Source organism: Bos indicus, chromosome 21 (genome assembly GCF_029378745.1).
Source record: "Bos indicus isolate NIAB-ARS_2022 breed Sahiwal x Tharparkar chromosome 21, NIAB-ARS_B.indTharparkar_mat_pri_1.0, whole genome shotgun sequence".
NCBI lineage: Eukaryota > Metazoa > Chordata > Mammalia > Artiodactyla > Bovidae > Bos > Bos indicus.
Genome location: NC_091780.1, coordinates 9,087,917 through 9,232,095, shown reverse-complemented (window position 1 = coordinate 9,232,095; position 144,179 = coordinate 9,087,917).

The following is a 144,179-nucleotide window of genomic DNA, read 5'->3' as shown; positions in this document are numbered from 1 at the left end:
TAATCCTAGTATATAGTTAGGTTCTCTTTCTGTCTCTCTGTTCTCTCTCTCAGTCTCTGAGGCACTAGAATGGATTCTGTGTTGAAAGGTTATCATTAGCCTGGTAGTAGAATGTTCCTAATGTGTTGCTCTATTGTTTCATCCTTATTTTTTTCCTCTCTGTGTTTGTTCTGTAAATCAAAAAGGAAAACTGTCAGTACTAGATTTTCATTTTTAAGTTCTATAGATGCCATTGGGCTTCCCGGGTGGTGCTAGTGGTAAAGAAACCGCCTGCCAATGCAGGAGATGTAAGAGCTGTGGATTCGATTCCTGGGTCAGGAAGATCCCCTGGAGGAGGGCATGGCAACCCACTCCAGTATCCTTGCCTGGAGAATCCCATGGACTGAGGAGCCTGGCGAGCTGCAGTCCATAGGGTCACAAAGAGTTGGACACCACTGAAGCAACTTAGTTGGCAAGCACAGATGCCATTAAAGGAACTATTTCCCTGAGGGGATGATTTCCATCAGGGCAGTCTGTGTCTTCCTTGATTCTTGAGAAATATCCTATCATGCCTCAGGCCACATTTCCCAGCCAAAGTGCTGATTCTGGCAACATGAAGTGACTTAATGCTGGACCTGCCTGGGTTTAAGAGGCTCTGATGTAGAAATTACTCATAAGACCTGGTTTGTTAGAGGGGAAAGACTCACAGCGGTCTGTGGACAGTACTCTCCACACATCATACGGCAGATACTGTGTCCTGACAAGGAATCAGGGCTTTGCTTCCTCTTTTGACGTTTCCATCAAACACCGTACCAAGGATATATCTCTCCAGCAAATTTTCTTCAATACTAAAGCCATTCAGATCTACAGAAGGAAAATTTGGCCTCATCCTTAAAATACAGTTTAGAAGCTAAATTGGTACTTATGGTGGCCTATATGACGGCCTCCAGTCATTCCCCAACTCCTCATATACATACTCTTGTGTAAACCCTTCTGTTGAGTGTGAGCCAGCCCTAGTGACTCACTTCTAAAGGATAACACTGCCAGAGGTGATGGAGGTAATTTGTGAGATTATTGCCACTCACATGGCTATTGGCAGACATCATCAATTTCTCTCTGGCAGCTAGAGAGGGTGGAGGTAACACACCCTCTAATGTCAACAACCTAATATTGGAGAGTCTTCTGCCACAGACTATTCACTGGAAATGAGACACCATGTAAAGCCCACACTCAAGAGAAAGGAAACAGACTGCACTCTTTGAAGGGAGAAATGTCAAAAAATGTTGTGGACCAAAAAGCTAGCCTAGTCCCCATCTAACTGGGTTGCAAGGAAATTCTGCCAATATTTGCGCCATATTCCTTCTCCCAGGTCCACCCTAGAATCCATGGAACTAACTTGGATCCATGGAAAGATAAGGAAAGCCTCTAATCTCTAAAACTATGCTTAGGATAAACCAATATAATCATGGCTAAAGCCTTAAAGATGCTTTGCAATCTGACTGATCTCTGATGTGGATCTCAGAGTGGTCCAGGCAGGCAAGCCCAGTGCCTCGTCAGATGTTAGCTTCTTCCTTCTCTGAGCCCCATTTCCTTCTCAGAGGGCTACCTTTGAGCAGTTCAAGCACCACCTAAAGCAGAAAAAGTTGTGTGTTGGCCTTAACACACCTCTTCTCAGTAACCTTCTTCAACAAAAAACCCATACTCAAAAGTTCTTGTTGGTTTTTATTCTCTACTTCTTTAAACCCTCTCCAAGAAAAGCCAAGTGCACAAAGTATCTATTTCAAAGGATTGGAAAGATATTTTAAAGGGCAATTTAGCCAATTCTTACTTTAAAGTACATCCTTTCTTGGAGCTTCCCAGGTGACTAGTGGTTAAGTACTCACCTGCCAATGCAGGAGAAAAAAGATGTGGATTTGATCCCTGGGATGGGAAGATCCCCTGGAGAAGGGCATGGCAACCCATTCCAGTATTCCTACCTGGAGAACCCCATGAACAGAGGAGACCAGTGGGCTATAGTCCATGGAGTCGCAAAGAATCAGACACGACTGAAACAACTTATCATGCATGCATGCACACACATTCTTTCTTGGAGAAATATCAGTCTCACAGAGAATTTCCTCTGAGAAATGTAAACATGAAAAAGGATTTTCTTTTCTTCAAACCTGAAGGTTTTGAATTATTTTAAAATAAAGCATAGACATGTGGTTTGTAATCAAGAGTTACTAGTCTTGGTTTGCCATGGCTCACATGAATTTGATGAACTTGAACTTCTCTACAGACAGCCAGTTCATTCAAACAGAATCGTGTCTAAGCCTCAAAGGTAGACTTCCACAGTTGACTCCTTGTAAACCACCTGACCTGCCTCTTGAGAAAATTATATGCAGGTCAGGAAGCAAGAGTTAGAACTGGACATGGAACAACAGACTGGTTCCAAATAGAAAAAGGAGTACATGAAGGCTGTATATTGTCACCCTGCTTATTTAACTTATATGCAGAGTACATCATGAGAAACGCTGGGCTGGAAGGAGCACAAGCTGGAATCAAGATTGCCGGGAGAAATATCAATAACCTCAGATATGCAGATGATACCACCCTTATGGCAGAGAGTGAAGAGGAACTCAAAAGCCTCTTGATGAAAGTGAAAGAGGAGAGTGAAAAAGTTGGCTTAAAGCTCAACATTCAGAAAACTAAGATCATGGCATCTGGTCCCATCACTTCATGGGAAATAGATGGGAAAACAGTGGAAACAGTGTCAGACTTTATTATTTTTGGCTCCCAAATCACTGCAGATGGTGACTGCAGCCATGAAATTAAGACGCTTACTCCTTGGAAAGAAAGTTATGACCAACCTAGGTAGCATATTGAAAAGCAAAGACATTACTTTGTCAACAAAGGTCCGTCTAGTCAAGGCTATGGTTTTTCCAATAGTCATGTATGGATGTGGGAGTTGGACTGTGAAGAAAGCTGAGTGCTGAAGAATTGATGCTTTTGAACTGTGGTGTTGGAGAAGACTCTTGAGAGTCCCTTGGACTGCAAGGAGATCCAACCAGTCCATTCTAAAGGAGATCAGCCTTAGGTGTTCTTTGGAAGGACTGATGCTAAAGTTGAAACTCCAATACTTTGGCCACCTCATATGAAGAGTTGACTCATTGGAAAAGACTCTCTGATGCTGGGAGGGACTGGGAGCAGGAGAAGGGGACGACAGAGGATGAGATGGCTGGATGGCATCACCGACTCGATGGACGTGAGTTTGGGTGAACTCTGGGAGTTGGTGATGGACAGGGAGGCCTGGCATGCTGTGATTCATGTGGTTACAAAGAGTGGGACACGACTGAGCGACTGAAATGAACTGAACTGAACTGAAACCATATAGTTTAAAAGTCTCATCTGACTATCTGAGAAAGGTAATTCAGAAAAAAAAACTTTCAGGCTTTGAACAGAGGGAGGGTATTTTTTAAAGTGTGGGTCATTGCATTAAAAAATTAGAAATGGACCTGAAAGCATGCATGATGATATGCTAATTTCAACGATAAATAGGGCAAGTCTGATTTGGTTGCTGTGCTAATATAGATCTCCTTTGCAGTCACTTCTCTTACATAACTGTGTATGTTGGTGGGGTACGTGCCTTTATTCTTAATTTTTTTTTAATTTGCAGCTAATTTTAAACTGGCTGAAAGGAGCCCCTGAATTATATTCTTAAACAACTGAGAAAAAGTGTTCAGGCCACTTAAAGCACATGAGAATAATATGTTACTAGATATTTTAAAGAATAACTGAAGCAAATGTACTAGAACTAGACTTACTGCTTTTTCATAATGGGATGGACTAAATTATCCATTATACAGGAATCACACATAAAAGCCTTTCTCCACATCAACTGATAGATCAAAGGAAGGGAGGATGAGTGGTCTACAGGCACGAACCACACCTCCCGAATTCTCAGCCCAGGAGTGACTGGTCTGCACTTTAACTACCTCTCCTTGACATGAAACAGGATTCATGTGTCTCCCACTGAGGAAAGTCAGGTAGGCTCAGCTACAAAGATTTCCCTTCCGTCAGTGCCCCTCCCCTTTCCATTCCATCGGCAGGGTGACAGCTCCCTGATGGGGCTCAGGTGAATCTCATTTAGAATCTGGACTTGGTGAGTCCCTCCCATCTGAGCCTTGCAGGGAGGGCATCTGTCAGCATCACAGCGTGGGTCCCTGGCATATTTACAGTTCCAGGGACGGCCTGCTCCTCCCCACCGCAGCTGCGCTGGCTTCCTTGCCCACCCCCATCTGCAGAAAACTACCCAACCAGATATTCTGACTCCCAGTGACAGATGAAAGCACGCCGCATCCTCTTGTCATCTGCACGCCCCCGGCTCCCTCTTCAGAGTATTCAGGGGCCATTCAAGTGTCATCCCAACAATCATCCTGCTGCTGTACTCCCAATTTATCAATATTCCAAAGAAATCATTCATTCATCCCCTGGCTCTTTCAACAGACATTACTCAGAGTCTCCTAGGGGCCTGTCACTCACACAGTCATTGCAACTCAATCACAAGCACGCAGCCCAATCCGTGACCTCATGGAGTTCACTTCTCTCACACTTTCCATATGAGTAGCTTCTTGATCTACTGGCAACCTCTGGGCCTATTAATTTCCTAGAAATCGACAGGAAATGACAGCTAACCTCTGTTGAGGATTTCTCTTGCAGAGATTCCTAAGGGCTAAGAGAAAAAGAGGACAACCCAGCAGGACTTTCCCAGGGTACATTCGCTACCCCTGAAACAGGGAGAGATAGAAGAACCAGCAAAACCTCTAGACTAGGTCAAGTCAAGACAGGCGTTGGACACATCACTCATAGGGCACTCAGCAGGCCCAATTCTATGTGAGCACTGCCCACCACTCTGGGCACAAGGAGATGAACCAGTCAATCAGGTTCTAGCTTCCAGGGGGCTGACTATCTGGGTAGGATTAGAGTAATGTGTAGGGGAGGTGAGAGTAGATAAACAGTAAACAAATTCATAGATGAAATATTTGCAGGTGACAATAAACTCAGCTAAAATCATGAAAGTAGAGAAGAAAGTCTGAAAGCCAACTAAGCCCAACCCTTCATCCTTCTGGCCTCAGTGTCCCCATCTATAAAATGGGTATGATTCTGAAAACTCTTCACGGTCTCTTCCCCTACACCTAGAACACTTAGTTTAGTCAGTGCCAGCCGCTTGCATCTCCCTGTCCACTCCCTTTCTGCACTTTCTCGAAACACTCCTGACCTGTCCACATGTTTGATCACTCATGACCCACCCATGACCCCCCAGGAATGTACAAATGACTGCTCACATTTGGGAAGCACTCACAAGTTACAAAGAGCTTACAGAGACACTGGCTTATTAATCACATCGTCTTTACACACACCAGGATCAGGAAAGACATTGTTCTTTCCCTTTTATGGATAAAAACCTTCAAGGCTCACGGAAGGGAAATAGGTTAACAAAGATCTGAGAAGAAGAAACAGCAATTAAATTGATCTTAAAAGCAGGCTTTCTAACGCTAAATTCCATATCTGTATAGATTACTGATCAGGAGGTAAATGTGAAAGGGAAACCCTGAGGAAAGAGAAGGAAGGAAGCAAGAGCCCTCGTGGTTAAGGAAATGTCACCGTGGGTGACCATGAGTGTCATCACCACAGAGCTGGCTTCTGACAGATGCAGCCAAGGTGAAGGACCTGAGACGCTGCCGTCCGCTGGGGACCGCAGCACGCCAGGAAGCGGACTCAGACACGTCTATTTCTACCATCAATGCCTGGACTCTTGGTTGGCTCTGTGGCCTGTGGAGTCCTTCTCCAGCTCCTGTTTGTGAACCAGCAAAGCCCCCCGTGTGGTAGGGATGGATTAGAGAGACAAAGACATCATTTGCTAGTAAGTTTAAGAAACTTCTGAGGAACACCACACAAACTGGAAGGGAAATCAAATGCAAAACTGAACCCTCCTGTCATCAGAGTGTGACTTCTTGCTCTGTTGACAACTTCTATGCAAGGGACTCTGAGAAGCCGTGTCCACATAGGGAGAGGCACGGAGACCCAAGTGACCCATAATCTACCTAGTCCAGCGTTTCCTTTCCATGCAGGGTAAATTCAAAATAAAGTCCTCTGGAAATCATTGACCTGGTTATTTTTCTTACCCCAGAGCCAAGTTCAGAGATGCAAAATTATCACAAGTATGTCTATGGTATTCACAAGCCTGCAGATGCTGTGTATGGAACATTTATTAATTTAAAAAAAAAAAGAGAGAGAATGTGTATGAATGAAAATCAATTGAGTTATATCTTAATAAACTGGCTATTACATAACCAGTGAAAGGTACTTTTTTGTTTCATTTCACTTGAATTGACTTTACTTCAATACTTTTTATTAATATGTGAAAAGTAAAAATGTTAGTCACTCAGTTGTATCTAACTCTGTGACCCCATGGACTGTAGCCCACCAGGCTCCACTGTTCATAAAATTCTCCAGGAAAGAATACTGGAATGTATAGCCATTCCTTGCTCCAGAAGATCTTCCCAACCCAGGGATCGAACCCAGGTCTCCTGCATTGCAGGTGGATTTTTTACCATCTGAACCACCAGGGAAGCCTTTTTATCAATATCAGTTCAGTCAGTTCAGTCACTCAGGCATGTCTGGCTCTTTGCGACCCCATGGACTGCAGCACACCAGGCTTCCTTGTCCATCACCAACTCCTGGAGCTTGCTCAAACTCATGTCCCTTGAGTCAGTGATGCCATCCAACCATCTCATATTCTGTCATCCCCTTCTCTTCTCACCTTTAATCCATCCCAGCATCAGGGCCTTTTCCAATGAGTTAGTTCTTCGCATTAGGTGGCCAAACTATTGGAGTTTCAGCTTCAAAATCAGTCCTTCCAGTGAATATTCAGGACTGATCTCCTTTACGATGGACTGGTTGGATCTCCTTGCAGTCCAAGGGACTCTCAAGAGTCTTCTCCAACATCACAGTTCAAAAGCATCAATTCTTCAGTGCTCAGCTTTCTTTATAGTCCAACTCTCACATCCATACATGACTACTGGAAAACCCATAGCTTTAACTAGATAGACCTTGTTGGCAAAGTAATATCTCTGCTTTTTAATATGCTGTCTAGGTTGATCATAGCTTTTCTTCCAAGGAGCAATTCAGTTCAGTCGTGTCCGACTCTTTGCAACCCCATGAATCCCAGCACGCCAGGCCTCCCTGTCCATCACCAACTCCCAGAGTTCACTCAAACTCACATCCATCAAGTTGGTGATGCCATCCAGCCATCTCATCCTCTGTCGTCCCCTCCTCCTCCTCCCCCCAATCCCTCCCAGCATCAGGGTCTTTTCCAATGAGTCAACTCTTCACATGAGGTAGTTCAGTAAGTGTCTTTCAATTTCATGGCTGCAGTCACCATCTTCAGTGATTTTGGAGCCCAAGAAAATAGTCTGTCACTGTTTCCATTGCTTTTCCATCTATTTCCCATGAAGTGATGGGACTGGATGCCATAATCTTAGGTTTCTGAATGTTGAGTTTTAAGCCAACTTTTTCACCCTCCTCTTTCACTTTCATTAAGAGTCTCTTTAGTTCTTCTTCACTTTCTGCCATAAGGGTGGTGTCATCTGCATATCTGAGGTTATTGATATTTCTCAATATTTATCAATATAAACCCTGGTAAATAAATAGGTCACAATATCACATCTTCCTCCTCATCATTGTCATCAGTGTTAACCTCAAGCCCACCAAAGGAGTTTAGCCTTATTCCCTTCATTTTACAGAAGAAGACGTTGTTACCCGCCGAGGTCTCAGAGCTGCCATAAGAGTGTGAGTCTGTCTTCCTGCAAAGCCCACTCCCTTCAAAGCTGCATGTCCTTGGCAATCTGTGCAGGCCTCACATAGCAAAGGAGGAAATGGCCTTCATGTCGGGACTTGAAAAACACCAATAAACCACCCTTGCTCTCGGTCCCTCAAAAATATTTTTCATACCAGGCTGTAAATTTGAATTAAAGTTTGAAGAAGCAGACTGAAAAAGAACTCTTTGTGGAGTGAAATGAACCACCCAACTATTATTGTGTTTTATTTACCTTTTCATTCTAAGGGGCAAGGTTCCTGTCAGTCTACTCTGAGGAGCCTATCTACTAAGCAGGGTCATGTGTGGGGTTGCAGGGAGAAAGCCTCCAGAAAAAATGTAGTTCTGGGAGAAGTGAGGTCAGCTGGTGAGGTGCCTTGTGGCCAACCATTGCTCCAAAGAGCCACGTTTCTTGGCTGGTACCCATGTGAGACCCCTTGCTCACTGAATCTTGGGTGGACCTGTGATGTACAACAACCAGAAAGATGGGGCAAAGGCCAGCCTGTGCCAGTTCTGGGTCTAACAAATGTGACCGCTCCCACTTCCTCTCTCAGAGTCTTGCTTTTTGGCATCATGGTGAGTGAATGAGGCTTCCCTAAAATAAGATGATCATGTTCTAAGTCCCAGAACCTCTGAATGCAAATTTCTTTGGGGGGGGGGAAAAAAACAAAAAACCAAGGTTCTTGTAAATGTAATTCAATTACTGATTTGAGGTGAGATCATCTGGAATTATCCAGGTGACCCCTAACTCTAACAACAGGATTATAACAGGAAGGCAGAGAGAGATTCAAGACACAGAGGATTAAAGTCCACCTGGAGAAAGAGGCAGAGGCGGGACTGACGCTGCCCCCAGCAAATGAACATTTGAAACCGCCAGATCCAGAAGGGGCTTCTCCAGCACTCTCTCCCACAGCCTCTGGAGGGAGTCTGGCCCTGCCTACACCTTGATTCCAACTGCTAGGAGCTAAGTCACTTCAGTCACTTCCAACTCTTTTTGACCCTATGGGCTATAGTCTGCCAGGCTCCTCTGTCCATGGGATTCTCCAAGAAAGAATACTGGAGTGGATTGCCATGCCCTCCTCCAGAGGATCTTCCTGACCCAGGAATTGAACTCCCATCTCTAACATGTCCTGCATTTGCAGGAGGGGTCTTTACCACAAGCACCACCTAGGAAGCCTGAATTCTAACTTCTGGCCTCCAAAACTGTGAGAATAAATTTCTGACATTTTAAGCCATACAATGTGTAGTAAAAATGTGTTATGGCAGCCCCAGGAAATTAGGACTGGCATCCTGAGAGTCCACATAGAAAGTGCCCCTTCCTATTGGGAAGGTCATGTGGAAAGGAAAGGCCCTGAGTATATACAGGGAGGAAGAGGAGCCCAGCTTCCTGGTCAAGGCTCTGTGACCCTAGCTCCCATAGCTGCGTGACTATAACCTCCAAGAGGCCACTAGAACACCAGCCATTCACGGGCTCACTGAGTCATGGGAGACAATCAAGTAATTGTTATTTAAAGTGGCTAAGTGGAAGGGGGTGTTTGATGGAGCAGTAGATTACTGAGAAGGAAAAAAAGGACCCCTTCAAACAGAGAGAAGTCTGAGGCCCCTGAGGACTAAAATTCAGCTGCAGAGTGGAAGGGAAAATGTCATCAGAAAATGAGAAAAAATCACCCTGTCACAATCCTGACCTGGCCTATGAAATGGAAATCAATCGGGACCCTGTAGTCACATTGAGTCCCTGCCCAGACAGAGCCCAGATGTGTCTGGCCAGGTTGGGAGTTGAAGAGGCGATAGTAACCCGGATGTGTAGGCAATGGGAACAGGCTGAATGACAAGTGGATACATGGTGATACCATGGGTGTTAGTATCACCACCTTAGTAGATTACCACCAACATACACCAATGTGTCATGTTTTGGAGGTCAGAAGTCCAAATGAGTCTTGCAGGATGAAAATTAAGGTGTCAGCAGGGTTGGTTTCTCTGGAGGCTTAGAGAATATCCAAGTTCCTTGTTGCCACCTGCATTCTTTGGCTTGTGGTCTCTCCCTCCATCTTCAAAACTCATAGCTCCAACCTCTGGTTCTGTCCTTATATCTTCTCTCCCTAACTCTGATCCTTCTTCCTCCCTCTTATCGGACTTACAATGTCCTGAATCACAGATAATTCAGGGGTCTGGATTACAGATAATCCACAATGAGCTCAAGATCCTTAATTTAATCACATCTACAAGTCTCTTTTCAGCATAAAGTAACAGATTCACAGGTGCTTGTATTAGAGTGCAGGCATCTGCAGGGGCCATCATTCAGTCTTATATGGAATGAGCACCAACTATGTGTAAAGCACTGAGTTCTTTTCTATCTTATTTAATCCTCCCAACATCCCTCTGAGAAAAAGTACTATTATTTTCCCCTTTTAAAAACCAGAACTCAAAAGTGAGAATGCATCCATGTTTACACAGCGTACAGAGGCTAAGGCAGGATTCCTGTTAGTGTGTCTAACCCTAGAGCCTGGGCTCTCACTCAAGTGTGAGAGCTCTGGGGCCCTAGCCCACGTGTCCCACCCCTATGGGCAGCACTCCCCAAGCACTAGCAGCAGATTCACTGAGGCCAGTCCAGTTCTAATGCTACCACTGCACAGAAACCCAGAGAGGTAAAGTGACTGTGTGTGCCAGCAAGAAGCAAATAAGACCAGCTTCATTCATTCATTTGCCAAATATTTACTCAGGTCCTACTAAGTGTCTGACACTGGGGACTCCACAATGAGTGAAACAGAGACCTTGCAGAGACACAACATGTGTAATTGTACAGTAAAAATTTATAACATGAGCCACGGATGAGTGCTATAAAAAAAGTAAATCTAGACAAGAAGGTGATTGCAGGGGATTTTAGAGGGAATGGTCAAGGCCTTTCTGATGAAGTACAATTTGAATAGAGATCAAATCCCACCTCCAGTGAGCAAAGCCCACATTTCTTCCCTCTAAGAAACAAAATACAAAAGAAAAATCTCTCCCTGGAGAAATATTAAAACTGAATTATGTGCATTTGTTTTAAACAAAGACTCAGTGGTAACCGCATACATTACATCTCAGGTATGAGTTACTGTTTGGACCTTATCATACCAGCCAGGGGATGGATGCTACATCACCACACCAGGGAACAGAATTCTGCTACCAGGCAGCAAAACGTCGTGTGTGGTTTTCTACTTGTGCACAATACAAATCATATAAAATGCTATTTCTTTCATGTAAAACTCTTAATTAGTTCCCACCAGGTTCCCAGTTCTGCAAGAGATGTCAAAGAGAATTCAAAGACCACATAAGAGCCCCAGCCCAAATAAGAAGCAATGTTTGTTGTGGCCAGAAGCTGCATGACATCTGAGTTATCTGGGCTTAGAGGGTCTTGAGAGAGAAGGTAGAATTTTAGTTGGTCTCTAAAGTAGCTAGGTCAGGGGAGGTGGCCAAGAGGAGCAACCCCAAGTCCAAGGAGAAGCGGCTGCGTGGGCGCAGGAGGGCCTAGACGAGCTACTCCACCTTCAAGGTTAGGAGGGGTGGCTGTGAGGAGTTACCCCTTGTCCAAGGTAAGGAGCAGTGGCTGTGCTTTGCTGAAACAGCTGAGAAGAGGTACCCCACGTCCAAGGTAAGAAAAACCCAAGTAAGACGGTAGGTGTTGGGAGAGGGCATCAGAGGGCAGACACATTGAAACCATAATCATAGAAAACCAGTTAATCTAATCACACTAGGGCCACAGCCTTGTCTAACTCAACGAAACTAAGCCATGCCATGCGGGGCCACCCAAGACGGGCGGGTCGTGGTGGAGAGGTCTGACAGAATATGGTCCACTGGAGAAGGGAATGGCAAACCACTTCAGTACTCTTGCCTAGAGAACCCCATGAACAGTACGAAAAGGCAAAATGATAGGATACTGAAAGGGGAAACCCCCGGGTCAGTAGGTGCCCAATATGCTACTGGAGATCAGTGGAGAAATAACTCCAAAAAGAATGAAGGGATGGAACCAAAGCAAAAACAATACCCAGTTGTGGATGTGACTGGTGATAGAAGCAAGGTCCGATGCTATAAAGAGCAATATTGCATAGGAACCTGGAATGTCAGGTCCATGAATCAAGGCAAATTGGAAGCGGTCAAACAGGAGATGGCAAGAGTGAACATCGACATTCTAAGAATCAGCGAACTAAAATGGACTGGAATGGGTGAATTTAATTCAGATGACCATTATATCTACTACTGTGGGCAGGAATCCCTTAGAAGAAATGGAGTAGCCATCATGGTCAACAAAAGAGTCCGAAATGCAGTACTTGGATGCAATCTCAAAAATGACAGAATGATCTCTGTTCGTTTCCAAGGCAAACTATTCAATATCACAGTAATCCAAGTCTATGCCCCAACCAGTAATGCTGAAGAAGCTGAAGTTGAATGGTTCTATGAAGACCTGCAAGACCTTTTAGAACTAACACCCAAAAAAGATGTCCTTTTCATTATAGGGGACTGGAATGCAAAAGTAGGAAGTCAAGAAATACCCGGAGTAATAGGCAAATTTGGCCTTGGAGTACAGAATGAAGCAGGGCAAAGGCTAATATAGTTTTGCCATCAGAACTCACTGTTCATAGCAAACACTCTCTTCCAACAACACAAGAGAAGACTTTACACATGGACATCACCAGATGGTCAACACCAAAATCAGATTGATTATATTCTTTGCAGCCAAAGATGGAGAAGCTCTATACAGTCAGCAAAAACAAGACCAGGAGCTGACTGTGGCTCAGATCATGAACTCCTTATTGCCAAATTCAGACTGAAATTGAAGAAAGTGGGGAAAACCACTAGACCATTCATGTATGACCTTAATCAAATCCCTTATGATTATACAGTGGAAGTGAGAAATAGATTTAAGGGACTAGATCTGATAGACAGAGTGCCTGATGAACTATGGACAGAGGTTCATGACATTGTACAGGAGACAGGGATCAAGGCCATCTCCATGGAAAAGAAATGCAAAAAAGCAAAATGGCTGTCTGAGGAGGCCTTACAAATAGCTGTGAAAAGAAGAGAAGCTAAAAGCAAAGGAGAAAAGGAAAGATATAAGCATCTGAATGCAGAGTTCCACAGAATAGCAAGGAGGGATAAGAAAGCCTTCCTCAGTGATCAATGCAAAGAAATAGAGGAAAACAACAGAATGGGAAAGACTAGAGATCTCTTCAAGAAAATTAGAGATACCAAGGGAATATTTCATGAAAAGATGGGCTCAATAAAGGACAGAAATAGTATGGACCTAATAGAAGCAGAAGATATTAAGAAGAGGTGGCAAGAATACACAGAACTATACAAAAAAGATCTTCATGTCCCAGACAATCACTATGGTGTGATCACTCACCTAGAGCCAGACATCCTGGAATGTGAAGTCAAGTGGGCCTTAGAAAGCATCACTATGAACAAAGCTAGTGGAGGTGATGGAATTCCAGTAGAGCTCTTTCAAATCCTGAAAGATAATGCTGTGAAAGTGCTGCACTCAATATGCCAGCAAATTTGGAAAACTCAGCAGTGGCCATAGGACTGGAAAAGGTCAGTTTTCATTCCAATCCCAAAGAAAGGCAATGACAAAGAATGCTCAGGCTACCTCACAATTGCACTCATCTCACACGCTAGTAAAGTAATGCTCAAAATTCTCCAAGCCAGGCTTCAGCAATACGTGAACTGTGAACTTCCAGATGTTCAAGCTGGTTTTAGAAAAGGCAGAGGAACCAGAGATCAAATTGCCAACATCCGCTGGATCATGGAAAAAGCAAGAGAGTTCCAGAAAAACATCTATTTCTGCTTTATTGACTATGCCAAAGACCTTTGACTGTGTAGATCACAATAAACTGTGGAAAATTCTTCAAGAGATGGGAATCCCAGACCACCTGACCTGCCTCTTGAGAAACCTGTATGCAGGTCAGGAAGAAACAGTTAGAACTGGACATGGAAAAACAGACTGGTTCCAAACAGGAAAAGGAGTACATCAAGGCTGAATATTGTCACCTTGCACATGTAACTTCTATGCAGAGTACATCATGAGAAACGCTGGACTGGAAGAAGCACAAGCTGGAATCAAGATTGCCAGGAGAAATATCAATAACCTCAGATATGCAGATGACACCATCCTTATGGCAGAAAGTGAAGAGGAACTCAAAAGCCTCTTGATGAAAGTAAAAGAGGAGAGTGAAAAAGTTGGCTTAAAGCTCAACATTCAGAAAATGAAGATCATGGCATCTGGTCCCATCACTTCATGGCAAATAGATGGGGAAACAGTGGAAACAAAGTCAGACTTTATTATTGGTTCCAAAATCACTGCAGATGGTTATTGCAGCCATGAAATTAAAAGATGCTTGCTTCTTGGAAGGAAAGTTATGACCAACCTAGATAGCATGTTTAAAAGTAGAGATATTACTTTGCCAACAAATGTCTGTTTAAGTCAAGGCTACGGTTTTTCCAGTGGTCAGGTATGGATGTGAGAGTTGGACTATGTAGAAAGCTGAGCACTGAAGAATTGATGCTTTTGAACCATGGTGTTGGAGAAGACTCTTGAGAGTCCCTTGGACTGAAAGGAGATCCAACCTGTCCATCCCAAATGAGATCCGTCCTGGGTGTTCATTGGAAGGACTGATGCTGAATCTGAAACTCCAATACTTTGGCCACCTCATGCGAAGAGTTGATTCATTGGGAAAGACCCTGATGCTGGGAGGGATTGGGGGGAGGAGGAGGAGGGGACGACAGAGGATGAGATGGCTGGATGGCATCACCAACTTGATGGACGTGAGTTTGAGTGACGTGAGTTTGAGTGAACTCGGGAGTTGGTGATGGACAGGGAGGCCTGGCGTGCTGTGATTCATGGGGTCGCAAAGAGTCAGACGTGACTAAGCGACTGAACTGAACTGAACTGAAAGTAACCAGGGCTTCCCAGGTGCCACGAGTGGTAAAAGAGCACTCTTGCCAATGCTGGTGATACAAAAGACCCAGGTTCAATCCCTGGGTCAGGAAGATCCTCAGAAGAGCGCACGGCAACCCACGTTAGTACTCTTGCCTGAAGAATCTCAGGGACAGAAGAGCTTGGTGGGTTACAGTCCAGGGCATCACAAACAGTTGGACACAACTGAACAGCTTGCACGCTAAAGTTGCTAAATTATAGATAACAAAGTCAAAGGAAAGGGGGGAATAATTAGTGATTTCCCAGTGGGAGCACTGCAGAAACGGCCCAGTGTGCTTTGGGAAGAGTAGGAGACCCATCCAGCCATCCCATGCACTTACAAGAGGAAGAACTAGTGTGCTCATTTTGGGCAGAACCTCCAGGGGCATCAGATTAGGAATGGTGGTGTGATAAGAGCAACATTCTTTGAAGAGCAATCTAGAAAGAGAACTGATGGAAATGGAAATGGGAGGAAAATTAAAAACTGGAGAACCACTTAGAGGCCAATGCTCTGATGGAAACTGGAAAATGAGGCCCTGGAGACGTATTTGAAAGGAAGGCCTGGTGGCTCCATAGTAGATCCGCAGGGCCAGGAGGGTCCGTGTGGTCCAGGTTCTTCTTCTGTGTATGCTTCTGGTTTGGGTAGACCACAAAGGAGATTGGGGCACAAGGGAAGCAGGAGATATTGTGTGGCTGAGCTGCTGGTCGTCCTCCTCTGTGACACAGCACCTGGGCCCCAAACTGCTCCATCTTCCCCTGGATCTACCCTCAGCTTTTCCAACTCCTAGGCTAGGGTCTACAGGACACGCCTACCACCAAAGTCCGAGGAAGTAAGAACTGACACTTTATTTCATCTTCTTTGTAGATTCCAGTTTGTTCTTGCACTTTATATTCTTCTTACCTTTCTCACTGCATGGCCTGTGGGCGGGAAACTCTAGCATAAGGTCTAACACAACAGCCTTGCACTCACAGAACCTGTTAACCAACTCCTATGATTACATAATACCAAATCCTTCTAGGACTTCCAAGGTGGTGCTAGTGGTAAAGAACCCACCTGCCAGAAGACAGAAGACACCTGGGTTAGATCCCTGGGTCAGGAAGATCTCCTGGAGGAGAGTATAGCAACTGACTCCAGTATTCTTGCCTGGAGAATTCCATGGACACAGAAGCCTTGCAGGCTGTAGTCCATAGGGGCGCAGAAAGAAAGACACAACTGAAGCAACTTAGAATGCACACACGCAAATCCTTCCAAGAAGTAAATATACATATATATATATACACACACACATACATGTACATATTTAATATGCATAATTTATATATTATATATAATATAATCATTCTACTTTTCTGGTTTAACCCTCACTGATACAGAAAGGCAATGAAATAAGATATTAAAGATTAGTAAGAATCATAGTCATTAATAATAGTAAAACAAATAATTAACATTTTTTGAACACTTACTACTTTACCAGTGCTATGCAAGATATTTATATAATCTCACTGATACTTACAATAACCCTATAAATGACTCCTCTCTCCACAGTTATCAGCTAGAGATCATCTTAGCTGTTCACAAATCTACGACATTTCAGCATTTGATTCAAAGCTATAATTCGTCTTACTCTGGGTGGTTGGCCACCACTAATACACTCTGTCTCTTCCATAGCAGACAGGGAGAAGTAAGGGCCCACTGAGTTTAGGGTCCAGTGATGGGTGGACCTTGGTGCCATGGTCAGAGAGGGGACAAACCAAGAAAAAGGATTAATTAAGCATTGGGTGAAGGAGAGGGAAAGGACAAATGGAGGTGAAGGTTATCTGGGACATGTTGAGGTGGAGATGATGAGAATTTTTAGGGCTTTTATACTAATATTCAGGTTAGAAATAGTGTATTTATTGTTTCATGAAGAAAATGTGAGTGGTTTTGGCTTAGAAGTAGGTGCCCTACTCTCACAGACAATCAACCTGTGGATGGGAATCACATGGAAAGTTGCCTGGTGAGGTACCATTTTCAGTCTGTTATTCAGTATGGGAAGCAATATTTCACTTCCCTAGTGGGAAAGAAAAGAAATCGCCCTCAAGCAGTCAAGCCCTCTAAATAGCTGGTAGAAGGAGGCCTAGCATTAGAGAAAGATTCTATGCCTGGTGGGGGTGGGGGGTGAGGGGGTAGACAGCAACTCCAAGGGCAGAAAAGGACTCGAGGCAGCAGGGCCAGTCGGTAAACTCTGGGTAACCTGGTTGAAACCAGAAACCAGACAGGATCCAGGGGCTGGGAGCTGCTTGATGGCCAGGTGATACGGCTTATAAAGAGAAAGGCCAAGAGGCCAGACCATGGGAAATGAAATGGGCTCGTGACGGGTCAGGGAGCAGGCGGAGTAGTAAAAGTTGAGTGATTTCTTGTGTGATTAAGGGTTTATTTGGTGTTATCTGGAGTTAGAGGGAAATATGATAGGGAAACCCAGTGTCTAGGACTGTACATATGCCCACCCCAGTTTGACAGAAAAAAGGCAGCTCAAAACAAGTTGTTTGTAGAGTTTATTATTTTAACCTCTCGATCTCGCCCTCCGAAAAATAAAAGGCCCCCACTTTCAGGCACTTTCTGTAACGCACAGCAATTTGGAGAAGTGTTTCCTAAATATTCTCAGAGAGATATATTGATAGATAAAGGATAGGTGTTGCTGCCTTCATACAAGCAAAAGCAATCATTTACCACTGAAACTTCCCCAGATAACGTTGCATATTTTTATAAAGACATCTGAGTTCTAAAACTTAAACTTCTTTCATACTCTAATTTTCCTTTTTTCTTAAACATAGACATTTATTTCCAGTAATCATACACACACACAAAAACTCCAGAATTAACAAATTTTCCCCCTATAGAACATATTTTGATTGGTAATTTCATTAATGTGAGATATATACTTAGCTTTAAAAATAAGTAAATATGGGAGAATTATTTCATACAGGACAGTAGAGTAATTTTAGTGATATTTTCTGCTGCAGTAAATTTACCTATAATCCCCTCCCACTGGAAATGGATATAGTTATTATTTTTCAAGAGATTTGGAATTTTCCTATGTTCTCAGATTTTTAACAAATGTAATCAAATTAAAAGATCTCAACTCTATTTAAAATCTTAATTACACTTTTTTATATCATTAACTAAAATTTTGACTAGTTCATGCTGGGATGTTAATACAGTTAATGTTTATGCCAAAATTTCTAGATAGTCACAGATTTGTTTTTAGCATTACAGAAAATATTCAGAGTTAAGTTTAATATCACAAACTCATTTACATATATAACTATAGGGATAGTTGGAATCTTTCCTCATTATCTTCCAAAATCAAGATTTGAAACCACAAGTTTCACAGGTTTCTAAGATCTTATGAACCACAGATTTTTGTCTCCAAAACAACATCAACAAAACCTTGAGAGAAACCTAAGACAGAAATAAAATTCACAATGCAATTGAAGCTAGTATCCTTTACTTCCTTGAAAGGATGGCCTCAGGCTGAGCAAAGAAAACAAAACTGATACTTTAAAAAAAAAAAACAAAAAAAACTGAGTGCTTCTAATCCATTTGGGAGCAGGTGTTGAGGCGGGCAAACGGAACTTTGGGGTCACGGAACTTTGGGGTCACTGGGTAGGAATGTCAAAGCTGAGTTATTAAGTTTAAGCAGAAAATACGGCCTGAAAGTTTAGCTTCGAACAAATTAAGGATGTGCCGAGAAATGAGTGAACTATTTTCTCTGCAAGTCCCGGGGTTTGCAGGTTGGGATCCAGCATCTGGGGCTGATTACGTATGCTTTAAGGTGACAGGTGGCTTTAGGAAATGGAGCCCTAGTGGAGCTTTTAAAATATTTTCCTGGGAAGGGTAAATAATTTGATGCCTTGCTGATTTGGTTTCCCCTCTGCCGGCTGTTTGAAATACAAAAATACATCTTAAGCCACATCAAAGTTGTTTCGTGTGCAAAGACAGACATCCTCAACTCTGACACTTGGCCACATCAGTTTCACTTCCGGCATTTTGAAATCTGTTCCATGCACAACTGTTAGAGATCAGTTACCAAACCTTATTATACTTATAAAACTAATATTTATCTGTCATCTTTTTAATACTTGATTTTCATGAGCCTGAAAACTTTTATTGCCCAATTAGTTCCTAGGGGCAGCCACAGATGTTGAGCCAGAGAAAATAAACTCAGCTCTGGCACCAACAATTACATGATGAGGAATCATCGCAACTTCTATACAAATAAAAGAAATGTTCTTTAGAGCGTTTGCCAAGTCATTTTGCTGAGATCAAAGATGATGGATGATTTATTCATAAGAAATTTCCCTTGTCTTTCTTTCTTAGTTTTCAACTGTTTGGTTGCTGCTGTGTGTTTTAGTTTTTGCTTCTCTTTGCATTTGGTTCAAAACGATGTTTAGTTTGATGTTATGAATCACCTAGAGGTTCCACTTTGCCCTGTTGGGTGCATCTCAGTTAAAGAGAGTTACCCATGACTCTAGCACTAAACACTGAATTCTAAATATTCATCTGGATCTAGAAGTGTAGCGTTACTAAGATATTATATTTGCTATTAAAAATGCAACTCAAAGTAATTTGTTTTAATTTTAATATTATAGTGTTTATAAAGCACTCAGTTCTTCATAGCCAAATGGATTTTTACATAGACACACTCAGTAACCACCACCATTCTATTCAAGTTAGAGATTAGTTCAAGATCCTAAAATTAAAGAGCCAAGAGCTTTTTAAATGGAATTTTTAACTGACATTTTATTTTTAATAGAAAGTGAATAAAAGAAACATTTTCAAAAGTTTTTCCACATGATTGGTCAAACATTTTTTTCTCAATCATCTCATTCCTCCAAGCTAGTCTTTTTTTTGGGCAACACAGAGTCATTCTTCTTTTCCAAATATATATATATATATATATATTTCAGAAATACATACAGCAAGAGATAGATGATAGAAAACATATATATAAATATATATATAATTTATATATTACTTAATGAGTCCAGTTCCCCATTCTTCTGGCAAAGACTCAGATGGAAAAAAGCCTCCACATATCTACTCGAGAAGAAAAGGAAGAGAAAGTCTTCCTCAGAGCCACCTCCCAACAGTTCCCATGGAGTTCCCTATTCTGCAACCTGGATCCCTGAACTCCCATATTCTTAGATGCTTGTTACCAAACCCATAATTAACATTGGCCTCAAAACACATGTGCTCCAGTGAATGTTTCCCCATTTAACCAGGCACAAACCCAGCTTTAAAGAAAGACTGAAATGAATGATGAGCATAGAAGCAATTTTAATCTCATATGGCACTTGAATAAAAGGGAAATCATGTAAGTGTATATGACAATAAGGCAAGATAAGTTGTCTTTATTCTGTAGCTCTGCAATAAGATCATTATTTGGTGTCTTAGAGTCACACCAGACAAATTAATTGCCCTTGGCACTTATCCCCTGGGTTTGTTTGTTTGTTTTTGGTCTTCTTTGAATATATCCAGCACATTCTAAATTTAGAAGTGTTTAATTGTTTTTGACAAAATAACATGAATTTAATTGTTTTTAAGATATTACTCCCAGAAGTTATTTTCCTATTTGATAGAACTGCATAGTTTTTAGTTATACCTGTACAAAGAGCTTCATGATGGAGTGGATTCATTCGCAATTTGTATAGTGTATGTACCTTTTTAACACTGAAGTTCTTGAGGACAGGTTCTCTTTATTTTAGTGCGCTGATATTTGCATGAAGTTCTGGATAAGGTATTTAAAAAATTATTAATGAACGTCAGAGATGCTCAGAATTGTCTGAAACCTTGCAGATCACCTAAAGCAGAGATTTTAAGACTCAAGTCCTTCAATTTGTTGCATCAAAATCAAGAGTTTTAAAGACAATGAGAGAGTTTTGGGACACAGATTCCTGAACCTTCTCACCAGAGAGCACAGTTTAGAAGGTCATAATTGGGGTTCAGAAATTTCAGTGTTTTAATTATCCAGATCATTTTCATTTGTAGCCATGTTTAAGAGTTACTGATTTAGGCTCACCTCTCCCTGATATAGGGCTTTCCTAGTAGTTCAGTTGGTAAAGAATACACCTGCAATGCAGGAGACTCCGGTTCAATTTCTGGGTCAGGAAGATCCCCTGGAGAAGGGATAGGCTACCCACTCCTGAAATATCAATAACCTCAGACATGCAGATGACACTACCCTTATGGCAGAAAGCGAAGAACTAAAGAGACTTTTGGTGAAAGTAAAGAGGAGAGTGAAAAAGTTGTCTAAAAAGTCAACATTCAGAAAACTAAGATCATGGCATCTGGTCCCATCACATCATGGCAAATAGATGGGGAAACAATGGAAACAGTGACAGACTTTAATTGGGGGTAGGGGAGCAGGCTCCAAAATCACTGCAGATGGTGACTGGAGTCATGAAATTAAAAGACACTTGCCCCTTGAAAGAAAAGTTATGACCAACCTAGATAGCATATTAAAAAGCAGAGACATTACTTTGCAAACAAAGCTATGGTTTTTCCAGTAGTCATGTATGGATGTGAGAGTTGAACTATAAAGAAAGCTGAGTGCTGAAGAATTGATGCTGTTGAACTGTAGTGTTGGAGAAGACTCTTGAGAATCCCTTGGACTGCAAGGAGATCCAACCAGTCGATCCTAAAGGAAATCAGTCCTAAATATTCACTGGAAGGACTGATGCTGAAGCTGAAACTCCAATACTTTGGCCACCTCATGCAAATAACTGACTCAATGGAAAAGACCCTGATGCTGAGAAAGATTGAGGGCAGGAGGAGAAGGGGACGACAGAGGATGAGATGGTCCATCGCGATGGACATGAGTTTTAGTAGGCTCTGGGAGTTGGTGATGGACAGGGAGGCCTGGCGTGCTCCAGTCCATGGGGTCGCAGAGTCGGACATGACTGAGCGGCTAAACTGAACTGACCTGAACTGACCTACTCCAGTATTCCTGGGCTTCCCTGGTGGCTCATACAGTAAAGAATCTGCCTGCAATGCAGGAGATCTGGGTTTGATCCCTGGGTTGGGAATATCCCCTGGAGAAGGAACTGGCAACCCACTCCAGCATTCTTGCCTGGAGAATTCCATAGATAGAGGAGCCTGGAGGGCTACAGTCCATGGGGTTGCAAAAAGACACGACTGAGCAACTAAAGCGTGAGCACACACACACACGGTTAACTTACAATGCTGTGTTAGTTTCAGATGTACAGCAAAGTGATTCATTTATACATAAACATATATCCATTCTTTCTAAGAGTCATTTCCCATGTAGGTATTACAGAACATTGAGTAGAGTACCCTGTGCTATACAGCAGGCCCTTGTTAACTATCTGTTTTTTTATATAGTAGTACACGTATTTGTTAATCCCAAACTCCTAAATTATCCATCTCCACCCCCAGGTTTCCACTTTGGTAACCATAAGCTTGTTTTCAAAGCCTGTGTCTGCTTTGTAAGTAAGTTCATTTGTATCATTTTTTAGATTCCACATGTAAGTGACATTGTGTGATATTTGTCTCTTCCTTACACAACCCAGCCAGCAGACCATCTTGTGGCTATAAGGCTAGTGGTGACAGAAAGGACAACAGCAGAGACCTGCAGGGTGTGGAAGCCATGAGGGAGAGGGACTTCTCCATCACAGGAACCATGGTCCAAGAGGGGGCCCCAGCCACCACCCCCGTCCTCATCTGCATGCATGACAGTGGGGTTCTCTCAGCTGGCTCTCCACCCACCGGCCATTCCAGCATACCTTGGGCAAGTCGGCAGCTAGCTTCTAGTTTGTTTCCCTCTCAGGCATCATTCACGGAGCCTCCAAGGCTGGAGCAACTCGGACATGGGGAGAGTTTGGTCAGTTCTCTGGTGTTAGTTTGTATTTTAAATTTTATTTTGTAAAAGTGAAACCCAAATGGAAAAGTTATGGTAAATGTAATAAAAGGATGGTTTTCCACATAAACCTAAACAGCATCTTTATTGAGAAACACAAAGTAAGACAGGAACACAGAAATGACCAATTTATTTCTCCATCATATCGAAAACTATCAAGCTGCCAGGAAATGTCTGTTCTAGCTGTCATAGCATTTCATCTCAGCCTTGCTTTCTCCTTTGACCCACAGCTCAGGAGAGGGGGGCTAGTCGTGATCAAGTTATTCTGTTCCAGCTTGAGCTTGTGTTTCTCAGAAGGAGAACCAGAGGGACAGCTAACAGAGACAACAGTTTGATGCTATAGGAAAAACTAGCAAAAAGTGAAAATGCAAAAAGGCTCACAATGAATCACTTTTTTTATAGAGACTATAATAGCTCAAAAAATATTTAAGTTGATCAAGCTAGATATCATTCTATCTGGCTTTTAGACTGGAATTTCCCAGGAGAGGTCCTGAAGCCTTAGGATCACAGTCTCATCTGGTTAGGGTTAGGGTTAAGTTTAAGCTAGTGTTAGGTTTAAGTTTTTGGAGAATTTTGCCATCTTGCTGGACACCTTTCTGTCTCCACAAGGCCAGATTTCAGACCCCATGCAGGTGACCATCCAATACCCTGTCTTCACCAGTCCTTAAACTTCTCACCTCCAATGACCGTGACCCAGACTTCACATAGTCACACCCTACAATGTGCTGTCACTGCAAAGAAGTTACATTCCACTTTCCGAGCATAATTTCTGGCCTTTGTGGCACATTCACTTACTTGCTGGGTAAATAATAGCCTCATCCTTGGGTTCCTTCACCATCACCCTGTTTAACTGTCCTTGACTCTCTGGCATCTTTCTTGACCCTATTAGAAGCACAGGGCTGATGGTCAGAACCTAAGATCTCTAAGCTAAACTGGGTTATCAGCATCAGAAGCTCATAACTTCTACCCAAACACATCATCCTCACTCTCGGCAGGCAAACTGGTTTCCAAAGTCACTGAAGCTCTAGATTACTGCCCTTTCAGCTGAATTAAATGTTCTTCCCTTCAAAAGATGTCCCCTTGTTTATGCCAAACTCCTCCACCCGTTATATTCTCCTGCAGCCAATGCTTATCTACTTCTAATGAACCTGTCCACCTCCCCACCTCCTATCACTTGACTGCAGGTCCTGTCAAACTACCATCCCCAAGTTTTTTCTTCCTGTTTCCTCGAAGATTCTAGACATTCTATGTGCTTTCTTCACTACAAATTCACTTTCCAACCATGCAAGTCATAGGCACTGGCTTCCTAATACCAAAGGGGTAAATTTTTCAGTTTTCATTTAACCAGAGCTTTGCTACATTTGACACTTTGCCTCACTCTGTCACTTGTTTTACTTAATGCCACGGCACTTATGTTTAGTTTTTACGATTTAACTTATAGTTAAGTCAGTTCAGTTCAGTCGCTCAGTCGTGTCTGACTCTTTGCGACCCCATGAATCGCAGCACGCCAGGCCTCCCTGTCTATCACCATCTCCCGGAGTTCACTCAAACTCATGTCCATCGAGTCGGTGATGCCATCCAGCCATCTCATCCTCTGTCGTCCCCTTCTCCTCCTGCCCTCAATCCCTCCCAGCATCAGAGCCTTTTCCAATGAGTCAACTCTTTGCATGAGGTGGCCAAAGTATTGGAGTTTCAGCTTTAGCATCACTCCTTCCAATGAAGACCCAGGACGGATCTCCTTTAGAATCGACTGGTTAGATCTCCTTGCAGTCCAAGGGACTCTCAAGAGTCTTCTCCAACACCACAGTTCAAAAGCATCAATTTGGTGCTTAAATTCCAAAAAATGCAAATATATATAAAAATCGAGAGACTAATATAATCGAGAGAACTCCCACATGTCCATCCCCCAGCTTTAAAAACTCTTAAGTTATCATCAATATTGTTTCATCTATTTCTTCTCCCACCACCTCACCCTGGGTTGTTTTGAAGCAAAGCACATACATGGTGTCATTTCATCAATAAATATCTCTCTGTATACCTCAAAAGATAAAGAATGCCTTTGAAAACTTTTAAATACTGCTGTCAAATCAAAATGTTAATAAGTCCTTAATAGCCTCAAATATCCAAGTAGTGTTCAAATTCTCATAATCACAGAGATATTTTATAATAACTGTGTGAGTCAGATCCAAATAAGGTCCATACATTGCAAGTAATTAAATACATCTCTCTTTTTTTCTTGTAATTTATTGAACAAAGAAACAATTAAAGAACAAACAAACCAGGGGGGATTTGTCCTGCAGTTGCCTACAATCTGAATTTTGATGACTGTGAAATTTAGTGTCACTTATTTCTCTCTTTCTTTTATTTCTTTAACTTTGTAGTTAGATCTAGAGAGTTGATCACACACACACACACACTCCATAATCTATAATATGCTCACCACCAGGAGGTACTTAAATGCCAGATTGTCTCTCATTTTAGATGTTAGCAGATATTGTTGTACATTGCCTTGATCCATTATTTCACCTGAGACTTCAAAATGATAATATTCTAGGTCAATCATTACTTCTCACCCAAAACACTTTTTCTCATTCCCTTGAAACTAAACTTTCTCAGCTACAACCAGAGACTGTTCTAGACACCAGTGAACTCCTCAGACAAGAGTCCCCGCTTTCCTGGGGCGTATATTTGAGTGGCACATAGTTTCTGCACATAGAAAATGCTCAACTAACATCAGCTATTGGAATATCCATGGTTTTGATCTGGGTGGCCTCTCGAATGTTAATATGCCCATAGTTTTACCCAGAGCACATAGCTCTTCTTACTATACTTTTCTTAGATGGTATTATCCACTCTGTTTCAAAGATGATTACCAATAATAGTAAATATTTAGTGAGGATTTTATCAGAAAATGCTCCAGACACAGTATGTATACATGTATAATAATTTAATTCTCAGGACAATCAAATGACGGAATTACTATTGGTATCAGAATTTTTGATGTCCATAAGAATTCTTCTCTCTAATCTATGCTATTGACTAACAGCCCAACTTCTGGGCCCTGAAATCTATCACAGCCCTTGTCTCAGAGCTGAACATTTGAATGTTGGTAGGATACCAGGGTAAGTCTGATACTTGAAGACCTGAGACTCCTAATAGGCACCTTCAACTTGAAGACTCCCCCAAATCCCTGCTGAACTTTCACTAGAAATGTTCAGATCTGCCCAAACTTCCCTCTTTCTTCTCTTTCTCTTTCCCTAGGGACCAGACAGTCACCATGGCCCGATGGCTCTCGATCATGGCTCTCTTGGCTTATTTATACTTTCCCTTTTGGTCATTTCCTCTAATAAGCATCTTGAAATTTAATCCCTTTTTGGTGTCTGCTTCTCTGATGACCCAGACTGATGCACTACTTCTGTATAACAAATTATCTCAAGTTCATTGAGATAATTATTTTATGATTTTCGTGAATCCTGAACTCAGTTAAAATGGCTTTTTTTCTGCTCCACGATGTCTAGGGCCTCAACTGGGAAGATGGACAGCAGAGGGCTGGACTCACCTGGAAGCATCTTCACAAACTTGTGGCCGGTGCTGCTGACTGTGGTCTGGGGCTTCATTTAGGGCTATTAATCAGAGAACCTACACGTATCCCATGCTCTGGGCTTCCACGCAACATGGAAGCCTCAGGGTCACCTGGTTTCTCCCACAGACTTTCAGGGCTCCAAATGTGAGTCTCCCTGCAGACAAAGTAGATGTCACATTGCCTTTTATGCAGCAGCCTCTGAAGTCCCATCCTGTCACTTGGGCCATACCGCATTGGTCAAAGCAGTCATAAACTTGCTCAGGTTCAAGGATAGGAGAAATATACCCAACCTCTTGATAGAAAGAGTGCCAAAGAACTATTTAGCCAATTTAAAAGCCACCATCTTCTTTGGATATTGATGCTCCAAATGAAGAAACTGAGGCACAGAGAGAGGTTATTCACCCGGGGTCAAATACCTGACACTTTTCACTTCCAAACTCTGCTGCCTCTAGGTTTACGTGAGCCCACTGTGCACCTCACATTAATGCTCTCAGACCAAACTTTCACCAAACTGAGTTTTCAAAAGAAAGCTCACATTTTCTTTTGCATTATTTTCCAATGGCATATAATTTCACCTAACCAATGACTCAAGCTGAAAACATGAAAGTAATCTTTGACTCACCCCCATTCATGGATCTAATCAATCACCCAGGCATGAACTGCTCACAGCATTTGAAACACTTGCACAATTGCATCTCTTCTGTGTCCATCGATGATATTAGCATCAGCATAGACTTCCATTTGCTTTATGGGTAGAAAATCCACTATCGCTACCCTTTCACTGCCCACCTTCTGGATCTTCCAGAACACTAAGAGGGGAAGTCTGCTCAAGCAATGAGCAATGGCCAGTTCCATTCAGGGACAGGTCCTGCTGGTGGCCAGCCTACTGATCTGTTCACTGCCTTCACTCCTCATCGCCAAATGATGGAATCATGAATACAGATCTCCCCTCTGTCTGAGCGGCTCTTGCCTTGACAAAATCTCCCTTACTGAGACCCTAGAATAAGCCAACATTGTCCCTGGTCTCAAGTGCTGAGTTCTTTCAGTTACACGCAGAAAGGACTCTCTGGGGCCCCTCTGCCAATACGGTCTTCGGAGTTTAACTCGAGTCATATAAAGTCATGGCCCCTCATTCCAGTTTGAGGAAGTTGCTTTCTTTATCCACCTTCTAATCACAAAGCATTTGTTCCTTTCCCTTTCACACCTGAGAGAGTCTGAGCTCTTCTAAGAAGAGTTCAGAATTCCGGAACACTATAAAGTTTCTTTTCTATCTCTGGAAGGAAAATATCGTGTCTTCCTTATGGCACCCCACTCCAGTGTTCTTGCCTGGAGAATCCCAGGGACGGGGGAGCCTGGTGGGCTGCCGTCTATGGGGTTGCACAGAGTTGGACACGACTGAAGAGACTTAGCAACAGCAACAGCAGCAGCACACAATAAATCTCCAACCCAGGGTCAAGCAGTAGGACTCTTGTTTCTCAATTGCTGAAGTAATAGAATCAAACACAGGGAAAATCTTCATAAGGTTCCCTGCTGCACCTATCAATTTTTCCTTCTAAACATTTCTCAGATCATTCCCTCTCCCTGGTCCTGCTCTCATCACTCCAATCCAGGTCCTTATCACCTCCCCACACCCAAACAGCTCCAGGTCCCCAGACAGTGGCCCAGGATCTCAGGGACAGGTGAGATGGACAAGAGCACCTGGGCAGCTCACCACCAATAACCCTGCCTCAAACCCAAACCTCAACTTCTATCTGCTTCATTGGGTAGATCTCCTGCTAAAATTGTCCCTGGAAAACAAAACAGACAAGTTCTGCAGGCAAAAAAGAGGAGTTATAGGAAACTCCAACTGGAAACAAAAATTTGATCATAAAGCTACAGCTTAAAGCCTTATAATGGTCTTCATAGGCTCAAAATGAAGTCCAATGTCTTTATGTGATCCAAAGACCATATCACTCACCGCCTCCAAAGCCCCAGCTTCTTCGTCTTGTGCGTCATCTCCCAGCCTCACTCACAGTTCCCAGCAGACATTGTGTGGTGTCATAGTCCTGGATTTTTACTCATCCTCTCCTCTCTGCCAGGTCCTCTCCACCCCACACAGCTCCCAGTCAAGATTTTACCATCACGTTGAGCACTATCCCCACCAGCATCTGCCAGTCTAGGTGCTCATTCTGAATGCTTCAAAAGCACTCAGTGAATCACAATCAGTATTTCACAACCATCAGGGCATAAGCCTGTTTTACCTCTAGCCTGAGGGTCTCTTAGAGGCATGACCTGAGTTTCATCCATCTTTGTGTGTCTGGCGCCTAGCAGAGCCCCTGATAAGTCTACGTTCTCAGAAAATGTATGCTGGATGGAGAACTGTGAGTGAACAAGGAGAACGTCTATAAGCTACAGTTTGCCCCACCAGACATGGCTGTGACTCTCACAGCACTGCGCTCTTTCAGGACCCTGGAGACTTCCTCATTCTCAACCCTCAGAACATAATCCTGCATGATTCACGAGGCACCTGAGTTGCTTCCCACTCATTATTATGAACATCAATTATCCCAACAGCAGCAAAGAACAGATGCAAAAGTTAATAGAGTTTTCTGGATGACAGAATGCTGAATAAACACCTTTTTGCTGCATTATATGCAGAAAGATGCCAAAATATGGAGACAAGAAAAAAGTTGTGTCCAAACTGCAAGTGCCACAGTTGGAGGAGATCCGAGAAGTCCCCCACAATTCCTACTCTGATTGCAAATAAAAGAAGAAGAAGAAAAAAAAAAAAAAGAAGAAGAAGAATTTGCCTCTGAACAACTGCAAGTAAATCCAAATAAACACTCTGTTAGATGAAGATCCAAACACTCAGCTACCATTCCAGAACAAACCCTGGGAGTCCCAAAGAGCCTAGCATGACATGTCATGACAAGAAGGTGAATCTTATCTCTGCCAGCCTCTTTCCCTTGATGTGGAATGGCCTTCAGGAGGCCCTGGGAAACACCCCACCTCCCCAGGCACCATCATCTATTTCTAGCCAAGAGTTACCCTGCGTTTCTCTGAGTTCTTTAAAAATCTCTTCCCAGAGCTCTTCTCCTTGCCCTTCAGAGACTTCCTTGCCCCTTTGTTATATAATTTTTCATTACAAGTGATTTACTCATTTATATTTTTATTTAAAAAATAGATTTCAGGGACAAGCCTGAGCATGACTGCAGAGGGTTCATCTTATGGATTCTGACACATCTGTTGTCTTTGGTAACTATGCAAACACTGTGAATGAAATGCAGAGACCAGTAATGTATCTTTACCATGAGTTTAGGGAGCTTTGCCCCAGCTTCTGCTCTGACAAAGAGAATTCACCTGCAAATTTCTTGCTTATAATAGGTATTTGGATATAGATGATGGGGATTCAGGCAGTGGATTTTGCAAAGCTTCATAGTTCAATAAAAGTAAAACAATAAATCTAGCCACTAAAGTAAACAAAGGGAGCCTTTGGGGGATAATGAAATTAAATTTAAAATGGGGAGGAAAACTGTACACATTGTGCACACACGTGTGTTCACGCACCTGTATTTCTTCATGAGTTTCCAAACATCAGTGAAGCCACATTCATGCGCACTCCGAGTAGCCGATAGGAACAAAGTCCTTTGCGTGGGTTTAATTTGCTTTGCAAACACAAGTATAATTGGTATTTAAGGGGCTGTTATAAATTGCTGTCACCCCCTCCACATGAGCATGAGTAATCTAATTTTTCTGCAAAGCGTGTTGCAGTTTGACAGACAGGTCTCGAAGGACTGTCTCGCATGTCAGCTTCCGTGAAAATGAGTTCTGAAGTATAGTCACACCCCCACGCACGCGTGGAATCCCAATCACCCACGACTCATAGATCCATTTGCCCTGTGTCTTGCTGCTGATGGATAATATATTCATTTGCTTCTGGCTAAAAAAAAAAAAATAGTGAGAAAGCGTTGGTGCATATTGATGGCAACCTGAAGGAGCTGTAATTGGGAGGAGTGATAGGCAGCTGCGATACACACCGCTGTCCTCCTTCCCTCTGCAGCCAACTGGAAAAAAATGAACCCCAAACTGTCAGGTGACGGAACCATTCTCGCTTGTTAGAACTGGAAAATTAAAATCTATTTCCCTGACCAAAAGGGAATGTGCTTGCAAATGCCTCTGAGTATTTTAGCTGCACACTAAATATTACCTGATTAAAACTACTCCCTGAAGGAAAAGCGTTAGCTTTAGTGTCTAATTCTGTTGTGTTTAAATAATACACAATACATATATGTTCTTCCGTATTTAAATATTTAACATTGTAGTTGAAAAAGCAAAATCACATAATGAGGCTTCAGTGTGTAAAGTGTAGGATTAAATCTGCTCAGTGGAGAAGTTAGTCATAAGCAAATCTGAACCCCAGCTTATAGAAAAGCATAGGGCAATGGACCCTAGGTCCCTATCTTCCCTACTTGTGAGGTGATTTAAGGGGGCAGCCAGGCCTGCAGGAATTCAAGCCGCTACCTGCATTCAGTGCTGATAAGCTTTTTCCTGCTAATCCATAATTGGGTGTTTGGTATTGTGGCATCTATGCAAAAAAGCCAAGGATTTCATTATGACAACGTGAATTAGGCTGGATAAAATGTTTTCACTAGGATACACTGATTTTGTTTTCTGTGGGTAAGAACAGTTCATATATTTGGGTAACTATTTTATATACAACAGCTATTTCTGTTGGATAATTTCAGCTTTCAGAAATCTCTAGGAAAGGATTGCTTTGTGTGATGAAGTGCACCTGCTCCATGTATAATGAAATTTTTACCCATTTAAAAAAAAAAATCTCCTCAACCTATCTAGTATATAATTGGTGCCCAATAAACTAGCAGTCAAAATGGTGAATGAATCAAATTAGGTAGGGGAAATACGATGCCTCACTACGCGGACTACTTTAAGATGTCTCAGAGTGTACTTGAAGCAACATGATTAAGTTATGATTTACTGGACACTGACACTGAATTCGTTAAACAGAACTCACATTCTGTGCTATGTCGTCAAATACCAAAGAACAGACTTTCCAGCAGCCAAATGTTTTCCAGAAGGGGTGAGTCACCACATGTCTTAGCTGCTTTCCCTAGGGGTCCAATTTGCCTGCGCTTATGAAGCCGGTCAGTCACTATTCTCCCCTGGGCGCGTGAACCATCCTCCCCACTTACTCAGCCACCTGCTCCAGACCAGAGCCTAGAACCTGGAGCCATCAGTAGCATCTAACAGCATAGAAACATGTCTGCAACCCTTTAGGGACAGAGCCGGGTGAGTGTGCTCGCTCTAGGAGAGGCCACTCACAAGTCATTCCACACATGCCCCTTAGTTTCCCGTCTAATATGTCCCCTGTTCCCGTCATCACCCCCACACTCATTATAGACATGCAGGTATAAATATGCATAAGTGCACATGTACTTGCACATATCCTAAACTACTCCTTTCTGCAATTCCAGATTGCAAGATGAACAAAGTTGTATAAAAATGCCACCTCATTGTATTAAAAGGGCCCAAGTACCATAGCATGGCAGACATAACAATTTAGCATAGACATGATAGAAGAATGAAAGAAAATTACGTTTACACATTGTTTATGGATGTGAAATTTATATAACAAAATTAACCGTTTTTGAGTGTATAATTCAGTGGCATACGATACGTTCACAATGTTGCAAAAATCTATCTGGTCCCAAAATATTTCCATTATTCCAAAGTCAGCCCTGAGCCCATTAGACAGACAGTCACTCCTCACTTTCCTTTCCCCCTCTCCCTTGGCCATCACTAACCTGCTTTCCATCTCTATGGATTTGCCTCTTCTGGACATTTCGTGGAAATGGGTAACACGGGATGTGGCCTTTTGTGTCTGGCTTCCTTCACTTAGCATAATGTTTTCAAGGTCCATCCACGTTGTAGCACATTTCAGTACTCCATTCTTTGTTGTGGTTTAATAATATTCCGTTTATGGATGTACCACTGTTTGCGTATTTATTCATCCATAAACACCACGTGTGCTCATGCACCCACAACGTGAAAGTGGTTAAGGGAAAGGGCCTTGATATCACATCTGTGATCTGAACTTCAGTTGTACTGACCACCAGCAGCAAAACCACTGGGCCCCTAAGGACAACAGTGTTACAAAGATGGCCCAAGGACTGAATGAGATAGTATGGTCAAAGCCTTAGTAGTTCCTTGAGGCACAGTGAACTACTATTACTATTTAAAATTGCCTAAAGCACAAAAATGGGATTAGAAATACTATTTGGCGAAAAAATATCCATTATTATTTCAACATTTACTTCCCTCATATTAATTTTTTAAAGTCGATTTAGTAATAATTTAAATTGGTATCAGATCAGATCAGATCAGATCAGTCACTCAGTCGTGTCCGACTCTTTGCGACCCCATGAATCGCAGCATGCCAGGCCTCCCTGTCCATCACCAACTCCCTGAGTTCACTCAGACTCACGTCCATCGAGTCAGTGATGCCATCCAGCCATCTCATCCTCTGTCGTCCCCTTCTCATCCTGCCCCCAATCCCTCACAGCATCAGAGTCTTTTCCAATGAGTCAACTCTTCTCATGAGGTGGCCAAAGTACTGGAGTTTCAGCTTTAGCATCATTCCTTCCAAAGAAATGCAAGGGCTGATCTCCTTCAGAATGGACTGGTTGGATCTCCTTGCAGTCCAAGGGACTCTCAAGAGTCTTCTCCAACACCATAGTTCAAAAGCATCAATTTTTCGGCTCTCAGCCTTCTTCACAGTCCAACTCTCACATCCATACATGACCACAGGAAAAACCATAGCCTTGACTAGATGAACTTTTGTTGGCAAACTAATGTCTCTGCTTTTGAATATGCTATCTAGGTTGGTCATAACTTTCCTTCCAAGGAGCAAGCGTCTTTTAATTTCATGGCTGAAGTCACCATCTGCAGTGATTTTGGAGCCCAGAAAAATAAAGTCTGACACTGTTTCCACTGTTTCCCCATCTATTTCCCATGAAGTGGTGGGACCGGATGCCATGATCTTCGTTTTATGAATGTTGAGCTTTAAGCCAACTTTTTCACCCTCCACTTTCACTTTTATCAAGAGGCTTTTGAGTTCCTCTTCACTCTCTGCCATAAGGGTGGTGTCATCTGCATATCTGAGGTTATTGATATTTCTCCCAGCAATCTTGATTCCAGCTTGTGTTTCTTCCAGTCCAGCATTTCTCATGATGTACTCTGCATAGAAGTTAAATAAACAGGGTGACAATATACAGCCTTGATGAACTCCTTTTCCTATTTGGAACCAACCTGTTGTTCCATGTCCAGTTCTAACTGTTGCTTCCTGACCTGCATACAGATTTCTCAAGAGGCAGGTCAGGTGGTCTGGGATTCCCATCTCTTTCAGAATTTTCCACAGTTTATTGTGATCCACACAGTCAAAGGCTTTGGCATAGTCAAGAAAACAGAAATAGATGTTTTTCTGGAACTCTCTTGCTTTTTCCATGATCCAGAGGATGTTGGCAATTTGATCTCTGGTTCCTCTGCCTTTTCTAAAACCAGCTTGAACATCAGGAAGCTCACATATTGCTGAAGCCTGGCTTGGAGAATTTTGAGCATTACTTTACTAGAGTGTGAGATGAGTGCAATTGTGAAGTAATTTGAGCATTCTTTGTCATTGCCTTTCTTTGGGATTGGAATGAAAACACCTTTTCCAGTCCTGTGGCCACTGCTGAGTTTTCCAAATTTGCTGGCATGTTGAGTGCAGCACTTTCACAGCATCATCTTTCAAGATTTGAAATAGCTCAACTGGAATTCCATCACCTCCACTAGCTTTGTTCAAAGTGATGCTTTCTAAGGCCCACTTGACTTCACATTCCAGGATGTCTGGCTCTAGGTCAGTGATCACACCATCGTGATTATCTGGGTCGTGAAGATCTTTTTTGTACAGTTCTTCTGTGTATTCTTGCCATGTCTTCTTAATATCTTCTGCTTCTGTTAGGTCCATACTATTTCTGTCCTTTATCGAGCTCATCTTTGTATGAAATGTTCCTTTGGTATCTCTGATTTTCTTGAAGAGATCTCTAGTCTTTCCCATTCTGTTGTTTTCCTCTATTTCTTTGCATTGATCGATGAAGAAGGCTTTCTTATCTCTTCTAGCTATTCTTTGGAACTCTGCATTCAGATGTTTATATCTTGGAAAACACAAGGGAGGTTCCTAAAATATTAAAAATAAAACTACCATATTGTTCAGCAATTCCACTTCTGGTATTTATCCAGAGGAAATTAAGACATTAACTTTAAGAAATAAAGGCACCCACACTTCATTGCAGTGTTATTTACAATAATCAAGACGTAGGCATACAAACAACAGAGCTTTCCATCAGTGAATGAGTAGGTAAAGAAAATGTGGCATATCTATCTATCTATCTATCTATCTATATATATATACCTATATATATATAATGGAATATTATTCAGTCATAAAAAATGATGAAACCTTGCCATTTGTGGCAACATAGATGAACCTTGAAGGCATTATGTTAAGTGAAATGTCATTTAAAGACAAATAGCACACGATGTCACTCCTATGTAGAATCTAAAACAAACGAAAAACTGAAATGATAAAAGCAGAGGTCAGACTGGTGCTTGCTAGAGGCAGGGGTGAGGAATGGGAAAAATGGGTGAAGGTGATCCAAAGGTACAAATTTTCAGTTTCAAAATGAATTAAGTCCTGGGAATAATATGTACAGTAAGGTGACTATAGTTAATTAGTACTGTACTGTGTGTTTGAAATGTGCTGAAAGAATACATCTTGAAAGTTCTCATCACAAGAAAAAAAGTGTGACTTTGTGGTGATGAATGCTAATCAAGATAGGTGATCATTTTGCAATGTACACACATATGGAACATTTTACACGTGAAACTAATATGTTGTATGTAAGTTATACCTAAATATTTAAAATAAATAGAAACAGAATGAGATGCTACTTCACCTGCATTAGAATGATCATAATCCAAAATAAAGATAATAACAAACATTGGTAGAACATGGAGAAATTGAACCCCTCATACCTATGGGAATGGAAAATGGTGAAGCCACTTTGGAAAACAGTTTTGTGGCTTCTTATGAAGTTAAACATGTATTTGCAATACAGTTTTAAACATAAGAAAAACACAAACTTAGTCCATAGAAAGACATACATTCAGACTCATAAGAGAGTTATTCATAATAGCCCCAAACTGGAGACAACCCATGTAGATCAACTGGTGAAAGGATAAACTGTGGTATGTCCATGCAAAGGAACACTATTCAGCAACAAAAAACAGCAAACTACCAATACACACTACCAAAAAAAAAAAGTACCACGATTTTCTTCTTTTGCTTGGATAGGCTGCCTGGAATGACCTAGAATGACCAGCTCAAGACTTGTGACTCATTTTCCAAGATCTTGGGAAATCAAATAGGCTGAAATGCACTTCAGTTATGTTTAATAGCACCATGTTTAGGCCTCACACGAGGTGCCCCTACACTGGACCGCATGCTTTAGACCCACACATCACAAACACAAAGACGCACGTTTATTAGGGAACACACAGGTGCCTCTGTTGCTTGGTATTGAAAACAGCATGACCTCTCATCTAAATATCCGGGCTGGTGACAAACATCTCTGGAGGCCATACCTTTTGTATTCTGTCCCCGTATAAAGGTGACTGCTCTCGAGAGGTATAGGCAAACAGGTTGTGAAGTGCATTTGGAGAAGGCATATGGCTTCGAAGGGAGGAAAGGGTTTGAACAGCAAAAAGTACTTGGGAAAGTGAATAAACAAATTTAACTTGTCAGGATTTTCTGATAAAATAAATGTAACAGAGTTTTTTTTTAATTTATTTACTTTTAGTTAAAGGATAATTGCTTAATCGTATTGTGTTGGTTTCTACCAAACATTTTGCCTGTCATTTCCCCACAGTGCCCAGAGCCATTTCTAAATTCTCATCCTATTCCAATTTGTGTTTCTAGAGTGAAACTGAATACAAGTTAACAAAGTATTTACAATAGTCACCCTGGTGCTGAGGTCCATTTTTCAGCATTAAAAAATATATATATTAAGCTATAAAATCTCAATAGCTATGGATACAGTTCAGTTCAGTTCACTTGCTCAGTCGTGTCTGACTCTTTGAGACACCATGAATCGCAGCACACCAGGCCTCCCTGTCCATCACCAACTCCCAGAGTCCACTCAGACTCACGTCCAGCGAGTCAGTGATGCCATCCAGCCATCTCATCCTCTGTTGTCCCCTTCTCCTCCTGCCCCCAATCCTTCCCAGCATCAGAGTCTTTTCAATGAGTCAACTCTTCACATGAGGTGGCTAAAGTACTGGAGTTTCAGCTTTAGCATCATTCCTTCCAAAGAACACCTAGGACTGATCTCCTTTAGAATGGACTGGTTGGATCTCCTTGCAGTCCAAGGGACTCTCAAGAGTCTTCTCCAACACCACAGTTCAAAAGCATCAATTCTTCAGCGCTCAGCTTTCTTCACAGTCCAACTCTCACATCCATACATGACCCCTGGAAAAACCGTAGCCTTGACTAGATGTGCCTTTGTTGGAAAAGTAAGGTCTCTGCTTTTGAATATGCTGTCTAGGTTGGTCATAACTTTCCTTCCAAGGAGTAAGTGTCTTTTAATTTCATGGCTGCAATCACCATCTGCAGTGATTTTAGAGCTCCGAAAAATAAAGTCTGACACTGTTTCCCCATCTATTTCCCATGAAGTGATGGGACCAGATGTCATGATCTTCATTTTCTGAATGTTGAGCTTTAAGCCACTTTTTCACTCTCCTCTTTCACTTTCATCAAGTGGCTTTTGAGTTCCTCTTCACTTTCTGCCATAAGGGTGATGTCCTCTGCATATCTGAGGTTATTGATATTTCTCCTGGCAATCTTGATTCCAGCTTGTGCTTCTTCCAGCCCAGCGTTTCTCATGATGTACTCTACGTATAAGTCAAATAGGCAGGGCGACAGTATACAGCCTTGATGTACTCTTTTTCCTATTTGGAACCAGTCTGTTGTTCCATGTCCAGTTCTAACTGTTTCTTCCTGACCTGCATATAGGTTTCTCAAGCAGCCAGTCAGGTGGCCTGGTATTCACATCTCTTTCAGAGTTTTCCACAGTTTATTGTGATCCACATAGTCAAAGGCTTTGGCATAGTCAATAAAGCAGAAATAGATGTTTTTCTGGAACTCTCTTGCTTTTTTGATGATCCAGTGGATGTTGGCATTTTGATCTCTGAATCCTCTGCCTTTTCTAAAACCAGCTTGAATATCAGGAAGTTCATGGTTCACATATTGCTAAAGCCTGGCATGGAGAATTTTGAGCATTACTTTATTAGTGTGTGAGATGAGTGCAATTGTGCGGTAGTTTGAGCATTCTTTGGCATTGCCTTTCCTTGGGATTGGAATGAAAACTGACCTTTTCCAGTCCTGTGGCCACTGCTGAGTTTTCCAAATTTGCGGATACATTGAGTGCAGCACTTTCACAGCATCATCTTTTAGGATTTGAAATAGCTCAACTGGAATTCCATCACCTCCACTAGCTTTGTTCATAGTAATGCTTTCTAAGGCCCACTTGACTTCACATTCCAGGATGTCTGGCTCTAGGTCAGTGATCACACCATTGTGATTATCTTGGTTGTGAAGATCTTTTTTGTACAGTTCTTCTGTGTAATTTTGCCACCTCTTCTTAATATCTTCTGCTTCTGTTAGGTCCATACTATTTCTGTCCTTTATCGAGCCCTTCTTTGCATGAAATGTTCCCTTGGTATCTCTAATTTTCTTGAAGAGACCTCTAGTCTTTCCCATTCTGTTGTTTTCCTCTATTTCTTTGCATTGATTGCTGAAGAAGGCTTTCTTATCTCTTCTAGCTATTCTTTGGAACTCTGCATTCAGATGCTTATATCTTCCCTTTTCTCCTTTCCTTTTCACTACTCTTCTTTTCACAGCTGTTTGTAAGGCTTCCCAGACAGCCATTTTGCTTTTTTGCATTTCTTTTCCATGAGGATGGTCTTGATTCCTGTCTCCTGTACGATGTCATGAACCTCAGTCCATAGTTCATCAGGCACTCTGTCTATCAGATCTAGTCCCTTAAATCTATTTCTCACTTCCACTGTATAATCATAAGGGATTTGATTTAGGTCATACCTGAATGGTCTAGTGGTTTTCCCTACTTTCCTCAATTTAAGTCTGATTTTGGCAATAAGGAGCTCATAATCTGAGCCACAGTCAGCTCCCAGTCTTGTTTTTGCTGACTGTATAGAGCTTCTCCATCTTTGGCTGCAAAAAACACAATCAATTTTATTTTGGTGTTGACCATCTGGTGATGTCCATGTGTAGAGTCTTCTCTTGTGTTGTTGTAAGAGGGTGTTTGCTTTGACCAGTACATTCTCTTGACAAAACTCTATTAGCCTTTGCCCTGCTTCATTCCATACTCCAAGGCCAAATTTGCCTGTTACTCCAGGTATTTCTTGACTTCCTACTTTTGCATTCAAGTCCCCTATAATGAAAAGGACATCTTTTTTGGGTGTTAGTTCTAAAAGGTCTTGCAGGTCTTCATAGAACCATTCAACTTCAGCTTCTTCAGCATTACTGGTTGGAGCATAGGCTTGGATTACTATGATATTGAATGGTTTGCCTTGGAAACAAACAGAGATCATTCTGTCATTTTTGAGATTGCATCCAAGTACTGCATTTCGGACTCTTTTGTTGACCATGATGGCTACTCCATTTCTTCTAAGGGATTCCTGCCCACAGTAGTAGATATAATGGTCATTTGAGTTAAATTCACCCATTCCAGTCCATTTTAATTCGCTGATTCCTAGAATGTCAACGTTCACTCTTGCCATCTCCTGTTTGACCACTTCCAATTTGCCTTGATTCATGGACCTAACATTCCAGGTTCCTACGCAATATTGCTCTTTACAGCATCAGACCTTGCTTCTATCACCAGTCACATCCACAACTGGTTACAGGTTAACTATAAATAAAGTGTGAGGCTCTTTTTCACATTGGCAGAAAGGAAAATTGAAAAAAGTTTTATTTTTATAAAACTAATTATCAAGGTTTAATGAACTTTTTAAGAGGTGGTAAAACATTCCAGTTTTACTTATATATTTTAGTTTTGATATTATAATTTGTATTTTTTATTTCTAATAGAAAAATAGATATCTTAAAAGAAAAGAACCTTTTGATTTTTAAATTTTTGCATTAACTTTTAATTATGTTTTGAGGAAAATATAACAAAATTCTGCTCATTTTGAATATGATTACATTTTATTTTTCAGTTTTCTGGCTCGTTATTTCAAGAGAACAAAAATTATTATACTTCTATTATAGAATTATAGAATTTTATTGCATAAATAGAGATTTTGCAGAAATTATAGAGAGAAAAATTATTTCTGGAATAATACTTGTTAACTTGTGAATTATGTAAACCTTTGTCTTGTTACTTACATCCAAATATCACCACCTATCATACTGAATACCTAGACACATGTGATAATAACTAATACCTAAAGGTGACTGAAAGTCACTCAGTCGTGTCCGACTCTTTTTGACCCCATGGACTATAGAGTTCATGGAATTCTCCAGACCAGAATACTGGGAGTGGGTAGCCGTTTCCTTCTCCAGGGCAACTTTCCAACAGGGATTGAACCCAGGTCTCCCGCATTGTGGGTGGATTCTTTACCAGCTGAGCTACCAGGCAAGCCCACTGGACCCCTGAGCCTGCACTATTTCCACATCACCGGCAGGATCACAGAGCTTGTGCTGGGGCTGTTAAGAGGCTCTGCTGTGGCTATTTTCTTTCTCTCATCTTTGACTCTCATGCCAGTTCTTTCTATTGAAGAACATGCTTAGAACCACTGTCAAAAGTCTAAGAAACGTAGTTTGTAGGTTTTTATCCCTCTAAGCGCAGAAAGGCAGGACTGAATTTAAGGGCAAACAGATGTCCAATGCACCAAATAACCTATTTTTTTTCCTCTGGAAACTTTTAGGATCTCATATCTGGCATTCTAAAATGTCACAATGATGTGCCTTAGTGTAGCACTTATTGTAACAGCTATTCCGTGAGAGTGAAAGTCACTCAGTGGTGTCTGACTCTTTGCGATTCCATGGACTATACAGTCCATGGAGTTCCCCGGCCAGAATACTGGAGTGGGTAGCCTTTACCTTCTCCAGGGGACCTTCCCAACCCAGGGATCAAACCCTGGTCTCTCACATTGCAGGTGGGTTCTTGACCATCTGAGCCACCAGGGAAACCCATATATTTATACACAAACACACACATATGAATAGTGAAAGTGAAAGTCACTCAATTGTGTTTGACTCTTTTCGACCCCATGGACTATACAGTCCATGGAATTCTCTAGACCAGAATACTGGAGTGGGTAGCCTTTCCCTTCTCCAGGGGATCTTCCCAACCCAGAGATGAAACTCAGGTCTCCCACATTGCAGGTGGATTCTTTGCCAGCTGAGCTGGTGGGCCATTATGATGTGGAAACTCAAGCCCTTTTATTAAATAGAAAAATTAAATACGTGGAACTACTTGGGTCAGCACAAGTAAATATTATAAACATAATGGGAGAAAAGCCTCAGAACATTATATATAACATAATATTACTTATATAAAGTTTGAATACATGCAAATTAGTACTATACATTGTGTATTGATACATTATTGCATAATAAAGTTGTAAAGTCATAAAACATTAAAACACCAGTTAAGATTGCCTTTTCAAAGGAAAAAGGGAAATGAGATTAGGAACTTCAGTTTGTACTCTGGATTATACTTTTTCTAGCTAAGTAGTAAAAACATAGATATTTTCATCTATTATCTATAACATTTAGTATATCTGGTATATTTTATAGAAGAGGAAAAAAAATTGAAAAAAAACAAGCCAGTTTCAAAAAAATTAGGAATCCAAAATGGCAACAGATTTTTTTAAAATGAACACTGGAAGCTAAAATATCATGGAAGAATGCCTCCTAATACCGTGAGAAACTGAATTCCAACCTAAAATTCTGTACCCACATAAGCCATTAAACAGGTGGAAGAGGAAAATACATACATTTAAATTCAACTAATGTTTGAAAATATTATCAGAAATCTACTGAAAGATTAAGTTTGACTAAAACAAGAGAAGAAACCAGAAATAAGAAGAAATAAACTTCAGAAATGGATGATCAAATACGGGAGGGAAATGAATGGCCTTCCACGACCGATGGTGAGGAAAGGTCCATGATAATAGCTGAAATTGGGCCCAGGGCTGAAGTCCACGAACTCTGGTAGCAGGGTGGCACTCTGTGTAAATAAAGCTTTATTGGTACAGAGCTATGCTTTTTAATTCATTTATGGTCTAGAGCTGTTTTTTGTTTTTTCCTTGCTCTAACAATAGTATTGAGCTGTTACAACAAAAATCTAAAACATTTATTATCTGGTCCATAGCAGAAAATGTCTGCAGATCCTGAGCTTAAAGTATAAACTTCCCAGTTTGAAGCAGGAAGATGGAGGAAAGCTCTTCAAGAGGAAAAACAAAAACAAAAAACAAAAACTGGAATTGATATATTACTGGAATGTGCTTAATCTTATTAAGAGGGACATTACAGCCTTGTAGGAGAATTTAAGAACAAATAAATGACGGGTGCATAGAAATTTAAGCAAATAAAAAATAAATCACAAGAAAACCAAAAATTTCACAAAAAAGTATTTATTTTAATTCTGGAACTCTAGGTAGTTTGTGAAAAATATTTTATAGACATAATAATGTAAATACTGAATTCTGATTTAGCAATATTAGGAACATTGGAGGAAATGAATGCAATTGAGGGAGAGAGGGAAAGTGAAAGAGAATTAAATTCTAATCCTTCAGAGTGGGATATTAATAGATGATATATAAAAATTTTTAAATAAATACATAAAATATAATGTTTTTAGAAATATGGAGGAAAATATCAGAATAAATAGCCATTTTCATTTTAAGACTTGTAGAAATATTTGCCTTTGCTAACTCTATAAGTTTTATTAATATAAAACATATAATTTACAACAAGATGACAACTATAACTCTATTAATTTGTTAGGTCATTTTAAATGAATAGGCAAAAAACAATGAATCAATACCTAGATTTTCAATGCGCTATTATCTGGTATCTACCTGCCTCCATTTTTAAACAATGTACAAATGAAAACCAAGTTAAGAAACAGAGGGACAAAAAGAGGGTGTGGGACAGAGGGTGCAAAAGAGTATAGGAAAGAAAGAAGCTTTATTTAGACAAATTATTTTTTTTAATATTTTATTACAGGTGTGATTCTGTCAATTTTCTGTCCCCTCCCTTTACTGTTTTTAGCTGTTTTTTAATGGCTAATATTCACCTGCTATATACCAATCACTGTTCTTTGATCTGACAATACAGAATTTTAAAAGACAGATTAAGTTTGGGCTCCCAAGAAAATTACTTTCTATTGAGAACAGGGGCAAAGCATTTCCAAGCAGAAGGATATTTTCTGCAGATATTCTAGAGGGTCAATAAGCCTTGTGGGTTCAAGGAGTAGAAAAGAAAGTGTGCTAACAGCATAGCTAGTGAGCAAGAAAAGTAGAGTAGCTGGTTGACCAACAATGTCCAGACGCTGACTAAACATACAAGTTATCACCTGAAGACCTGTAACTGGAGAAGCCCAAGATAGCACACCCATGGCCAAGAAAGACACTAAAGAGATGGGCTACTTGCTTACAAAAAACCCTGGTGTTTTCTGCAGCTGTCTGCATCAACAATGCCTTTCTCACAGCCCCAAAATACTGGCCACCAGGACTTTGGACAATAGAATCCTGATAGCAAACTGATTCCATTTGGATAAAGCGTCCTAAACAGAACTGGCCCCTGCAGGCTGACTAAGTCCCTGAATTCTTAAACAAAGAATTCTTCCCTGAAGAAGCTCCAGACCCTGTTTATCTGAACTTGAAGGCTCAGTAGGGGCTAATTTGAAAACTTTAAAACAAACTGACCTGTTACACTCTAAGCAGTTGAAGTGGGTCAACGGCATCACTAAAAAGATGAAAAGATAAAGTAAGAACTATTACCCTCTTTTGTACATTAATTGCTTGAATACTGTATTATCAGAAAGAATCCATTCATTCTGAATAGCTAAGAGATATTTTCCACAGTATAGAAGCCTCTTATAGTGTAAGTAAACTTAGGCAGGAGACAAATGCTCAGTAACTATCTCACAAGACATAATTTTATAAGGAGTTTGTTCAAGATTATGTTAATCAAGTTCCATGACTTTGTCTGTTTTCTTGACAAAATAATAAATCAAAGTAGTACGATCCTGTGGTAAAGAATCCACCTTCCAAGCAGGAGATGCAGGTTCAATCCCTGGGCCAGGAAGATCCCCTGGAGTAGGAAATGACAACCTACTCCAATATTCTTGCTTGGGAAATCCCATGGACAGAGGAGCCTAGCAGGCTACAGTCCATAGGGTCGCAAAAGAATCCCGACATGACTTGGCTACTAAACAACAGGTTTTCCTAATGATTTATGACTCCTGTTTCTGAAGAGAAGCGTGCAAGTGATTGATAGAGGGAAGTGGAGAGTAATCAGGTATGAAGACTCTTTGAGAGCAAGTTGGAAGACTAAGGAAAGAGATATTAGGAAAGAGGGAGAAGATACATAGATATATATAGATAGATTTATACATATATGTATATACATATATGATTGGAGAAGGAAATGGCAACTCACTCCAGTGTTCTTGCCTGGAGAATCCCAGGGACGGGGAAGCCTGGTGGGCTGCCGTCTATGGGGTTGCACAGAAGCGACTTAGCATTCATATATGGGCTTCCCTGTGGCTCAAAGGGTAAAGCGTCTGCCTACAATGTGGGAGACCTGGGTTTGATCCCTGGGTCGGGAAGAGTCGGACACGACTGAGTGACTTCACTTTCACTTTCATATACATATATGTGTATGTGTGATGATAATATACATTTAGATGAAGATAGAGACCTAGACAACATATGGCCCCCAAAATATCAGGAAAGTGAGAATTTCTTCATTGGGTGTAGCATGAGATGTTTAATGTTAGTTTCATTAAGTCAAAATTTGGTTCTTCTTTATGATTACCAGACTCTGCTTTCATCTTGGTTGATCTCCAACAAGAACTCAGTTTTGGTAAGATTTCAGGAAGAGAATGGCATATTTCTGATCACCTATAGGGTCTAGCTCTTTGAGGAGCACTAGATGAAGAGGACAAAGCCAGCAGATGACCTCCAAGTCATGAGACTTTAAAGTATTTGCCCTCCACACCTCCACCATGGTGTGAGGAGTACCCCCTGCAGCACAGAAAGGGTCAATCATGCTGCAGGTCCAGGGACACATGCCAAATTCCACTTAATCACAGAGCAAGCCCATCAGAACAGTTACCAACTCTGAAATACTGTATTTGATCACTTCCTACAATCCAGCCTATTTATAAATATACAAACTTCATAGTGTATTTAAATTAAGTCTACTTAAGCAACCCAATCCAGGGTTCTTGCCTGGAGAATCCCAGGGACGGGGGAGCCTGGTGGGCTGCCATCTCTGGGGTGGCACAGAGTCAGACACGACTGAAGTGACTTAGCAGCAGCAGAAACAAACATAGCGAATGACTTTTCCAAGAACCTACATTCAGCTTAAGGTAGGGTTTCAGAGATTTTTGGTTGTTTTTTTTTTTTTTTTTTTTTTTCGGTGATTAGATATTCCTGGATCTGCCTGCAGTGCAGGAGACCCAGGTTCGATCCTGGGTCAGGAAGATCCCCTGGAGAAGGAAATGGCAACCCACTCCAGTGTTCCTGCCTGGGAAATCTCATGGACAGAAGAGCCTGGCAGGCTATAGTCCATGGGGTCACAAGAGTAGGACATGACTTAGTGACTAAGCCACCACATTCCTGGATCTAACATTGAGTGATTCATTACCTCCAGTCATCTTCATACAGGTATTGTTGGTGCAAATCAATATGTAGAAGCAATTTTGAGTTCTTTTAAGGAGAGAAATGTCAATGACCTAAAAGAATTCAGGCCAGAAGTATGAATAATCACTGCCATTTATTTTTCTGTTCCATCTTGATTTGATTTTCATGAACATCCTGTTTCAAGGGAATTCTGAGTGTACTAGTTGTAGATCAATGCAAAAAAGAGAGGAATGGTAAGCCACAAGGGGAGGGGGGTGGTATGGTAGCAATTTGAGCAGGAAAAGGTCTTTCTGATTATGTTCACTGTCTTTGCTTTTATTTGCCATTTTTCTATCTTTATGAAAGATGAAAATTTTATTGTCTCAGAGGAAAAACACAACAGGAATTATGTAACACAACATATTTAATTGCGTTCACATACATTTAGCAATATGATGGCAATTTTAGCAATTACAACTATTTGTCCCTTTCTGGAGTATGAGAACTTCACATGGGTGTGATGGTGGAGCATATGCTTACTGCCCCTCTCTAAAGAATGTTCAAAGTTTGCCAGTGAGGAAAGAAGTAAGAATTCATAAATTTCACACAAAACAGTGGAAATTTTATCAATGGAATAGAATTTGACTGACCTAATGCTTTTTAATAGCCTATATTTTCCCTGAAGAGCTAAAACATTTGCATGAATCATCTCTTTGGATTCCACAAGGTTTCTCTGGAATTTTAGCCACATATATGTTTCTCTGTGGAATGTTCCCACCGAAAAGTGAGACAGTCAAACAAGTAGGGAAGCAGATTTACAAAAGTGGGAATGTCATACATTAGGCTTGTAATTTAGGTAGAAACTTCGAACACTATTTATTATTAGGACCCTGCTCATATTAGGATGCTAATTACATTTAGGATGCTATTCATTTTAGGTTATTTTGGATGATGAACTGGCACAAAGTGAGAAAAAGAAGAAGATTGTAGAGGATTGTTGAGGAACTGTCCTGAAAGTCTCTGCGTAGCTACACACTCAACTAAGGAAACAAGTACTTAAAGGAAATTAGTACAAGGAAAGTTCCAAGCATTATGTCAACATGTATATTTAATTTCCAAAAGTCAGACTGAATTGTATTTATTTCACACAGTTAATTCTATTCTCATTTTTCACACATGAAAAAATACTGTTTTCACAAAAGAATAAGTGCTTTCAAGCAGATCAGAATAAATGAAGAAAGTCATGACTTCCAAATACATTGTCTGACAGATGCTGAAGGTCTATTTCAAAGGAAGGATATAGCAGGCAAGCCTGCACACCTGTGCTCTGCCCACTTCAGGAGATGTCAGTAAAAAACCCATAAGGAATAAATAGGGTCTTCCAAGGTGGCAGGAGGAGAAGGGGGTGACAGAGGATGAGATGGTTAGATGGCATCACAACTCGGACATGAGTTTGAGCAAACCCCAGGAGTCAGTGAAGGACAGGGAAGCCCGGCACGCTGAAGTCCTTAGAGTTGCAAAGAATTAGGCAGGATTTAGTGACTCAACAACAACAGCAAAGCAGCACTGGTAGTAAAGAATCTGCTGCCAAGGCAGGAGACACAGAGACTGGGGTTTGACCCCTGGGTCAGGAAGATCCCCTGGAGTAAGAAATGGCAACCAACTCCAGGATTCTTGCCAGGAACATTTCATTGACAGAGGTGCCTGTGAGCGCCTGCTGAGCCTGTGGAGTGATAAAGCGTCAGACACAACTGAGTACACACACACACACACACACACACACACACACACATTTGATTTGAATATACATAGAATAAATGGCACCCCACTCCAGCACTCTTGCCTGGAGAATCTCATGGATGGAGGAGCCTGGTGGGCCGCGGTCCGTGGGGTTGCCAAGAGTCGGACACGACTGAGCGACTTGACTTTCACTTTTCACTTTCATACATTGGAGAGGGAAATGGCAACCCACTCCAGTGTTCTTGCCTGGAGAATCTCAGGGACGGGGGAGCCTGGTGGGCTGCCGTCTATGGGGTCGCACAGAGTCAGACACGACTGCAGCGACTTAGCAGCAGCAGCAGCAGAATAAATGGTTCATGTATATTAAAATCAAATTTTTTCCTGTATGAGAAAATTATATGGTACCAGCTGAAAGTTTTCTTTGGGGGCTTGTTTTGTTGCCAGTTGATATAAGAAACCAATTCCCTCACCCCCAACCCCACCCTACCTCTAAATATTGCAGCGAAGAATGTCTGCATTGTTTCCTGCCATCCAAGAGACACTCCCTGGATCCATTTGAGAGTATCAACAGCTTGACTTTTCACATAGACATTACAAGAAGAAATGCCATTTGTGGGAAGAGCTGTGGCTGCCACACTGTGCCGTGGCCTATGTCCTGCTACTTCCCAGCATCTTAGCCCACACCCAGTGGCCTCAAACACCTCTCATCAAACAACTCAGAGATACTTGCAAAGAACACACCTGATGAAAGACGTATCCACAATTTACAAAGAATACCCACAACTTAATAGTAAGAAGACAAACAAAAAATGAGCAAAAACTTGAAGAGACATTTATCCAAAGATACACAAATGTCTAATAAGCACACAAAATGAAATTCAACATCATTAGTCATTAAAGAAATTCAAATTAAAATCACAGTTAAATACCACTTCGTGCAAACTAGCATGGCAATAATAAATAAGATAGGTAATAACATATGTTGGAGAGGATGTGGAGAAATGAGAACTTGCTACACTGCTGATGAAATTGCAAAATAGTGCAGCTAGATTGTAAAACAATTTGGCAATATTTCAGAAAGTTAAACATAAAACTTTCACATGACCTAGCAATTCTACTTCTATGTATACACCCAAGAGAAATGAAAACATGTGCACAACAAATACTTGTACACAAATGTTTACAGCAGCATAATTCCCAATAACCCAAACTGGAAACAATCCAAATGTCCATCAACTGACGAATGGATAGGTATAATGTAGTATAGCCATCTAATGAAACAGTATTCAGTAATAAAAATAAATTACTGATGTATGCTATGTCATAGACAAACATCATCATCACCTAAGATGAAAGAAATTAGACACAAGAGATCACATATTGTATAATTACATTTCAAATGCCCCCAAAAGGAAAATCTATAGAGATAGAAACTAGATTATCAGTTGCCTGGAATGGGGGCAAGAACTGGGTAGGTGCGGGGAAGGGGTTAACTATAAATGGGTCAGAGCAATCATACTGGAGAAGGCAATGGCACCCCACTCCAGTACTCTTGCCTGGAAAATCCCATGGACAGAGGGCCTGGTGCGCTGTAGTCCATGGGGTTGCTAAGAGTCAGACACGGCTGAGAGACTTCACTTTCACTTTTTACTTTCATGCACTGGAGAAGGAAATGGCAACCCACTCCAGTGTTCTTGCCTGGAGAATCCCAGGGACGGGGGAGCCTTGTGGGCTGCCGTCTATGGGGTCGCACAGAGTCGGACATGACTGAAGCGACTTAGCAGCAGCAGCAGCAGCAATCATACTGGAGGAATGAAAATATTCTAAAACTTATTTATAGTGATGATTGCACCCTTAGGTAAAGATAGCTAAAATTCTCTGAATTGAACACTTTAAATGGGTGAATACTATGGTATACTATTGAATTACACTTCAATAAAACCATTAGAAGAAGACAGAGAGGGAGAGGGGAAAGGAGGAAGAAGAGGAAGAGGTGAGGAGGAATGTAAATTGCTTCAAAAATTACATATGCAACCATCACCCCCAGCTACTTACAAAGTTTGCTCATCATCCCACATAGAAACTCTGTACACATCAAATAATAAATCACCATCCTCTTCTCATTCAGCTGCTGGTAAACTCTAATCTACTTTATGTTTCTATGAATTTGCATATTTATATATTTCATGTAAGTGGAATCATACAATATTTGTACTTTTGTAACTGGCTTATTTCACCTAGCAGAGTACTTTAAAAATTCATCCTTGATGTGACATGAATCAGCATTTTTTTCATTTTTCTGCTGAATAGTGTTCCATTGCATATATATGGTGCATTTTATTTATCCATTTATCCGTCTATTCTTATGCTTGTACCACATTGTTTTAATTACTATAGTTTTGTGGTAAGTTTTGAATTCAGAATGTGTAGTTCTTCAAACTTTGTTCTTCATTTTCAAGAACTCATTACAATTTCATGTGCAGTTGAAGACTGGCTTTTCCATTCATTAAAAAAAAAGTGTAATTTTTAGATCACAGTGATCTGTAGGTCACTTTGGGCAATGTTGGCACTTAGTTTTACCCTTTGCTCTGTGATATGGGGATGCCTTTCCATTTATTTGGGCCTATTCTTTCTAATACATTTTATGGTTTTCAGTGTATAAGTCTTTTTCTTCCTTTGTTAAATTTATTCCCAATTATTTCCTTCTTTCAGTTGCTATTGAAAAGGGGATGGTTTTCTTAATTTCCATGCACATTGTTCATTGCTGAAATATAGAAAAGTAAGTTATTTTTGGTATCTTGCTCCTATATCCCTCAGTTCTGCTGAGTTTTTTAATTAGGTCTAGGAGCCATTTTGTGCATTTTTTCTGGATTTTCTATGTATTAGATCATGTCATCTGTGAGAGGAAATGATTTTACTTCCTCCTTTCCAATAAGACATCTTTTATTTCCTTTTCTTGCTTAATTCCTTTGGCTACAATTCCCAGAACAATTTTGTATAGTAGAAGTGGAAACTGGTATCTTTGTCTTGATCTTAGGGAGAAAGAAAACCATCCACCTTTCATCGTGATGTTAGCTGTGGGCTTTTCATAGACGCCCTTTATCACATTAAAGAAGTTCCCTTCTTTGCCTAGTTTGTTGAGTGTGTTTATAATGAAAGGGCATTGACTTGGGTCAATTGCTTCCTCTGAATCAACTGAGATCAATCATAATGTGAATTTTTTTCTTTTGTTCTATTAATGGATGTATTACATATATATATATATTTTTCTTATATTGAACCACCTTTGAATTCCTGGGATAAACCCAATTTAGTCATAATGAATAACTTTTCAATACATTGTTGGTTTGATTTGCTAGTATTTTCTTGAGGATTTTTGCATCTATAAGGCATTTTGGTATGCAATTTTCTTATTTATTTTTATCTGGCTTTTTAATGAAAACAGTACTGGATCATGAGTTAGGAAGTGTTCCATCTTCTTGTATTTTTTTTTGGAAAAGATTGAGAAGGATTAGTGTACACTATTCTTTAAATGTTTGGTTTAATTCACCAGTGAAGCCTCTGGTCTTGCACTTTCCTTTGGTGGGAGGTTTTTGATTACTTATTGAACCTCTTGTTATAGTTCTGCTGAAATTTTCTGTTTATTCTTGAGCCAGTTTAGGTAATTTTTGTCTTTCTAGAAATGTTTCCATTTCATAAAGGGCATCTAATTTATTTACACACATAATAAAAATACCAGAAGAAAGAAAAGAAAAAATATTTGAAATAATGTCTGAGGTTTTTTACAGAATTAATGCTAGGCACCAAACCACAGATAAGGAAGCTCAAAGAACACTGAGCAGAATAAATAGCAAAAATTTCAAACCTCAGTGTATCATATTCAAACTGGAAAAATAAAAAATGCAAAGAAAATCCAGAAAGAAGTCAGAGGAAAAATTATCTTACTTGCAGAATGACAATAATAAGAATTACATAAGGGTTCTCTTCAGAACCTAAGAACACACAAAAAGAATGGAGGGAAATAAAATGCTGATTTTTTTTAAGTCAAAATCAGAATTATGTATCCAAGGAAAACCAAAGTGAAGTCATGTCCTACTCTTTGCAACCCCATGGACTGTAGCCTACCAGGATCCTCCATCCATTGGATTTTCCAAGCAAGAATACTGGAGTGGATAGCCATTTTCTTCTCCAGGGGATCTTCTCAACCCAGGGATCGAACTCGGGTCTCCCACATTGCAGGCAGATGCTTTACCCTCTGAGCCACAAGGGAACCCCCGTATCCAGGGAAATTATCCTTCAAACATGAAGAAGAAAGATTTTCTCATAAAAACAAAAATTAAGGGAATTGGTTGTCAGTAGATATTGCTTGCAAGAATGTTAAAAGAAGTTTATCATAGAAAAGTAAAATGATATATCATAAACTCAGATCTACACAAAGAAAATAAAAGTGCTGGAGAAGGAATCTATAAAAGCAAAATATATATAAAGACAAAATCTTAGTCTTCTTATTCTAAATTAATATGTCTAACATTAAAACTCAATACAGATTAAACTCTTAAAACTCAACAATGAGAAAAGAAACAATGCAAATAAAAATGGGTAAATGATCTGAACAGGCCCCTCACTAAAGAAGATACATAGATGGTATTATGGAATTTCACATAAAAACAACAATGACATGGTACCCCACACCTGCTAGGACTAAAATCCTAAACATCGATAATGTCAAATGCTTGTGAAAATGTGAAGTAACTCCTGTTGGAGTGGAATGGGAATGCAAAATGCTACAGCCACATTAGAAGATAGCTTGGCAGTTTCTTACAAAAATAAACGTAGACTTACCAGGTGATCCGGCTATTTCACTCCCAAATATGTACCCAAATGAGCTGAAAAGTTATATCTATGCACACACACCCCACACACACACATATCTCTGCACGTGAATGTTCATAGCAGCTTTCTTCTAAATTGTCAAAAACTGTAATCAACCAAGGAGTCCTTCAATGAATGAATCAAAAAACAAATTGGTATATCTATTCCACTGAGCATTATTCAGCAATAAAAGAAAATTAATCAGTTCAGTTCAGTTCAGTCCCTCAGTCGTGTCTGACTCTTTGCGACCTCATGAATCACAGCATGCAGGACTCCCTGTCCATCACCAACTCCTGGAGTTTACCCAAAACTCACGTCCATTGAGTCAGTGATGCCATCCAGCCATCTCATCCTCTGTCATCCCCTTCTCCTCCTGACCCCAATCTCTCCCAGCAACAGAGTCTTTTCCAATGAGTCAAATCTTCACATGAGGTGGCTAAAGTATTGGAGTTTCAGCTTCAGCATAAGTCCTTCCAATGAACACCCAGGACTGATCTCCTTTAGGATGGACAGGTTGGATCTCCTTGCAGTCCAAGGGACTCTCAAGGGTCTTCTTCAACACCACAGTTCAAAAGCATCTATTCTTTGGCACTCAGCTTTATTCACAGTTCAGCTCTCACATCCATACAAGACCACTGGAAAAACCATAGCCTTGACTAGATAGATCTTTGTTGGCAAAGTAATGTCTCTGCTTTTGAATATGCTATCTAGGTTGGTCATAACTTTCCTTCCAAGGAGTAAGCGTCTTTTAATTTCAGCTGCAATCACCATCTGCAGTGATTTTGGAGTCCAAAAAAATAAAGTCTGACACTGTTTCCACTGTTTCCCCATCTATTTCCCATGAAGTGATGGGACCAGATGCCATGATCTTAGTTTTCTGAATGTTAGGGTTTAAGCCAACTTTTTCACCCTCCACTTTCACTTTCATCAAGAGGCTTTTGAACATGTATAATATCATGTATGAAACGAGTCGCCAGTCCAGGTTCGATGCACGATACTGGATGCTTGGGGCTGGTGCACCGGGACGACCCAGAGGGAGGGTATGGGGAGGGAGGAAGGAGGAGGGTTCAGGATGGGGAACACAGGTATACCTGTGGCGGATTCATTTCGATATTTGGCAAAACTAATACAATATTGTAAAGTTTAAAAATAAAATAAAATTAAAAAAAAAAAAACAATAAGAGAATAAAGGCAGAATGGTTAAAAAAAAAAAAAAGAGGCTTTTGAGTTCCTCTTCACTTTCTAACATAGGGTGGTGTCATCTGCATATCTGAGGTTATTGATATTTCTCCCGGCAATCTTGATTCCAGCTTGTGCTTCTTCCAGCCCAACATTTTTCATGATGTACTCTGCATATAAGTTAAATAAGCAGGGTGACAATATGCAGCCTTGACGTACTCCTTTCCTATTTGGAACCAGTCTGTTGTTCCATGTCCAGTTCTAACTGTTGCTTCCTGACCTGCATACAGGTTTCTCAAGAGGCAGTTCAGGTGGTCTGGTACTCCCTTCTCTTTCAGGAACCTTAAATACATGTTTCTAAGTACAAGAATCCAGCCTGAAAATGTTACATGCTGTATGGTTCCAACTACATGACCTTCTGGGGAAGACAGGGTTATAGAGATAGTAAAAGAGTAGTAAAAAGGTCAGCGGTTGCCAAGGCTTTTGGGAAGGGATGAATAGATGTAGCCCAGGGTGGGTTTTAGGGCAATGAAACTATTCTGTATGAAGCTATAATGATAGACACACATCATTCAGTTCAGTTCAGTCACTCAGTCGTGTCCGACTCTTCGAGACCCCATGAATCGCAGCACGCCAGGCCTCCCTGTCCATCACCAACTCCAGGACTTCACTCAGACTCATATCCATTGAGTCAGTGATGCCATCCAGCCATCTTGTCCTCTGTCATCCCCTTCTCCTCCTGCCCCCAATCCCTCCCAGCATCAGGGTCTTTTCCAATGAGTCAACTCTTCACATAAGGTGGTCAAAGTACTGGCGTTTCAGCTTTAGCATCATTCCTTCCAAAGAAATCCCAGGGCTGATCTCCTTCAGAATGGACTGATTGGATTTCCTTGCAGTCCAAGGGACTCTCAAGAGTCTTTTCCAACGCCACAGTTCAAAAGCATCAATTCTTTGGCTCTCAGCTTTCTTCACAGTCCAACTCTCACATCCATACATGACCACTGGAAAAACCATAGCCTTGACTAGATGGACCTTTGTTGGCAAAGTACTGTCCCTGCTTTTCAATATGCTATCTAGGTTGGTCAAAACTTTCCTTCCAAGGAATAAGCGTCTTTTAATTTCATGGCTGCAGTCACCATCTGCACATATCATTAACATTATCCAAAACCCACAGAATATACAACATAAAAAACCCAATGTAAACTAGGAATTTAGTTAATAACAGTGTATCAATATTTGAGTCATCAATTGTAACAAATGTACACTTTAACACAAGCTGTCACTAATAGGAGAAATCATCTGAGTGTGGTAACAGGGTTCATGGGAACTCTTTGTACTTTCTGTATAATTTTTCTGTAAACCTAAAAATGTTCTAAAATGAAGTTTATCTAAAATGATAGTCTTTTTATTCAAAAGAAATCTTATATAAACACTAATATTTACACCAAGGAAAGTGAACCTATTGACCCAAAGACTTGGCCATCTAACTAATTTTGTCCCAAACTTCATCAGTCTGTAACCTGCCCTGTCCTACCCCTGGAGGTAATGATGAGAATTCTGGGGCTTGAGGTGCATAGTTTGAAGACTCCTGAATAGTAACCTTTTAGGGTCTTTTCTATATCAGTACCCCATGACTCTAGTTTTTTTTTTTTCCTTGCCTCATGATTGAATAGGAGCCAGAAGAGAAACATTAGCTTTAATGAATCTGAACTCAATAATACCTATATTTATAACCTAGGCACGAGCCAGTCTAGTCTGCCTTCTTCACCATGGGGATATTTCAGTGGTTCTATTGTTAACAGAGCCTTTTAAATATGCAAAATACTCATTTCAAAGCAACTTGATGAAATTGCAAATCCTTAGCTTAAACAGCATCTTTCTTCCTCATCATCCGTTTTCCTGAAATGCAGATGGCAGGTGTCCTCATCTGTATGTGCTGCACCAACAACATCCTTTGGTGGGAGGAAGGGGGTGTCCTTATCAAATGACTGCAATCTTGAAATAGATGTGGAATCTACTGATACAGCACTCAGGGAACTGTCACAGGAAATCCTGATCAAAGGGGAATGTGAGCTCCAGAATTTCTGAGTGTGTTCATTACAACCACTCAACTTTGTCGAACTCTAAGGCTGAAAGTGAATGGTGTGTCTAGAGGTATTCATGTTAACCAAATGGTGAGAGCTTCAGAGGCAGAACCAACTCACCTCAAAGATGTCTTAACAAAAGTAAAGTTATCTCTAACTAGTCACTGGGTCTGCACAAATTTAAAAATGAATTTTTAAGTTGCATTTGGGTTTCTTTAATGTATGATTTGGGCTTCCCTGGTGGCTCAGATGGTAAAGAATCTGCCTGCAGTACAAATGACCTGGGTTTCATCTCTGAGTTGGGAAGATCCCTTGGAGATGGGAATGGCAACCTACTCAGTATTCTTGCCTGGAGAATTCCATGGACAGAGCAGCCTGGCCGGCTACAGTCCAGGGGGTCACAAAGAATCCGACACAAGTGAACAACGAACACAATAATGTATGGTGGGTTTTCTGACATGCTTGCCTGATGAGGTGAGAAACAGTTGATTATAGCAGGACAGGGTGGACTGAATTAAAGCCTAAAACTGTATCTGCTTTTAAAGTAATATAGGGATAGATGTTAGGAGTACGGACTTTAGAAACTGCCTAGTAATAAAGAAGGAGAAGGCAATGGCACCCGACTCCAGTACTCCTGCCTGGAAAATCCCAGGGACGGAGGAGCCTGGTAGGCTGCAGTCCATCGGGTCGCTAGGAGTCGGACACGACTGAGCAACTTGACTTTCACTTTTCACTTTCATGCATTGGAGAAGGCAATGGCAACCTGCTCCAGTGTTCTTGCCTGGAGAATCCCAGGGACAGGGGAGCCTGGTGGGCTGCCATCTATGGGGTCACACAGAGTCGGACACGACTGAAGTGACTTAGCAGTAGCAACAGCAGCAGTAATAAGGAAACATTCAGCCATAAAAGTGTCTGTTAGTCACTCATTCATGTTCGACTCTGTGTGACCCCATGGACCATAGCCAGCCAAGCTCCTCTGCCCATGAAATTCTCCAGGCAAGAGTACTGGAGTGGATAGCCATTCCCTTCTCCAGGGGATCTTCCTGACCCAAGGATTGAACCTGGGTCTCCTGCATTGCAGGCAGATCCTTTACCATCTGAGCCACCAAGCCAGATATAGAACCCAAAACTAAAATTTACAGAAACAAGTCACATTCCAGGGAAACAACTGTTACAGGATTTAAAGTCCAGAAGTAGCTCATGTGGGAGGGATCAGGATGGCAGGCAACACAGAGCAAGAAGAAGGAAGTCCAACAGTAGCCATCCAGGTGCTACCCTCAGAGGATATCCCAGGATGCGTGTGTGTGTGTGTGTGTGTGTGTGTGTTGGGTGGTAGAAAAAGAAGGGGACTCAGTTTGAAACAAGAGCTGACATTCTTGGCAAAGGACACAAGCAGAAGATATAAGACCAGTGTCCAGAAACTCGTGGAGAAGCTGAGTTTTAAGACCAGGGTTCTGACCATGAAGAGCATAGTTCCTCGCACACAGCCACAGCAGAATCCCACCAAGAATGATCTGCAGTGAAATTACCCTGAGGTACAAGACTGACAGTTGGACCTGGGTCAGAACTAGTCTCAGTGGTCAAATGAAACTCTCTTTACTTGGTCAAAAGAAGGCTATAGGAGAAGAAAAGACAAATAGGTCACTCATTCACTCTTATTCTAAGCATCAGAGTATACAAGGAAGAAAAAAGCTGAGTTTACAGAGGAGAAATACACATCTCCACCCTCAGGTAGCTTGCATCAGCATAGCATTGGCCTTCATGATAAAACAGTGAACTTCTTTTCTCTATGACATTTGTTTCATCCACCAAAGAGCCAAACTCACGTCTCCAGAACTAAGCATCATGAAGAAGCATCTTTAAGAAATCACTCTTGGTGAGGTGTGTGTCTTAATTCACAAAACACTGAACTATAACAGCTTAATAACATTACCACTCTAAGCAGCAACTGTTAGGATGTCCAGAATGGAGTATCAATTGGTATTCAATGCTTCTGTTATTGCTGTTCACTTGCTCAGTCATGTCCGATTATTTGCAACCCCATGGACTGCAGCACGTCAGCCTTCCCTGTCCTTCACCATCTCCTGGAGTTTGCTCAAACTCATGTCCATCAAGTCAGTGAAGCTGTCCAACCATCTCATCCTCTGTCGTACCCTTCTCCTCCTGCCTTCAATCTTGCCAAGCATCAGGGTCTTTTCTAATGTATTGGCTCATCAAGTGGCCAAAGAATTGGAGCTTCAGTTACAGCATCAGTCCTTGCAATGAATATTGAGGACTAATCTCCTTTAGGATGGACTGGTTGGATATCCTTGCAGTCCAAGAGACTCTCAAGAATCTTCTCCAACACCACAGTTCAAAATCATCAATTCTTCAGCATTCAGCCTTCTTTATGGTCCAACTCTCGCATCATACATGACTACTGGAAAAACCATAGCTTTGACTACATGGACCTTTGTTGGCAAAGTAATGTCTCTGCTTTTTAATATGCTGTCTAGGATTGTCATAGCTGCTTCCAAGGAGCAAGTGTATTTTAATTTAATAGCTGAAGTCACCATCTGTAGTGATTTTGGAACCGCCCCTCAAAAAAATAAATAAAGTCTCTCACTGCTTCCATTGTTCCCCCATCAGTTTGCCATGAAGTGATGGGACAGGATGCTATGATCTTTGTTTTTTGAATGTTGGGTTTTAAGCCAACTTTTTCACTCCCTTTTTTCACCTTTATCAAGAGGCTCTTTAGTTTCTCTTGCCTCTTGCCGTAAGAGTGGTGTCGTCTGCATATCTGAGGTTATTGATATTTCTCCCAGCAATCTTGATTCCAGTTGTGCTTCATCCAGTCTGGGATTTTGCATGATGTGCACTGCATAGAAGTTAAATAAGCAGGGTGACAATATCCAGCCTTGACGTACTCCTTTCCCAATTTGGAACTAGTCCGTTGTTCCATGTCTGGTTCTAAATGTTGCTTCTTGACCTATGTACAGGTTTTGCAGGAGGCAGGTAAGGTGGTTTGGTATTCCCTTCTCTTTAAGAATTTTGTGTGATCCACACAGTCAAAGATTTTAGTATAGTCAATGAAGGAGAAGTAGATGTTTTTCTGGAATTCTCTTGCTTTTTCTATGATCCAACAAATGTTGGCAATTGGATCTCTGGCTCCTCTGCCTTTTCTAAATCCAGCTAGAACATCTGAAAGTTCTCAGTTCACATTACTGTTGAAGCCTGGCTTGGAGAATTTTGAACATCACTTTTTTTGCATGTGAAAGGAGTACAGTTGTGCGGTAGTTTTGAACCATCTTTGGCATTGCCTTTCTTTGGGATTGGAATGAAAACTGACCTTTTTCAGTCCTGTGGCCACTGCTGAGTTTTCTATACTTGCTGACATATTGAGTGCAGCACTTTAACAGCATCATCTTTTAGGAGTTGAATTAGCTCAACTGGAATTCCATCACCCTCCACTGGCTCTGTTCGTAGTGATGTTTCCAAAGGCCCACTTGACTTTGCACTCCAAGATATCTGACTCTAGGGGAGTGATCACTCCTTTGTGGTTATCCAGGTCATTAAGATCTTTTTTGTACAGCTCTTCTGTGTATTCTTGCACCTCTTCTTAATATCTTCTGCTTCTGTTAGGTCCATATCATTTCTATCCTTTATTGTGCTCATCTTTGCATGAAATGTTCCCTTGGTATCTCTAATTTTCTTGAAGAGATCTCTAGTCTTTCCCATTCTTTGTTTTCCTCTATTTCTTTGCATTGTTCTCTTAGGAAGACTTTCCTATCTCTCCTTGTTATTCTTTGGAACTCTGCGTTCATATGGGTATACCTTTACTTTTCTCCTTTGCCTTCTACTTCTCGTCTTTTCTCAGCTGTTTGTAAGGCCTCCTTGGACAGCAATTTGCCTTTTTGCATTTCTTTTTCTTGGGATGGTTTTGATCATCACCTCCTGTATAATGTCACGAACCTCTGTCCACAGTTCTTCAGGCACTCTGTCTATCAGATCTAATCCCTTGAAGCTGTCGCTGCCACAGTATAATTGCAAGGGATTTGATTTGGGTCATTCCTTAATGGCCTAGTGTTTTTCCCTACTTTCTTCAATTCAAGTCTGAATTTTGCAATAAGGAGTTCATGATCTGAGCCGCAGTCAGCTCCTGGTCCTGTTTTTGCTGACTGTATAGAGCTTCTTCATCTTCAATTGCAAAGAATATAATCAATCTGATTTCAGTGTTGACCATCTGGTGATGTCCATGTGTAGCATTGTCTCTTGTGTTGTTGGAAGAGGGTGTGTGCAATGACCGGTGCGTTCTCTTGGCAAAACTCTGTTAGCCTTTGCCCTGCTTCGTTTTGTACTCCAAGCCCAAACTTGCCTGTTACTCCAGATATCTCTTGACTTCCTACTTTTGCATTCTAGTTCCCTGTAATGAAAAGGACATCCTTTTTTGGTGTTAATTCTAGAAAGTCTTGTAGGTCTTCATAGAACCATTCAACTTCAGCTTTCTCTGCATTAATTGTTAGGACATAGACTTGGATTTCTGTGATATTGAATGGTTTGTCTTGGAAACAAACAGAGATCATTCTGTCATTTTTGAGACTGCACCCAATTACTGCATTTTGGATTCTTTTTTTGACTATGATGGCTACTCCATTTCTTCTAAGGGATTCTTGCCCTTAGATATAATGGTAAATATAATTGTAGATTACAGCTGTAGATATAATGGTCATCTGAGTTAAATTTACCCATTTTTGTCCATTTTAGTTCACTGATTCCTAAAACTCAACTCTTTAGTGTTGATCCAATCATCATTTATTGAAAAGCCTATTACATGGCAGGCACCATTATAGCTTCTTGGTCCGCATTAGTGAACAAAACAGACATCTTGGAGCTGACATGGCATAGAAGTGACACCATGAACCTGATAAACAACTACATCACTATAGGATACTATGAGATGGTAAGGTCTATGGAGAAAACAGGTCAGAGTGAGAGGGGTCAGGAAACAAATGGACCACATTCTGCAATCCCACCCCCGTGCATTTATCCAGAGAAAACTATACTTGGGAAAGATACACACACCTTAATGTTCACTGCAGCACTATTTACAATAGCCAAGACAAGGAAGCAACCTAAATGTCCGTTGATAGAAGAATGGATAAATATGTGATATATATACAATGGAATGTTAGTCATGTTAGAATGAAATAATGCCACTTGCAGCAACATGGACAGACCTAGAGATTATCATATTAAGTAAGTCAAACAAATATCATAGCATATTGCTTATATGTGGAGTATAAATATATATATATACACAAATGAACTTGCTTACAAAACAGAAATAGACTCACAGACATAAAAAGCAAACTTATGGTTACCAATGGGGAAAGGAGAGGGAAGAGAGAAATTAGGAAGTTGGGATTAATATGTATACAGTACTATACATAAAATAGATAACCAACAAGGACCTATTGTATAGCACAGGTAACCATACTTAATATTTTGCAGTAACGTATAAGGTAGAAGAATATATCTATATGTATATCTATCACCTTCCCAGGCGGCAGTAGTGGTAAAAAGCTTGGCTGCCAATGCAGGAGACATAAGAAATGCAGGTTTGATCCCTGGGTAGGGAAGATCCCCTGGAGAAGGAAATGGCAACCCACTCCAGTATTCTTGCCTAGAGAATCCCATGGAGAGAGGAGCCCGGTGGGCTGCTACAGTTCGTAGGGTCGCGCAGAGTCAGACATGACTGGAGTGACTTAGCAGGCACACGGATGGTTACCATGGCTACCCTAGTCCTCGGCTTTCCTGCATTATCTCTTTGGTGTACTACCTCATGACCATAAAAGCATTTTATCTAAAATTAAAAAGTCAATACCATCATGCCAACTCCTTGATGAACATCCTTTCAGTCTACCATATAGGACCAAGTTCCAGATTCCAAGCACATATCCTTTACTTCAGTAAAGCCACAACCCCTTCCCTCCTGCTTCTGCATCAACTTCCTGCCCTCACTCATCTCTTTTCCACCCCATGCCTCTGCAGGTACCTGAACCACCCCTCCTCCCACCCTGCTTCCCCTTTCCTACTTAGGTCACCTTAACTAATGCTTCCTAAACCCTAGGACACAATGGGAGGTCGCTATCTTTATCAAGACCACTACCCCACTGTATGATTATCCTGCTTAAGGTCTGTCTCTCCCTTGGACTCTGGTGTCCCTGAGGTCAGGAACTAACTCTTTACCTTGATGGCTCTGGTTCCTAAATTAATGTTTGACAGATTGAAGGAAATGAATAGCACTGCTAACAGTGGGAGACTAATGCTGACAACAAGCCTACATAGTAGGTACTCAGTACTCACATTTCAAAGAAGAGGCAACTGGGTCCTTGAGAAATTGATAATTTGTTAAACCTCAAGCTAGTGAGTCAGCCTACAGCAGACTCCTGAAAATAGGCTTTTTCCCTATAAAGTGATTATATTAGGATCTGTCTAAAGGCTGGAGTATGGTGGTGCACAGGGGCTGTGTTGGGCTGTGCCCCCATGGAAGCTCCTCCCCAGACTCCCTATATGCCCTCCCTGAACCCTTGATGGTGAGTTACAGCTTATTACAGCAAGGAAATGCAGAGACTCAGGGCCTTTCTGCATCACCCACTTGAAACTCTACAACCTGCTGTTGGAAATAGGTCATAGTTTCCTAGAGACAAGACCTTTTGCTTCTCCCCTTCTGCTGTGCTGGATTTAGGTGCCTAACTTGAGCAGGTTGTTGGAGCTATCCTTGGCATGCAGATGTCCACCAGCCATGGATCAGTTCTTTTTCTAGACTTTGTCTTATTCTTTCATTTAGATTATATTCCTCCATCTCTTCATTTGAACACACTTTGGCATTGCCTTTCTTTGGGACTGGAATGAAAACTGACCTTTCCAGTCTTGTGGCCACTGCTGAGTTTTCCAGATGGCAGAGGAACCAGAGATCAAATTACCAACATCCGTTGGATCATCAAAAAAGCAAGAGAGTTCCAGAAAAACATCTACTTTTGCTTTATTGACTATACCAAAGCCTTTGACTGTCTGGATCACAACAGACTGTAGAAAATTCTTAAAGAAATGGGAATACCAGACCACCTGACCTGCCTCCTGAGAAATCTGTATGCAGGTCAAGAAGCAACAGTTAGAACTGGACATGGAACAACAGACTGGTTCCAAATCAGGAAAGGAGTAAGTCAAGGCTGTATTTTGTCACCTGCTTATTAAACTTCTATGCAGAGTACATCATGCGAAATGCCGGCCTGGATGAAGCACAAACTGGAATCAAGATTGCTGGGAGAAATATCAGTAACCTCAGATACACAGATGACACCACCCTCATGGCAGAAAGCAAAGAACTAAAGAGCCTCTTGATGAAAGTGAAAGAGGAGAGTGAAAAAGTTGGCTTAAAGCTCAACATTCAGAAAACTGAGATCATGGCATCTGGTCCCATCACTTCATGGCATATAGATGGGGAAACAGTGACAAACTTTATTTTTTGGGCTCCAAAATCACTGCAGATGCTGACTGTAGCCATGAAATTAAAAGATGCTTGCTCCTTGGAAGAAAACCTATGACCAACCTAGATAGCATATTAAAAAGCAGAGACATTACTTTACCAACAAAGGTCCATGGTTTTTCCAGTAGTGATGTATGGATGTGAGAGTTGGACCATAAGGAAAGCTGAGTATAGAAGAATTGATGCTTTTGAATTGTGTGCTGGAGAAGACTCTTGAGAGTCCCTTGGACAGCAAGGAGATCCAGCCAGTCCATCCTAAAGGAGATCAGTTCTGAATATTCATTGGAAGGACTGATGCTGAAGCTGAAACTCCAATACTTTGGTCACCTGTTGTGAAGAACCAACCCCTGATGCTGGGAAAGATTAAAGGCAGGAAGAGAAGGGGATGACAGAGGATGAGATGATTGGATGGCATCCCCTAAGCAATGGACTTGTGTTTGACTAAACTATGGGAGTTGGTGATGGACAGGGAAGCCTGGCGTGCTGCAGTCCATGGGGTCGCAAAGAACTGGACATGACTAAGCAACTGAACTGAACTGAACTGATCTCTTCCTTTAGCCTAATTCTCTGTTTATTTCTTTTATTAGGCAGGTCAGTTGTGTCTCTTGGAGAAGTAGTCCCATGTAGATGTCCTGCGGGGCACCACGTGCTTCCCTCTGGCCAGCAGAGCCTCTGGGCCCAGGAGTGCTCCCTAGGGGGCCGCATGTGTCTTTCTGTTTCATCGGCTGACTGCTGTGCGCATGCTGGTATTGAAGGCTGACCCTTGGCCTCGCCGGCTCAAGACCCTGAGTCATGTAGTTGCTGTGGATGTGTTGGCAGGTAAGGCACGTCCCAGCAAGTTAGCAGAGAGGCCTATTTGCTCATGACTGATGAGGGCAAACTGCTGGTCAGGGCAGGGCCCCAGCATGGCTGGCTTTGAGACCCAGTGGAGCAAGACTGCTGTGAGGCCACTGGCAAGGGGGGTAGGCCTCCAACATTTAATTTCTTTATAATCTCAATTTCCATTTCTTTACTGCTAATATGAGAAAAGTGAAAGTGTTAGTCTCTCAGTTGTGTCCAACTCTTGGCGACCCCATGGACTGTAGCCACCAGGCCCCTCTGTCCATGGGATTCTCCAGGCCAGAATACTGGAGTGCGTAGCCATTCCCTTCTCCAGCGGATCTTCCCAACCCAGGGCTTGAACCCAGGTCTTCTGCACTGCAGGCACATTCTATACTGTCTGAGCCACTGGGTTACAATTATATTCTACATATTGATTTATGTCCTATAACTTTGCTAAATTAACTTCTCATAGCTGTTTTAAAGACTCCATTGGATTTTTTACATATACAATCACATCTGTAAATAAAGAAAATTATATTTCTTCTTTTCTAATATGGATGCCTTCACTCCTCAATTGCTGTGACAAGAAATTATAGTATAATATTGATTAAAATTTGTGAGAGCGAATATCCTTTTCTTTTTCCTGATCTTAGAGGGGAAACATTTAGTCTTTGAATATAAAAATAATGTTCTGCAGGTTTTAAGTTGATATTATCAGGTTTAGGAAGTTCCCCTGCATTCCTTATTTGCTAAGCTTTTATCAAGAATGGATGTTGAAATGGTTTCAAAATGTTTTATTTAATTTATTGAGATGATCATAAGGTTTTTTCTTATTTATGTTGATAACACAATGAATGATATTGGTTGATATTTTGTAATATTAAAACAAATCTGCATGCATAGGATAAACCCTACTTCATCCTTTTCATAAATTGTTGTTTTTGATCAAAGTTTTTTTTTAATTTTATTTTATTTTTAAACTTTACAATATTGTATTAGTTTTGCCAAATATCGAAATGAATCCGCCACAGGTACACCTGTGTTCCCCATCCTGAACCCTCCTCCCTCCTCCCTCCCCACACCCTCCCTCTGGGTCGTCCGAGTGCACTAGCCCCAAGCATCCAGTATCGTGCATCGAACCTGGACTGGCGACTCGTTTCATACATGATATTATACATGTTTCAATGCCATTCTCCCAAATCTCCCCACCCTCTCCCTCTCCCACAGAGTCCATAAGACTGTTCTATACATCAGTGTCTCTTTTGCTGTCTCGTACACAGGGTTATTGTTACCATCTTTCTAAATTCCATATATATGTGTTAGTATACTGCATTGGTGTTTTTCTTTCTGGCTTACTTCACTCTGTATAATAGGTTCCAGTTTCATCCATCTCATTAGAACTGATTCAAATGTATTCTTTTTAATGGCTGAGTAATACTCCATTGTGTATATGTACCACAGCTTTCTTATCCATTCATCTGCTAATGGGCATCTAGGTTGCTTCCATGTCCTGGCTATTATAAACAGTGCTGCGATGAACACTGGGGTACACGTGTCTCTTTCCCTTCTGGTTTCCTCAGTGTGTATGCCCAGCAGTGGGATTGCTGGATCATAAGGCAGTTCTATTTCCAGTTTTTTAAGGAATCTCCACACTGTTCTCCATAGTGGCTGTACTAGTTTGCATTCCCACCAACAGTGTAAGAGAGTTCCCTTTTCTCCACACCCTCTCCAGCATTTATTGCTTATAGACTTTTGGATCGCAGCCATTCTGACTGGCGTGAAATGGTACCTCATAGTGGTTTTGATTTGCATTTCTCTGATAATGAGTGATGTTGAGCATCTTTTCATGTGTTTGTTAGCCATCTGTATGTCTTCTTTGGAGAAATTTTTTAGAATTCTTCCATATATTTTCATGAGATATATTGGTTTATGGGTTTCTTTCTACTTTTTTTGTAGTATCTTTGCCTGATTTTCATATCAGTGTAGTATTAGCCCCAGAGAATTAGTTGAAAAATATTTCCTCTTCTTCAATTCTCTTTTAGAGTTTGTAAAAAATTGTTTCTTGAATTTTTTTTTTCCATAAGTGTTTGGTAAAACTTACTAGTGAAATCACCTGGCCTGTAATTTTCCTTTGAGATGGTTTTAAACTGTAAATTACATTTCCTCAGTAGATACAGAGCTATTTTTGAGTGATCACTGTTAGTTTATGACTTTTAAGGAAATTTTCCACTTTATCTAAATTACCTGATTTATTATTATGAAACTTCTGATAATGTTGTATTTATATCCTTTTATCTGCAGAATCTGTTGTGATGTCACCAACATAATTCTTGATATCAGCAATCTGTTTTTTCCAACCAGTTTAGCTAGAGATTTATCAATTTTTTTGATTTTTCCACAGAATCAGATTTTATTTCAGTGACTAACTCAAAATATTTAATCTTTTCTATTTCATTGATTTTTACTTTGATATTTACTATATCCTTTATTCTTATTGCTCTGATGTGCTGTGCTTAGTTGCTCAGTCACGTCCAGTTCTTTGTGACCCCATTGACTGTAGCCCGCCAGGCTCTTCTGTCCATCGGGATTCTCCAGGCAAGAATACTGGAGTGGATTGCCATGCCCCCCTCCAGGGGATCTTCCCAACCCAGGGATTGAACCCAGGTCTCCAGCGTGGCAGATGTATTCTTTACCATCTGAGCCACCACAGAAGCCCATGAATATTGGGGCGAGTAGCCTCTCCCTTCCCCAGGGGATCTTATCAACCCAGGAATCGAACCAGGGTCTCCTGCATTACAGGTGGATTCTGTACCAGCTGGGCTACCAGGGGAGCCCTTGTTCTCATTATTTGGATTTAATTTGCACATAGTTTTCTATGTTCTTAAGATAGAACCTGAAGATATCAGTTTGTCAAACATTATTACCTTTGCCGTAAAACCTACAGTAAATTATCATTTTTGTTTAAATTTTCAATGGACTTTTAAAGTGATTTATATAATAAGAAAATGTCTTGCACATTTACCCATTTAGTATTATTTTGATGTTCTTCATATTTTGTGTAGACCCATATTTCCATGTACTAAACTTTCCTTCTGCCTAAAGAATTTCTTTTACCTCTTCTTGTAGGACAGATCTGTGGGTAATTACTTCAGTTTGCATATGGCAAAACCAATACAATATTGTAAAGTTAAATAAAATAAAATTTAAAAAAATAGTACATCAGAAAAAAAAACTTTATTTTGCCTTTATTTCTTGAAAGGTATATTCAATATGCATAGAACTTCAGGTTAGCAGCCTTTCTTTTCAGCACTTTCAGTGTATTGCTTCGCCATCCTCTCACTCGCATTGTCACAATGAACCTGGTGCCATCCTCATCCTTGCTGTTCTGTATGTCTGGTATCACTTTTCTCTGGCAGCTTTTCAGGTTTCTGTTTATCAGGGGTTTTGAGAAATTTGATTATGGTGTGCCTTGAACTGGACATGGGACAACAGGCTGGTTCCAAATAGGAAAAGGAGTAGGTCAAGGCTGTATATTATCACCCTGCTTATTTAACTTATATGCAGAGTACATCATGAGAAACGCTGGGCTGGAAGAAACATGAGCTGGAATCAAGACTGCTGGGAGAAATATCAATAACCTCAGGTATGCAGATGACACCACCCTTATGGCAGAAAGTGAAGAGGAACTCAAAAGCCTCTTGATGAAAGTGAAAGTGGAGAGTGAAAAAGTTGACTTAAAGCTCAACATTCAGAAAACGAAGATCATGGCATCCGGTCCCATCACTTCATGGGAAATAGATGGGGAAACGGTGGAAACAGTGTCAGACTTTATTTTTGGGGGCTCCAAAATCACTGCCGATGGTGACTGCAGCCATGAAATTAAAAGACGCTTACTCCTTGGAAGGAAAGTTATGACCAACCTAGATAGCATATTGAAAAGCAGAGACATTACTTTGCCAACAAAGGTCCGTCTAGTCAAGACTATGGTTTTTCCTGTGGTCATGTATGGATGTGAGAGTTGGACTGTGAAGAAAGCTGAGTGCCAAAGAATTGGTGCTTTTGAACTGTGGTGTTGGAGAAGACTCTTGAGAGTCCCTTGGACTTCAAGGAGATCCAACCAGTCCATTCTGAAGGAGATCAGCCCTGGGATTTCTTTGGAGGGAATGAAGCTGAAGCTGAAACTCCAGTACTTTGGCCACCTCATGCAAAGAGTTGACTCACTGGAAAAGACTCTGATGCTGGGAGGGATTGTGGGCAGGAGGAGAAGGGGACGACAGAGGATGAGATGGCTGGATGGCATCACCGACTCAATGGACGTGAGTCTGAGTGAGCCCCGGGAGTTGGTGATGGACAGGGAGGCCTGGCGTGCTGCGATTCATGGGGGTAGTGAAGAGTCGGACACGACTGAGCGACTGAACTGAACTGAACTGTTGCACTTTTCTTCTTCTTACATCTTGTGGATTTATCGAGCTTCCGTATAACTTTTATCAAATCTAGGACATCTTTGTCTACTACTTATTTGAATATTTTATGTCCTCTCATCCTTCTTCAGAGAGTACACTGACACATATGTTAGGCTGATTAAAGCAGTCCCACAGCTTATCAAGGCTCTGTTAATGTTTTTAAAAATAATTTCTAATTTTATTTTAGATAGTTTCCATTATCACTCTCAAATTCACTGATCTTTTCTTCTGCAATATATCAGCTGTCATTACCCAATATGCTTCTTCTCAAAGTTTTCACCTCTAGAATTTTGACTGGGGTCTTCTTTACATTTTTTTTTCCTGTACCTACTTAACATATTAAACACATGAAACAAACTCATAATAACTATTTCAATGTTTTTCTCTGCTAATTCTATGCCAGTTCTAGGTCAGCTCTGATTGATTACTTTTCTCATTACAAATTCTGTGTTTCTGCTTCTTTGCATGCCTGATAAACTTTGTTTGGATGATGGACTTTTGACTTTGTTGAGTGCTGGATATTTTTTTACTTCCCATAAATATTCTGATCTTTGATCTGAAATATAGTTAAATTAGCTTGAAACAGTTTCATCCTTTCTGTTCTAGCCTTTATGTTATATTATGCAGGTTCTGCACATTGCTCAGTCTATGGCGAATTACTCGCCATTACTAACACAGGAACTTCCTGAGTTTTCCACCCAACGTTCTGTGATTTATGGGCTTTTCCAACCAAATAATGGGAATCAACAGTACCCCAACCATGTGTGAATTCCAGGCACTATTTTCTAGTCTTTTCAGATATTTTATTTGTTTGTTTCTCCCTGGAACCAGGTATTTTTCCACCACACATGTGTTGATCAGTGCTCTGCTGAACGTGCCGAGGAAGCTTGAATCTGCATATATTCTAGATTCTCTGATGCATTCTCCTCTCTGGTGCTCTGTCCCGCAAGCCCATGTCACTTTCATCTCCCAAGACACTCAGCTGCTTCTCCCCCAGATCAGCATCGGCAAACTTTGCCCTGATTTCCCCCTCCTTGTCCCATGGCCTAGCAACTCTCCTAATGCAATCAACAGGAGAAAATTATGAAGCTGTCTATACTGGTTTCTGGTCTCTCAGTAGTAACTGTCTTTTACTGCTTGATATTCAGTGTCTTCAGGAGGAGGAGCCAAGATGGCAGAGGAGTAGGACGGGGAGAACACTTTCTCCCCCACAAATTCATCAAAAGAGCATTTCAACGTCGAGTAAATTCCACAAAACAACTTCTGAATGCCGGCAGAGGACATCAGGCACCCAGAAAAGCAACCCAACTCCTCGAAAGGAGGTAGGAAAAAATATTAAAAACAAAAAAAAAGAGACAAAAGAGGGAGGGACGGAGTTCCGTCCAGGGAAGGGAATCTTAAAAAGAGAGAAGTTTCCAAACATCAGGAAACCTTCTCACTGCCGAATCTGTGCCGAGCTTTGGAAGCACAGAGGGCAACATAACAGGGAGAAAAAATAAATAAACAATTTAAAACTCGCAGATTGCGAGCCCTACGGTAACTCCCCCAGCAGAGAAGCAGCGCAGACGCCTGCATCCGCCATTAGCAAACCGGGGCTGGGCAGGGAGGCGTGGCGTGGGCTGCATCGCTGAGAGTAAGAATCTGGCCTGAATACCCTGAGCGCTATCTGAGTGAAATAATTTGGGCTAGCAAACCAGACTGTGGGATACCTACCACGCGAAAAGCCAGCCCTAACCTAAGACCACCAGGCCCGCGCACGGAACAAAGGACTGAACAGAGATAGCCGGCTGCAGACCTTCCCCCTCCGGTGACAGGCAGCCAGAGCCGGAAGGGGGCAATCGCAGCCCCAGAGAGACATTATCTATAAAATTGTAAGCAGGCTTCTTTGCTAACTAAAACTTCTTGGGGGTCTGGACGGTCAACATCTGCCTGAGAAGGTGCGCCGGTTTTACATCCAGATAACCGAGTGGCGGGGAGGCGATAAAGTCGCAGCATTGGCGCTCACCTGGGAAGAGCAAATTGGCACTCGGACCTGGGAAGAGCACAAAACGCAGGCCCAACTGAGTCTGCGCCTCTGAGGACTACCCGAGTGCCTGAACCTGAGCGGCTTGGACCTGGGAGGTGCATGCAGCCCAGGGCCAGCCTCGGATTGTTCCCGGCGGAACAACCTAGAGTCCGAGCAGTGTGGACAGGGAGGCTACACGCGCCGTGAGCGGGGGCAGACCCAGGGTGGCTGAGGCACTGCGAGCCCACGCCAGTGTTATTTGTTTGCAGCATCCCTCCCTCCCTCCCCACAGCGCGACTGAACAAGTAAGCCTAAAAAAAAAAAAAAAAAAGTGTCCTCCACCGTGCCCTTTGAGTCAGGGCGGAAACCAGATACTGAAGAGACTAGCAAACAGAAGAAGATATAACAGAGGGAAACGCCTTGGAAGCTACAGGCAATAGATCAAAACCCTGTGGTGACTACGGACTACATAGGAAGGGGCCTATAGATCTTGAGAAATATAAATCTGACCAAGGAACTAGCCAAAAATGAACTGAACCCACAACACCCACACACACAAAAAAAAAGTCCTAGATATATTTTTATTATTTTTACGATCATTCTTTCTTTTTTTTTTAATTAAAAAAAAAAAATTTTAAGTCCTCTATTGTTCCTTTAATTTTCACCTTTATATCCTATTACTTTGCAAAAAAAAAAAAAAAAAAAAAAGACCCTATTTTTTTCTTCTTCAGCAAACTTCATATATATATATTTTATAATTTTTTGACCTTGTTTTTTTTTGTTTGTTTTTGTTTTTTTCTTCTTTTCTTTAACATTGTATTTTTGAAATTTTAAACTCTACTCCAGATTTTTAATTTTCGCTTTTTGGTATATGTTATCAATTTTGTACCTATAGTTTTTTTTTATATAATTTCTGTGACTTTTTTTTTTTTCTTCTTCTCTGTTTCTTTCTCTTCTTCTTTTATATAACATTGTATATCTGAAATTCCAAACTTTACTCTAGATTTTTAATTTATGCTTTTTGGTATTTGATATCAATTTTGTACCTGTATTTTCTTTATAATTTTTGTGACATTGTTCGTATTTGTTTGTTTGTTTTCTCTCTTTATTTTTCTTCTTCTTCTTCTTTTTTTTTTTAACATTGTATTTTTGAAATTCCAAACTCTACTCTAGATTTTTAATTTTTGCTTTCTGGTATTAGTTATCAATTTTGTACCTGTACTTTCTTTATAATTTTCGCGACCTTGTTTGTTTTTGTTTGTTCGTTTTTTCTCTCTTTCTTTTCCTTCTTCTTTTCTTTAACATCGTATTTTTGAAATTCCAAACTCTACTCTAGATTTTTAATTTTCGCTTTCTGGTATTAGTTATCAATTTTGTACCTGTACTTTCTCTATAATTTTCATGACCTTGTTTGTTTTTGTTTGTTCGTTCTTTCTCTCTTTCTTTTCCTTCTTCTTTTCTTTAACATCGTATTTTTGAAATTCCAAACTCTACTCTAGATTTTTAATTTTTGCTTTTATGTATTTGTTACCAATTTTGTACCTATAAGGACCCAATCTTCAGGACCCATTTTTCACTAGGGAGCAAGATTACTGGCTTGACTGCTCTCTCTCCCTTTGGACCCTCCTTTTTCTCCACCAGGTCGCCTGTGTCTCCTCCCTAACCCCTCTCTACTCTACCCAACTCTGTGAATTTCTGTGTGTTCCAGACGGTGGAGAACACTTAGGGAACTGATTACTGGCTGGATCTGTCTCCCTCCTTTTCATTCCCCCCTTTTATCCTTCTGGCCACCTCTGTTACCTTCCTCCTTCTTCTCTTCTCTGTATAACCCCGTGAACATCTCTGAGTGGTCCAGTTGTGGAGTGCACATAAGGAAGTGACTACTGGCTAGCCCACTCTCTCCACTATTGATTCACCTCATCTCATTTGGGTCACCTCTATCTCCCTCCTCCCTCTTCTCTTCTCCATGTAACCCTGTGAACCTCTCTGAGTGACCCTCACTGTAGAGAAACTTATCATCTTTAATGTAGATGTTTTATCAATGGTGCTGTATAGAAGGAGAAGTTTTGAAACTACTGTAAAAATAAGACCGATAATCGGAAGCAGGAGACTTAAGTCCAAACCCTGACTCCAGGGAACTCCTGACTCCAAGGAACATTCATTGACAGGAGCTCATCAAATGCCTCCATACCGACACTGAAACCAAGCACCACACAAGGGCCAATAAGTTCCAGGGCAAGACATACCAAGCAAATTCTCCAGCAACAAAGGAACACAGCCCTGAGCTTCAAGATACAGGCTGCCCAAAGTCACCCCAAAACTATAGACATCTCATAACTCATTACTGGACATTTCATTGCACTCCAGAGAGAAGAAATACAGCTCCACCCACCAGAACACCGACACAAGCTTCCCTAACCAGGAAACCTTGACAAGCCACCTGTACAAACAGTGAGGAAACGCCACAATAAAGAGAACTCCACAAACTGCCAGAATACAGAAAGGACACCCCAAACTCAGCAATTTAAACAAGATGAAGAGACAGAGGAATACTCAGCAGATAAAGGAACAGGATAAATGCCCACCAAACCAAACAAAAGAGGAAGAGATAGGGAATCTACCTGATAAAGAATTCCGAATAATGATAGTGAAATTGATCCAAAATCTTGAAACTAAAATGGAATCACAGATAAATAGCCTGGAGACAAGGATTGAGAAGATGCAAGAAAGGTTTAACAAGGACCTAGAAGAAATAAAAAAGAGTCAATATATAATGAATAATGCAATAAGTGAAATTAAAAACACTCTGGAGGCAACAAATAGTAGAATAACAGAGGCAGAAGACAGAATTAGTGAATTAGAAGATAGAATGGTAGAAATAAATGAATCAGAGAGGATAAAAGAAAAACGAATTAAAAGAAATGAGGACAATCTCAGAGACCTCCAGGACAATATCAAACGCTACAACATTCGAATCATAGGGGTTCCAGAAGAAGAAGACAAAAAGAAAGACCATGAGAAAATACTTGAGGAGATAATAGTGGAAAACTTCCCTAAAATGGGGAAGGAAATAATCACCCAAGTCCAAGAAACCCAGAGAGTACCAAACAGGATAAACCCAAGGAGAAACACCCCAAGACACATATTAATCAAATTAACAAAGATCAAACACAAAGAACAAATATTAAAAGCAGCAAGGGAAAAACAACAAATAACACACAAGGGAATTCCCATAAGGATAACAGCTGATCTTTCAATAGAAACTCTTCAAGCCAGGAGGGAATGGCAAGACATACTTAAAATGATGAAAGAAAATAACCTACAGCCCAGATTATTGTACCCAGCAAGGATCTCATTCAAGTATGAAGGAGAAATCAAAAGCTTTTCAGACAAGCAAAAGCTGAGAGAATTCTGCACCACCAAACCAGCTCTCCAACAAATACTAAAGGATATTCTCTAGACAGGAAACACAAAAACGGTGTATAAACTCGAACCCAAAACAATAAAGTAAATGGCAACGGGAACATACTTATCAGTAATTACCTTAAATGTAAATGGGTTGAATGCCCCAACCAAAAGACAAAGACTGGCTGAATGGATACAAAAACAAGACCCCTACATATGTTGTCTACAAGAGACCCACCTCAAAACAGGGGACACATACAGACTGAAAGTGAAGGGCTGGAAAAAGATTTTCCATGCAAATAGGGACCAAAAGAAAGCAGGAGTAGCAATACTCATATCAGATAAAATAGACTTTAAAACAAAGGCTGTGAAAAGAGACAAAGAAGGTCACTACATAATGATCAAAGGATCAATCCAAGAAGAAGATATAACAATTATAAATATATACGCACCCAACACGGGAGCACCACAGTACGTAAGACAAATGCTAACAAGTATGAAAGGAGAAATTAACAATAACACAATAATAGTGGGAGACTTTAATACCCCACTTACACCTATGGATAGATCAACTAAACAGAAAATTAACAAGGAAACACAAACTTTAAACGATACAATAAACCAGTTAGACCTAATTGATATCTATAGGTCATTTCATCCTAAAACAATGAATTTCACCTTTTTCTCAAGCGCACATGGAACCTTCTCCAGGATAGATCACATCCTGGGCCATAAAGCTAGCCTTGGTAAATTCAAAAAAATAGAAATCATTCCAAGCATTTTTTCTGACCACAATGCAGTAAGATTAGATCTCAATTACAGGAGAAAAACTATTAAAAATTCCAACATATGGAGGCTGAACAACACGCTGCTGAATAACCAACAAATCACAGAAGAAATCAAAAAAGAAATCAAAATTTGCATAGAAACGAATGAAAATGAAAACACAACAACCCAAAACCTGTGGGACACGGTAAAAGCAGTCCTAAGGGGAAAGTTCATAGCAATACAGGCACACCTCAAGAAACAAGAAAAAAGTCAAATAAATAACCTAACTCTACACCTAAAGCAACTAGTAAAGGAAGAAATGAAGAACCCCAGGGTTAGTAGAAGGAAAGAAATCTTAAAAATTAGAGCAGAAATAAATGCAAAAGAAACAAAAGAGACCATAGCAAAAATCAACAAAACCAAAAGCTGGTTCTTTGAAAGGATAAATAAAATTGACAAACCATTAGCCAGACTCATCAAGAAACAAAGGGAGAAAAATCAAATCAACAAAATTAGAAACGAAAATGGAGAGATCACAACAGACAACACAGAAATACAAAGGATCATAAGAGACTACTATCAACAATTATATGCCAATAAAATGGACAACGTGGAAGAAATGGACAAATTCTTAGAAAAGTACAACTTTCCAAAACTGGACCAGGAAGAAATAGAAAATCTTAACAGACCCATCACAAGCATGGAAATTGAAACTGTAATCAAAAATCTTCCAGCAAACAAAAGCCCAGGTCCAGACGGCTTCACAGCTGAACTCTACCAAAAATTTAGAGAAGAGCTAACACCTATCCTGCTCAAACTCTTCCAGAAAATTGCAGAGGAAGGTAAACTTCCAAACTCATTCTATGAGGCCACCATCACCCTAATACCAAAACCTGACAAAGATCCCACAAAAAAAGAAAACTACAGGCCAATATCACTGATGAACATAGATGCAAAAATCCTTAACAAAATTCTAGCAATCAGAATCCAACAACACATTAAAAAGATCATACACCATGATCAAGTGGGCTTTATCCCAGGGATGCAAGGATTCTTCAATATCCGCAAATCAATCAATGTAATACACCACATTAACAAATTGAAAAATAAAAACCATATGATTATCTCAATAGATGCAGAGAAAGCCTTTGACAAAATTCAACATCCATTTATGATAAAAACTCTCCAGAAAGCAGGAATAGAAGGAACATACCTCAACATAATAAAAGCTATATATGACAAACCCACAGCAAACATTATCCTCAATGGTGAAAAATTGAAAGCATTTCCTCTAAAGTCAGGAACAAGACAAGGGTGCCCACTTTCACCATTACTATTCAACATAGTTTTGGAAGTTTTGGCCACAGCAATCAGAGCAGAAAAAGAAATAAAAGGAATCCAAATTGGAAAAGAAGAAGTAAAACTCTCACTATTTGCAGATGACATGATCCTCTACATAGAAAACCCTAAAGAGTCCACCAGAAAATTACTAGAAATAATCAATGACTACAGTAAAGTTGCAGGATATAAAATCAACACACAGAAATCCCTTGCATTCCTATACACTAATAATGAGAAAACAGAAAGAGAAATTAAGGAAACAATTCCATTCACCATTGCAACGGAAAGAATAAAATACTTAGGAATATATCTACCTAAAGAAACTAAAGACCTATATATAGAAAACTATAAAACACTGGTGAAAGAAATCAAAGAGGACACTAATAGATGGAGAAATATACCATGTTCATGGATTGGAAGAATCAATATAGTGAAAATGAGTATACTACCCAAAGCAATTTATAGATTCAACGCAATCCCTATCAAGCTACCAACAGTATTCTTCACAGAGCTAGAACAAATAATTTCACAATTTGTATGGAAATACAAAAAACCTCGAATAGCCAAAGCGATCTTGAGAAAGAAGAATGGAACTGGAGGAATCAACCTACCTGACTTCAGGCTCTACTACAAAGCCACAGTTATCAATACAGTATGGTACTGGCACAAAGACAGAAATATTGATCAATGGAATAAAATAGAAAGCCCAGAGATAAATCCACGCACATATGGACACCTTATCTTCGACAAAGGAGGCAAGAATATACAATGGATTAAAGACAATCTCTTTAACAAGTGGTGCTGGGAAATCTGGTCAACCACTTGTAAAAGAATGAAACTGGACCACTTTCTAACACCATACACAAAAATAAACTCAAAATGGATTAAAGATCTAAACGTAAGAACAGAAACTATAAAACTCCTAGAGGAGAACATAGGCAAAACACTCTCCGACATACATCACAGCAGGATCCTCTATGACCCACCTCCCAGAATATTGGAAATAAAAGCAAAAATAAACAAATGGGACCTAATTAACCTTAAAAGCTTCTGCACATCAAAAGAAACTATTAGCAAGGTGAAAAGACAGCCTTCAGAATGGGAGAAAATAATAGCAAATGAAGCAACCGACAAACAACTAATCTCAAAAATATACAAGCAACTCCTACAGCTCAACTCCAGAAAAATAAACGACCCAATCAAAAAATGGGCCAAAGAACTAAATAGACATTTCTCCAAAGAAGACATACAGATGGCTAACAAACACATGAAAAGATGCTCAACATCACTCATTATCAGAGAAATGCAAATCAAAACCACTATGAGGTACCATTTCACACCAGTCAGAATGGCTGCGATCCAAAAGTCTACAAATAATAAATGCTGGAGAGGGTGTGGAGAAAAGGGAACCCTCTTACACTGTTGGTGGGAATGCAAACTAGTACAGCCACTATGGAGAACAGTGTGGAGATTCCTTAAAAAACTGGAAATAGAACTGCCTTATGATCCAGCAACCCCACTGTTGGGCATACACACTGAGAAAACCAGAAGGGAAAGAGACACGTGTACCCCAATGTTCATCGCAGCACTGTTTATAATAGCCAAGACATGGAAGCAACCTAGATGTCCATCAGCAGATGAATGGATAAGAAAGCAGTGGTACATATACACAATGGAGTATTACTCAGCCATTAAAAAGAATACATTTGAATCAGTTCTAATGAGGTGGATGAAACTGGAGCCTATTATACAGAGTGAAGTAAGCCAGAAGGAAAAACATAAATACAGTATACTAACGCATATATATGGAATTTAGAAAGATGGTAACAATAACCCGGTGTACGAGACAGCAAAAGAGACACTGATGTATAGAACAGTCTTATGGACTCTGTGGGAGAGGGAGAGGGTGGGAAGATTTGGGAGAATGGCAATGAAACATGTAAAATATCATGTAGGAAACGAGTTGCCAGTCCAGGTTCGATGCATGATGCTGGATGCTTGGGGCTGGTGCACTGGGACGGCCCAGAGGGATGGTATGGGGAGGGAGGAGGGAGGAGGGTTCGGGATGGGGAACACATGTATACCTGTGGCGGATTCATTTCGATATTTGGCAAAACTAATACAATTATGTAAAGTTTAAAAATAAAATAAAATTAGAGAGATATTCAGTGTCTTCAAAATGATTTTACATATATTTGTCTGTTTATTTTTCATTGTTCCAGGTAGGAGGGAAAAAACCTGTTCTCTCTTACTCTATCGTAGGAGAATCTGAAGTCTGATTTCCCTCCTTTTTATCCAGCTAACTCATAAAATCTAAAGTTTGATTTTTCCACTACATAGAAAAAACTTCTGCCATTCAAATTCTTAGACCTTCTCAATTCTATCTAAGGACCATTGTGGGGTCTGCAAACTCTAGTGTAAAAAAACCCTGCTCCAGAAAACTCAAGCATCCTGTAGTAAAATTTCATCTTAGTTTTCATTAACCTCTAATTGAAACTTAGCATTTCCTCCCATTATAAATGTATGCCACAAACCACAGTAGTATTAACACTATGGTAGGTAACTTTGTCATCCTGGAGGATGGGAAGATCCCCTGGAGAAGGCAATGGCAACCCACTCCAGTATTCTTGCCTGGAGAACCCCTTGGACAGAGGAACCTGGCGGGCTACAGTCCACAGGGTTGCAAAGAATCGGACACGACTGAAGCAACTTAGCATGCACAATGTAACTTTGTCACACACAAAAAATCACAGACATGTCATTTCACTGTGTGTTTTTACCCTGCTTTGGAAAGTGGAGACAGCCTGGAGATGACAACCATGCGTCCCTCTCTCTCTCTCACTTTCCCCCATGCAGTCCCCCTCCCTCACGTGATAACCTTGGAATATCCTAGAAATTTCTTTCTGCCTTGTGCATTACCCACATATTTGCTGTATTTTGTCCAGTTCTACTCATGGCTTGGTCCACTGAAGGAGTGGCATCAACACCCTCCTTTCACATTTGGGGAACGAGACTCAGTGAGCGTACTCAAGGTCTCAGGAATGGTAGCATCCAGAACACTTCCATTTCTGTTTTCCAACCCTGGGGTTCCTCTACCCTGCATTGTGTCTGCTATTTCTGTACCAGGGTTTAGCTTAAAGTTGTCACAAAATGACAAACTCAGCCATGAGCTTATGAGCATTAAAATGCTTTCCTACCACCAAGAGGTATCTGGAGTTAAAATTCTTTTGCTGTCTATTTGCATAAAAACCTAAAACTGTGACTTATGAGACAATAGAGTATCATTTATTCAGCTTATATTAAACTAAACATATAATAAATACGGGCTTCCCTTGTGGCTCAGTGGTAAACAATCCATATGCTAATGCAGGGGATGCAGGTTTGATCCCTGGGTTGGGAAGATACCCTGGAGAAAGAAATGGCAACCCTGTCCACTATTCTTGCCTGGAGAATCCCATAAACAGAGGAGCCTGGCCGGCTACAGTCCATGGGGTTGCTAAAGAGCTGGACATGACTTAGCAACTAAACAGCAATATAATAAATACTGAATTATGCTCACATGAGCAATGGGTACTAGCTGCTCAATGTCTGAGAAGACTGGGAGAAAGCCATAGGATGGAAGATGAAAGGGCCCGTCAATTTAATATTACAGAACATGCAGTGCTCTGACAGATTTGTCATTTTTTGGAAAAATAACTGGAAAAATCACATGTGCTCATAGAGACAAGTAGAATAAGCATTTTCTATTTCCATCAAAAAAGTACAATATTTCTTATTGCAGGATATTTTAAGTGATGAGAGGAGGTTCTATCCTCCTCTTGCCCCAGTCAGCTTCTTAGAGTCAACATCAACACAAGTACATGCCCATAACTTGAAAATTTGAAAATAAAAAGGCTTTGAAAGTTGCCTTCAGAGCTACAACATTTAAGCAACTTGTTAAATGTTGATATATCAGCCTTATTCGTCTACATGAGATTCTATGCTGTTTGTTGCTGTTCAGTCACTAAATTCTGTCCAACTCTTTGCAGTCCCATGGACTGTAGCATATCAGGCTCCTCTGTCCTTCACTATCTCCCTGAGTTTGCTCAAAATCACATCCAATGAGTTGGTCTTGCTATCTAACCATCTTATCCTTTGCTGTTCCCTTCTCCTTTTGCCTTCAGTCTTTTCTAGCATCCGAGTCTTTTCCAACCAGTCAGCTCTTCGCATCAAGTGGCCAAAATATTGGAGCTTTAGCTTCAGCATCCTTCCAATGAACATTCAGGACCACTTTCCTTTAGGATTGACTGGTTTGACCTCCTTGCAGTCCAAGGGACTCTTAAGAGTCTTCTCCAACAGCACAGTTCAAAAGCATCAATTCTGTGGCACTCAGCTTTCTTTATGGTCCAACTCTCACATCCATACATGACTACTGGAAAAACCATAGCTTTAACTATATGACCTTTGTTGGCAAAGTGATGTCTCTGCTTTTTAACACGCTGTCTAGGTTTATCATGGTTTTCCTTCCAAAGAGCAAATGTCTCTTCATTTCATGGCTGCAGTCACTGCAGTGATTTTTGGAGCCCAAGAAAATGAAATTTGTCATTAGTTCCACTTAGAAGAAGGAGAAAAAAGTATTCTCTATGAAAAAAGAAAAATGGCTCTAGAGTAAATACCTGTTGCTGCTGCTGCTAAGTCCCTTCAGTTGTGTCCAACTCTGTGCGACCCCATAGACAGCAGCCCCCCAAGCTCCACCATCTCTGGGATTCTCCAGGCAAGAACACTGGAGTGGGTTGCCATTTCCTTCTCCAATGCGTGAAAGTGAAGTCACTTAGTCGTGTCCGAGGGAAACCCTATTTTTCTATAGACTTCGATCACCAACCCATCGATGCATTTCTCAGAAAGAAACCCTCAAGTGCATGTATCAGAAAACACTGGTGGAGATGAGTCCAAGGAGGTGTCCATACTCAGAGCCCCCTGCAGGATCACAGACTAATGACTGCCTTTCAGGTCTTAATCATCTGGTCTCAACAGGTTTTTGTCAGTCTGGGTTTTCTAGGCTTCCCATTAGGCTTCCCAGTGCTCCATCACCCCTTCTAAAGCTGCAGCAGTAGCTGCCTCCAGACTCAGGAGGCTGCCTGCCCGGTGCAGGTACTTAGCTTTCCTCCAGTTCACTGTCTGGATTTATGATCCACTACTGCTTAATAAGTTTATCCCATTCTAGAACATCTAAAGAAAGGGGCTACTGGCTAAAGCAAAAGAAGGGAATGGCAAAAAGTATCCCTGAGCACCTACAGCAGAGCTGCAAGTGGCTACAGATATTAATGTTCACTACCTCTTCCATATTCACAGCACTGGGGTAAACTTCATTCCAGTGTTGTAGATAAGGAGCTAACATATCATTTGCCAAAGGCCCCAGGGATAGTATGACAAACTGGATCGAGGTCTGTCTTTCCCTAAACACCATGCTCTTCCTGAGCCATGTGATAGTCACCTGTGTGCATGCATGCTCAGTCATCCAGTTCTGTCTGACTCTTTGCCACCCCATGGACTGTGGCCCACCTGGCTCCTCTGTCCATGAGATTCTCCCAGCAAGAATACTGGAGTGGGTTGCCACTTCCTACTTCAGGGGATCTTCCAGACCCAAAGATCAAACCCACGTCTCCTGGGTCTCCTGCATTGACAGGCAGATTCTTTACCACTGAGCTACCTAGAAAGCCCTAGTTATATACATCAGTCAGTCAGTCAGTTCAGTCGCTCAGTCATGTCCAAATCTTTGTGACCCCATGAATCGCAGCACGCCAGGCCTTCCTGTCCGTCACCAACTCCCGGAGTTCACTCAGACTCACGTCCATCTAGTCAGTGATGCCATCCAGCCATCTCATCCATTGTCATCCCCTTCTCCTCCTGCCCCCAATCCCTCCCAGCATGAGTCTTTTCCAGTGAGTCAACTTTTCCAATGAGGTGGCCAAAGTACTGGAGTTTCAACTTTAGCATCATTCCTTCCAAAGAAATGTAAGGGCTGATCTCCTTCAGAATGGACTGATTGGATCTCCTTGCAGTCCAAGGGACTCTCAAGAGTCTTCTCCAACACCACAGTTCATAGCAGCATCCAAAATATCCAGCAACTCCCAGAGAAATCAAGATCTTCATCTCCAGTGAGTATCAGCAAGTAGTGTCTCTCATCTTAAAGTTAAATATTTCCTCTAGTCCTGTGAAAAATGCCATTGGTAATTTGACAGAAATTGCACTGAATCCAAGTGATGCCATATGTTACAACATGGATGAACCTAGAGATTATCATACTAGGTACAGAAGATCAGACAGAGAAGGAAAAATATCATGTAATATAACTCAAATGTGGAATACAATTTTAAAGTTGATATAAATGAACTTATTTAAAAACAAAAATACACTCAGATTTTGAAGACAAATTTATGGTTACCAGAGGGGAAATGTGGGGAGGAGAGTTAAATTAGGAGTTTGAGATTAACATGTACACACAAATATATAAAATAGATAACCAACAAGAACCTACTGTATAGCAGAGGAAACCCTACTCAATACTCTATAATAATCTAAATGGGAAAATAATCTGAAAAAGAATGAATATATGCATATGTATAACTGAATCACTTTGATATGCACCAGAAACTAACAGAAAATTGTAGATCAATTACACTCCAATAAATTTTTTTAAATGTTCACATTTGCTGAGTGATTTTCTTTTTTGGTCATGCTGCCCAACCTGTGGGATCCTAGCTCCTGACCAGGGATTGAACCTGGGGCTTTGGCAGGGAGTGAAAGTACAGAGTCTTAACCACTGGACTGCCAGGGAATTTCCTACTCCAATAAAATCAAAAAGAAAAAAAAAGAAATCTGATCAATGAGATGAAATGACAGAAAATATGAAGGGTGAGAAAACTTGCTAGCTGAATCTTTATAAACTTCAAGAATCCTTAGAGAAGATTTTTTTAAAACACTGCACAAATGTGAATCTTTAAAACTACTCTCATTAGGGAACACAGAGATCATGATTCCAAAATGTGATTTGATTCAATTTCAAAGGATTCAGTTAAAGGTAGAATTAATTCATAAGTTTAAACTACATGGTGCTTCACTTGACAATAAAAGATTAGGACTAAAGGTAATCATCCGAATTTCTGCCATATTTTAATGCAGTTTTGCCACTTGCCCTAACTCTTTTTGCTATTGCTAGTACTGGCTATACTGACCTTGACACCAGAGTGACCACTGTCTATAGGCTGAATCCATGAGCCTATCCAAGTTAATAGGAAATTCATTTTAATGTATCCGTTATACTTGACTGACAAAGGATGCTCTCTATGTATGTAAGTTCTGAAAAGAAAAATCCGTCTCAAACAATAAAATGGAGTGCCTTATGATGGAAAATGTAAGGCAAATAATTATAAGAATTACAGTAATAATAATAATGTTATTATGACCCCATATAAAATTGAAAAAAGGCAAAAAGCCAATCTACAAAATTGCTCTCGTTCTAAGAATATCTAGCTTCTGGTCATTTCAAAAGGCACCAGATCCTGTTGCAACCACGTCAAGCTCAGGTCAACCCATCCCCACCTCATCCAATGCATTAGGAATTCTGCAAATGAGTGTTCTTGGTTCACAGGGGGTTTGATCACAGAAAGCTAGTTGTTGATCTTCGGATGCCTGCAGGCCTGCAATCTGTGCTACAAGTTTATCCCTCCCAGGAAAAAAAAAAAGCAGGGGGGAGGAAGGATGAGACAAGAGGATGGAACCAATACAAGCAGCTGTAACAGGCTAATTGGACCCTTGTGGGCCACCAGTAGGTACAAAATTAAAACAAACAGAGCCTCTCATTGTGCCCTTTCAGGACTGAACCTACCCTGGGTCTATCAGCTTCTCCCCTGCCTCCTCCCCTCATCCCCATTTTTAAAGGACCTAATTATGGATCTTTCTGAAGGGATCACAAGCCAGTTTTTATCTAAAAAGAATAAGGTATTTTGCCTCCAAACTGGAGACACTGTTAGAAGTTGGTAATTAGTATGACTTGTTAATGGAGTTTGGCTGTGATTAAGTGGTGATTGAGTGCTAGTTTGGTGCCTGTCAGTGGCTAAGCCTGGGAGGGTGAGAGATGTTTAATGAGACACCTGTTGTTGGGGGCCCACTGGGGTTTGTTGCAGTTGATTGGCACTTGGACGCAGTGCACTCGGTGTGGGGGTCTGGGCTGAGCCTGGCAGGCAGTTGGCATCACAGCGGAGCCTGCTGCTCCCAGCAAGTCAGGGCTGGCCGAGTTTCCCGAGCTGAGAGTCTGTCCAGGCCTGCAGTCACGTGTTCCCATGTCATCTGGGCTGGCTGACTGTGCTCTGACTCCTAGGGGGCACTGCACCCACCCTGCAGAAGGAAGATCCCTAAGTCCCCAGGAACCCTGGCTCCCCACCAAACACTGGGCTGGGTGTTGGGTGTCCCTCCCCTCAACCAACCTCTCCTGCCCCCAGTGTACAGATGAGGAATCTGAGGCCACAACAAGTTAAAGAGTTTGCCCAAGTTGACATAGCCACCTCCAGGACCAGAGACACTGCCCTCAGACACAAGCCCCTTTTAAATTTTAAAAGGATCCCCAAGGAGCACATTAAAAATGCAGGTTATGATTGAATAGGTCTGGGGGAATCACTTTTCCTAAGAGTTTCCAAGCAGGGCCTATACTCTGAATGCAAGTCTATAGGATATTTGGAGAAGGCAATGGCAACCCACTCCAGTACTTTGGCCTGGAAAATCCCATGGGCGGAGGAGCCTGGTAGGTTGCAGTCCATGGGGTCGCTAAGAGTCGGACACGACTGAGCGACTTCACTTTCACTTTTCACTTTCATGCATTGGAGACGGAAATAGCAACCCACTCCAGTGTTCTTGCCTGGAGAATCCCAGGGACGGGGGAGCCTGGTGGGCTGCTGTCTATGGGTCCCACAGAGTCGGACACGACTGAAGCGACTTAGCAGCAGCAGCAGCAGCTGTAGAATACTTCCTTATCTTTGAGTCAAACGGAACCCACAAAAGAGAAATGCACTATTGTATTTTTCAATTTTATGATTAAGACTTTGCTGTGCTATGCTCAGTCATGTCAGACTCTTTGGGTAGCCTGCCAGGTCCCTGTGTCCATGGGATTCTCTAGGCAAGAATACTGGAGCTGGTTTTCATTTCCTCCTCAAGGGATCTTCCCAATCCAGGAATCAAACCCCTGTCTCTTGCGTCTCCTGCATTGGCAGGCGGGTTCTTTCCCACTAAGTCACCTGGGAAGCCCCATGATTAAGACTACATCGTGCTTTTTAAGGAAGAGAGAGAAGGGATGTGCATAGCACCATTTTAACCTCCTCTTCGCCCCCCAGATAGAGCCTGACATTAAAGATTCTCGGGAACTCCTTACCTAAGTATGAAGTGGGCACAGCCCAGAAGTGTGAGGCAGACCTGAAAATCATGGGAGGCTCAAGCCCCGCACTAGCATGCCAGCAGAACATTTCTAGGAGGGAAAAAGAGTCTCACCTTGGGGGCTCTGCTCTTAAGGTGTTGGGGATCCAGTTGCCACCACCCTGACGCCTGCCCCTGACCCCGACTGCAGGTGCCCCCTCCAAATCCACTTGATAAACGTCACCCTTTCCAGGTCAGGGACCAGGAACCTCCGAGAAAACAGCCCTTTGTTCTTTCCCGACAGTTGTTTGGGGCCGAAGGTGGAGTCAAAACACATGTGAGGGGTCACGAAGGCCCCTCACCCACCTGGGCCCTGTTCAGCTTCGCGGTCACCCGGCCTCCAACTGACCTTACCAGTGACTCAGATTACAATTTGTGCCACATTTTTTCAGACATTCAGAGGAACCTTTTCTGAGCTCGAAAAAAGACCCACAGCCTCCAGCCAAAGTTTGGGCTCCCTTGGATCACGCTTGTTGAGCATGAAATACCTGAAGAACAATCTCAGATGCCTTAGGTCCCAACATCAATATTAAAATCATATAAAACTGAAGGGGTAATTCACAAAACAAAAGCCAAATACTTTGTTTTAAATTCTGTAGATGATTGAGTGAAAAAGTGATTTTGTTCTGATCATCCAAATAACTGTCTCATTGCTGGGCTTCCCTGTACTGAGGGAGACCAGGCCTGAGGGGAATACAACATTACATCAAATTTATTTCTCCTGTATTGAAATGATCAGGGTGTAATTTATTTTTTCTAGAGGAATAAAATATTTAGCTGATGTGGGTGGATTTTATTTAAAATTTGATAGAAAAAAATGTGTCATATTAGCCACAATTTGATCTAATAAAAGGCAAGACCAAAATAAGTTATTTAAAAATTTTTGTAGGTATTTTCTTTTTTGCATTTATATACACAGCATTAGAATGTAAGGTGTTTACCATGACATTTCCAGTAGAAAAGTATGCTTTAGGGGGTGGGTAGGAGGAATATGAATTGGGTGATTGGGACTGACATATATTCACGATAGATTCTATGCCTAAAATAGATAACTAAACTGTATAGCACAGGAAACTCTACTCAGGGCTTCCTGGTGACCAAAATGGGAAGGAAATCCAAAAAAGAGAGGATATATGAAAACATATAGCTGATTCACTTTGCGGCACAGCAGAAACTAACAGCATTGTAAAGGAACTATTCTCCAGTAAGAGCTTCCATGGTGGCCCAGACGGTAAAGAACCTGCCAGCAATGCAGGAGACCTGGGTCTGATCTCTGGGTCAGGAAGATCCCCTTGGGAAGGGCATGGCAACCCACTCCAGCATTCTTGCCTGGAAAATCCCCTGGACAGAGGAGCTTGGTGGGCTACAGTCCATGGGGTCGCAGAGTCGGACACGACTAAAGTGACTAAAACTTACTTATACTCCTATAAAAACTAATTTTAAGAAAAGGTATGGTTTAGACTTCTAGACGGATATCAGTCTCTCAATAGGAATTCAGTACTTTTTCCAGTGAACATGGGGATAAGGGACAATCATATGCCAGAAACTTACAGGTGATGCAGATACGGCTGATGGGAATCCTTTTTATAACTGTTAAAGTTTTCAAGTACCAAAAGGTGCTACATCTCAAGGATCCCATATGAAAAAGGAATATGCAAAATGCTTTAGGATGGAGTGCATAAACAGCAGATCTGAAGGCAGATGGATTTGGGAGAGAGACCTGGTTCTGCCAAGTATGAGCTATGTAGCTCTGGACCAGGGGCTTAACTTCTTTGGTCCCCAGTTTCTCTATTAATAGTTTGGAAGCAGTCACATTATCTTGAAATATTGCTCTGAGACTTGTACATAAGGTGTGGAAAGCTCCTGGTATATGGCAGACACTGGATGAACCCTGAAGAGGGTTTATGTTGATCATTGATTGTCCCACGTGATACAGCCCTACACTGGTGAACATCTCCCAGGACCAGCAGCTTGGAGGGAATCTATTTAACCATTTCACACCACAGAGATAGACTCAGAAACACCCATCCAGGTATCATCCCCTCTCACCTGGACTACTGAGATAGCTTATAAATAACAGGTCTCCTTGACTGATTCTGACACATTCTCTCCAATATCTGTTGTTTACACCAAAGTCAGAGTGATCATTTTCAAGTAGCACTGACATGTATACACTGCTGCTGCTGCTAAGTTGCTTCAGTGGTGTCCAACTCTGTGCGACCCCATAGACAGCAGCCCACCAGGCTTCTCTGTCCATAGGCCAGTGGGTGTGAGCTGGGGGAAGTTGTGGGTAACAGTGGCGGGATCAGGCAGAGCTCTGGGAAGTAGAAGAACTTCGGCTGTCATTCTGTTAGATTTGAACCAGGTCTCATGTTTGAAAAGGATCCCCTCCCCCTTTTTTTTTAATGCCAAGTTTTATTAAGTACTCCGTGTTGGAGGATAATTGCTTTAGAGTGTTGTGTTGGTTTCTGCTGTACAACATGAATCAGCTCAAAGTATACATATATCTCCTCCCTCTTGAGCCTCCCTCCCACCCTCCCCGCATCCCAGCCCTCTAGGTCGTCACAGAGCACCAGGCTGAGCTCCTGTGTTACACAGCGGCTTCCTGCTAGCTATTTATTTCATGCGTGGTAGTGTATACATGTCAAAGAAGGCAATGGCACCCCACTCCAGTAGTCTTGCCTGGAAAATCCCATGGACGGAGAAGCCTGGTAGGCTGCAGTCCATGGGGTCACGAAGAGTCGGACATGACTGAGCAACTTCACTTTCACTTTTCACTTTCATGCATTGGAGAAAGAAATGGCAACCCACTCCAGTGTTCTTGCCTGGAGAATCCCAGGGACGGGGGAGCCTGATGGGCTGCCATTTATGGGGTCGCACAGAGTTGGACACGACTGAAGCGACTTAGCAGCAGCAGCAGCATGACTTGCTGAAGGCTCAGATGATAGCATTTTTCAGCAAAATTGCATCTATTAATTAATATATACACATTGCTTTTTGGGCTTCCCTCACAGCTCAATTAGTAAAGAATCTGCCTACAATGCAGGAGACCTGGGTTCAATCCTGGGTCAGGAAGATCCTCTGGAGAAAAAAATGGCAACCCACTCCAGTATTCTTGCCTGGAGAATCCCATGGACAGAGGAGCCTGGCGGGCTCCTGTCACAAGAGTTGGACATGACTTAGCAACTAAACCACCATTGTCTTTTAGCTATAATGCTACTGCATACTTAACAGACTACAATTTAGTGTTAACACCAATTGTATGTGCACTGGGAAATCAAAAAATTGTTGTGACTCATTTTATTACCAAATATGCCTTATTGCGTGTATCCTAGGTATGCCTAGGATACAAGCAGTAAAGGATAATAAGCTTCATATATATTATGTAATTTAAGCCCAAGTGGTAGGCACGATTCTCTCGATTTTTATAGATGAGGAAAGTTGGAGAAAATCAGTGGCTGTACTCTGCTTTGGTGCTGATTTAGTCATGTCGTGTCCAACTCTTGGGACCCCACAGACTGTAACCCCCCAGGCTCCTCTGTCCATGGGATTTCCCAGGCAAGAATATTGGAGTGGGTTGCCATTTCTTTCTCCAAGGGATCTTCCCGAACCTCAGACCTAACCCTGGTCTCCTACATCCCAGGCAGATTCTTTATCAACTGAGCCACCAGGGAACAAAAATAATCCCAGGGTCGGGCACTTAAACAGCAGAAATTAAGTTCCTCACTGTTCTGGCAGCTGAAAGTCCGAGCTCAAGACGTGGGCAGTGTTAGTTCTTCTGCGGCCTCTCTCCTTGGCTTGCAGACAGCCACCTGCTTTCTGTGTCCTCACACGGCCCTTCCTCTGTGCACACTGATCTCTGGTGTCTCTTTGTGTGTCCAGAGCCTCTCTTCTTATAAAGACGCCCGTCAGATTGGGTTACAACGCACTCTGTAGGCCTCATTTTAATTTCACCACCTCTCTAAAAGCCCCATCTGCAAGTATAGTCAGGTTCTGAGGCACTGAGGGTTAGGCCTTCTACAGATTCTTTTTGGGGTGGAGCAGAATTCAGACCAAAACAGTAGCCCTATACTCTGGTTTGCCTGGGACAGTCAGGGTAAGTTCATTGTCCCTGGGTAACTAGTACATAGCATCATTTCACTCTCAAAATTATCTATTTGAATGATCAATTCACTCTACATCGACAGCAGGCTTCATAAAGCATCTCAAGAAGAGAAGAACAGAAAAGAGTTTCAGCTCTGCTCTGCTCCCCAAATCCCCCTACCCCTTCCTGCCTCTTAGATCCTCCCTTTGCACCATTGTGTGGCTGCCCCCAAGGAACTGTGCTTACAGACACTTTGCAGGGTCTGGGAGAGGCGCCGTGATTCACTAGGCCACAGTGAGTGTACAAGGCTGGCGACCACGTAGCTCGGATTCTCTCTGACTTCACAGTGAAAGATGAATTGTTTGGATGAACAAGGGCAGATGGGTCCTGTTTGCTTCCCCTCACTCCTTGCTTGGGTTTTGGCCATCCACATTTCACTGCTGCTGCTGCTGCTAAGTCGCCTCAGTCGTGTCCGACTCTTCGCGACCCCATGGACTGCAGCCTACCAGGCTTCTCTGTCCATAGGATTTTCCAGGCAAGAGTACTGGAGTGGGGTGCCATTGCCTTCTCTGCCACATTTCACTACTGTGCTTCTATTCCAAAATTAAGAACAATCTTTGATTCTAAAATTAAGAATGAAAGCAAGTGCCTTTGTCCAGGAGGACGCTGTGTAACACCTGAGGGATGTTGGTGAATGTTCCAGCTGAAGACTTGCGCCAGCCTTCTGCTGTTGGTTACTCCCCTCCCCACACAGGCCCAGCCGCACACAGAACTTCCCCTACCTCCTGAGTGTCTTCCGTGTTACATGCATCCAGACTCTTCTTTCCCGGGGTGTGTGTGCTGGACGCCCACTGAGACAGCAGCTCTATCATCTGACAGACTATGGACCACAAGTTGCTGGGCTTTGTCTCTGCAGGGAGCTAGCTTAGTCCTTTAACAGTCCATTCAGCGGAGAAGGAAGGATGGCGCTGTGACTGTGAACTTGATGGATTTTTCTGAAGAGGGAAGTAGGGGCGGCTCTGGGAAAGTCGACAAAGCCCAGGGGTGAGGCAATTTTGATGATTTGGCCCATGGTGTCCCAACTTATTACCACAAAGGGAAGATAATGACAAGTTTCCGTAGAGGGAGTACTTACCATGTGCTAGGCTTTGTGCCGAGATCTTTAAAGCCAAATTTTAATCAAACCATGCAAGCCTGGGAGGCTTATCAGAGGGTGAGCAGCAAACTGGAACTCAGGTCTGTGTCTCCCTCTCTAGTGCTTGTGCAGCCCATGGTACCTCTTTTAATCTTTTTTGCAATCATTGTTAAGGTAAGATTCCTCAAATGCATTCCTAACATCTGCTGGATCATCGAAAAAGCAAGAGAGTTCCAGAAAAACATCTATTTCTGTTTTCTTGACTATGCCAAAGCCTTTGACTGTGTGGATCACAGTAAACTGTGGAAAATTCTGAGAGATGGGAATACCAGACCACCTGACCTACCTCTTGAGAAACCTATATGCAGGTCAGGAAGCAACAGTTAGAACTGGACATGGAACAACAGACTGGTTCCAAATAGAAAAGGAGTACATCAAGGCTGCATATTGTCACCCTGCTTATTTAACTTATATGCAGAGTACATCATGAGAAACGTTGAGCTGGAAGAAGCACAAGCTGGAATCAAGATTGCCAGGAGAAATATCAATAACCTCAGATATGCAGATGACTCTACCCTTATGGCAGAAAGTGAAGAGGAACTAAAGAGCCTCTTGATGAAAGTGAAAGAGGAGAGTGAAAAAGTTGGATTAAAGCTCAACATTCAGAAAACGAAGATCATGGCACCTGGTCCCATCACTTCATGGGAAATAGATGGGGAAACTGAAAACAGTATTTTTCTGGGCTCCAAAATCACTGCAGATGGTGATTGCAGCCATGAAATTAAAAGACGCTTACTCCTTGGAAGGAAAGTTATGACCAGCCTTGATAGCATATTCAAAAGCAGAGACATTACTTTGCCAACAAAGGTCCGTCTAGTCAAGGCTATGGTTTTTCCAGTGGTCATGTATGGATGTGAGAGTTAGACTGTGAAGAAAGCTGAGCACTGAAGAATTGATGCTTTTGAACTGTGGTGTTGGAGAAGACTCTTGAGAGTCCCTTGGACTGCAAGGAGATCCAACCAGTCCATCCCAAAGGAGATCAGTCCTGGGTGTTCATTGGAAGGACTGATGCTAAAGCTGAAACTCCAATACTTTCGCCACCTCGTGTGAAGAGTTGACTCATTGGAAAAGACCTGGGAGGGATTGGGGGCAGAAGGAGAAGGGGATGACAGAGGATGAGATGGCTGGATGGCATCATTGACTCAATGGACATGAGTTTGAGTAAACTCCGGGAGTTGGTGATGGACAGGAAGGCCTGGCATGCTGTGATTCATGGGGTCACAAAGAGTCAGACACGACTGAGCGACTGAACTGAACTGAACTGAATCTCACTTTTGCCTTAAAAAGAAGTCACACCTCACTCATGTCTGTAGTAAATGATTGCAAAATTCTCTCCAAAGAATCCTTCTACAAAATATTAACAAATCTTCTGCCTTCTTGCCTTGACCCTCACCTCTCCACAAACAGAGGGGAGTCTGTGACCTTTTGTGTTGAAAACAATGGGTTGTTCAGTTTCATTATTGTAGGACTTCTCCAAGCCTGGAGTTTGTTGCTGCTAATTGTGAATTCCCATGAAGAGGTGGCATCATGCAATGTTTCACAAACTGAGTACCCTTATGGGTCCATTCACCTGGGCAACATCAGTCTGGAAACAGTGGCCTCTTAATGCTTCAAGTTTCTATCTGAACTTCTAGGCCCTGTGTGATATTTCCCCATAGTTATTTAGGATGAAAATTGTTTTCTTCTCATAGTGGGTAGTGGGTAATTCTACCTGCACTAGCATGTGTGCTTAGTCACTTAGTCGTGTCCAACTCTGCAAGCCCATGGACTGTAGCCAACCAGGCTCTTCTGTCCATGGATTCTCTGGTAAGAATACTGGAGTGGGTTGCCATTTTCTTCTCCAGGGGATCTTCTCGACCCAGGGATGGAACCTGGGTCTCCTGCATTGCCAGTGGATTCTTAACAATCTGAACCACCAGGGAGATTCCCTCAACCCGCAGCCCAAACTCAAGTTCTCTCATCTTATGCCACCCTCTGTCTTTCCCCTACTCCAAGGCCAAAGATAAACTCTATAGATCCTCTTAGCTATTCAACATCCCTTCTGCTGTAATTCTTTCTAGCTACTCAATTAGCACCTGGCCCAGGCTCTAATTGTGTGCAAAGCACAAATTAACACTAACTTGCTCTACCTCAAGTGCTCCTTTTTAATGCTAAAATAGTTCTGTGCCTATTAGTCTTACTTTATCTGCTACATTGCAAGCTTCATTTGGGGCTTTCCCCCTCCCCTCTATTTAAACCAACAGCATCTGCCTCTGAAGTGGTACCATGACTCCCTGGTGTGGCCATAACCTGCCTTTGCACTCTAGCTTTTTCAAGGGTGAACAACATGTGCCAGTTTCTCTGGGACTTGGTTTTGGCACTAAAATCTCACAACCCCGGAGCCCATCCAGTGCCAGGATAGCTGCACTATCACCTACCTACTTGCCCTAGCACAGATTAAGGTTTGCATTGTAAATCTTTATCCTCTGCCTAAAATGCTCTCATCCATGGTTGGCCTTTGAAAGCCAGGTTCAAATGCATTTCTGTTATCAGACATTCCCTTATCACATACTTCTCTTGAGGAGTCCAACCAAGTCCCTTGGCCTTCAGTTCAGTTCAGTCCAGTTCCTCAGTTGTGTCCAACTCTTTGCAAGCCCATGGACTGCAGCGCACCAGGCTTCCCTGTCCATCACCAACTCCCTTGGCCTTGCATCTTAGCTATTCACCCACTGACTCGTGGTCTAGTTCTCAGACAGCTGTCTCCCCTTCAGGTGATTCTTTCGGGCAAGGCCCTGTGATGTGTACCCACACTTCCTCCTATACTCAGCATAGTTCTTTATACAGGGTGTCATCAAATGGGCAGATTTGCTGATGCATCTGATGGTTCTGATCCCAGGGCAGGCCTAATCCCAGGGAAGGCTAAAGGCCAGGAAGGAGAACAATGGAGAATCTGGAGCTAACTGCGCTCATTCCATTCCATCTAAAAAACTCAGTAAATGACACTGAAATCTTCATGGCAGTGCGCTCAATTTTTCAGCACAATGTAGAGGGCTGTCTATAACCCATTAGATGTATGTTTGTTTCTTGCTGCTTAAATGTGCCAGGCTTTGCAGATTTATGCAGGTAGAAATTTGCAGCAGTACAGAAAGCCTCCCAGGGATGGGAAAGTCACTGCACAGCTCTGCTAGGTCATTCAGAATGGGGATCATTGCAGATCTTGCTCAGGAAATTGCAGAGACCACATTTTTTAAATGAATATAAAGTTGAGAGGGAATTTTGTCGAGTCGGATTCACCAAAGCCTAAGTAGGCCGCCCTAACTCAAGCTGTCAATAAGGTGTTAGGGAAGACACTGGGAGATTAACACCCTTTCACAGTGACCCAGCTGTTCTCTTGAAGGTGATAACGTGAAGTCAGGCACAGGATGACTAACAATAGTGAGGGGGTGGAGGAGGGGCCATGCGGAGCCTTCAAACCTAAGGATCTGGCCAAGTTTCTACTTATTTCTAAAAAAAAAAAAAACACAATTTTTTTTTTTAATAAAAAATCTAACTAGCAATGTTTCCAACCATAAGTACAAGAAAGGAAAGCTTTTATTGAGTATTTTCCTCTCTTTATATTACATTACGCTAATTTTTCAGAAAATTGCTATACACAAAAAGTAGCTCTCTCTGTACAGAGAAAAATGGTTTCTGTCTTTGTCTCTCTCTCTCTAAATATATATATATATACAGACACATATGTGTATGTATAAAATACACACTTATTTTATGGGCTTCCCTAGTGGCTCAGATGGTAAAGAATCTGCCTGCAATGCAGGAGACCTGAGTTTGATCCCTGGGTTGGGAAGATCCCCTGGAGAAGGGAATTGCTACCCACTCCAGTATTCCTGCCTGGAGAATTCCATGGACAGAGGAGCCTGGCAGAATACAGTCCGTGGGATCACAAAGGGTTGGAAACGAATGAACGACTAATACTATACATATATATTTGTGTATAAAATACATACTTATTCTAATGCTTTTTATTATTGATGTTATTTCTATTATAGTATATTTATTATGTATTATATATTTATTCTTTAATATATATACATATATATATAGAGAGAAAAGAGGTGGAGACCACTGCCCATCCAATTATAACCTGTCGCCTTACCAGGAAAAGCGCATGCACCATGTTGTGAAAAGTCCAGACAGTCCCTGAACACACCCTGCTCAACTAATGTCAGTGTTCCTCTGAAGCCATAGGTGAATTGGACTAAAGTCAACATGGTCAGTGGCCTGCCTTCGCATAAGCCAGCTAAACTACTCATTAAGAGGAGGGACTTCTATTTCCAGGACACTGCTGGTCAAATGGAGGTACAGTGAGTACAGTAAACTCAATGTCACTCTTACAGTTTGCATAAAAATAGAGCCAGTTTAGACATCAGTTTTCCAAATATTTAGTAAGTGTGCATAATCCAGAATTCAGTATTAGTGTTTCTCCAGTTTTTAAAATCTCTATTGTTCAGTTACTCTGTCGTGTCCAACTCTTTAGCAACTCCATAGACTGCAATGTGCCAGGCCTCCCTGTCCCTCACCATCTCCTGAAGTTTGCCCAAGTTCAAGTCCATTGCATGAGTCATGACAACCAGCCATCTCATCCTCTGACACCCTCTTCTCCTTCTGCCCTCAGTCTTTCCCAGCATCGGGGATTTTTCCAATGAGTTGGCTGTTCGCATCAGGTGACCAAAATCAAGTCTTGAAACAGTTTGATGGCTTCATGTATCTAGTGATGTCAGTGGTGAAATTACAGTTTCCCTATTCACATCTGTCCTCCCAGAAAATAGGGATTTTAGCCCAACCCATTCCCAGTAAATTGTAGAGAGCTTATTCAGGCATATTGAAGACTTCAAGACAGTTCTCTGTGGTCTAAAATGCCCTAAATGCACAATATAAACATTAAAAAAAATTAATGTCAGGTAAGAAAGAATATGGAAATACTGGAAAATTAGAAAGGAAATTAGGCAAAGAAAAGAATAAGCAACACCAGCAGTAAATGTACAGGGGTCTGTCTTCTGATTCATCCTTCATGGTCTTTTTGTAACTCTTAGCACCCAATGTTTTAAATGAGCACTTATTAAATCTGATGGAATATGTATGTGGATATGTGCTCAGTCGCTCTTTGTGACCCTGTGGACTGTAGCCGACCAGGCTCCTCTGTCTATGGGATTTTCCTGGCAAGAATACAGCAGTGGGTTGTCATACCCTTCTCCAAGGAATCTCCCAGACCCAGGGATCAAACCCACATCTCCTGCATCTCCTCATTCGCAGGCAGGTTATTTACCGATGAGCCACCAGGGAAGCCCCACATCCTCCCTTGAGCAAAGCTAAAAACTCTGTTCTGGACCTCTAAACATACTGATATAGTGCTTTAGCAATTAATCATTAGCTAGTATGAATAATTCTAAAATATAAAATGAAGTAAATAAAATCAAATTAGCATTAGGAGGAAGAGTATAGAGAAGTTAAAAAAAAAAAAAAAAAAATAGTCAAGAATGTTCTTGGAGTCTAGCCTCCAGTTTTGCCCCAGGTTAGCTCTGTGAACACAAGCAATTCAGATTGTCTCCTGAAGACTTGATTTCCACACAATGGCATTGATGGAATTAGACCAGGTGAACTTTCTTTAAGGCCCCTTATAGCCCAAATAGTTCATCAGTCTATAAGGAAAAACAGAAATAGGAATCAATTAATTAGAATTAACTAGGGTATTAGAACTATAGAATTGTCTTTAATTACACAAGTAGTCAATGTTCACTTTAGAAAATAATGTCAATACCATTTCCTCCACAAAAAATAAAAAAATCCCTAAAAACCTAGTACACTGAAATGTCCATTTTAAATATTGTGATGTTTATCTTTCAGAATATTTCCTATGCAAAATATACACATACATACACACACATGTACATGAGATACTATATCTCAGTTTTGTGGCCTGTCACAAAGCCGGTTCAAGTTTTCTAAGGACCAGCTTGTCATTAGGTCCCAGTCTTAGAAAAATACGTATCCTTTGATTAAGCAACTGTATTGCTAACAGTGATGAGAGGCCTGTGCAAAATGTATGCAAAAGGATGTTCACTATAGCATTGTTTAGCATCAGTTTTAAAAGATGAAACACAACATTTAGGATTCTGCTAGGTAAATTTTATGGTCCATTATGCACAGTGGAATGTGATGCAGCCTTTATTAATGATGGGTGCATATTTAGGACTATGGAAAACTACATGGGATCCGGACGTGAGGTATTTCCTCTGACAACCACAGGTAAGGGAGGTTACTGTAGGCTTTCTTTAAAAAGCCACAATGAAGCTGCCGGGATGGCACAGCCCGGATCTGGGCTGCTGACAGCGATTCCGGGCTCTCCATATGCTCCACAGCTTCTAGAAATGGCAGGCTAACATTTCCCTCCTGTTGGCACTGCTGGGCCCGTGGCAACTGCTGTTCCCGTCCTCATTCTCCACTCTGTCTCCAAAGCCTTTGCCCACTCTCACCAAGACCAGAGAGAGACACATTCCGGAAGCTGAGAAAAATCAAAGCCCTCGTGAGTGGTCCGCTTACACTTGGCTGCAGCAGCAGCCTTCTTGGTCCCAGGACAGGCAGGGTGGGGGGGAATGGGGCGGGAGAGGCAGAAGGCAGGGGAGGGGAGGCGTGGGGGCTGCAGAGAGCAGGGGACTCACAGAGGGGCAGGGAAGTGAAAGAGGCAACTCCCTGGGCCTCGAGCAGGAAATGGGGAGCAATGCTTTCTGAATAATCACAAACAGCATGAGACCGAGGTGCTGTTGTGCTTTCTTTCCATGGATATTGCAACCGATGAATTAAGGAAGGACTCACGGAAGAGCCAATCAGGTTCTGAACTGTTTGCTGACACCTGGGAAAGGAAAGCTTTCTTGCTGCACCTGCACTCCTCTTCCTTCTCCTTTACACCCTTTTCATCTTCCCGGTCTGTTACACCCTCTTCCATCTTTTCTCATAGTTCTGCTACAGGTCGCAGTGGCTGGGGTTAGTCCTCACAAGGTGGGATGAGAGAAAGGATACCAGCACACCTGTGCAGGGCAGCCCATACACAACGATTCACCTGCCCCAGGCTTCCCTGGTGGCTCAGCTGGTGAAGAATCCGCCTGCAATGCGGGAGACCTGGGTTCGATCCCTGGGTTGGGAAGATCCCCTGGAGAAGGGAAAGGTTACCCACTCCAGTATTCTGGCCTGGAGAATTCCATGGACATCCATGGGGTTGCAAAGAGTCAGACACAACTGAGCGATACCTGTTTAACCCTACTCATTGACTTACACATCTCCAACGGGGTGAGCACAGACTAAGTCTGAAGGCGCTGTGTGGTAACTTCCTCATCCTCTCCTGGCCATGCCAGCTGTTGCAGTTTTTCTTCCCCCATCTTCTATTGGGCATAATCTAGCTTTCCTTCACATACTCATTTCTCTGGTGGTGGTGGAGGTGTTTAGTCGTTAAGTCATCTGACTCTTGGTGACCCCAGATTAGAGCCCCTCCAAGCCTCTCTGTCCATGGGCTTTCCCAGGCCAGAATACTGGAGAGGGTTTCTGTTGGGGGCCAGCGTGAGGCACTCCGCCCTTAGCAAAGGTCATGAGGAAGGAGGCTCAACATACGCAAAGGCGAGATCGAGCCTCAGGAGTCCCCCTGGAAGTTCTCAAGCATCTACCCCCATAACCAGAGCCTGCCTACTTTACTACTTTGTGCTCACCTACACCTCTGACTTTATGGGGAGCTGTACCCCACCACCTCTTTCGGAGAAGGAGTTAACTTAGAGCTCCAGTTAATAAAAACTCCTGGGCGTGACAAGAGTGTTTTAACCTACAAACTCCTCTGAAGGTTCTCTAGCCTGCCTGACAGGCTTGTCCGGCCACATGAGATTGCTCACAGCCTCCCAACCGTGAGAGGCACGAGATGCTTTAAACCTTCTAAAAACAGGTTCCTTAGAAAAGTTAGAAAACCATTAGTACAAGTATAGTGGGCTGATTAGAAATTGTATTGGTGAAGGGTTTTTCATTTGTTGAGCCAATGTTTGCTGCTAAGTCTCCACATCCCCTGCCCTTACACACATTAATGAATATATAGAAGAAATAAGTATTAACCTTTGAGATTAATCATGTTAGACCTTAGGCTAAGTAAATTCTTTCCTTAATTAAAACCCACTACATCCTCACCCTATAGGAATGTAACTTTATCTGGTACCTTTGGAAGGTGGAGTTTTTTTTAAGAATAATCACCCCTGGAGAAATAAGTGTCCTGGTTGACTGACTGCTGTCACAAGGAGAGGGTCATAAATTGTCAGCAGGCCCCCTGGCCAGAAGATGATGTGACACCCCTAAGACCTCCGAATACATTTGTATGAAGCACCTGACTTTGATAAAAGTCAGGACTGCTGACCCCACGTGACTTTTATATAATATCTCAGTGTATAAAAGTAGACCATGGAAAATAAAGAATTGGGATCAGTTCCTCGAAATACTGGTCTCCCCGTGTCATTCTCTCTCTCAAACTCTGGCTGAGTTTCCATCTGGAGCACGGAGCCCGCCATGCTTACTAATTATGCCTGGGCTTCTAAGATCCAACCGAGGAGGCCTCAGGGTCTCCTCTCCTTTGGGAGAACGGAAGAACGCCTGCAGCCTACATAAGTGGTGTAAGCTTCTTGTCTTGAAGTTTTATTGGTTTCCCGTGTAAACCAAGCTACTCAGCCTCTTTTCTCCACTGAATTTTCCTACTGAGCTATCCTTATTCTATTACTCTTTACATCTCTAATTAATATCTAATTGAAGCTATTGTATCCTGATCCTCGCCGACGCCGTCCCCGCTTCGAACTCCCTGGATCAGCCGGGGCTGGACCTCGGCAGGTTTCTATTTCCTTCTCCAGGGGACCTTCCTGATCCGGGACTCAAACCCATGGCTTCTGCATTGCAGGCGGACTCTTTACCATTGAGCCGCCTGGGAAGCCTGTAATTTCTCTGGCAGCCCTTCAATAACACCAGCCACCATCTTTCTGTCTATGATGTGAATAGTGCTCAACAGGCAGTTAAACTAATCCAACTCCTTCTCTAAGATGCTGCGTACTTTTCCTTAATGTGTCTATGTTTTCTATCTAAACACTTCCTTGCTAATGTGCAACAATGAACAATTAATTTACTTCTACTTAACAGAGTACATCTGGGGTACAGTCAAAAAAATTAAAATCCTGCCCCAGCAGCCTCCTGTGCCCCTTAGCAGTGTCAACTAACCCACCCTCATGGGGTACGTTTCTGTACCCCAACCATCATGAGGCCAGGAGCAGGTGCAGCTTTTGCTGGCCAAGCTTGGTGTTGTCCCCTGACTGCCAAGAATCCTGATTTCTTAACTAAAAGTGACTAAATGTAGAAGGAAAGGCAAGAGGAGAAGAGGGCAGCAGAGGATGAGACGGTTAGATGGCATCACTGGCCCAATGAACGTGAATTTGAGCAAACTCCAGGAGATGGTGAAGGACAGGGAGGCCTGGCATGCTGCAATCCATGGGATCACAAAGAGTCAGACACGACTGAGCAACTGAACAACAGCACCAAATGTAGAAGAAAAGTCCTGGTGTTGCACAGGGCCAAAGGAGGACAAGCATCACCACATTTTTCTAATGGAGAAGGAGCCCAGTGAGCCAAAACCACTACTTCCAGGTGGAAGAAGGGAAGTCAATTACCTGAAAACCTACTATATGCCAAATATTGTGCTACATGCTTCATGCTCAGCAGGAACCACTATCTCCCACTTGCAGAAGACACAGTTTGCATCCTCAAGCTAGACATGGGTATCTACATGATAACTGATTTATAGATACTTGTAAGGTGCATCTGCAAGGGTAAGTCAAAAGGGAACCAAACCAGATGAATTGATGATAAAAGTAATCTGTATTTATTTAGTGTTTACCAATGTCCAGGATTTGTGTAAGTCTCTTTAAAATTCGAGATCTCAAACATCAGAATTGTCTTCATAGAGGACAAGATCTGGATTTAGAATAATATGCATGCCTCCTGCATCATCAAAGAGATGTTGAGTGATTAAGATTCTAAATTAGAAGACTTCTAATACTGGTGATCTCCATAGTGTCTACCTATTGACATGAGTGAGCATTCTCATTTTCTACACATTCTGGATGAAGTGGTGTTTATTAAAACCAAGCACAATATTTAGCCCTATCGGTTTCAGTTCAGTTCAGTCGCTCAGTTGTGTCTGACTCTGCAACCCCATGGACTGCAGCACACCAGGCCTCCCTGTCCATCACCAACTCCCAGAGCTTGCTCAAACTCATGTCCATCGAGTTGGTGATGCCATCCAACCATCTCATCCTCTGTCATCTCCTTCTCCTCCTGCCCTCAATCTATTGGTTTAAAGGTTCCTAATTCTGGAACACAATTAATACTAAGTAATATTTTAATGTGACTGATATTCAAAATGTAGCATGAATTATTACTAGTAAGAATTTGTGATGATCATTTTTGAGCACTGTCCTAAGTACCTTCTAGAAATCATCTCATTTATTACTCCTTATAACCTATGTGAGAGGTGGTGGTATGGGGCTCGTTTTACAGATGAGAAAACCGAGGCACAGAAAGGTAAGGTAATCTGTACCTGGCTGCAGATCTGCTGAGTGGCAATGGTGGGATTAAAACTCAGTTCCACCTGGTTCCAAGCCCACAGTGTCTTAACCCATGATCACACCAACTAGATTCAGTTATTATTTTAATAACAAAGAAGCCACAGTTCAAAAAAAAACCACTATGGTATGTTTCACTACACTGCAATAGTTAAAATCTAATTGAAAATGAACTGCCTCAGTTTCTTTTTTAATAATTCTAATAACCAATAAACAAGTCAACTCTTCCATTTCCAGAGGATTTCTCTACAGGAAGGTTCATCCCTATTAAAATTCTTCCTTGAGAACTACCTAGGGTGGCTTTAAACCACTCAAGCTGACTTTTTAAAAGGGGTGTTAGATCCTTTATAAACAGTCCATTGCATGCAGTTCTGACACCTGTGAAAGACAAAATTGTTTTTGCTTTTGTTTTGCAGCTTGTTGCTGGTGGGAGGCCTGCCCTAGGACCCTCCATGAAGGCCTTGCTCAGAACAGGCTGTGGGGGCCCTTGCGTGGGGTCAGCCCGCGGAGCTTCCTGAAGAAGTCATGGAGACCAAGCCTGACAGGCTCCTGGGGAGCCGCCAGACTGCCTGATAAAGACATCAGAGACCAAAGGGAGCATTTAAACAAGCCTGACTACTTTGCCTCCCCTGAATGTGAGTCTGACCTGCCTCCTGGTTGTCCCTTGCCACCTGGGAACCCTGGGAACTGGGACCTGACTTCAAAGTCAGTTGCCAGTGACTTCATTGGTTGCTTCATTACCTCTTATTTCTAGTAATGAGAGATGCGTCAAATGATCACAATGTTTTAAAGTTCCCTAAATTTTTCCTTGGAAAATTGCCACTTGCTCTGCCCTAATGTCAGTCCTTTGTGGGTTTGACGCCCTTCCTCTGTACCCTGTGGGTTTTCCCCTGTGTAGTGATGGTGCTTTGAACTTGCTGACTGTTACGAGTGGGGCTAAGCTAAGCCCGTATGATGTATTAGGTGAAGTAACTTCAATGACATAAACAGACATGGAGGAAAAGGGGATTCTAAGATTTTACTGAAGGAATTTTTGCCAAACACCATACTCAAAATAAGAAGAATCTCAATTTTTTCCCACTAATTTCTCGCCTGAAAGATAACGATGTTGGAGCACATGGCTTATAACCTTCATCTCTACATGAATATTTTTCTGCTTGGATACATTTTTAAAACTCACAAGCCTGCATACTATTGTAAGATTCTGAAAGGGATTGTTGCTTTGACTAAAGGATGCTGAATTTGAAGAGAAGCTTCCCTAATAAAACAGTTTTGGGATCGTAATTGAAAAAAAATAAAAAATGAAACATTCATTCTTAACCTCTGCTATGCTAAAGACAAATATGAGCTTTATCAAAATGGTCTAGATTCAAAAAAGGTTATGTAGCTGAGCCCACACATATATAAAGCTGAAAACTAAAATGAATTAGCCTTGAGCCAAAATAAAAATGTTTGTTTGTATCAAACATTGAGAAAAGATCTTTGAAACAAAAGTTCTTCCACTCTTCGATTCTCTAGTGAACTATACCAACCCTCCCTTCACAAGTAGAGATATTTTCTAAAAGTTCAAAACCAATTATGCTCTCTGGACCTCTTTGAATAAACAAGTCACCTTCGGCATGCCCGTGTTTCAACTCATTCATATTAACAGGTGCCAGGAACTCTATTTGGAAATTTTCAATGCCTTCCTCTGAGACTCCCAAGTAATTATTACTTTGCACAGGCTGGGTTAGGAAGTCAAGGTGTTTTTATCCTCTCATGGAAGTTCTCCTGCATTTTGTAAAGAGCACTCATGATTTTCTATTTGAAATTGCTATTTCTGTAAATTTCTTGATACTTAAACTACAGGCTTCATGAAAGCAGGAAACACTGCTTTACTGTCAAAGATTGAATTCTATTACTTTGTAGCCTCTCGAGCACTTGACACAAAATAGTTACTCAATAAATATAAATGGAAGGACCCAGAAATTCCCCTTCTAGGAATGCACCCTACACAGGTGTTGGTACAAGCACAAAAAGATACTCATTGTAGCACTGTTTTCAACAATGAAAACTGGAGATGACATAAAAGGCTCATCAACTGAGGAATGGTGAGAAAAACACCCATACCACACAAACTACGGATTGGACTGCCTCATATACAAAATATAAAAAAGTATAAACACTTGGTACCTCAGTTCAGTTCAGTCGCTCAGTTGTGTCCGACTCTTTGTGACCCCAGGAATCGCAGCACGCCAGGCCACCCTGTCCATCACCAACTCCCGGAGTTCACTCAGACTCACGTCCATCGAGTCGGTGATGCCACCCAACCATCTCATCCTCTGTCATCCCCTTCTCCTCCTGCCCCCAATCCCTCCCCGCATCAGAGTCTTTTCCAATGAGTCAACTCTTCGCATGAGGTGGCCAAAGTCCTGGAGTTTCAGCTTCAGCATCATTCCTTCCAAAGAAATCCCAGGGCTGATCTCCTTCAGAATGGACTGGTTGGATCCCCTTGCAGTCCAAGGGACTCTCAAGAGTCTTCTCCAACACCACAGTTCAAAAGCATCAATTCTTCGGTACCTCATAACAGGAGCAAATTGGGTAAATAAAATATAGGAAAGTGTCCATAATATTATTATGTGAAAAGAGTTAAAAAAAGAAATTTGCAGAAAATATGTATTTCATGCTCCCATTTTTAACCAGTGCTTATATATATATATATATATATAAATATATATATTATGTATTGTAACATATTTTTTACATTAACAGTATCAGAAAGGATATACTGTATGCTTGCATAAGCAAATACCTCTGGAAAGAAGGATGTGGCGGACAAAAAGGGAATTTTACTTCTTTACATATTTCTTTAGTGTTGATATTCTTTACACTGAGTATGTATGTCTTTACAATAAAAGGTTAAGGAGTATAAATATTATCTAAATGATTGAATGGATATTAAAAGAATGAAGTCTGTATAATCAAATGGCTAATTCTGTATGCCTATTCAGGTTATAAGGAACAGCTGATAAAATCACTCCTTTCCTAGGAATGGAAGCATTACTGAATTTTTTTTTTTTTTTTTTTTTTTACTGAAAGGTAGGCATTCACTTTTCACTTTCATGCATTGGAGGAGGAAATGGCAACCCACTCCAGTGTTCTTGCCTGGAGAATCCCAGGGACGGCGGCACCTAGTGGGCTGCCGTCTATGGGGTCGCACAGAGTCGGACACGACTGAAGCGACTTAGCAGCAGCAGCAGCAGCAGGCATTCACTGAAAGGCAACATAGCATTGTGCAAATTATCCTATTCGAGGGGTCCATACCTAAATTCCTGGATCACCTACTACCTACTGAGCTGTGTGACTGCATAGCTTTGTATGTTTTACTTTTCTAATTTATAAAATGAGGTTGCATGGACGAAAGGATTCCAAAATTCCTTTGAGTTCTAAATTTCTTAACCCACTTTTTGAGAGGAAGAGAAAGAAGGAGAAATGATGAGGGTCATCAAATGGCCAAAGCATTAAAGAAAGATTTTTAGTTGCACTGCTATTAGAAGACAGGCAGTTAACTGAATCTGACAATGAAAAAAAAAGGAGTACTTAGGAGGTTAATGTTCATTTTATACTTTGCTTCATGATATAAATTTAGACTTTCATCTGCATTCAACCCTACATAATATCCTATAAGACAAGAGAACACTGTTTACAACATGGCATTTCAAATATCCAGATGACGGTCCATTTGGAATAGATTACAACTCTGCTTTCTGCCATCAAACATTCATATACTCATATTGCATCCATATGTAGCCAGGGACCCTTTGCTGGTCCAGTTTTCTTTCACTGGGAGGGAAAGGAAAAAATGGGGCAACAGTTTAGCCCAGAAATCTTTCCCCAAATTCCCTTTTTTATTAACTTTTTCTAGATTAAAAAATCATACAGGGGTTGATCAGCAAGCAACATCCATTAATAATGCTGCAGAGGAAATGAACCTGAATCTCATCAACATGAAATGCAGCCTCCTGTCTCAAAAACCATTATCGATCCATGAATTTTACTCCAACTGTGTTACAGATATATGACCAGTTGGGTCACCCAGGTAGAGTCTAATGAGAGGAGCTTCTTTTTTTATTTTCCAGCCTTGGTTTAAAGAAAAAAGGCAATGTCTTTGAGTCATGATATCCTATTAAATGCAAAGGGAACAACAGTTCTCACTGTCCCCAGTGATATTACATGCAGTTCTTTTTATGGTTTCTAACAGGAGATCTTAATTAGACGTTAGAAAAGACAAGTTCATTTTTTAGCCAACTTTGAAAGACCATCCCACCCCACCTACTACTTGAAAATCAATACTTCTACATAGTTTTGCCTTTAGTAGCTCCCAGAATGATATCTATAATGTGCCATCTCCCACTCACCTGCATCTAGTTTTCACTACCCCAATATTTCTTTGTTCATCTTTCAGTTCAGTCACTCAGTCATGTCCAACTCTTTGAGACCCCATGGACTGCAGCACGCCAGGCCTCCCTGTCCATCACCAACTCCCGGGGTTTACCCAAACTCATGTCCATCGAGTCAGTGATGCCATCCAACCATCTCATCCTCTGTCATCCCCTTCTCCTCCCGCCTTCAATCTTTCCAGCATCAGGGTCTTTTCCAAGGGGTCAGTTCTTCCCATCAGGTGCCCAAAGTATTGAATCTTCAGCTTCAACATCAGTCTTTCCATTGAATATTAAGGACTGATTTCCTTTAGGATTGACTGGTTGGATCTCCTTGCAGTCCAAGGGATGCTCAAGCGTCTTCTCCAACACCACAGTTCAAAACATTAAAAACTACAATAAAAGATCTAGGCAGACTGCATTGAGAATACCGTGAAAGAAGTTTCATCAGAATGGGAAGAGTCGTGCAAGCAATCGCCCTCTTCCAACTGGGAAGCCCAAGAATGTGTTAAAGGAGGAGATGGAATCCCGGCTGGCAGAAGGATGAGCAGCTGCATTCTTTGATGTGCTCCTGCCTCCCATGAATTCTCCCCTCTTCTGCTGTTGCTGTTGCCTGGAGGTACTTTCCTACCTCCCCACAGCTGGTCAGAAGCCCCATCTTCCCCACTGCAAAAGCTCAAACTGGGTCAGTCATCCCCCGCTTCACCATGTCTGGCAATGCAATCTTCTCTTTCAATTCCTATCCAAATCTACCTAGCCTGTAGGTAGACCTTACTTGTCTGCAGACACTGAAAGAGCTGAACTGTTGAAGTTAGGGCTAAAGTTTAAGCATTACAGCCAGGCTTCTGAGAGGAAATCCAGGAAATCAAGACAACTCTTCTCTATTCCTATCCAGCCTGCACTTGTTCCATCTAAACCCAGGCACAATCATACAAATCTAATCACTGGATTCCAAGCAACCACTTTCCAATGGATTAGAGTTAGCCTGAAAGAGGGAAACGGTTTTCCATCATTGCCTCACCCCCAAAGCAAAAACCACTATCGCTAAGATAAGCATGCATAGCTGCCAGAGAAGGTGGGTAAGGTGAGTACTTTATCATAGGTAAGGTTCAGTTCAGTTCAGTCGCTCAGTCGTGTCTGACTCTTTGTGACCCCATGGACTGCAGCACGCCAGGCCTCCCTGTCCATCACTAACTTCCGGAGTTTACCCAAACTCATGTCCATTAAGTCGGTGAGGCCATCCAACCATCTTATCCTCTGTCCTCCCCTAGTCCTCCCGCCTTCAATCTTTCCCAGCATCAGGGTCTTTTCAAATGAATGAGTTCTTTGCATCTGGTGGCCAAAGTATTGGTGTTTCAGCTTCAACATCAGTTCTTTCAATGAACATCCAGGGCTGATCTCCTTTAGGATGGACTGGTTGGATCTCCTTGCAGTCCAAGGGACTCTCAAGAGTCTTCTCCAACACTACAGTTCAAGAGCATCAATTCTTTGGCACTCAGCTTTCTTTGTAGTCCAACTCTCACATCCAAAATAAACCTCTGAGGACACCACACCCTCTGCCCATGGAGCTGGCTCTCCTTCTAACATACCCTTCTGATTCAAGACTGTGAGGATAGAATGGTCCATGTACCACATGCTCTGTGGGGACATAGCCAGCTTCTTCATCCTTGACTGTTTAATGATTTAAGTCTTAACTGCTCCTTTAAGATATTCAACTCTGCCATATATTTAAATGAAGTGGAAAAAAAAAAACAAAATAAATTGCCACTGTTCTTGAATACCATATGCATACACATTTGGCTGTTTTCACCTAATTCTGAACTCATAAGCATTTATTCAAGTGTATGGCAAAAGCATGCAGTGTTCACTTATAATGAGAAAACCACCCACCTAAGAGTTCTATTCAGCAAATTTTATTTATCAGTTAGAACTTTGGAAAACTTTTCTGACCTCATTTAATCCCACTTGATCTTCAGATAATTGTGCTGAATTCACACAGGTGTACACACATACTACCGGACCGATCATATACAAAGTAGCTATGTGAATCAATGACTTATGTGGAATATAAATCATCTGATTTTTGATAAACAAGTCAATTGTTCAGCCTCAATATAGAAGTGTTTCTATTTAATAGCTTGGGTTTGTGACCACACCCCAACCTACACATGCCCATTAATACAGGAATCAGATTATTCCTTTTTTATTTCATATCAGGGTATTTCACCACAGATGTCTTCTGAAAACCTGTTCGATAATCAGAAACCCTCATTCATATTCACACTGTGTCTCAGTTCTTCCTGCATGATTTCAACACATTTTCCCTAATTGTTTGGCACGCTTCTTCTCCAAAGTTTCTAAAGTTAGCCCCAGCTTTCTCTCTGATGCAAACTGCCTAAAATACTAAGTTATTCTTATTAACAATGCAATTTGATCCATCCAATCAACCATTGCATGATCTTTCACACAACAAAAGATACTAGTCTGACTACCCACAAGGCAGCTGGCAGGGCTCCGTTCAAGAGCAAACCTTTTGCAGGTTGTCTTGTTTTAAGCTTGTTTTCCTATTAATCAAACTTTTTTTAATTTCCCTATAAACTGAATTGAATGCCAGAGGGACAAGGTAGTGAAACTTAGCAAAGTTTGGGAACATTAACATGCCATGAATCTGTTAATGAAAGCTGTGATTTCTCTACTCCTGATGCTTCTTTTCCTGACTAGGAAATCTTAACACAATAATAATTTCAAAATCAGTCAAATCTTAACATAGTGATCATTTCAAGATCAGTTTATTTCACCCTTGATTTGGACCCTAACCTCTCCAAATCACTTTGGATCATTTGGATTTACCAACTGGTTTGAGATTAAAAATTTCTCAATAACGAAGAAGTAGATGTTTCATACTAGTGATAACACAGTGCTACATACAGAGCATGTGTGTGTGTGTGTGTGTGTGAGTCGGGTCTGACCCTTTGCGACCCCATGGATTGTAGCACACTCTTCTGTCCATGAGATTTCCTAGTCAAGAACACTGGAGTGGGTAGCCTTTCCCTTCTCTAGGGGATGTTCCTGACCCAGGGATTGAACTTGGGTCTCCTGCATTGCAGGCAAATTCTTTACCATCTGAGCCACCAGGGAAGCCCCACACGCAGAGTATAGAGTTTCCCAAAAGACTGAATTTTATGTGGACATAAAGACGACCCAGATGAAAACAAATAAAATCTGTCTACTCTGAGCTTGCTGTAGAAAGGGAGTTAGCCACCATCCCAAGCATTTGATAGAGACTCAAAGGCAGACAGATGGGGGAAAAGCTTTGTAATGAAAAAAAATTTTTTAAGTGGTGCTTCCTCAAAACTGTAATTTAAAAAGATACATGTACCCTTAGGTTCATTGCAGCATTATTCACTACAGCCAAGATATGGAAGCAACCTAATTGTCCATCAACAGATGAATGGATAAAGAAGATATATTACATATATACAATGAAATATGACTCTGCCATAATAAAGAACAAAATAATGGCATTTGTAGCAACATGGATAGAACTAGAGATTATCATACTAAGTGAAGTAAGTCAGAAAGAGAAAGACAAATCCCATATATCACTTCTATGTGGAATGTAAAGTATGACTCAAATGAACTTATACGTGAAAAGAAACAGACTCATAGACATAGAGAACAGACCTGTGATTGTCAAGGGTGAGGGGATTTGGAGAAGGGATAGATTGGGATTTGGAGTTATCAGATGCAAACCGTAACATATAGGATGGATATATAACAAGGTCCTACTATATAGCACAGGGAACTATATCAATATTCTGTGACAAAACATAATGGAAAAGAATATTTTATTTTGAAATGTTTATATAATATATGTAGGGCTTCTCAGGTGGCACAGTGGTAAAGAACCCACCTGCCAATGAAGGAGACACAAGAGTCGTGGGTTCAATTCCTCAGTCAGGAAGATCCCCTGGAGTAGGAAATTGCAACCCACTCCAGTATTCTTGTCTGGAAAATTCCATAGAGGAGCCTTGTGGGCTACAATCCATGGAATTGCAAAGAGCTGGACACAACTGAGCAACTGAGCATACACACAATACATGTATAACTGAATTACTTTGCTGTACAGCAGAAACTAACACAACATTGAGTCAGACAAAGACAAACATGATACGACTTATATGAAGGATCTAAAAACTGACTCAAATGAACTTATTTAAAAGAAAAATAATACAAAACTGTAAATCAACTATACTTCAAAAAGAAAAAGCACTGCTCACTGATTGGAGGAATCTGATAGGGAAGATGGATCAGCTAGAAGGAGGGCATCCTATGTGATTGGTTGTGTGAACACATTTGGCTTTTTCTCTTTGGTTGTAAGTTGAAAGCACAGGCATAAATTAAGGAAGGTGTCTGATTGATAAAATCCTGGCCATTTGGGGCATCCTGGACTAGTTGCTGCAAGTTGCAATTAGAATTCTGTTTTTATATATTATCAGGCCATTGTCAGTTTGTATACTCAACAGACACACACTGAAAAGTCTTCCTCAAATCTGGAAACATTTAAATGGCTGGGTTATACTAACAAATGGTACTTCCCATCCAGTTTGCTAGTTTAGCATTTCTTTGCTGTAAATGCTAAGTCAAATTTATCAATATATGTTATTTTGAAGAAAGATAAAGCACAAAGGAAATGATCATGAAATACCCCACCGTGTTTATAAGATAGGCCCCTTAACATTGTGGAGTGTTTGTTTCCACTATTCTTTCTACACACAACATTTACAAAAATAGGGTTGATCTAGGTATAATAAATTGCAATGTCTTTGCTAAACCAGCTAAAAGCCACTAATCATAAATATTATTTGCCTTATCATCTGGCAATTTTTCCTTTCATCATTTCAATGACTGTATTATTTAGTGACAGCATATATTAAGTGCCCCTGTAATACAGGCAGTTCTCTGCTAATTTGGGATCTTCATGGTCTTTCTTGCCTTTCACTCTGGCTTTTAAAAAATGCATTGCACTGAACATTCTTGCAGGTAACTCCTGCCACACAGTTCTGAGCCAATGGATCCTGAAGGATAAATTTTTAAAAGTGTTTGTGTGGAGAAGTAACCAAGAGGCAGCAGAACAGAATGAGAAGACCCGCAGAGGTCAGTAGGAGACTTTGGGTCTTGCATGTTCCACCATCACTTCCTCTGTTCCTAAGCCCCTCCCTTTTCTTTCTGGACCTCAGGACCTCTGTGCAAGGAGAGAAGCCCAACAAGGATGCAGCAGCCTTCTGCAACCCTGCCACGCCTGTCCCCTGCCTTTCATAAAAGAGGCTCCTGCAGGAGCCTCTCCTGAACAGAGCCTGGCAGAGCCCTTCAGTGTGGAAACCAGGGCATCTTGGTGGGGTGGGAAGCTGCTTTTCCCTGACAGGCAGGAGCAGACGTGACAAATCTCCCAGAAGCCCTGTTTCTGGGTCTATTTAAACTTCAAAGGGAAAGGGGGTCAGCCTGCCTATGAGTTTGGGGCAATCTGGGCTGCCCTACAACAGGTGAGCTGAGTGTGAGAGTTGAAGTTCCTGCTATATAGGGCTTCCCTGGTGGCTCAGCAGTAAAGAATCTACCTGCAGTGCAGGAGACCTGGGTTCAATCCCTGGGTGGGGAAGATCCCCTGGAGAAGGAAAAGGCTGCCCACTCCAGTATTCTTGCCTGGAGAATCCCATGGGCAGAGGAGCCTGGCGGGCTACAATTCAGGGAGTCATAAAGAGTTGGACACGACTGAGTGATTAATACATACAGACAAATCTTCTCTCTGGGTAAGTCATATCATTGTGTTTCTCATCAAGTTCCAACATTTTAGAAATTTCATAAAATTTGTGTGAAACACAAAACTGCCCAGGAAGACCCTAGTCCTGCTGGGGGAAGGAGCATGTTTAAAAGCTGTGACATAGTAAGCAGGAGCGGAGGTCTTTAGGCATGTTCAGTTTGGGCCTTAAGAAGAGACCTTAAAGTTATTAGTATAAAATTAGCAACAAGGCTTCAGGCTTCCCAGGTGGCACTAGTGGTAAAGAACCCAGCTGCCAATGCAGGAGATACGAGAGACGTGGGTTTGATCCCTGGGTCGGGAAGATCCCCTGCAGGAGGCAAAGGCAGCCCATTCCAGTGTTCTTGCCTGGAGAACCCTATGGACAGAGGAGCCTAGCGGGCTACAATCCATGGGGTCACAAAGAGTCAGATAATGCATGAAGTGACTTAGCACAGCTTGGCCACAAGGCTTTACAGGGACCTTTCCTGAGAAGATGCTGATGCTGGGATTTGCTCCTGTGTTTCCCGGGGGGCTTCGCTGGGCCCCTCTCAGAGCTTCCAATTCAAGTAGGTCTGGGGTGGGGCTGAGGAAGTTCATTTCTTTTTTTTTTTTTTTTTATTTTGTTTTATTTTTAAACAGGAAGTTCATTTCTGATGAGTTCCCTTTATGATGCAAATGTTCCTGGTCTCCTCTTGGAGAGGATTCCCACTTTGACAATTACTGGCTTTTACAACCAGGGAGTGTGTCTCTTTGACAAAAAGAACGCAGAATTGTTCTTCACATTTTTACAAAATCTATTTGCTTTTCCACATTTTACAGAGAAACACCACAAGGATCCCTCCCGGGCTCTTGGAAGGGCGGCAGGAAGTGAGGGACACTGAGGTGCCAGTTGCCCTGGGGGAGTCAGGCCACCGCAGGGGGTGCCTGCTCTACTAATCCGCAGAGAAAGAGGAGATCGGGTCAATTCTCTTCAAAACACAACGCTTTCCTTCGCCTAGAACACCAGAAATGGTTGCTTTCTATTGTTAACACAGGGAGATGGCACAACACATACAAGCCATCGCTGGAGCGCGGAGCCCAGCAGTGGCTGGGGCCTGGAGCCGAGCATCTTGGGGGCACTAAGCTAAGCCGTGGCTGTGGCACTGAGCTAAGGAGCTCAGATATTCTCCGCACCATGGACTCTGAACTTGGTCAATCATGAAACTCTCTGGGCGTCCTTCTCTTCCGTCTCTACAATGGAGGTGACCACGGTACTTCCTTCCCAGCAGGGTTTTGAGGAGTCAGCTCCCAGTAAGGGCTGGCCGCTATTAATACTAGCAGAAGAAGCGGCAGTGTCATATGGCTTACAGAACTGAGTCCAGAGGCTGAGTGCTTGAGTTCAGATCCTGGCTCTCCAGCTTGACCGCTGTGCAAGTGTAGACAAATGAAGCAACCTCTCTGGGCCTTGTCTCCTCATCTATAAAGCAGGAATAGCATCTCCCTTAGAGTTCTTTGAGGGTGATATGAAGAATGTACAGAAACATGCACAGTGCCAGTGCATAGTAATGCTGGCTGCTGCTGTCGTGGTTGCTATGATTTTCTCATTTAAGGACCTTATATTAATCCTCACTGGTTCAGGAAGGACAGAGGAAGCCCCCTGACTCCTCCCGTTGTCCATTGCAGAGCACATGGGAAGGAGTCCATAAAGTTCTTTCAAATCAAAAACAGCACTGAATTGAATCCCTTTGTCCCACAATATCAATCATCAGAATTTGTGATTCATTTTGACATGAATTAATGAAAGTAATTTTATGAAAATCAAAGTCCAACTGGCCTGTTCGTGCTTTCTATTGCTTTTCACTTAAATTGTATCCACACATTAGAGTTGGGTGAGGGGGTGTCAGCCAAATTTGCCTTTTAGGTTGAGCAATGAATTGATCTACCCATGACTATTGACTTGATGATTTAATGAATTTTTTTATGTGGCTGATCTTGAATGCATAGATCATTAAAACTAGCAAGGAGAAAGGGAGACGACAGTTTTAGAGGTGGTTGTCATTTCATCAGCCACCAGCCAAGTGGCTGCAGATATGTTGAGACCACCTAACAACTGGCTAGCAATTGTCAATGATCCTATTAGAGGCCATCTGTAAAAGGAATTCAACTACAAAATGTAGAATGTCAAAAGATAGCACAGAACCCTGGCCAAAAAGGGTCATCAGGGGCACCCCTTTGATAAGAGGCTCCTTCTGCCCCATGCCCCAACTTTCTTTCCCTACTTAATTTCCTCTAAGATCAACTATTCAGAGGTCACCAGTGAAATCTTCAGTCAACCAAGAACTTCAGTCTGTTAGATGCTATAAAATATCATTTATGCAGAAAAGAAGCAAAAAACATGATGAATCTCTCTAAAAGATTTCAAAATTCAAGTCCATTCATTCAAAAGCATGTGTAATAATTCTAATGGGCCATAAATGAATCCAACACCAGGATGGAAAGTACTTCATTCAGCACATTTGTGATCATGTGCATTGCAAACTGCTTTAAGACCTGTGTTCCCCATCGTGCAAGGCACACAGCATGTGTCCAGTTAAATCTGGCCAAATTTAAATATGCTGGTACCACTTCAGGTACCACAGACTAGAATTATATGGTCACTAACACTTCTCACTAAGGAAGATATGATACCTGGCATGTGTCTCTTACATAAACATGTCCTGTCTTCACAAGGAGACTGGGAATACCTCCCAGAAAGGGACTACCTAGGAATTAGCACTGTGTCCGGCGGGCATCGTCACATCAACAGCCCTACAGGGTGGACATAGTTCATCATGCTCCGCTCATTCTCCCTCTAATCCATACCCATCCCACAGGAACAAAGTATCATGGCAGCACCGTATGGAGCCTGCTTTCTGCTGGGAATCTTCAGGAAGGTATTCTAAAGAGCAGATCTTAAAACTAGCCCTTGAAGCATGAATAGGATTGAGGTGGTGGTAAAATAGAAGGAAGACTATTCCAAGCAGAGTGAACACCATGAACAAAAATTAGTTTGAATATCAGGCACAAAAGTGCAAATCAGGGTGTATCTGTTGCTGTTCAGTCACTCAGTCAGGTCCAACCCCATGGCCTGCAGCACTCCAGGCTTCCCTGTCCATCACCACCTCCCAGAATTTGCTCAAACTCATGTCCGTTGAGTCAGTGATGCCATCCAACCATCTCACCCTCTGTTGTCCCCTTCTCCCTCTGCCTTCAATCTTTCCCAGCATCAGTGTCTTTTCCAATGAATTAGCTCTTCACATCAGGTGGCCAAAGTATTGGAGCTTCAGCTTCAGCATCAGTCTTCCCAATGAATATTCAGTGTTGATTTTCTTTAGGATTGACTGGTTTGATCTTCCTGTAGTCCAAGGGACTCTCAAGAGTCTTCTCCAAAACCATAGTTCAAAAACATCAATTCTTCAGCACTCAACCTTCTTTATGGTCCTACTCTAACATCCATACAGGATATATACCCCAAACAATTAAAAACAGGGATGCAAAAAGATTATTTTTCTTCCATGTTCATGGCAAAGTTAATCACAATTGCCAAAAGGTGGAAATTGACAGACAAATGGATAAAAAAAAAAATGCAGTCTATACATACAACACAATACTATTCAACCTTAAAAAGGAAGGCGTTCTGACACATATTATTACATGGATGAATCTTGTGGATATTATGCTGTCTGAAACGAGCCTATCACGAAAGGACAGCTATTGTATAGCTCTGCTCATACACTAATACGACAGTATTAGACATATGACCACACCTACAGTAATCAGATTCAGAAACAGAAAGCCGAATGGGGCTTGCCAGGGCTGGGGGAGCAGGGAAATGGAGAATTATTGTTTAGTACTTACTGAATTTCAGTTTTGTAAGAGGTGAAGCATTCTGGAGGCAAATAATGGTGATGGTTGCCCAACAACATGGATTACTTAATACCACTGAATTATACACTTAAAAATGATGAAGATGGTAAATTTTATGTTCTATGCACTTGACCACAATAAAAATAATTTTTAAAGTACAAACCAAAAACCATCACAACTACGCTCTGAATTCAAACATTAACTTTTAACTACTTAGGCATTTACACTCTCAAAAATATTGGACATTATATTTGCATCGTGCAAATTTGAAATATTAATGTGGCATTAATTTGACATATCAAATTTGGGAAATATGAATCTCCCCTAAAATTTGGTACATAATCAAGAACCATATAATTTTAGGGTTCAAGCACCATATGAGCTGCAAACTCCTGGTAGCATTGACAGACAAACAAAAATTCCCATCATCTTTGTTAATAGCTTCTCAATTGTACAGCACATGCCTTTAGCGAACATTGAATTGTTATTTTTAAATACACGGTCATAAATTTTAAATTTTTCTTATGTTATTTCCTTGAAATTCAAGCTCTTACATGGTAGTACCAGCACTAATTCTGAAAAAAAAATGAAAATAAATAAATTTGGAAAAGAAGTTAGAAGTGGCACCATCTTAAGAATCAAGTGAATCATTTATCAATGATTTCTCTATCTTTTTAGGCTAATATATATATATATATATATATATATATTTGTAAATTGTAAGCCCTATCCCCTTCAATTTGTGTGTTCTGAGAACACATCCCCATGACTCTAAATTATTTTGGAAATAAGTGTCTATACAAAATGCTTATTTACAGGAAATGCAACTACCTTGTGTTATGAAAGTCCAGTTTCCCTTTAGAAGTGTTACCACTGGACGCTCAGACAATGTCTCGAGTCTGCTGGTCTGCAGTCCTCCTTTACTATTACAGTGACTACAACAGTCTCATCACCACGCTAAGTGTCTGCAGAGCCTCCTCATCCCAGGCATGGAGCCCATTTGCTCAAAGATGAATATGTCGCTGAGAAGCAGGTCCAGGGTGGGCTCCTGCTGCCTCCCAAGCACCCAGCCTGGGGAGCCTTCCGCTGGACGGGGATGTGTGGGTGGCTGGAGGCTGCCCCCAGAGGCTGAGAAACCACCTCCACTCCCACACAGATTTACCTCCTGAAACCGGTCTTGAAAAATGGTTGTAGTATTGAGCCTTGGGTCACTGAAAGCTTCCAGAGGTGTCAGAGTCATTCAGTCATTGGCCCACTGGAGAATGGAATAACTTCATCCTGCAAGTATACATTGTCCCAGAAGAAGATATGAATATGAGAACAAATGGGTACAAAAGATGGACTATTCCAAGACACACGTGTCTATCAAATAAAGAGGAGAAAACCGAGGGCTGGAAAAATATTATCAAACATACTGGAGCCATATAAAACATGATGCTTCTTATCAAATACACATTTTTGCTCTTCGAACCTTTCCAGCAGGGACACAGTCTGTCTCGATGCCTGCGCCAAGGTCGGTCTGTGAAAACAGGGTTGTGAATAACAGAGGGAAGTTTCCTGCCACTCTCCCAATCCTGGAAGGAGACCAAGAGCAATGTGAGGAAGAGGGCATCCACCGAGGCTGTCAGGAGCGCTGTGGCCTCAGAGGCCAGCTCCGTGGCCCGTTTTCACAGTATTACTTGACCACATTTGCCAGAACAAACAAGAAATTTGAGCTCGGAAGGTGACTTCCCATTTCAGCCAGCGTCTTCTGGGGGTGACAGATGCACGGGCAGCTGCAGAGGACCTCTGAAGAGGAGGGGCTCCTAGCATCCTTGTGGAAAGACTTCCCCAAGTCAGTGCTCAAAGGTTTATCCCCAGAACACACACACACAATCTTCCCAGAAAGAATAGGATGGCAAGAATTAGATGGAATAAAATTATAATGCTAGAAGAAGCATCCCTGCCAATAACAAAGACGCGTCTGGAAGTCAGGCCAAAGAATTTGCTCCGATTACTGCCTCCTGCAGAGGTTTTGGTGGGAGATGAAAACCTCTGGCTTTCCATTTGTCTCCAGACTGTAACGGATGTAAAGAGGGAAAAGAAATGTGCTGTGTTCCTAACTCAGTTCTTCTCGGGTTTTATGTTTAATGCCAGTACTCCTTTTCTATCTTCCAGCCACACAAAATGGTACTTATTAATGAGCTCTCAAATTACATAAAGAGAGATCCAAAGAGTAGAAACTAAACCGTCCAAGGCAAGCCTGTGGCATTGTGGCTTTGAGTACAGAATGGCATCTGTCTGCAAGCGAGGAGGGCCTGCTTGCTGCAGCCATGGAAACCATAGCCAGGGGAGAGGGAGAAGATGCCAGAATAAGCAGGTAAGGTGATGCGGAAAAGGAAAATTCCTCAGAAAGAAGATACTCAGCATCCCTGAACACACACCCTTCCCTGGTACCCTAAACCATGCAACTCTCATCTCCCAGTTATAATGCTGAGTTATAAAATCTTAGCTTCCCACATTAACAAATGTGTTTCTCTTTGTACATGTATATGTCTATGTATATATATATTAGCTTAATAAATAAAAATAAATAATTTTGCAACATGTAGAAGTCCTGGGCCTTCAATCCATTATGCTGATCCTCTGAGCATCCTCCTCCTTTCCAGATGGTACCAATTAAGAGCAAGACCCTCATCCTAACAGATGTTAAGCAAATAAACCCAATCTTAGGCTTTAATGAACAAAACCAGACACATTTACTATACCCAAGAGAAGCAAAAATAAATATAATGTATACAGTGGGCCACTTGGGTTAACTTGCAGCTGACTGGGGCTTTGACCTGTGGCTATGATTAGTTTCAACTTTTCCCACGTATTTGTAATTAGCACACGAAAGGCTGAGACACCATGGAACACAATCCTATCCTTGGAATCCTTCCACTCCCTTTATTTTTCCTTCATGTTGTTTGGAGAGGCAATTTCCATCTCTAAAATACTTTGCTTCCACTGGAATAGGAAACATTACTTTTTAAGATTCTAATCAATAATGATCAGCAACTAAGTGTGCAGCTTGTTCTTTGTCAAGAAAATGTGTCACTTTTCGGGCCCCTCTGGGCTCTCCATGAGTAGATGAGTACAGCTTACATGCAGGTTGTGTCTCAAAGGGCTACATTTAGGATGACTGTGCACAATGGAGACACACCTCCGGCCTTCGAACCATCTCCCGGGGCCCCTCTGAGCCCTTACATTTTCCTGAACAACAGGTGGCAGTAAAAACACACTCTGCAGGAGCTAATTAAGGTTTTCTATTTCAGAGGAGGTTGCACAAATGCTGCTTGAAAGAAAGGATTGGGTAGTTTTAAAAAAAACACACACACAACCTGATTCAAGTTTCTCTGCACACGCTCTTCTGTTTCTGCATATGTTGCACCTAGATATTCTATCCCCACCAGCTCCTTGTCTTATTTAAAGAACTCACCTTGCGGTAAAAATAGTTTCCTTATTGTGGAGACCTCAGCATTGGCAAACAACAGACCTCTAACCACTGACTCCCCCGACACACACAAGCATGCACACAGATGCGCACACACACATTAACGCCTAACACATCTAAGAGAGCTTGAGCTTGTCAAAAGCACAGATTCCAAAGCAGCAAAGCCAAGGGTGGCTTTGTGAGAAAGCTGCCATATTATGGGAACATTTGGTTTCTGAACTGCCTTAAAATGGTGACCTTTTTTCTATTGCCAAATAAACATTCTGCAAGCTGCACTGGTGTGGAACAAAAGTATTATCTGATAGTTGATCATGTGGATCAAAGAATTGTCTCTTAGATCCTTTCCTCATTTTTGACCAGAAAAAGGCATTTATTTGAATTCTGAGCAGAAACCAGTCCACTTCACTTTTAATGTACATTTCACTTTTAAAAAATATATATTTTTAAGAGTACACAGCACACAGCTCTCCTCTGAAAAGAGAGAGAGACAGACTTAATAAAACACCAAGTCCCAGGGAATCTACATGACTAATTTTGTATTAAAAAATACTGAAGACGTCTGTTCCAGTGGGAACTGTCCCCAACTATTAGTAATTGCAAACATTAGTCATGAAGACATGGAAAATACAATCTGTAGCTCATCTAGTACATTTTGCCCAAAAATAAAATCTATGGAACGTGGTATCACCCACTTTGCTGCAGTGTGCCACCCAATAATGCAGTCCAATTTTGTAGGCAAATATGCTGTGTTTTACTGATTCACCAAGTTCTCTGGGCAGCTCTTTGTGAGCAGCACCCTCTACACTAAGCAGGACCACATGGCCAGCCTTCTTTTTCCTCTGTCTATTCTATGTAGCCTGAAATCACAGAGATAAGCTCTGCTTTTATCACTATGGATTCAAAGGAAATAAAGCCTCCCTCTGGTGCCTCAGACAGTAAAGAATCTGCTTGCAATGCAAGAGACCGGGGTTCAATCCCTGAGTCGGGAAGATCCCCTGGAGAAGGGAATGATAACCCACTGCAATATTCTTGCCTGAAGAATCCCATGGACAGAGGAGCCTGTTGGGCTACAGTTCATGGGGTCACAAAGAGTCAGACATGACTGAGCAACTAACAAAAATGAAAGAAAAGAAGACCTTTAAGAGTGATAGGGGACATGTACATAATCAGCAATGAAGTTTGTTATTTCACACTTTTGTGTCTCAGTTGCCAGAAAGTAGAGCGGATCTTTCCTCATGGGTTGATGTGAAATCTCCCAAGCTCACAGAGAATGAACATGTTTAAAGTTTTCCCAACATTCGTCTGACTTGGTCTTGCCAAGTGGAAAGTAATTGTCCTTAGAGCCAATTTCTCCGGCCGTGTTCACATTCCATGCATGCGCCAAGCCAGAAATGAGGCCCTTTTAAGTCTTCCCTCCGCCTCCCCAGTATGTCTATCCACAAAATGACCCATGATCCCTTCCCCAACTCTCTAAATATAGTACTTGAGGAAGTAACTCCTATTCATCCTTCTAGATTTACTAAGGCGTCAGTTCCTCCCCCAAATTGGCTCTCCCTTCCTGCACCTAAATCAAATCCTGCTTCTGAGGATTTCCATAATCCACAGTGCTCATCTCTATCACAGCAAAGTCACAATTTATGTAATGGTCTAGTTACATGCCTGTCTTCTGTAAGAAATTGTGAGCTCCTTGAAGAACATAACTGTATCATTTTTCTTTCTCTCCTCCATGTGCCCAAACCAGGTGTTTGGCAGATGGATGGAGGGATGGCTGTGTGGGTAGAGGGACTGTTAGGAGCATCCCAGCAAGAGGGCCCCGGTTTCCCCTGTCCTGCAGACTTGCCAAGGACATCCATCCACATCACAGCTGTCATGAGGACGTTCTTTTCAGCCACATTGCTTGGACGATTCTTAAGAACAAATTATTTTTTTTAAAGCAAATTTAATTTACATTCAAAGACAGTCTCTGAACACTAACCCTTGAAGGAAGTCTCTAGGAAACAGCTCTAAATCATGAAAGACTTGTCTCTGAAGCTGGACCACATTTAAATTCCAAATCAAACAGCCTGCTCTTCTGCCCCCATTTCTTTATGTCGCCAACAAATGTAGCTCTACTGTCGTCTCAAAAGCCTGGTTTGAATTCTTACAGGTGAAATGTGCCTGCCTAAGCAATTAGAGGCACTTGATCTACTGAGATTAATGGCCTCTTTTGGGACCTGGAATAATTTAAATCCCAAAAGAAGGAGGCCAAAACATTCACCAGCAGAAACCCTTCATCCCTCACCATACACTTAAAATGCCAGCAGTCAGTTCCGGTGGGTGCCTTACACACGATCCAAATAGAGTTGCAGATAAAATACAGGATCCTCAGATACATTAGTCTCAGATAAATAATAAATAGTTTTTGTAAGTATGACCCATTCAACATTTGAGATGCACTCACACTAAAAAAAATTATTCATTGCTTATCTAAAACTCAAATGTCACTGGATGCCCTGCATTTTTGTGCACTAAATCTACGGTCCTAGCTCAAAGCTGCAGCGTCAGGTGTCTCATCGGAAATTTCTTTATCACCGAGAGTTAAAAGAAAAGTTCTGGCATCTGACTTGGTCTTGCCATGTGGAAAATAATTGTCCTTAGTGCTCTGTCCACACTGACCATCCCTGAGGGAGGCTGCAACCCTCTCTGCCTTCCTAGCATCGTTCCAAAGCCAGCTTGAGCTCATGAAATTGGAATGCATTTGCTGATGTAAGTCACCCTAAATTCTCCCCAAACTATCATCTGAGAATCACTAAAAATGAAAATCCCAACAACAATCCTGTGCATAGCCATGCAAATAGAAAAACTTCAGGGAAATATGCAGAACCTTTTCTTATAATCATTTTAGGTTTTGTGACCACAGTTCCTGCAATCACACGACAGTTCCTAGACACTCTTTATGCCTATTATCTTCTCTGGCTCCCAGTACAAATGTGCAGGGTCTGGACTAGGAGAAGGCGAAGAAGGCGTGCAGGGTGCATGGGTTACAGAAGGCACAGAGTCTCAGGGCAGGTGCGGAGCCAGCACTGGAGAGGGAAGCCTCTAATTTCATGCCCTGGGAGCCTCACTTTCCTCTCCTTAATCCTGACCCTGCAAATACAGGTTATTGCTCTTCAATCTGAATGATTTTGGAGACAAAAGAAAAAAATAATTTCTACTACCAGCATCAGAGCTATCTCTCAGTTCAGTTCAGTTTAGTCGCTCAGTCGTGTCCGACTCTTTGCGACCCCACGAATCACAGCACGCCGGGCCTCCCTGTCCATCACCAACTCCTGGAGTTCACTCAGACTCACATCCATCGAGTCAGTGATGCCATCCAGCCATCTCATCCTCTGTCGTCCCCTTCTCCTCCTGCCCCCAATCCCTCCAAGCATCAGGGTCTTCTCCAATGAGTCAACTCTTTGCATGAGGTGACCAAAGTATTGGAGTTTCAGCTTCAGCATCAGTCCTTCCAATGAACACCCAGGGCTGATCTCCTTTAGCATGGACTGGTTGGATCTCCTTGCAGTCCAAGGGACTCTCAAGAGTCTTCTCCAACACCACAGTTCAAAAGCATCAATTTTTCAGCACTCAGCTTTCTTCACAGTCCAACTCATACATGACCACTGGAAAAACCATAGCCTTGACTAGACGGACCTTTGTTGGCAAAGTAATGTCTCTGCTTTTCAATATGCTATCTAGGTTGGTCATAACTTTCCTTCCAAAGAGTAAGCATCTTTTAATTTTATCGCCACAATCACCATCTGCAGTGATTTTGGAGCCCAAAAAAATAAAGTCTGACACTGTTTCCACTGTTTCCCCGTCTATTTCCCATGAAGTGATGGGACCAGGTGCCATGATCTTAGTTTTCTGAATGTTGAGCTTTAAGCCAAATTTTTCACTCTCCTCTTTTACTTTCATCAAGAGGCTTTTTAGTTCCTCTTCACTTTCTGCCATAGGGGTGGTGTCATCTGCATATCTGAGGTTATTGATATTTCTCCTGGCAATCTTGATTCCAGCTTGTGCTTCTTCCAGCCCAGCATTAGCCATGATGTACTCTGCATATAAGTTAAATAAACAGGGTGACAGTATACAGCCTTGACGTACTCCTTTTCCTATTTGGAACCAGTCTGTTGTTCCCTGTCCAGTTCTAACTGTTGCTTCCTGACCTGTATATAGGTTTCTCAAGAGGCAGGTCAGGTGGTCTGGTATTCCCATCTCTTTCAGAATTTCCACAGTTTATTAGGTGGGAACAATTCCAATATGTGAAGAAGGGGTTTGCAATCTTTAGCAAACACATTAAATAGCTCTTCAAGGACAGAGAAATATAGTAACCAGCATGAAGTCCTCCACACGAAGTCCCTGTCTAAATCACCTCCTGGAACACAGTAGCATATGGGTTCATGGCCTGGGGTTGTGGGAACAAAGCAGTGCAGATCCGGGGGCTTAAGCAATAGGAATCTGTCACACAACTTCTGACGCCGGAAGTCTGAGAACAAGATGTCTGCAGGTTGGCTTCTCCTAAGGGCTGTGAGGGGCAATCTTTGCCGGTCTCTGTCCTGGCTTCTGATGGCTCGCTGACCACCTTTAGCACCGTGCCTTGTTGAAACATCATCCAACCTCTGCCTTCATCATCGCGTGACCCTCTCCCTGTGTGCATGTCTATCTGCAACTCCCCTGTTTTCATGACACCAGTTATATTGGGTTAAGATCCACCCTCATGACCTCATTTTAACCTGTACGTGTGTGCTCAGTGTTTCGGTCATGTCCGACTCTTTGGGACCCTGTAGACTGATTTCTCAGTCAAGAATACTGGAGTAGATTGCCATTTCCTCCTTCAGGGGATCTTCCTGACCCAGGGGTCAAACCTATGTCTCCAGTGTCTCTTGCACTGGCGGACAGATTCTTTGCCACAAGCACCGCCTCTGAGTTTCCTTTCTAAGGACCCTACCCCAAATAAGGTCACATTCTGAGGTCCTGGAGGTTGGAACACCAACACACGACTCTGAGTGGACATCAACGAACCCAGAATAGGGTGTCTATACACAGACTGGTCAAGGACACTGGTTGACACTCAGGGTCCCTCGGACAGGTGACTGTTTCCCTCAGATTTCTTTTTTGTCTGTGTGTATCATGCTATCTTCCCTCCAACCCCAAACTAACACCTTTCTCCAAAGATCCCCTAGAGAAGGGAAGGGAAACCCACTCCAGTATTCTTTCCAGGAGAATCCCACGGACAGAGGAGTCTGGCGGGGTACAGTCCATGGGGTGGCAAAGAGTCAGACACAACTGAAGTGACTTGGCGTGCACCAATCATGATATGTATTGTACCCCTCTATGCACACCTGTGTGCCCCTCTCCGCAGGAAGATGGCCCCGGAGCAGCGGAGAAGACATGGTAACCTACCCTGGCTCTGTGAGCGACCTCACTCAGCATGCGGACGCCCCGGAGACTTGCTCCTCCTCCCTCACTACTGCGGCACCGGAATTTAGTGAACTTCAGGAAACCTTCCTTCTCTTTTTTTCTTTTCCTTATTTGTTCCATATCAATCATCACTTCCTGGTAAAATCGAATTCGAGTACCAAAGTCTCAAATCTCAGAACGTTTTTTTTTGTTTGTTTGTTTTTTTTCACAAACGATGAGCCCCTGGTCGCAAGGGAGATTGGTGGAAGTCGGCGCATGCCCGCGTTTGGGCCAGGTCTCTCGAGAATACTTAGGAGAGGGGGCTAGGGGACCAGGCCAACGTCTGAAGGGTCAGCTACAGTTCCTTTCAACCACGTAACATGGAGCATGTGAAGCAGGAGGGCTTCAGTTTACGAGCATCCCAGGAGAGTGGAAAGAGAGGTCAAGGGGGAAGGCAAAAGAAATAAAGGAGGGAGAGCACTGAACTGGAAAGTATGAGTTTGAGATAAGATTCTTTCCCAGCACTGCTGTGTGACCTCGGAAAAAGCACTTCACCTCTCTGTGCTGTGCTTAGCCTGCCAGGCCCCTCTGTCCATGGGGATTCTCCAGGCAAGAATACTGGAGTGGGTTGCCACGCCCCCCTCCAGGGGATCTGCCAAACCCAAGGACGGAACCCAGGTCTCCCGCATTGCAGGTGGATTCTTTACCGTCTGAGCCACCAGGGAAGCCCAAGAATCCTGGAGTGGGTAGCCTCTTCCTTCTCCAGTGGATCTTTTCCTTCTCCAGTGGATCTTCCCAACCCAGGGATTGAACCCGGGTCTCTTGCATTGCAGGCGGATTCTTTACCAGCTGAGCCACCAGGGAAGCCCGCTGCATCCCACGTTCTCTGTTTATAAAATGAGACAATGACAGCAGCCCCGCAGGTTTCTGGAACATCATTATAAAACGCCTCACAGTTTGGCAGGCCTAATCCAAGAGATTCCCAGGGTCCGCTCCCCTTCTGACTTCTCTGAAGGACTTTTCAGAGCAGACTCCTTCCTAACAGAGGCTTCGGGAGGACGGAGGAGGAACAGCGGAAGGCCTGGGCGGGGGAGGCGGAGAAGCACTGAGCTTCGCTGGCAGGTGGTGCTGTCCATGGTCCTCCCTCCACGGCGGGGAGAAGGGGCTGAATAAAGGCGCCCAAGGGCTCAGTGGGCTTTCCAGAACCGTACGCAATGAGAGCCAAGGGTGCTGAGCAAAGCTCTCCCGTCTGTGGCAAACGACGTCCCCGGAACGTGGGCGGTTTTCACTACCAGGGGAAAACAGGCGCGGGGCGAGCCCGGCCCGGCGCCCGGCCGACGCCAGGTGGCGCCGCGCAGCCAGGCAGCCGGAGGCGCGGCCAGGAGGGGCGCGGTCGGGCAAGACCGGCCCTCTCCTCCAAGACGCAGATTTTGCCCCATCCACAGAGCGTCTCTGCCTTCCCGTTAGCATTTGCTGAGCAAATCAACATCTTTTATTTTTTAACACTCGACCCCCAACAGAGATGTACAAGCAAAACGTGATGTACGCAAGACTGATGCTTCTGTCAGTTTTTCCTTAGTTAAAAAGGGATTTGAACTGCATAGGAGGAACTCAAAACGATATGAAATTGTTCTAAATTGTTACTTTGGCCTGTGGGTAAAGTCTGAGTTGAACAATTAACATTTATAAGGTGGAATGTAAAAACCAAACCAAAACAAAACAAACAAACAAAAGAACTAGCTAAAAAAAAAAAAAAAAATCATATGGCAATGAAATGAATCATAACCCACGCTGTGACCCAGGAATTCCACTCTTGGTGGGGAAAGTGTTGGTGTCCAAAAAAAAAACGTGTATGCAGCAAGAGTGCTCAAATATAAGATTCATTCATAATAGCCCAAAGCTGATGTCTGTCAACAGAATGGATGGACAAATTGTGGTATATTCATATCACAGAGTCGCTCTCAGAAATAAAAAGGGATGATCTGTTGATACTGGCGACAGCATGGCTTCATGGAAAGCGAAAGGAGCCGGGTACTGAACGCGAACACTGAATGTTCCGTGGTCCCATTTTGATGAAGTTCTGGAAGAGGTGCTCGAATCTACAGTGATAGGAAGCAGTCCAGTGGGGCCTCTGTGGGTGACGGCTGCCTGGAAAGGGGCACGACAGAACTTTCTGGAATAACGGAAAAGTTCCAGTTCTTGATTCCAGTGTTGGCTACACAGGTCCGCATAAGTGTGTACATATTCATGGTATGCATTTCGGTAAAATGCGTGCGTTTCACTGCAGGAAATTATGCCTCAATTTAAAAAAAAAGACGGAGGAGAGAAAAAGGAAGATTATTTCCACTCCTGCCTTTCCTGTGTGTGCCTATATCCACTTTACAATTCCAGTATGTTTTCCTCTAATGTGAAGAATATGGCTTATTTCTGGCTTCTGTCCCTCCTGTTCCATTTTTTTTTTTAATAATTTAGCTAAAGACTTCATAGTTTTCTTTTAAGTTCTTATGCTCCTAGCTAATGAATTGTCCAAATCCTCATCACATGATTTGCATTTCACTCATTAGAAACTTAACTGTCAAGCCATTGAAATGATCCTTATTGTTTCTTCTAATTGCTGTTAGGAAGAGCACTGGAATTATATGTGGTTTACTAGACACACATCAATAATGAGGGACAAATTAAGTCGTTTTCCCTGAAGTTGTTCCTCAGATACAGGAAGGGGCGTGGTTAAGCAATGCTGCCCTGGGCATCTCTGAAAGGAACAGAAGCAGGCTTCTCTGGGTACCTTGACTTGCCTTTCGTGTCTTCAGTGCCTCTTTGGCACTCCCCTCAGGCACTTGGGGCCTTCGGAGAGCGCTTTACTTCTTGCCGCCATCCTAACACCCTCTACGGAGAATCTGATGTTGGTCATTACTCCTCCAATGAGATGCCAATTGGATCCCCACTTGCCAGTCCTCCCCAGGGTCAGAGATTCAAGCGTTGGAGAGACACGGTCACTGTGTTCAGGGACCAGGCACCAAGAACCCGGGGTTTGTAACCAAGAACTTTAAGGGCAGTGGTGTAATGTGGGTGCTTGGAACAAGACACCTAACAAGGGGTATGTGGGGGCCAAGCCCAAACTAAAGACCCCAGAGCAGGGGCTAAAGTGGGACCCTTTTCCTCCCCCCAGAGGGAGGGAGCTTTTTCCCCATACCATCCAGCTATACCCAGAGAAACTATTTGTAGTCTGCACAAGTCACTGCTGAGGCTAGCAAAGCCCCAGATGTGGCTTCTGGAAGATTGCCTTGCTCCTCCCGTCAGCACCCCCACTTTGAGTGTCCAGCTGTGATGAACGAGAGGATGTAGATGGTTCTCTCATCCCCACACAGAACTTACATCCTAACCAAGGAGGGTACAATGATGCCCGGAAGCTAAGCCCTCTCCATCAGACCCCCTTCGGGAAGCCCCCTCCTGTTTGGCCGTTCCTCCGAAAGGCTGTTTTTGATTCTCATCCTTTGAGTTGGGAGACCCTCTCCCTCCAATGCCCTCCAAAACACAGTCCTTGGATCAAGTTTCATCATAATTATCACACATGCAGAGTTTGTATGCACACATATGTATACTGCAGACTTTAGAAAAAACCATCTCAATGACTCAGTAAGGTTGTAGCCTCAGTTTCCTCATCTATAAGACGAGAATAACAAAAGTGTCCACCTTCAGGTGTTGCCGTGAAGATGAAATAAAGAATACTCATTTGTTTAATGCCCCTGAGATATTCTACTTTGCTAAGAATTGAGGGTACCACTTCCACCCGTGCACGTTGATAACAGAGGTGAAGACAGACGAGAAGAGTTCAGTCGGCACCCAGATCTCAGGATGGTCACCAGCCTCCCGCCAGGCCCCTGGAAGCTTGTTTAGGCCCCTCCCACAGAAATCTACACAGGACTTACATGCCTCTGCTTCTGGATCATCTCCAAGTCACCTCTCCACATACCTCTTATGGGAGACACTAGTTATGTAAAAAGAGAGTCTAAATATACAGAATTTTAAGGGAGGGAGGCTAACAAGGGAGAGGGTATGTACATATAATTATGACTGGCTCACATTGTCGTATGAAAGAAATCAGTGTAACATCGTAAAACAATTTTCTTCCAATTAGAAATAAATTAAAAAAATAAAAATAAATATATAGAACTTTCAGTTCAGTTGCTCAGTCATGTCCAACTCTTTGCAACCCCATGGACTGCAGCACACCAGGCTTCCCTGTCCATCACCAACTCCTGTAGCTTACTCAAACTCATGTCCATAGCACTGGTGATGCCATCCAGCCATCTCATCCTCTGTCGTCCCCTTCTCCTCCTGCCCCCAATTCCTCCCAGCATCAGGGTCTTTTCAAATGAGTCAGTTCTTCGCATCAGGTGGTCAAAGTATTGGAGCTTCAGCTTTAGCATCAGTCCTTCGAATGAATATTCAGGACTGATCTCCTTTAGGATGGACAACTTTGATCTCCTTGCAGTCTAAGGGATTCTCAAAAGTTTTCTCCAACACCACAGTTCAAAAGCATCATTTCTTCAGTGATGAGCTTTCTTTATAGTCCAACTTTCACATCCATATATGACTACTGGAAAACCCATATCTTAACTATATGGACCTTTGTTGGTAAAGTAATGTCTCAGCTTTTTAATATGCTGTCTAGGTTTGTCATAGAAGTTTATGGTGAGTAAAAGTGTCAGTAATGAACATCCTTGTCTTATTTCTGATCTCAAAGGTAATACTTTCAGCTTTTCCTTATTGAGTAAGATGTTTGCTGTGGGGTTGTCATATATGGTCTATACTATGCTGAGGTATCCCACTTCTGAGAGTTTTTATCTTAAATGGGTGTTAAGTTTTGCCGAAAAAAAGTTTTTGCATCTATTGAGATGATCATACGGTTTTATTCTTCGATTTGTTGATGTGGTGCATCATATTTTTTTGCAGATATTGAAAAATCCTTGCATCCTTGGGATAAATCCTACTCGATCATGGTGTATGAGCCTTTTAATACACCGTTGGATTAGGATTGCTAGTATTATGTTGAGGATTTTGCATCTATGTTCATCAGCGATATTGGCATGTGATTTTATGGAATTCTTTGGTGGTCCAATGGTTAGGATTTAGCGTTTTTACTGCCATAGCCAGGGTTCAGTCCCTGGCTGGGAGAAATGAGATTTCCCAAGCCACATGACATGGTCTATTGTTATGTGTCTACAATTTTAAAGAGGAAAAAAATATTTCAAGACCTCAAAATGTTTGAAATGATTGCTTTTCAAAAATGAAATCATGAAGGATCCGTTTTCTTCTGCTTTTTTTCTTTTCCTCCAGCTTCATTTTTAAATAAGTACATATTGTTTTTGTAATTAAAAAAATGTAGCATAGTTTAAAATTCAAGCAAGTTTTGTGACACTAGTGAAACAAAAGCCACTGCTTCTGCCCTTCCTGCCTTGGCCAAGAAATCCTCTCAGAATATAGGAGTCTAAGGCTGAGGTTGGGGCTCTAGTGCATCTGATCTTCTTGCAAAAATTAAGTGGCAGTGGCGGAAAGCTGGACCTTCCACACAAAGTCTCACCAAGGTTTTTATTGCTTATTGGCAAACCTGGCTTTATATATTTTATTTGCTTTACCCACTTTTTAAAATTTTCCATTTATTTGAAGTGGACAATTTTGCCACATAAATCTAAAAAAATGACCTGGCCGTCAGTGATGACCTGGATTAGTCCAAGTGAAGACATGAAGAAGGTCAAGGGCACAATGCCAAAGTGCAGAAACAAATCTTCCGTAGGGGCCACCTGTGGGCTTCCCAGGTGGCATTAGTGGTAAAGAACCCGCCTGCCAGTGCAGGTTAGACATAAGAGATGCAGTTTCCATCCCTGGTTCAGGAAGATCCCCTGGAGGAGGGCATGGAAACCTACTCCAGTGTTCTTGCCTGCAGAATCCCATGGACAGAGGAGTCCATGGGGTCTCAAAGAGTTGGACACGACTGAAGTAACTTTGCATGCACACACAGGGGACATCTGCAGATCTGTGAGGACTGTGTGAACACGCTCCACAAGGGCAAGAATGAGCTTGAGGAGGGAGTTTGATAGTGTGCAGCTTTCCAAGTAAAAGTAGAACTCATGGACTGCTGGGCAGAGACCTCACCCTGCTCAGCCCACACCCGCCAGGTCCATCAGGGGGAGCTGGACCTGGAACTTCCAAGAGCGGAACACAAGACCTCACAGCAGAACTACTGACCAGATCTACGAGTTAGCAGATCCTGGTGATGCACAGGCACATTAGTGTATGAGAAGCGCCGCCATAAGCAGCTAGCCCATGGGGGTGCTCACCCACTGGTGATCAGGCCTGCATATCCATGCATTGTCATATTGGCTTCTCACACCCTCCCCCAACCCTACAACAGAGGAATAGGATTGATGCTACAGGCCCTGTTTTACAAAGGGAGAGAATGATTCAGGAGGATAAGTGACTAGAGCAAAGCCCTCTAGCTTGTTGGTTAGGGAGCAGCCCTGGGGCACCAGTCTTTGACTCCACATGCAGGCGTCTTTCCACTACACATGCCTGCTTCTTTGTGCTGGACTCCAGCTCAGGGAATCAGGTCATGTCAGTTACAGATGGCCCATGCTTGTCTTTGTAGACAGCTTCCATTGACAGCAGCGCAACTTTTCCTATCCTAACCATCTTTATCTCATTTACACTCTATGTGCAAGGCTGTCCATGCCTTTGGGTGGAGTGAGGCAAGTTCACTTTCTCACAAACATCTACTGAGTACCCAAGTAGGTGGACTCTGAAACACTTTAATGAGAATAACAGAGGCTGCAGCTTGTTCCAAAATACCCATTCCATCTTATTTCTCAGTAACAAAACCCCAGCTTTAATTGAGGTGGTATTGTACCTGGGTAAAGACTACCTCCAAACCTACCTTGTAACTAGACATAACCATGTAATCAAGTATAATGAGAGAGAAGCACACATTACTAGTGAGGATTACAATAAAGTTCTTTAAAGGAGAGACAAATGGCTGTGCAAGATCTTTTTGCCTTTCTTTACTGCTTCCTGTTCCCATCTGGATTGTGGATGTAATGGCTGGAGCTCTAGCAGCTGTTCAGTCACAGAGTTTCCTGTGATCAGAGCCAAGGACTAGGGATGAGAGCAGTTCTTGCTGCTGGTTCTCCCGTGGGTGTCTGGAACCCTCATACCAGCTCTGGTTATTGCTCTCTGGACTGAGATATGTAAGAAAAAATATCATCTTACCTTATTCGTTTGAGTCTCTGCTGTAGCAGTCAAATACAATTTCTAACTGATACAGCAAACAAGACCAACATACCCTGATTATACAGAGGTTAGAGGCTCAACAGCTGGATCTAAAGCAACATAACAAACATGAGATAGGAGATTATAGAAGCCATAAGTCCAGGGAACCAGCGAGATACAGGAATATTTCTCCAGAGAAGTAAAACCTAACTAACCATGGGCTGGACTTAGCCACACAGAGAGGGGAGAGGAGAATGTTCCAGGAGAAGAAGAAGCACGTGTAAGGACGCACTGTTGTGAAACTTATCACAACATTGAAAGAGGTTGTTGAAGGCCTTTAAGTAAGAATGTTCATCTTAGAAAAATCCCTCAAGTTGCTATGCTGAGAAACTGAAAAGGCAAGTGTGAAAACAGGAGGCCAGTTGGGAGGCTAGTGCAGGAGCCTGGGTGAGACACCCAGGCAGCCGGGGGGCTGGCAGTAAGAGGGGAGAAAGTGATACATCTGAGTGATGCTCAGCAGATAGACTCAGCAGGATGTGGACAGGAAGGGGAAGAGTCAAGAGGGGCTCAGTGTCCTGGTTTTGTTTACCAAGCAAGAACTTATGAGGGTGTCTCAGAAGAGACCCCCATCCATGTCCTCTGCCTGCCTTTGGTCTGTAGAAAAACTTTAGCCTCCTAGGCCTTCCCCAGGTTCCAAAGAATACATTTAATCAGAGAAATGAGAAAATGCAGAAAGAAAAGAAAACAGCCAAGCAAGACAAAATAATAATACTTTAACCATTAAAGTCAAGGACTTTAGTTCTTCCTCAAGGACTATAGATAATATTCTGAACCATGTCTTTTAAGCTGTTTTGCAGACACTGAAACCCCCACCAAGTAGAAGAAGCTAACTGCGTGCTGCCCACAAGCACATAGACCCCAGACGGGCTGCAACCAGAAGGACTATGATGTTGACTCTAGATGACCTCACCACCAACCAGTCAGAAGAATGGCCACGTGCCAATCACACCCCTCTCCCTGAACACTAAAACACTCCTCATAACCTTCTCAAGAGCGGGACACAGTCTTAAGGGCATTAGCTGGCTCTGGCCCCCTTTGCCTGGCAAGGCTCTTTCTTTCTACTTCACCCCAAACTCTGTCTCCAAGATTTAATCTAATGCTGATGAACAGAGGCCAGGTTTTGACCACAGCTTGAACAAATCTGGGGACGTGAGAATCAGCTCATGGACTATACTGTGTCTATCACCGCTACAGAAAAATCTTATTTCTTAGCAACAGGCTGTTCTCTTGCCTTGTTCATGGCTGTGTCAATGGGTCAGCTCCAGCCCAGTTACCCATGACTACTGAAAAGAAGTAAGAAAATCCTTTTCTCAGGCACTGAGGCAGCATGTGATTTATGAGCATTTTCTAGGAAAATTCTGGGGAATAAAAAGAAATGTTTCCAGGGTTTTGTGTGAAAGAAAAAAAGTGGTGAGTAGATATTTACATAGATAAGTCCACAGCAGATATCTGTTAGGAAAATGATCCCAACTGTTCTTAGAGTCCAAATTCTATGGTTTTCTTCAAGCAGTGATGTCAGTCTCAATTCTCAGGGACGATTTAGGCAAAGGTTCCGAGATGCAGTATGTGAAATATGCTGAACATCGAAAGAAGGTCCTGGAAATAAAGAGAAACCCACTTCACTACAAGGAACACTGTCTCTCACTGGGTACCTGGCGCAGGTCTGGCGGCCAGTGTTATAATTAATCAGACAGAAAGAAGTTAAGTCAGGACTACCGACATGCAGTGCAGTTACAGCAGCTGCCAGAGGAGGGCAGTCTAACCCGATTCCCATAAGAGGATGCTCAAGACTAAGGTGTAAATCAAGGCGCAAATCCGGCCTCAAAAAGACCAACACTCACAGTCCCACTCCGTGGGCTCCCTTGTTGGGAAAATAATGAAAAATATGGAGTTGGGGATACATCCTCAAAACCAGTAACTGCAGTAAAACTTGCAAGAGAGGAAAACTGGAAACAATCTGAATGTGCCATGATGAAGACATGGCCAAGGAAGTTATGATGTATGTAGAATACTATGCTTGCTTTCATTGGAAATGATAACAAAATTATCATGTTTAGTTTTTAAATGCTGGATAAAAATCTTATGTATGAACATTAAATTCACTTTAATATGCAATTAAAACCAAATTACTATGGGAATGGAGAAGGGAATGGCAACCTACTCTGGTATTCTTGCCTGGAGAATCCTCATGGACAGAGGAGCCTGGAGGGCTGCAGTCCATGGGGTCGCAAAGAGTAGGGCATGACTAGGTGACTTAGCATACTATGGGAAACATGGGTAGAATAGATAAACACCATGCACGTTGATAATATAAAATATGAAGATGTAACAATCATGAAACAGGAAATGCAAGGCAGGAATAAGAAGAGTCATGTACAAGGCAAGAAGTGTAAATGTAAATTAGAAGAGAATGGGCTGACCATCTAGAAAGTTTTCAACTATCTTTTAATTTACTCATGGATATTTTAAGCAGAATCTCTGAGGGGAAATGTGTTTTTCTAGATCTAGGGTATCAAAACCCTGCATAAGTAAATAAGAAAAATGAATTACCTAAACACCCAAATTGGAGAACTTAAGAAAAACAATAAGATACCCAGAAGATGATGATGAAGGTAAGAGTGCAAATGAAACAAATACAAAACAGAAGAGAAGGAAATGGAGCGTTTTCTAGGAAAATGCAGGTACAAAATTGACCTCAAAAAAGGGAGAAGACATCAGGAAAAAATACAAAAGAAAAGGCAACAAAGAAAGAAACAGAAAATGACCACAGCATTGGTGAAAAGCTGCACCCCTTTCGTTGAAAACTGCAATATATCAAAAGAATAAAACTGCTTTGGATGAGCTGATATGACAGTAACTTTTTAAAGGGGAAAAGCAAGGTGCTGAATAGCAGATATGATGTAATGTGACCTTGGTGTAAAATTTACAGACTCATTATAGGCTTCCCTGGTAGCTCAGATGGTGAAGAATCTGCCTGCAATGCAGGAGACCCCAGTTCGACTCCTGGGTCAGGAAGATCCGCTGGAGAAGGGATAGGCTACCCACTCCAGTATTCTTGGGCTTCCTTGGTGGCTCAGTTGGTAAAGAATACACCTGCAATGTGGGAGACCGGGGTTCCACCCCTAAGTTGGGAAGATCCCCTGGAGGAGGGAAAGGCTACGCTCCAGTATTCTGGCCTGGAGAATCCCCATGGACAGAAGAGCTTGGTGGGCTGCAGTCCATGGGGTGGCAAAGAGCAGGACACAACTGAGCGACATTCACTTTGACACCTTGACTTTCGATGGATACACAGTGATATATGTTTATGGCTTTAAGGGTCTAAAACCATCACCGTATAGTACTGGGGCAGTGTGTGTACTCTCGATAGTTCATACTGAGATTCAGGGGTCAGATTTGCTGCATTTGGATGCCTGTTTCATCACTTCCTTTTGTGTGATTGTCAGTAGTTTCCTTAACTTTTCTGTGCCTCTATTTCTTCATCAGTAAAATGGTAACAGCAATAGAGCCTAACTCACAGAACTGTGGAAATTAAATGGGCTAATCCATCCAAAGACCCTTGGAACATTATCTAATAGTCACATGATAGATGCTTACTAATTGTTGGCGATGTAATTGTCTTATACATGTGGGTGTTTCCTTTTTAATTTTTTTCCTGAAAGCAAACATTATCAGCAATTGTCCTTTGAAATTGGGAGGAAAGACAGCAATGGATGGAGTGTGCTCTTGGGCAAAGGGAGGATGGCTCTCATTTTCTGAGCTGCTTGCGTGCTCTAAACTTCTACCTCATTCCATAGGACTGTGCAGACAGTGGAATTACAGAACACTTTGGTTTTATTTTTCACCCTTTTCAGTATTTAACCAATATTATCTTTTTCAAATGTTATGCTCCCTCTTAGCACCACTATGTAAGATATATACAAATAAAACAGATTAGAAAGAGAATCACAACAGTTCTGATAGTACTTCTGTTAGAGAAAGAAGCATTAGCAATCTCTTTCTTCCTTCATTTTAAATAACTCTTTTATATCTCTTTTCAAATCCAAAATGATATAGTTTAAAATGAATACATTCTTATAATCCTTTTCCCTCTCTCCAGGGGGCAGTGGGCATCTTCCCAGGCCGTCCTAGTGTATCTTGACATAGATACACCGATATGTACAGAAATGTATAATTGTTTGGTATTTTTAACAATAGAAGTGTTATCACACTTCTTGCATTGTTCTGCAAGTGCCTTTTTGCAATTAAGAATAGGTTCTAGAAAGTTTCCTTATCATTATCTATATCAGACACCAATATCTACCTGATTTGTTAAGAGCTAATTAATATGATAATTTTAACACATTAATATGTTCAACTTAAGATGTTAATACCTAAGTAATCAATATGTTCCCTAATGGCAACATTTATGGAAAAGTGAAAGTGTTAGTCACTCAGTTGTGTTTGACTCTGTGAGCCCCTGTCCATGGGATTCTCCAGGCAAGAATACTGGAGTGGGTTGCCACTCTCTTCTCCAGGGGATCTTCCTGACCCAGGGATCGAACCCAGGCCTCCTGCACTGCAAGATGTTTCCTTGTTGATGGACGTGTAGTTTCTCCTCCCATGCTCACTTTTGCCAACAGCACTGCCACACACAGCCTTCTGAACATTTGTTCATGCTCCCAAAGAGTTCTTTATGATTTTTTCCTATTGTGCGTACTCCTGAGGGTGTTGTAACTGCTTCAATAATGTGAATTAATTTTTTAAATAACAAGAGTAAGATAAGGGGAACATGAACTTGCTTTCCAAACTTAAGAATTCTGTATAAGTTTAAGTTCTGTATAAATTCTGTATAAAATTCTGTATAAGTTCATCCCTTAAAGCCCAACATGCAAGCAAATATCAGGACACCTCAAAATGAGTAATACAGCCAAAACACACACACACACAACAATACTCATTTTCTTCAGGAGGTAGTCCTCAGGAAAGTACAAACATAAATCTGTAGCTTGGCCAAACGCGTGGACGACCTGGCATTAATTGTCCACCAGAATGATTAGGGACAAACTGCATTTAATGGAAATACTGTGAACTATCACATTTCCTGGGAAAGGTGCCAGTGGCAGGTGACTGGGCGAGGAGAAGCCAGAGGCGGCCAACGTAAGCAATATATGCCCTTCCTACCACTGTTACCACAAATGACCAACCTTTGCAAAGATCCCCTGTTACTTACTATCTTGTCTCTTTTCTATTCCCTCCTCCAAGGGATCTTCCTAACCCTGGGATCGAATCCAGGTCTCCCACATTGCAGGCAGATTTTTTACCATCTGAGTCAGCAGGGAAGCCCATCTCTTTTCTAAAATTTACTATTTCGTGAGAAAAGATTCCACAAATCAATTAAGTACAAGTTTATTAATTTGGATATGAAAAAGAAAACATTCTCTTTCTACTTCCATTTTTCTTTCTGAGTTTTCATAAAGGCCACAACAAGTCTCAAGGCATTCATCACACCCAAGACCAGAAGAAGCGGCACAAATCTCAGGGGAGAGGAAAAACCGTGGGTCTCCAGAACTTTCAGTGGAGGAAAACATTCCCTCATGATCTCTCATGTCAGTGAAGTCAAGAAACAGGACACTGAGGTTCTCCTTCAATAAAAGAGTGAACATGTTACGTTGTTTAATGGAACAGCACAATGATCCTCTTCTGAGAAAGAGTTTGATTTAGGATTATAAAAATGAAAAGATGAGGGTCTCTTTAGAACCCTACTCCTACCTCTGACCTCTGGAATGCACAAGTAAAGGCTGGCTACACAGCAGCCATTTTGCAACCAAGAAGTGAATGCTAATACTGTACACATTGTCACACCCACTGAAGAAGAAAATCAAATGAATGCATCCTACTTAATCCTGCAGTGGTGGGATAAAATACCTCAATGTGCATATTTGGGAAAGAAAAAGATATAAGCACACAGCCTAAAACACAAGTGTGTAGGCTTCATACAATATGATTATCTGGGACACAGTGGAGAAGGAGAGGGTGGGATCAATTGAGAGGACAGCACTGACAGATGCACACTCAGCTCAGTTCAGCCACTCAGTCACGTCTGACTCTTCATGACCCCATGACCGCAGCACGCCGGGCCTCCCTGTCCATCACCAACTCCCGGAGTTCACTCAAACTCACGTCCATCAAGTCAGTGATGCCATCCAGCCATCTCATCCTCTGTCGTCCCCTTCTCCTCCTGCCCTCAATCTTTCCAAGCATCAGGTCTTTTCAAATGAGTCAGTTCTTTGCATCAGGTGGCCAAAGTATTGGAGTTTCAGCTTCAGCATCAATCCTTCCAATGAACACCCAGGACTGACTTCCTTTAGCATGGACTGGTTGGATCTCCTTGCAATCCAAGGGACTCCCAAGAGTCTTCTCCAACACCACAATTCAAAAGCATCAATTCTTTGGCTAGCAGCTTTCTTTATAGTTCAACTCTCACATCCATACATGACCACTGGAAAAACCATAGCCTTGACTAGATGGACCTTTGTTGGCAAAGTGATGTCTCTACTTTTTAATATGCTGTCTAGGTTGGTCATAACTTTCCTTCCAAGGAGTAAGCATCTTTTAATTTCATGGCTGGAGTCACCATCTGCAGTGATTTTGGAGCCCAGAAAAATAAAGTCACACTACCATGTGTAGAACACAAAGCTGGCAGAAGCTGCTCTGTAACACAGGTAGCTCAGCTCGGCACTCTCTAATGACCTAGATGGATGGGACCAGGGCTCAAGAAGGAGGAATGTATATGTATATGTACATTGTTGTACTGTGGAAACTAACACAACATTGTAAAGCAATTATCTTCCAATTAAATATTAATAAATAGAATAGGAAATAAAAAAGCCTATTTGGGGAAGCGTTGAAGACTGAAAGCAAAGAGTAGATTAAATGTTATGAGGTGCTGTGTCTTTTTGTGAGTTTGCAGGTGGTCTAAGAAAGTAAAAATAGTGTAACTTTGATCTGGCAGATTAATTTTAAAATCACACTTCAACATTTGACCTGTTTATCGAAATCCCACTGTGACATCACTGCTCACATCCTCAGTTTCGACTTTCTTTCTGCTTCAAAGTCCTCCAGGCTCACGAGTGCCTTTTTATCAGCCCTGCACTTTTCTCCTCTGACTCCTATGCCTTCTAGAGAAGGCAGATTCCTTTTATCTCATACAAATTCCTTTTATCTCATCCCTTCCCTGAGCTATGAAGAATCACAACAAACAATTATAAGGATGCATGAATGTTTAATAAACTTATTTGAAAGCAATGGCCAAATTAAGGTCTAATTTATAGCTTCATGTCACACTTGAGGAAGCTTCTTCGATAAAGTGTTTGTGTTTGTTCTTCCTGTATCAAAAGCCATGGGATGAAGAATTCTGGTCTGAGTGGAGTCCTACCTTACATTCCTTCCACCAGCCCTTAGCATGTTGTTTATCAATGGAGAATGAGTAATTCAAAATCTATTCCAACTTTCTTTTCTTTGCACTTTTCTATTACAGACTGTAAAATTATATACTATATAGACACTTTATACTATAAACCTCCATCCCTCCACCTCTGCTATAGTCAAGAATTGCTATGTGACTCAGTTCTGATCTACAAGATATAAGGGAAGTCTGCTGGTCTCTTCAGAACCCTACTCCCACGTCTGGAACGCACAAGTAAAGGCTGGCTACACAGCAGCCATTTTGCAACCAAGAAGGGAATAACAAGAGAACTTTGGAGATTTAACTTAGTTGTTGTTGAGCTGTTGAGCCAATGACTTTAGGAGCCTACTCACAATATAAGGCAGGAAATTTCCCTATTTCAGTTACATGAAGCCAGATTTCTATTATCAGAGCAGATCAGATCAATCACTCAGTCGTGTCCGACTCTTTGTGACCCCATGAATCGAAGCACTCCAGGCCTCCCTGTCCATCATCAACTCCCAGAGTTCACTGAGACTCATGTCCATCGAGTCAGTGATGCCATCCAGCCATCTCATCCTCTGTCGTCCCCTTCTCCTCCTGCCCCCAATCCCTCCCAGAATCAGAGTCTTTTCCAATGAGTCAACTCTTCGCATGAGGTGGCCAAAGTACTGGAGTTTCAGCTTTGGCATCATTCCTTCCAAAGAAATCCCAGGGCTGATCTCCTTCAGAATGGACTGGTTGGATCTCCTTGCAGTCCAAGGGACTCTCAAGAGTCTTCTCCAACACTGCAGTTCAAAAGCATCAATTCTTCAGTGCTCAGCCTTCTTCACAGTCCAACTCTCACATCCATACATGACTACAGGAAAAACCATAGCCTTGACTAGACTAACCTTTGTTGGCAAAGTAATGTCTCTGGTTTTGAATATGCTATCTAGGTTGGTCATAACTTTCCTTCCAAGGAGTAAGCGTCTTTTAATTTCATGGCTGCAGTCACCATCTGTAGTGATTTTGGAGCCCAGAAAAATCAAGTCTGACACTGTTTCCACTGTTTCCCCATCTATTTCCCATGAAGTGGTGGGACCAGATGCCATGATCTTGGTTTTCTGAATGTTGAGCTTTAAGCCAACTTTTTCACTCTCCACTTTCACTTTCATCAAGAGGCTTTTGAGTTCCTCTTCCCTTTCTGCCATAAGGGTGGTATCATCTGCATATCTGAGGTTATTGATATTTCTCCCGGCAATCTTGATTCCAGCTTGTGTTTCTTCCAGTCCAGCGTTTCTCATGATGTACTCTGCATAGAAGTTAAATAAACAGGGTGACAATATACAGCCTTGATGAACTCCTTTTCCTATTTGGAACCAGTCTGTTGTTCCATGTCCAGTTCTAACTGTTGCTTCCTGACCTGCATACAGATTTCTCAAGAGGCAGGTCAGGTGGTCTGGTATTCCCATCTCTTGAAGAATTTTTCACAGTTTATTGTGATCCACACAGTCAAAGGCTTTGGCATAGTCAAGAAAGCAGAAATAGATGTTTTTCTAGAACTCTCTTGCTTTTTCTATGATCCAGCAGATGTTGGCAATTTGATCTCTGGTTCCTCTGCCTTTTCTAAAAGCAGCTTGAACATCAGGAAGTTCATGGTTCACGTATTGCTAAAGCCTGGCTTGGAGAAGTTTGAGTATTACTTTACTAGCGTGTGAGATGAGTGCAATTGTGTGGTAGTTTGATCATTCTTTGGCATTGCCTTTCTTTGGGATTGGAATGAAAACTGACCTTTTCCAGTCCTGTGGCCACTGCTGAGTTTTCCAAATTTGCTGGCATATTGAGTACAGCACTTTCACAGCATCATCTTTCAGGATTTGGAATAGCTCAACTGGAATTCCATCACCTCCACTAGCTTTGTTCGTAGTGATGTTTTCTAAGGCCCACTTGACTTCACATTCCAGGATGTATGGCTCTAGGTTAGTGATCACACCATCGTGATTATCTGTGTTGTGAAGATCTTTTTTGTACAGTTCTTCTGTGTATTCTTGCCATCTCTTCTTAATATCTTCTGCTTCTGTTAAGTCCATACCATTTCTGTCCTTTATCGAGCTCATCTTTGCATGAAATGTTCCTTTGGTATCTCTGATTTTCTTGAAGAGATCCCTAGTCTTTCACATTCTGTTGTTTTCCTCTATTTCTTTGCATTGATCACTGAAGAAGGCTTTCTTATCTCTTCCTGCTATTCTTTGGAACTCTGCATTCAGATGTTTATATCTTTCCTTTTCTCCTTTGCTTTTCACTTCTCTTCTTTTCACAGCTATTTGTAGACCAAATGACAGGCCACAGTTATGGCAGCCTAGCGGAAAAGAGTATAAACCACATCTAAGAGAGGCAGGTATCTAACCAATTAACTAAACTATTGAGTAGAATATGAACAGTACTAAATTGAAATAAGCAAAAGTCCAAACACAGAAGCAGAAAGAGAAATTTTGTGTTACCAGTAGGACCAAGGAAATTCTCACAGAAAACATGGGAAAGACATTGGAGCCACAGGCACTTCATTTTGCAAAGAAGTCAAGGAGTGGTGGACTGCCCATACCAAGGAGCTAGCACAAAGAAAGGAATAGTGGCCTGGCACAGCACAGTTAGCTTCAAAATAGCCCTGGGTGGCTGGAGAACTGAACTGTGTTTCATGACAACAGTCCTGGTTGATCTTCCTACATTACAAAATGGATCTCGCAGGCCTAGTTCTCCTAAACCATTTCCCACTTTCTATTTCCTTTTATGTTCAGTAGCAATTTCCATCAAAAATTCATCTACTGTGAGAAGCTAGGTATAACTCATTGGCTATTACCCTTCAAAGAAAAAGAAAATAATGTTCGACAATGGATATAAACATTTGGTCTTTCATATGAGTCACTCTCTGGGGAAGGCCATGGCAACACACTCCAGTACTCTTGCCTGGAAAATCCCATGGACAGAGGAGCCTGGTGAGCTGGAGTCCATGGGGTCGCAAAGAGTCGGACATGACTGAGCGACTTCACTTTCACTTTTCACTTTCATAAATTGGAGAAGGAAATGGTGACCCACTCCAGTATTCTTGCCTGGAGAATCCCAGGGGCAGGGAAGCCTGGTGGGCTGCCGTCTATGGGATCGCATAGAGTCAGACACAACAGAAGCGATTTAGCAGCAGCAGCAGCAGCAGCATGAATCTCTCTCACTCAAAAGTGATTTTTTTTTCCCTAGGAGGACATTAGGCAATTTCTGGAGACATGTGTGGTTGTCACAATAAGGAGAGTTGGCTTCTGCCAACATCTAATGGGCAGAAGCCAGGGATGCTGCTAACATCCTATGATACACAGGGCTGGCCCCCCCATAGCAAAGAATTATCTAAAGTGTCAATAATGCTGAAATTTCTGTGGTATTTGATTGTGGCTGGTGGAGCTGTCACAAGTGGCTTCATATCACCAAATGAGAGGAGTGGATGGCAGCAGCATCCTGAGACCAGTGGTCACGTGAGATGCACCACTGTGTTTTCTAATTAATACTGAACCAAAGTGTGCTGACCGAAGCGACCTACTAGTGCCTTTACTACTTTGGCGTCCTTTATACCCAGAAACCCCTACAACAGAATTCCCAGCAATAAATATTTGCTTAATCAATGAATAAAGAAACAGAAATTCCATCACACAGGGTTCAAAGTACATTTTATATAATGAAGTTCGCTGGAGATGGGGTGACAGGAGAAGGGTGGAGTGATTTTCAGAATTTTAAGCCCTTGTGTACAACAACAACAAATACTTAAAACAATTGTTAAGGCCATATTGGGCTTCTCCAATATGGGATGCTCCAGACTCAGAAGGTAAAAGAATGTACCTGCTATGCCAGTCGGACACAACTGAAGCGACTTAGCAGCAGCAGCTATTCCGGAGACACAGGAGATGCGGGCTTGATCCCCAGGCTGGGAAGATCCCCTGAAGGAGAAAATCACAACCCACTCCAGTATTCATGTCTGAAAAATCCCATGGACAGAGGAGCCTGTTGGGCTGCAGTCCAAAGGCCATATTTACTATTTCATTCAAAAGAAACTCCATGTCAAGAATAACAATGTTTTACAAAAGTAGTCTTCTTAGAAAAACTTTTTAAAAAATCATACTGAACTACAATGGATGCAGCCTTTGTGAAGAACGGCAGTTAGACCACAGATGGAATATTGAAAACTGTGCTAAATCACAGATGGTATATTTTTTCCTATATTTCACAAAACAGCCAATTTCTACCATGTTTTTCTTTTACATTTTGCTCTTGGTAATCCTGTAGATTGAAGAAAAAAAAAAACCTAAAAACTAAAAAGAAACGTGAAAACATTTACTTTTAGTGCTGTTTATAATCTTAGTCTTTAGTGGATAGAAACACCACTGAATATTCTGTGGTGTCATTTACTTTTAAAAAAAAACTTGGAGTGTAATTCATTTTAGGTGTGCAATTTGTTTTATGAGCCGTGCATGCTTATTTGGGGTTGTGCTGTTTTTTTATTGAGTGCAATAAAGACACTTCTTATCAATTGATTTGTTGTATCAGCAGTGGGCTTCTCTCCAGACTGAGACGTGGCAGCTTTTCTGAGGACATTATCCCGCATCTAATTTCACCACAGACATGAATCCAGGTTCATTAGGGCCCACTTGCACTGCCTGTTATGACCTAATTTCTAGGATTCCTGCTCGATGGTGGCATTATCTTCCTCTCACACAGTGTATCACATGGCTGTCAAATGGCTTCTCTCCCTTTGATGGTTCATCACATACACAACTGTGAATTGTGCCAACTTGTATACCAACTGATCAAATCAAAAGTTCAAAAGTTCACTCCCAGTCCCACATGACATTGAAACTTCAAATAGTGTAGAGCTTACACCTTGGATAAGTAAGAAATGGCAAAGTAGGGTAGAAACCGGAAATGTTAGGGGACTATTTCAGTGCTATTAAAAACACAAATCCACCCAAAGGGGGATTAGTACAATTCAGTTGCGTATTATGCAAGCCACCTGCCTTCTCTCTAGCCCTGGGTGTGATGAATACTGTCTTTTTGGGCTTGGCTGACTTAACCATGACTGCTAGAGCAGGGGATGCTTGCAAGGTCTGATGTCAATGTGTATCTCACATATTTGTGCATTTCCAGGGTGAGAAAATCATGCCTTGAGAACAAGATCACAGTGGGTGCAGATCTCACAGAAGCGCATATCCCATCATCCTGGGGAACATGTCCTTCGGTCATACTGTGTGTGAGACAACACACGAGCAATACACGCCCACGGAGAGCAGTGCGGTACTGTGGAACAGCTGTGTAAACGGGCTTAAGAATGTAAAATGAGGAAGCTGTGTCTTTAGAAACATATTTCTTTTAAATTCCCAAATATCACATCTGGTTGCATCAAGTTGTCATTATGACATAGTATTTAAGATGATTTAATGGGTTATTGCAGCGTAAGAATCTTGGAGTTTATTTAACTACTGTGCATTAAGAGAATGTAGCTCTCTAAACTGTGTTCTGACAAAGCTGATACAAAGCTGTTCTTGATGTTGGATGACTTTATTG